We start from the raw sequence: 103954 nt of genomic DNA on the forward strand, positions 1-103954 counted from the left end.
CAAAATCCAAAGTTATCCTGATGGGCCTTTACCAGGGATCTGCCTCTTGCAGTGTCCTGTAGCATTAGTCTGATATAGTCTTATTACACGGCCAATTTGTAGAGCGTCCGCCCCCTGCACTGTAATTATATCTGGGTGCAGGACAGTGCGGACAAAGCCGGGATTGTAGTGCAGCACCTGCTCCACATACAGCCAGGCCGCCTGGCAGGAGCCAAGATCTGTGCCCGGGATACCCTGCGGGCACACAGGGGCTGCTCAGCCAGTCTATCTAATCTAAGCTGAGTTGTGTATCTAAGTCTTTTGTGTGTGTGATACACTGTATCTAATCCTATCATTTGTGATACTTTATACTGAGTTGTGTATCTAAGTCTTATTGTGTGTAATACTGTCTGACGCTGTCATCGGAATCAATGTATCTAAATCTATTCTGTGTGGTACCATTTGCTGAGCCTGTGTATCATAGTCTGACATATTGTATGCTGAAGGCTCAGCCAGTGTATCTAAGTCTCCTTGTATTATAATGTCTACTAAAACTTGTAACCAAACCTATCATGTGGTACTGTCTGATAGCCTTCTGTATCTAAGCCTTTTATTTTAGATACCATCAGCTTAGCTTTGTTTCTCACCTCCTCTTCATCATACTGTCTGCTAAAGTACTGTATCTAATTCTATCATGTGTGATACAGTCTTCTGAGCTGTACTATCTAATCATATCATGTGTGATACTATCCACAGACTTGTGTATCTAGGCTTATCATGTGTGAAAAAGTCTGCTGAGCTGTGTATCTAAGCCTATCATGTGTGATACTATCTGCCGAACTGTGTATCTAGGCTTATCATGTGTGATACTATCCACAGATTTGTGTATCTAGGCTTATCATGTGTGATACAGTCTTCTGAGCTGTACTATCTAATCATATCATGTGTGATACTATCCACAGACTTGTGTATCTAGGCTTATCATGTGTGATACTATCCACAGATTTGTGTATCTAATCATATCATGTGTGATACTATCCACAGACTTGTGTATCTAGGCTTATCATGTGTGATACTATCCACAGACTTGAGTATCTAGGCTTATCATGTGTGATACTATCCACAGACTTGTGTATCTAGGCTTATCATGTGTGATACTATCCACAGACTTGAGTATCTAGGCTTATCATGTGTGATACTATCCACAGACTTGAGTATCTAGGCTTATCATGTGTGATACTATCCACAGACTTGTGTATCTAGGCTTATCATGTGTGATACTATCCACAGACTTGTGTATCTAGGCTTATCATGTGTGATACTATCCACAGACTTGTGTATCTAGGCTTATCATGTGTGATACTATCCACAGACCTGTGTATCTAGGCTTATCATGTGTGATACTATCCACAGACTTGTGTATCTAGGCTTATCATGTGTGATACTATCCACAGACTTGAGTATCTAGGCTTATCATGTGTGATACTATCCACAGACTTGTGTATCTAGGCTTATCATGTGTGATACTATCCACAGACTTGTGTATCTAGGCTTATCATGTGTGATACTGTCCACAGACCTGTGTATCTAAGCCTATCATGTGTGATACTGTCTGCTGAACCGCTGTATCTAAGCCTCTCATGTGTGATACTGTCTCCTGAACTTCTGTATCTAATCCTCTCATGTCCTATATACAAAGCCACAGACACCGGCACTACAACTCCCTTCCTGGATCCACACCGGAATGAGTGGAATAACTCCCTCTTATTCAGCTATGCTCGGTGGTGCTCACTCGCTGAACGGCATTCAAGCCCTTGTACATGTAATCTTCAGTAATAGAAAATGCAAGGGCACTCACCGGTTAGTGCAGTAGTCTTTATTATCTTCTTTATAAAAACATGGTATACACCCTCAAAGGGTGTTTGGCGTCCTCGCCGCCTGCTATACCATGTTTTTATAAAGAAGATAATAAAGACTACTGCACTAACCGGTGAGTGCCCTTGCATTTTCTATTACTGAAGATAATCCTCTCATGTGTGATACTGTCTGCCGATCTGCTGTGCTGTATCTAAGCCTCTCATGTGTGATACTGTCTGCCGAGCTGTGTATCTAAGCCTATCATGTGTGATACTGTCTGCCGAGGTGTGTACCTAAGCCTATTATTTGTGATACTGTCCGCTGAGCTGCTGTATCTAAGCATATTCTGTGTGATCCTACCTGCTGAGCTGCTGTATCTAAGCCTATCATGTGTGATACTGTCTATATTAGATACATGTATCTAATCCTCCAGTCTCAGCCTCCATTGTATATGTGACTTTGACCCTGTAGCTGGGCCGGCAGGGGGGGGGGGGGGGGGGCTATATACAGCTCCATGTATACACAGGCCCCTATGTTTATCTCTGCCCCCTCCCTCCTCCGCATTAGCAGACTGGTGCTAACAGATGCTGCTGCTGTGATATAGCGCCCCCTCCCCTGGGCCGGACCCCCCAGGCCTCATTCACACCTCTGTGCCAATGTCTGTCATCTCCCAGCCCCCTCCCCGGGACATACAGGACACAGCTGGGGAGAAGGCGCCCCATATCACATGTCAGAACCCTGGCTCATATCATGGCTCCTGGCAGCGGCCCCAGGTCACCAGTGTGATAGTCATCCCTGCCTGCAAACATAGCCGCCATGATACTTATCAGCCAGCAGGCGATGCCCACCACTCATCAGGGCAGGGAGGCGGGGGAGGGGCAGCTTAGGGGGAACATTGATGATTCCCCCCCAATCCAATCACCTTATAAACATCCAGATCCAGAACTATTCTCTTATATATCAGTATTGTTTATGCCACCATATGGCCGGATTATCTGGATATTTTTAAAGCTCTCAACCAGATTTCTTCAGATGAAATTTAAAGGGGTACTCGGGCATTTTTTTTTCTTTTAAATCAAAGTTATACAGATTTTTAACCTACTTCTATTAAAAATTCTCTAGTCTTTCAGTACTTATCAGCTGCTGTATGTCCTGCAGTCTGACACAGTCTGACACAGTGCTCTCTGCTGCCACCTCTGTCCATGTCAGGAACAATGTATTCCTGATGATGTCATCATTTCTGTGATCTGATTGGCTTCAAGCTGTTCTGTCTCTGCCCACTTTATGACTCATTTCCAGAATTTGGGATCCATTGTTTGGTTTGATTGGCTACAAGGTGTCAGATGGAAAGATCTAAATTATTCCTATGATCTGAGTGGCTGCTGGGTGTTCTATCTCCGCCCCCCATGATCTGATTGGCTGCACAGTTTGATTGATTAAGAGATTAAACCCATGGGACTGTATTGTCTGGGAAACCTTACTCAGTGATGTCATAATGGGCGGGATTCTCTACCCTAATCTACTGTGATGTCATCATATATTCTAGGAGCCGCCCCCTCACCTGCACCCCTGTGACCCTGCGGCCTAGCTCGCCCACACAGCAGACACTCGCCCGCAGATCTGGGATCCGCAGTGTAATTATAAGCCGTGCAGACAATCATCTTCTTGTAAACTTTCTCTGATCTTTATAACTTGTTCGTCTGAGCCAAGAACAGAAGCCGATATTATCCCTAAGTATACCGTATGAGTGTCCGCCACCACTACCTGACAGCTCTACATACAGCCTTTATACACCACAACTCCCAGCATGCCCTGTGCATGGAAAGATCAGGGACCATTGCCCTACAGTGATAGCAATATCCACCCCCCCCCCCCCCCCCCAGACTGACCCCCCTCACCTAGTGTACTGTGACATTGGGGGAACCTTCATCCTATTGTCAGCCCCCACTAGAGGGATGTGATCTAAAGTTATGGGGGGCAGAGAGGTCACTCCACACATTACAGTCACCAGAAATGGCTGATAACTGCGAGAAATAGATTCTATTCTTACAGTCAGGGTTCCCACTGCCTGAGGTGGCTGATAACAGAAAGCAATAGCTTGCACTCTACTCTCCTACAACCAAGTGGCTGAAAGGACTAAACCGTGTCCCCTGCCATGCTACAGCCGCTCTCATGTGAAATAGCTGATAACAGAGAGCAGTAGACTGCATCCATCCGCCATCTTCTGTACTCATACTTCTTACAGCTGAGGTTTTGTTACAGTTGTTTGGGATACATTCACACGGACGGATCCGCAGCGGATTTTACCGATTTCTATAGTTTATGCCCCTTTGCTGTTTTTGCGCCTGGTTTCAGATTAGCTCCCTCTTAGGGTAAATTCACACGGACGGAGCGGATTTTACCCTGCGAATTTGCAGCAAAATCCGCTGCGGATCCTATGCCGATGACTTTCAATGAGGATACATACTCGCAGCGGGATTTACATACTCGCAGTGGAATTTACACCCCGCTGCTAGTATGTACGTGACAGCGCCATTAACCCTCCGCCGGCCGGAGCATACTTTACCTGTTCCGCGCTCCGGCTTGCTACGGGGGCTCCCGGCGTCTTCACGTCCCGTTCAGGCAATCAGTGGTGGGGTAGCACACTGGCTGAGCGGGGCGTCAAGCCAAGAACCCCCGAAGCAAGCCGGAGCACGGAACAGGTTTGCTCCGAACAGCGGGGGTTTTTTGGCGCTGTCACGTACATACTAGCAGCGGGGTTTTAATCCCGCTGCAAGTATGTATCCTCATTGAAAGTCATCGGCATACGATTCGATTCGTAAAATCCGCTGCAGTTCCGTCAGTGTGAATTTACCCTAAGAGGGAGCTAATCTGGAACCAGGCCCCTCCGGGCGCAAAAACTGAGAGATTCCTAATCTGAAACCAGGCCCCCTCCGGATGCAAAAACTGAGAGATTGCTAATTTGAAACCAGGCCCCTCCGGGCGCAAAAACTGAGAGATTCCTAATCTGGAACCAGGCCCCTCCGGGCGCAAAAACTGAGAGATTCCTAATCTGAAACCAGGCCCCCTCCGGATGCAAAAACAGCGAAGGTGGCGCAAACTATAGAAATTTAGCTAATCCGCTTTTATAAAAGTTGCGCAAAAACTCTGTATTAGCCAATACTGTTGTAGAACTTCTCATTCCGCAGTGATGGAGCAGCTGGGAGTCGTCGTTCGGGCTGGGGGTCGTTCTTTGGGCTTGGAGACGTTCTGCAGGCTGGGGGTTGTTCTCGGTGGATGACGGGAGTCATTCAGGCTGGGAGTTGTTACTGATGGATGATGGGAGTCATTCTTCGGGCTGAGAGTTGTTGTTGGTGGATGATGGGAGTCGTTCTTTGGGCTGGCAGTCGTTGTCGGTGGATGTTTGCTCTCGCCCCCAGGAGCTTGCAATCTTCAGACAATAGTAACTTTTCCCGTTTATATTGCTCAGTAGGAGAAGAGTTAAACAAGAGACCCAGGATTTGGCCGGACCCCCTCTGCTCTCCCCCTCCCAACTTCCAGATGTGCTGATCAAATAAGTTGCAGAGAGAGAGAGAGAGGATGGGGATTCCTACAAGGTATGTGGGAGGGGGGGTGTAACTGATCCTGATCATCTGTAGGAGGGGCTGCTGGGCTCCACCACCCTCCACTCCTGCTCTAACCTCCAGCTCACAGTGTGCAGTGCTCAGCAGTGGCAGCCTTATACAGGGGGATCACTCAGTCACCAGCCAGCTTCCCCACCACCGCCGCCACATCTGGACCCCGCACATGTGGGACGTCGCCTCGATTGGCCTCGACATTTGAAACCCACCGTACAAGGGGGCTTATTCCTATCCTGAGTGTTCAAGGAGGGGGACAAGGATGTCTCACTTATCGGTCAACGACCACTTGGAGGGGATCCTCTCTGACTTTGAAGGTAAGGATTATGTTACTTTTATGTATAGAGATGTAGCAGAGCAGAATTTGTCATTTAACTCTTTGGGACTGTATGGTTTGTGAGTTGGGATGATGGAGCAGTGTTCCCCAACCTGTAGTTCTCCAGCTGTTGCACAACTACAACTCCCAGCATGTCTTGACAGCCCTCAGCTGCAGGCTGATCAGTAGTGCTAAGAAAAAGCACAGCTACATTGAGAGAGCACTATGAATTGTAGCAAACCCAGCTCTGCTACATCTGCATAATACTTATCTCTATGGAATCTGCTTCTGACAAGTTGAGTTTTGCTTCATTTTAATAAACTTCTTACCAACTTAGCTCCTCGGTATCTGACAAACCTAGCTCTGCTGCATCCGACACTCTGAGCTCTGCTGCATCTGACACACTGAGCTCTGCTGCATCCGACACACTGAGCTCTGCTGCATCTGACACACTGAGCTCTGCTGCATCCGACACACTGAGCTCTACTGCATCCGACACACTGAGCTCTGCTGCATCCGACACACTGAGCTCTGCTGCATCTGACACACTGAGCTCTGCTGCATCTGACACACTGAGCTCTGCTGCATCTGACACACTGAGCTCTGCTGCATCTGACACACTGAGCTCTGCTGCATCCGACACTCTGAGCTCTGCTGCATCCGACACTCTGAGCTCTGCTGCATCCGACACACTGAGCTATGCTGCATCCGACACACTGAGCTCTGCTGCATCTGACACACTGAGCTCTGCTGCATCCGACACTCTGCGCTCTGCTGCATCTGACACACTGAGCTCTGCTGCATCCGACACACTGAGCTGTGCTGCATCCGACACACTGAGCTCTGTTGTATCTGCCAAAAGTAACTTTGCGGAATTAGAGTATGTGAGCGTCATGTGTGACAAGTTCAGCTCTGCATCATCGCATAAGTTATCCCGGCAATATTCGATAATCTTAGATAAGACAATCTGAGCTCTGCTGCATCTGACACACTGACAATTCTGTAATTGATATACTAAGCTTTAATAATATGGAAATCTGAGCTCTGCCACATGCGACAATCTGAGCTCTGCCACATGCGACAATCTGAGCTCTGCTACATGCAACAATCTGAGCTCTGCTACATGCGACAATCTGAGCTCTGCCACATGTGACAATCTGAGCTCTGCTACATGCGACAATCTGAGCTCTGCCACATGCGACAATCTGAGCTCTGCTACATGCGACAATCTGAGCTCTGCCACATGCGACAATCTGAGCTCTGCCACATGCGACAATCTGAGCTCTGCCGCATGCGACAATCTGAGCTCTGCCGCATACCACAATCTTAGCTCTGCCGCATGCCACAATCTGAGCTCTGCCGCATGCCACAATCTAAGCTCTGCCGCATGCCACAATCTGAGCTCTGCCGCATGCCACAATCTGAGGTCTGTCGCATGTGACAATCTGAGCTCTGCTACATGACACAATCTGAGCTCTGCCGCATGCCACAATCTGAGCTCTGCCGCATGTGACAATTTGAGCTCTGCCACATGCGACAATCTGAGCTCTGTTGCATGCGACAATCTGAGCTCTGTTGCATGCGACAATCTGAGCTCTGCTGCATGCCACAATCTGAGCTCTGCTGCATGCCACAATCTGAGCTCTGTCGCATGTGACAATCTGAGCTCTGCTGCATGCCACAATCTGAGCTCTGTCGCATGTGACAATCTGAGCTCTGACGCATGCCACAATCTGAGCTCTGACGCATGCCACAATCTGAGCTCTGCCGCATGCCACAATCTGAGCTCTGATGCATGCCACAATCTGAGCTCTGACGCATGCCACAATCTGAGCTCTGCCGCATGCCACAATCTGAGCTCTGCCGCATGCCACAATTTGAGTGCTGCCGCATCTTAGAAACTCTGATGAATTGATCTGTGCTGAACCTCACTAACACAGCTCTGCTCTATCTGATCACCTCCACTACATCAGTATACCGTATCATTAGGTGATGTAACGTTATTTCCCCTATATATATATAGCGTTATCCCTGACTATATCGTATGACTTCTGGCATCAGGAACGTCGCTGATTCTTCTGTCACTGCTGTCACATCCCGGTGACAGGGCATGCTGAGACTTGTAGTCCCTCCAACTGATATCGGTTTACTCCCTAAGATTCCATGTATTTTATCTTATATGGATCTTATGGGGTTAAAGGGGGTTTCCACTCCCCACATAAGTGTCACAAAGGAGATTCCCTTTAATTGACATCTGTCCTGTTAACCCCTTGTCAGCTGCACCGTGGGCTTTCCTTCTGTTTGGAAAGATTTGCGCTAGCGTTCCAGGATGGTGAAATGTGGAACGATGAGAGTGATAATCATCACAGAAACCTAAAGAGTTGGGTGAGATTCAGTGATGACTATGTAATATGTAACCTACAACTACAACTCCCAGCATGCTCTGACAGCAACATCTATGCGGACCCTTGGGCGACATTCGCAGTCTGCACCCTGTCTCCCCTCACTGTCAGCTTGACAAGTATTGAACATGTTTCCCAGATTGTGATGGGCCCCCGGGGGCCCCCGGCTCCAGCCTGACAGCCTGCTGCTGTAGGTGACTTGACAGCATTTAACCCTTAGCATGTGACTGATACTGGGAAATGCCCCAACAAAGTCTTTTAAAGGGGTTGTTCACCAAATTTGTTTTTCTTTCAAATCAACTAGTGCCAGAAGTGCCGGGGATTTATAATTTACTTCTATTCCAAAAATCTCAAGTCTTCCAGTACTTATCAGTTGCTGTATGTCCTGCAGGAAGTGGTGTATTCTCTCCAGTCTGACACAGTGCTCTCTGCTGCCACCTCTGTCCATGTCAGGAACTGTCCAGAGCAGCAACAAATCCCCATAGAAAACCTCTCCTGCTCTGGACAATTCCTGACATCGACAGAGGTGGCAGCAGAGAGCACTGTGTCACACTGGAGAGAATACACCACTTCCTGCAAGACATACAGCAGCTGATAAGTACTGGAAGACTTGAGATTTTTTTTTTTAAATAGAAGTAAATTGCAGATCTCTGGCACTTTCTGCCACCAGTTGATTTGAAAGAAAAACAAATTAGGTGAACAACCCCTTAAAATTTCTATCAGATTTTCAATTCCTCACTTTTTCAAGATCTCTGCTTGCTGAACCTGAGTTGCAATAATTAAACCAAGAATTTTTTTTTTTATCTAGTCATGTTACAATGTAGCCTAGATTCCACCATAGCTATAATGACTGCCGCTGTGTGAGTCCATTCAGGAACTGCAAGCAGAGATCTTGAAAATTAAAGTGATTTTCTTAATACAGCCATATATATATATAATTTTTTTAAAAACAATAATCGCCTCCGTCCGTAATCCGCCGCTCATTATCTACTTTGAACAGATTATAAATGTAAAAAAAAAATTTATGTAAACAAACATGAGGAAACGGCCACCTACGCGCGAATGTGGCGTGTATATATTATCATGTGTCCTAAAGTCTATAAAGTACAGTTCTCCAACCTGTGACCCTCTAGCAGGGGGGCAAAACTACAACTCCCAGCATGCCCTGACAGCCGAAGGAGAAGATTGTTATAATTAAATGTATTACACAAATGTTTACACTAATATTGTTACATTGTAACATTTCCTCTTAAAGGAACAGAAGGTTCTTTTTTTTTCTTCTGTCCTCCCACCCTCCAGGGGGGCTGTTTAACATGCAGGACCCCCCACCACATGTATGTGCTCCGCTGTGTCCCAACACGCCGCGTGTCCACAAATGAGGGGATTTCACCGTCTACCTCTTTTGTCTGCTGTCACTGTTTGTCTATGGTTTGCACCCCCTCCCCCTCCCCTCCGCATTGTCTCTTTGATAAGTACAAGGGGCTGGAAGACAACTGCTGGAAGGTTTCTACAAACATGAAAGCCACCAAACCCCCCTGCCCCATCAGGGGTACCCTTCTGCCAGTCATGGTGACACAGTTGTTTCCTGGCCATATGGGGATCATCCTCTTGGTGTCTGTTCTTCTGGGGAATGTCAGACAGTGACAACTACAGGATGAGGGGGGTCCCAGACAACATGTGACACCTGGAGTCCGGCCCTGAGCTCTAATATACCCCCTTACAGTAATGACTATGGGACCCTAAGATGTCACTAACTTTGTTTGCTGTGCTATAGAGTGCCTGAAATAATACCGCCATATGGGGCCCAAATATTACAACCACATACTTTGCTGTGACTCAGTAGCCCTTGGTGTCCATATAATGTCTCATAGTGCACAAGTAATAGTTCTACACAGTACCCTCAATAATATCGCCAGAGTGCTTAAATAATAGCGCTATTAGTAGTGCCTTACATTACCAGCCAATATATACTAGAATACAAAAGCACCCATCTCATATATGGTACAGTGCACAAATAATAGTGCTATACTGTGCCCTCAGTAATACTGCCATGTAGTGCCTAAATAATAGCACCATAAATAGTGCTGTATATTGTGTAATCTAATACTTTCAGCCATATGCACATATCATAGTACTATATCGTATCCTCAGTAATACTGGTATATAGTGCCTAAATAATAGCACCATAAATAGTGCCGTACATTGTTGTCACTCAGTATCAGCTAACATGTAATCTAATACTGTCAGTCATATATTGTCATAGTGCACATATAACTATACCGTACCCTCAGTAATACTGCCACAGCGTGTCCTAATAATACTCCCATACAGTACCCAAATAATTATAAAGTAAATCTGTAAGAGTGCTATATGTTGCAGTATCAGTGTCAGCCAATATATAATACTATAATATAATCAGCTATAATGCCATATAATGTCTGACAACACTTCCGTACAATAAAGGTTACAACTGTTGCTCAAACACAACCCCAGCCAACATGTTATTGTTATCAGGCATGATGCACATAGGTGCCCACAAATAGTTATCTAGCGTACCTTTAATAATACTGCCATAGAGTGCCCAGATAATAGCACCATAGAGTCTCCAGCTAACAGTGCTATACCTTGTAAACGCTTGTATCTTCGTACCAGCCGACAAATAATCTGATACTATCAGCCGTCATGTCTGTATAGCGTCTGTCACCGTGCACAGTCCTTTAATACTTTCTGTAATACCGCCACAGGGTGCCCGAAAATTACGGCCACAGAGTGCCCGGGGAGTGCCGCCACAGAGTGCCCTGGAATTACGGCCACAGAGTGCTCAGGGAGTGCCGCTGCAAGGTGCCCTGGAATTACGGCCACATAGTGCTCGGGGAGTGCCGCTGCAGGGTCTCCATTTTTTTCTTTTTACTGCAAAAACTCTAGATCTCATCCTCTCTGATTTATCCTAGTAACTATAGCTGGTTCCCCATGGAAGAATCCGTCTGCCCCTACCTGCTGTGCACTATCTATGATACTGCCCCCTAGAGGTCCTTGTGCAGAGTATTCAGGCACAAGCAGGGCAATAACTGGAATCCCTCCTCCAGGTGATTAGGGGGGCCCCAGCCCCTGTAATGGGGCCCCATAACACAGCGTGTGTAATCTCCTGGGCCGTACAGGGGATAATCCGGACCCTGCATTGTGCCCCGGCTGTGTTCTACTATAGGGGAGGATAATTGTCTGACGCTTTCTCCCTGTAGGGACAGGATCTCACATCATTCATTTTAACAGAGGGCAAAGATGAAAGGTGGCGATCTTTGCCAGGGGCGTGGTGCGGACAAAAGCGTGGGAGGCTTTTCATCCTGGCCGGACAATACGTGGCTTGTGTTTGATGTAGCCCAGGATATAATGTCCCGCAGCACTTTAATACATCAAATATTCCTTTTCTCTCTGTGTCTTTGCTGTTTACTGAACGTTTCTACCTTTAACTCTGATCCGTCGCTGATTGATTCGTTCGGGAGGAGGCAAAAAAAAAGACCAATGTGGCTGAATATTCTAAGGGACTTCTTAAAGGAAATGGAGCATTTCTTTTAGGAGATAGCTTAAAGCATAATATACGGCATTTCCTCTCATTTTAATATAAGGGGTTTTTGATTTCCTAGAGAATGTTTTCTATAAATCCCCTCGAAGTGTAAACTTAATTTGGTGACCTGCACTACCTTCTTTCACCATTGTCAGTGCAAATATTCCCATAGACAGCAATGCAACAGCGCCACCATTTCTTGTATATTTAAATTTGGCTATTCTTGAACCCAACGGGCTGGAAATTTGGAAAGGTTTGCACATAAAGGAACATTTTCATGCTTTTTGCGTAATAAATTTGACAAAATTTTCTTGTGACTTTTCAAACCTGGCGAGCACGTCATCATATGTTGCTGGTTTTTGCACAGTTTACTGGTGTCAGCTGTTGACTTAATAAGGGCCTATGGATCATTTGCCATTTTTCTCTGTTTTCGGTGGGCCTGCAGAACAGGAAATGAATGGTGCGCTGGGCTATATCTTCCCCCTGCTCTATCCAGTCCTGTTTGTTTCATATGGGGTCATTTGTCTTCTGGGATCATCTATGCGGGATGATGTCATTCTCCTAAGGAAACAATTTAAAGGGAAATCGCCTAAATCATTTTTTCGGCTCTTCGGTTTCTCAGTTATAAAAACAGTTAAATTGTCAGTTTTTTACACTGTTCCATTTCCTTTACAGTTTGTTGGAGTCGTTCTCGTCTTTCTGCCTACAGGCAAAAACCTGTCAGCGCTCAGAAGAGAGGGAACGCAAGACGGATAGAAACATTAAACAGATCCCGTAGCGCTGCGGGCAGTGAGCGGTTAAACCTGTGCCCCTCCACCTGTCACTCACACCTCTGGCTCTGTACATATATCATGCACTCCCATAGACTCCAGACCCTTTCACTTTTTCCACAATTTGTTATGTTGCGTTGTGGCCTTGTGCTAAAATAAAATAAATCCCAGTTTCCTCATCATTCTGCCCCCCCTCCCCCCGTATCACATAATCATAAGTGAGAACAGGATTTTAGATTCTTTTATATCCATATAATCGCCATTGCCGTCAGTATTCACGGTGGTTACTTAGTATTAGGTTCTCTACTCTTCCCTGCCTGCCTGCCCAGTATCCCTGCTCTTCTCTGTCTGCCCATTCTATCTGCCCTTCTCTGCCACCCTGCCCAGTATCCCTGCCTTTCTCTGCCTGCCTAGTATCCCTGCTCTTCTCCCTGCCTAGTATCCCTACCCTTCTCTATCTGTCTGTCCAGTATCCCTGCCCGTCTCCACCTGCCTACCTACCCAGTATCCCTGCTTTCTCCCTGCCTAGTATGCCTACCCTTCTCTATCTGCCTGTCCATTATCCCTACCCTTCTCTATCTGCCTGTACAGTATCCCTGCCCGTCTCCACCTGCCTACCTGCCCAGTATCCCTGCTCTTCTCCCTGCCCAGTATGCCTACCCTTCTCTATCTGCCTGTCCAGTATCCCTGCCCCTCTCCACCTGCCTACCTGCCCAGTATCCCTGCTCTTCTCCCTGCCTAGTATCCCTACCCTTCTCTATCTGCCTGTCCAGTATCCCTGCCCCTCTCCACCTGCCTACCTGCCCAGTATCCCTGCTCTTCTCCCTGCCTAGTATCCCTACCCTTCTCTATCTGCCTGTCCAGTATCCCTGCCCCTCTCCACCTGCCTACCTGCCCAGTATCCCTGCTCTTCTCCCTGCCTAGTATCCCTACCCTTCTCTATCTGTCTGTCCAGTATCCCTGCTCTTCTCCACCTGCCTACCTGCCCAGTATCCCTGCTCTTCTCCCTGCCCAGTATGCCTACCTTTCTCTATCTGTCTGTCCAGTATCCCTGCCCTTCTCCACCTGCCTACCTGCCCAGTATCCCTGCTCTTCTCCCTGCCCAGTATGCCTACCCTTATCTATCTGCCTGTCCAGTATCCCTGCCCTTCTCCACCTGCCTACCTGCCCAGTATCCCTGCTCTTCTCTGCCTGCCTAGTATCCCTACCCTTCTCTATCTGCCTGTACAGTATCCCTGCCCTTCCCCACCTGCCTACCTGCCCAGTATCCCTGCTCTTCTCTGCCTGCCTAGTATCCCTACCCTTCTCTATCTGCCTGTACAGTATCGCTGCCCTTCCCCACCTGCCTACCTGCCCAGTATCCCTGCTCTTCTCTGCTTGCCTAGTATCCCTGCTCTTCTCTGCCTGCCCAGTATCCCTACCCTTCTCTATCTGCCTGTCCAGTTTTCCTGTCCTTCTCTGCCTGCCTGTCCAGTATCCTGGCCCTTCTCCCCCTGCCTAGTATCCCTGCCCTTTTCTGTCTACCTGTCCAGTATCCCTTCCCTTCTCTGTCTTCCTGTCCAATCTCCCTGCCCTTCTCTACCTGCCTAGTATCCCTGCCCTTCCCCACCTACCTACCTGTCCAGTATCCCTGCCCCTAACTGCCTACCTACCTGTCCATTATCCCTGCTGTTCTCTGCCTACCTGTCCATTATCCCTGCTGTTCTCTGCCTACCTGTCCATTATCCCTGCTTTTCTCTGCCTGCCTGTCCAGTGTCTCTTCCCTTCTCTGCCAACTCTCTTGTTCCACTATTAGGGTAGAAATAATTTTCCATAGCGCATCTCGCGTTCCATGTGGGAACCTGTCAATATCCCCCCACTCACACACACACCCTGAACCCTAAAAAGAAAGAGACCAAATAAGGAAAAGAATGACCCCCTCATCCGCCTGTGAGGACATGGATGTGTCTAGAAGGGGGTGAACATTCCTTGGAAGTGACATGGTGCTGAGTGAGGGGAATCATGGGCACACGTTCCCTCCAGCACAAGATCTCACTTGCCTCCTGCCTATTAGGACCTGTTTTATGGCTGTGATAATACTGAATTGATTAGGGTGGAGGATGGGACTTTTCCCTCCCTACTTTGTCATGCTCAATTCATAGGAGGAATGTTGGCAAAAGCAACATGATTTAACCACTTGTCTCCCAACGCCAAACATCGAGACTTTACCATAACAGAGGGAGATTGAGATGGCGCATATACCCCTTCTTATAAAACCTTACAACTTTCGGGTCCACACAGTGATAGCTACGTTATGGTCGCCCGCTATTTCGGATGTAAGCCAAGCATACACCATGCTGCCCATTTTGGTGGGACCAGCCTACCATCCAACGTTTAGACCAGCCTACCGATTCTTCACCAATAACTGGAAGAGAAGGATAAGATTGAATTGTGGGATGCAGAGAGGACTGCCAAACATCTACAGTGTGTTGAGTCCATTACAAACCATCTACAGTACTTCTTGTGTGGAGTCTGGTCAAGAAGCCATTGGCCCTAGATGCTGATACTGTTTGATCCAGACCTTATCGATGTACCATAGATGTCCATGGCCAGCTCTGCAGACCGATACATAGGTCACCTTACTTTAGGTAATCCCGAGCAGTTCTGTGCCAGTGGTTCTCTTGGGATCACAAAACTACAATTCCCAGCATGCCCTGACGGTAGTATTGGCTATACAATGTTTTACAATCTGTGGAAAGCTACAGGCTCAGTAGAAATATGAAATGTCCATACAATTCGCTGATGACGATCTGGGGTCATGAAGGGCCAGTCAGGAAACATGGCCTCCAGGCGTGAAGCGAGAGCTAGCCCTTGTAACTCCGCACCCCTCCCCCTCAATGAGCGAACAATGTTTTATTCAGACTTGTAATGACTTCTGTAAACTAAGTGATGAGAATTAAAGTGGATAATGAATTGGGGATTATTAGAATTGCCTCCATTAGAAGCCCCCCCAGGGGTAGGTCTGTGGACTCTGCAGTCCATGAGGCCGAGTATTGGTCTTCAGAGGCTTAGCCGTGCTGGTTATATCCTCCTATCCGGCCATGTTGGTCCCCACCACATATTCGGCTATGGCTGGATATTCTGTAGGGGTCTGGAAACGCTAGTTTGGGCAGTGAAGACTCTGTGACCCCGATCTTCACAACCTATCAGACAATGTAATCTTTCATCACAGCCTGGTTGACAACATGGAGTCTCGAAACGTCAAGTCACATCTGAATTTTGAGTTATTTTTCTTGCCCTCGGGAAGAAGAAATATTTAGTCACAAGACAGTACAAGGAGCATCTACAAATAGATCAAAGTCTGTCAACATCCTGAGCCTGACAATGCATCAAGATGTCAGGACCCATAGCTGGAGGTTCAGGAAGACACTGGAAATATCTCCACATGCCGTCCATAGTGCAGGGTGGTGCCGGCTAACCAAGAGCCTAATAACCCGCCATATATTTAATTGACCTTATTTAGTCATGATAGAACTTAGTTCACTTACGGTGTTCCTCCATTTTAATCTGATTAATAGTTGAAGCTGGGATGATATGACTGCTGCCAGTCTGCTGGGTATTGATAACCTGACAGTCTTTTCCGAAGGGTTGTCTGGCCGCACATTCTTAGCAGCTAGTCGATCTCACATTCCACACGGGGCTTGGCAGACTCGTATCCATCTCACTTTATTAATCCGATTTTTTTATTTTTTTTTCCCCCTAACATGTATGGATGAAATTCTGTTTACGCGGGGAGTATTGTTCTCATAAATCGTCTTGTTAGGAGTTTCAGGTCATAAATCGTGTCCATAAACTGGTTCTAAAAATAAGCCGGGTAAATAACACATCACACATCTCTCCAGTGATGTCGTCAACCCAACGTGTCTACACATCTGCCCAAGAATGGCAGCTGCTCTTTATGTCCGTACACGAGATGGTGACCACTATGGAAAACATTTTTAAGGGTATAGTCACTAGTTACTGCAATGCTAAGGGCTAAAGAAAAATTCCCACGTTGGGTGCTTATAACATAACCACACATACATGAAGAATGAATGGAGGACCTGCTGCACCATGGTCTTCTTGTTGGCCCCCAATATCTGTTGTTGGGAAAAAATATGTTGGAATTCAACATGACCACTCCTTTTGCTCAGAGATGTCCATGCCTTCCTTTTGTTGTGTGGAGGTCAGGGAGATGTTGGGCTGACAGCCATCTTATGTGTATATAGGTGGTCTTAGATATTAGATTTTATTTTTAGAGAGACTTGGCTTGAGCTGAAGACCTGAGTAATCTAAAACAGATTGTTTACCAGGGACATATTGCCTGACAACCCCGCTAAAAAGACTGTGACCGTCAGACAAGCCATGAAGAAGAGTAGAGGCATCTTGGCAGTGGTCACGCCATCTCATCTCCGAGTCAGCAGGCGTTAGTTATCAGATTTCTAGAAATGTTGGTGAAGCTCTATAGATCATGTCGATGAGGATATGGCAGCATCACATTATTCCCTTCCCGTGTTGTATGATGGAAACTCTGGTGTGGCATTAATATGGATGGAGCAATCTGTGACCATACAAACAACATAAAGCATCACCCCGCCTTACACACACATGAAGACTGGAGATAAGACCTTAACGGATTATAAAGAAACCTCATATGCTTTGTATACCATGAAGACACGTATGTCATGTATGAAGGAACATGATCTAGACATGACTCTCAGGTATGTGATCCATCCCGGAGACAGGTCGTGCATTACCTGGTGATTAGGGTCATCTGATGCATACAATTGCAACGTGCAGCGAAGTCACGCTAATCTCTTGTAATTTGGTGACTTTACAAGACTTTTTATGTGTCAGGAGATTAGGAGGACTCTTAATAGTGAGATGACAAATCCCCCTTTCCCCTCTGAATGAATAGACACGAGGCTACGTTACACTTCTGTGGAGTCCTATGGGATCAAACCAAAAGGGTCGCCCAGTCGCATTCCAGGACTGTACCGCAGTATAAGTATCCCATACCTAGATCTGTCAGCAGTACAAGAACTTAACTAACCTTTCACCTTTAAGGTCACAAACCTAGTGCAATCTAAAAACAGCAAAGTCAAGGATTGTGCAAGGTAAGACTTTCACTTGCCCAAAGGGCCCTCTGCCACGTAGGAGAACAGCTGGCCACGCAAAGCAGACCCTTTCAACCATATTGATGGCTACCATAAGGGGCCCCCCCCCAAATGTTGCTTTTGATCATGTCCGGTATGCTGAACATGTTTGCAGCAGTTTTATGGTGTTAGTGGGGCATTTGCACCATAACTGGACCTTGGGCCCCACAAGCCATGTCTCCTTTACTCCAGCCTGTTGAGATTGTGACTGTTCTGAGAGTGGCAGCAGAGAAAGGTTGGGGGAAGGGAGGGGGAGATACAGGTAAATATCCAGGTGTAATCTGATGCTGGACAGGGGAAAACTGCACAGAAGAATGTTCAGCTTCCTTCATAATTACTTTCCACTCTAACCCCTTCTGTGCTGGAACGGAGCCTGAGAGACTTCTAGAACACAGAGGAAATCTGTGCAGGAAACTGGGGCAGACTTGTAAAGTCCAGAATATGGTTGGATACCTGTAACCTGCACATGATAGATGTCTATGGCCGTATACAACGTCGGTGTAATCAGAAGCCAGTTGGAACCCATTAGCCACATCTATAGCCTCGCCCGGGGCCCGGATCAGGGCACTGCTTAATCCACACTATTACTGTTGTCTTACTGTCAGTTCCAGATTATCTATACATAAAAGGGTAAATATAAGAGTGGAAGACGCCCTCTCGCATAGGCATGCCTGGCATACTTGAAGTGGTGTCTTCGGCTGAGGCTCATGGGAGTTGCAGGCCAGGACTGAGCTCTTCTCCTGAGGGGTCACTGACTTGTGAAAGTTATCGCTCTGGGGCAGGATTAAGAGGGATTTGGGTCCGGTGCCATTGACTTGACCTGTTGACATTCGAACTGCAGGAAGAGTCGGATTGGGGGAGATGTCGTTGACAGTGGTGGGCTCAGTACAACGTGCACCAGTCCCTGTCACTCATTTGTTGTCTTAGATCAGTGGGGCCTCCATGACCACAGGGTCACCTACCTGCATTATGATATGATATGTCGACTCAACAATCATTGGTGTTGATACCTACCAGGTTGGCGGTATTATGAACACCTTGGGTGAATCCACATCAATGTTCACACATGGCTGATGCTATTATAGAAACTGATGTAGATGCCAATTTAAACAAGGTTTCCATGAAAACTGACAGAAACCAGAATGGGGTACAGTCTCTGAGTGGTTAAGCCTCAGACTTCGGGCCTTCACGTGTTAGTGTCCTTTTTACACAGGCCGATTATCATCAAGGAGTGTTGCTAGATGCAATCCTTTAGTCGATAATCAACCATGTAAAAGTGATCAGCTAAGGAGCGGGAAAATGCCCGATCCTCAGCTTATCGCATCTTTCTGGACATCCGCCACACAAACAATACAGTTATTGGTCGTTCGGCCCGGCTTTTTCATTCTGAAGGTACTACAACAAGTGCTGATCTTGCTGATTGGTGCTCAATTGTGTCCTTGCATGGCCCCATATTGGGCCGTGTAAAAGGACCCTCAGATATGAGACCAGATGGGTTATTAGACTTCAGGAATTTCAGGTCAGCTGCCCAGATCCTGATCAGACGCTAAGAAAAGCCAAGTTCTTTTGTCTAATATGCTAAGGACGTGATGTGAAATATGTCTTGGAGTAAATTCCCAGATGTGGACAAAGATACTTTTGGAATTGATATAGATATGAGGCCAATCTAGACTGTGCTTATCATCCAAGGAGCCATCTAAGCTGCAATAGTCCAGAACCAGAGACTTCCTTGTACTTTGTAGATTGCTCTTGTTTAGATTGCCTAGCAAAGACATGACTTGTTTACTGGGTGTCTACCATGTCTACATAGACATGAAAGACCCATAAACATAAACTAACCCTTAATTATGGTGCTAGGATTTGTCACCCAGGACAAGGGTATGGCGTTTGTTCTCCACCATGACATTTTGGCCATTTCCTTTCCTCGTTTTAAAAAGGGTAAGGTTCTCACAATCCAATCGCCCAACATTTGGGACTAACCACAGTTGGGCACCACCTTTCCATTGATATGTCGGCTCCTGAACACTACCATTAAAGTTGCACTTGTGGATTGTAATGGTTATATAATAGAATGCCTTTTCCACAGTATACAGGCTTGTTGTAGACCTTCCCACAGAATGTGCCCCTAAAGAAGTTTTTGGAAAGTTTTATTGGGTGGATTAGGGGTGGCACTTTGGGACTCCAGAATGTTTGGCAGGTATGGCATTTGAAGGTTATTCTTCCACCCTCATCCAGTTCCAGTTGGTCCTGGTGTGGGTAAACTGGCTACATGGTCAGACACTGCTTCCACCGTGGCCTCCTCTGACCCTTTGGCTGCTATGAGGATTTGAAACTAGCCCAACTGACCATGAAGTCCACTATCCAGATAGAAGTGTAAAACAAAGCTGCGTTTAGAGAGACTTTCACTTCTTGTCCTCGCATTGACCCACTTTCCCCTCTGTCTCTTCATCACTCCTCTCATCTCCCGGTTCTTCTCTTAAATGTCTCTGGCAACCATTGTTGGGACAGAGAATGGGAAGAAAATGTTATCGATGGGTTTTAGCAGCGGACTCTCCATGGCTGGCTTCCCATGTTAAACAGAGGGATTGTATTCCTCCTGGCTCTTCTCTCTGCCCTGCTGCAAAACTGGAATGACTGTCCGATAACATCTCGTGGCTGTCTCTCGGGGACTGAAGGCGCGTCTCTCAGGCTTTTGATGGAGCTGTCTCAGAACAGTCACAGGATGAAGTCGGTATCTCGACCGCAGTTATAATTGCTTTTCTTTTTAGTTTGTCATCTGCTCTGTAATCTGCGCTCTCTGATCTTCATCGTTCCCTGTAAATTTTCACGTTCTCCTTAGTGTTACATAAAGATGTGTTAACCCCACAATGGCTGCTTCGACATTGACATAAAGTTTGCTTGTTGTTCTACAAATGATCCTCAGTTAACATGTATAACTTTGATTATAGGAACCTACTTAAGGGTGATGGGCAACAAATGGACCTTATAAGAAAAGGCGATTTAGAGGAGTTGGTCAAAGTCTTCATAGAGCCATAACTGGTCCATTGTCGTCTTGGCATCTTTATAGATCTTCCATAATTTTCCAAATCTTAGTGGACCAGGCTGAAGAATCAATCTGCTTATAGTCAGCCACAAACTTGACATACTAATCGGAGAGACTGCACCTTAACTTTGGTCAAGAAAGTTAGTAAGTTGGGTTAGTTCTTTTTTAATAAAGTTTTTTCCTAAATGTTAAAGGGGTATTATGCCCCTATAAAACACCAGGTTTGAAACATGTCTCCAACTTTTTCACTACCTAACATACCACCCTGATGGACATGAATAGAGGACAATGAGATGATATAGTATTGATGCATGTGTTGTGATGTTGCCTCAAAGGCCAATTCGGACTCGGCTTCATGTCTTGTAACCTCATAATCAATTTCCCATACAGAAGAAATATGGCTACCTCCATGAATAGTGTGTGGTTATGTATCATGGTTATGGAGGAAGCAGAGCCGTTGAGTCATTTCCACCACTTAAGGGGCACCATCTGTACAATGCTGGTTGTGGTTTCCATAGTCGTAAATCTAGTTTACAAAAAATGCTGAAAAATCTGAATAATAACGCAGGGTGACATGATGAACGACATGGTAACTGCTGCAACGATCGCCTCTTGATGTCTTCTTGCCACACAGGAGTAATCCAGCCTCTAGTTGTCCACCTACTTTAGGTTCCTATAGATTCACGGCCTAACAAGCACAGTCTTGTCTGAAGCTCAATCTGAAGGTGGAGAGTGGCAAGACTTGGGCCAGCCCTTACATTACCCAATCTTCAGTCAGTTCTCTGGACACCTTCTAGGAATGCAGCCATATTGAAGAGGTTTTGACCATGTCCAGAGAGTAGATTGTATCTGCTGGTTTCTAGCTGATCTGATGCTCGGCACTTTGTACCTCTCCAGGGCAGAGCGCCTGATTGACATAGTTGGGTGCCGCAGTCTGTACACTGTAATCTCTCTATCTCCTTATCTCATAGCTTCCATCTCTTTCTCTAAGTGCATAACCTCTGTTATCTTATCTGCCCCCTACCACTATCACAGGCTACCCCCTCACAATGGCCTCATCAAAGGAGGACAATGCCACATTTCCATCGTATATAAACTTTATTACAAAGTAATTGGCAAACACTGGCTTTACCTACAGAGGACCCTTCACCTTATGTCAATACAATGAGGGCGCTCAGCCATGCGCACATTGTGTGTCTCTTTTGAAGTCGCTCGGAGGTATGGTTTGGATTAACAGCTGTGCAAGTATGGACAATATATAGACAAGGAGCATGCAGAACCTCGGAAATCCTCAGCCGTAATTCTACTTAACTGTCTTGCTGCCATAGGAATGGCCTCTAAGAAACAGATGCCTTTGAAATGAGATATCTTAACATTTTTATGCCTCGGAAAAAATGTCATCCATGCCTGTCAACTGACTGAGAAAATATCCACTTCTTAGTCATTCGAAAAAAGGGGTCCTCTATTTTATTTATTTTTTTTAAGAAAAATCATTACTAATGCTGTCTAAGATATCATCGATACCTGATAAATGACTGACTTTAAGAAATTACCCTGTTCTTACACATTCGAAAACTAAGAGGGATTCTCCATCCCAATTAATTTATTATTTTATTTTGTACAAAAATCTGATTACTAATGCCATCTATGTCATCCACACCTGTACAATAGGTATTCCGAAATTATTCAATTCTCAGTCATATTAAAGGGGTACTCCGGCAGGGGGGGCATTTTTTCCTGGGACCGGGGAGGAGGGAAACGACGTCCACTCACCTCCCCGGATCCAGTGGCGGGTCCCACATCGTGGCTTTCCGGTCCCCGGGACCTGCCGCTTTACGGGATACTTTTTTTTTTTTTTATCAACCGATTTTTTTTTTTTTATCAACCGATTTCACAGTAAGTGCGGGTTTACACTACGGAATTCTCGCAGACAATGTCCGCGGAATTACGTCAGCTGTCCGCCCGCACATCTGGGCGCCTTTCCGCCGGACCCATAGACACCATTCTATGGGCCGGCGTATTCCGCTATACGCAGAAAGAAGTGTCATGTCACTTCTTTCAGCGGATCGCGGAATACGCCGGCCCATAGAATGGTGTCTATGGAGCCAGCGGAAAAGCGCGTTCCCGTGCGGGCGGACAGCTGACGGAATTCCGCGGACATTGTCCGCGAGAATTCCGTAGTGTGAACCGGCCCTTATATGGATTTGTAAATTAATTCTAGTTAAAAATCTCAAGTCTTCCAGTACTTATCAGCTGCTGCATGATCTGCAGGAAGTGGTGTACTCTTTTCAGTCTGACACACTGCTCTCTGCTGCCACCTCTGTCCACGTCAGGAACTGTCCAGAGTAGGAGAGGTTTTCTATGGGGATTTGCTACTGCTCTGAACAGTTTCTAACATAGACTGGAGATTTTTAAACAGAAATTACAAATCTATATAACTTTCTGAAACCAGTTGATGTAAAAGGAAAAGATTTTTGCTGAAGTACCCCTTTATACATATATGACTGTTAGAGAAATCTGATTACTAGTGCCATTTAGGTTGGGGAATGTCATGGAGTCAGTTTTACAATAGTCGGCGACATTGGCGCTTGTTTGCAGTGCCTTTACATGGCACAACAAATCAAGTGGCCGGACTGTACAAACAATCCTTATATCATTCGTGCAGCCCTAGAAGTCTCCAGATTAATAGCACTGCATACTTACCATCTGGACTGCTGTGATCTCTAGTCCTCCAGCTGTATATTCAGGCCCCACCTCCTCTGGCTGTCAGTCATTCTGGAGGAGGTGCCAGCTTAAAGATCCAACAGCTGCTGAGAATGGGACAGCCGCATGCTGGATCACAAGCAGCACTCATGGTAAGTATACACTGCTTGTGATCTGGAGACTGACAGCACATAGATATATATAGACATAGACATATCTATGTATACATATCCGTGCTGTCAGTTTCCCTTTATCGTTATCAGGCACACATAACCCTGTTTACACGGAAAGATGTGCGGCCGATAGCGATAAATCTGGCATTTTCACGCCCCTCGGTCAATCAATGTAACTTTTACCAGATTATCAGAACACTCCTGGCTACTAGTCGGCCTGTGTAAAGGCCCATTAACACAAGGTAGCTTTAGCAGTGAAATAGGAGAAAGTGAGGCCATTATGGTGTCATGTGACTTTACTCAACAAGTGTTTGGTGTCATCATAATCTTAAAGGGCCGATACACAGTATATGTCAGCACTAATGCACTTTTAAGGCCCTAAAGGCGTCAGATTGTCTTAGGACCCCCAGTAAAGTTGGAATGTACCATGGACAACAATCTAGGAAGGGTTTTATGGCATCCTGTTTACCTCTCATATAGCTCTCCCCTCCCCCTCCCCTCTATTATGGCCACTTCCATGTTTGACCTCTTAAGCGCTGGACTATAATTATCGGTGTTGAGAAGTCGTAATTAAACGCCATACCTCAAGCCTTTTCCCTTTACAGCTGACGTCCCCAATTCATTTGCACCAGCTTGTCGGAGATGGCCGTAAGTTATTTATGAAGTGGCTGGGAGGTTAGATGGGTCAAGTTAGAGTCCTGCAGCTGCGCTCCTAATAATTTCCCCGCAGACGCCAAGGGGGTCAAGTATAAAAGTTTTTGCTTCAATGTCGGACTTCAAAATTAAAATTTATCGGGGTTCTCTGCCATCCTGGATTTCTCCTTGAAATGCCACCATTTTGCTAATTGTCCCTCCCCAGTGCTTCTGGCTTCAGGTCTCCCCTATAAGGTCCAGCTTGCTGAGATTTGTAGTTCTACAGGAGTTGTAGAGCGGCATTTTCTTGAGACCTGTCAGAGCCTGTGTACACGGATGTAATCATTCGCCAGTAATGAATGGCATGTGTGGATAAAATGGCTCCTGCTACAGATATGCATCTCCCCATCGCCCGTAAATCACTCAGTCCCTGACAGTTGTCCCATGTCCTCCTACGTATCACATATCATACAGTAGAGGAGGGCACACGTGTGCTCACCGGCCGTACACATTACATCTAATGTGAATAGCGGCCTCCTGACCTTCTCCAGTATTGGCTTACGTCCCTCTCCCTATGGTGAATACATGCACGCTCAGCATAGTGGAGTGTTCACATGTATTGGAGTAACAGCTACCAGCCAAATAAGGTATATGACCACATATAACACATGTGATACTGCTTACTGAGCTGCTGTATCTAAGCCTGTCATGTCACATATTGTCTACTACATCACTATACCTAAGACAGTGTAACCTGTGTGACACTGACTGCTGGACATGTGTATCTAAACTCCTCATGTGCTATTGTCTCCTGAGCTACTGTATCCAAGTCTGTCACATCTGATACTCACTGCAGGGCTATTGTATCCAAGTCTAATACTTGTGATAACATCTGCAGTATCTAATCCTATCATGTTTGATACACTGCAATCATGTGTGATACTGTCTGCAGAGCTGTTGCATCTAATCCTGTCATGTTTGATACTGCCTGCTAAACATGTGCTGAGCTTCTGTATCTTAACCTATCCGATGTGATACTATCTGCTGAGGCAATGTATTTAAAGGGATTATACTAAAATTACACTTTATGACCAGTCCCCAGAATAGGCGATGAGCCCCTGCCCATCAGACACTTTTCACCTTCTTTGCGGAGAAGTTATATGATAAAATCTTGGGATAACCCCTTTAAGCCTTTCAAGTGCAATGATACATAAGCCTATCACACATGATATAATCTCAGCTGGTGTATCTAAGTCAGCTGGTGTATCTAAGTAGAGGGTATTTGCCTTTGCCAGTTTTTATTATATAGTAGGCTGGCCCTTTAAACAACAATAATTGCCCGCCATCTCTTCCCTATACTTTTGGTCCCATCCGAGGTCGATCACCTCTGACCCTCTCCCCCTCCCACTCCTTCCGAGGTGATTATGAGGGGCTGCTCTGTGGAATTCCAGGTAATCATCTAGTTTCCTAAGAGGCTGATGTGAGTGGGCTTGTGTCAACAAGTGTGTGGGCCGCCTGGGCCCTCAACCATTCCTCCCTCCCTGGAGCTCTCATGGGTCTCAATGGGGCCTAAAAAGCTGATTAATAATGCAGAAAAAGGAAAAATATGGTGTGTCTACCACCAAGCCACGTCTCCCCACCACAAGGGCACCCAACCCTGAGCTTAATACTTGTCTGACAGTCTGGTTGCTATGGATACTCATTTATAATGGGTCATCATGGCAGTATGTCCCTAGGAGGTTACCCACAATTCTCTCCTCCTTCTCTTCCCCCATGAATGGTATGGCCACCTTTAGGGGTATCACCTATCTGTAGTTGTCGGGGGTCCTGGTGGTGCACTCTACCTCTTCTCTTACTTCTCTGCCCATAGGAGTATAACGAAAGCCTCATCTATATTCCAGGCCGCAGCATTATGCCCCAGGCGGGGATATTTCAGGCCACGCAGATGTCCTCACGAGCCCAGAACGTGTTAACGCTCCCTATTTTAGATACCATGTCTTTCATGAATAATAAAAATATTATTTTTAGACCGGCGGAAAATGCACCAAAGCCCAAACCACAGGTGGGAGCAGTAAATAAGCATAGGAAATCCAGATCTCATTACCTCACCGGCTATATTTATCCAATTATAGACAGTATACAGTAGGTCAGAAGGACATGTGGACGGTCAGACTTCATTACAGTAGTGGCACAAAGATGGGACTATGATGGGGGACATTACACTGACTTACATGATGGGACTATGATGGGGACAATACACAGACTTACATGATGGGACTATGATGGGGGACATTACACTGACTTACATGATGGGACTATGATGGAGGACATTACACTGACTTACATGATGGGACTATGATGGAGGACATTACACTGGCTTACATGATGGGACTATGATGGGGACAATACACAGACTTACATGATGGGACTATGATGGGGGGACATTACACTGACTTACATGATGGGACTATGATGGGGACAATACACAGACTTACATGATGGGACTATGATGGGGGGACATTACACTGGCTTACATGATGGGACTATGATGGGGACATTACACTGACTTACATGATGGGACTATGATGGGGGACATTACACTGACTTACATGATGGGACTATGATGGGGACATTACACTGACTTACATGATGGGACTATGATGGGGACATTACACTGACTTACATGATGGGACTATGATTGGGGGGACAATACACTGACTTACATGATGCGACTATGATGGGGACATTACACTGACTTACATGATGGGACTATGATGGGGGGACAATACACTGACTTACATGATGTGACTATGATTGGGGGGGGGGGGGGCATTACACTGACTTACATGATGGGAATAAGATGGGGGGCAACTTTCAGTTGTGCAGGGACCCCACCTCCCCCTTCTTTTAGGCCTGCTCATATCATGACTATCATAGCTCACAATTACTGGTGGATTATAAAGGGGGGTTATGATGACTGTACGTCCGACAAGTGACAAAAGACAGGTAGGTATTTAACAGGGGTGACTGCAGAAGTGCAGCTCTGGAGCATAGGCTGCAGTTAATGCTGGATCTCCATTAAAAGGATTCTGTAGCCATAACTAAATTAAGGAGGTTAATGAACTGCTAAGTGACATCTCACCCAGACACCTCCGCCCCTCTCTTACCACCCCCTGGGGCTCATCAGGGCACATCCTGGTGCTAAACCCTTCCAGATGTCTCACACACACACACACACACATTATGGGGGCTCCCAGCAGCAGAGCCCCCCATCCATTGTCCAGGCTGGACGCCCCCTTTAAGTGTCCCCAGTGATCACCATGATGCTGCGGTCACAATGTGACAATGTTTTTCTTCCTCTTCTTCTCTCTGGGGGGATCAGGGGGGGAAAGTCTCCAGATAAACAATTAGCTGGGAAATAAACCCCTTCTGAGAAACCTCCAGATAAGATCTGAGTGAGAGCAGGGAACAGATGGTGAGGAGGAGGAGGAAGATGAGGTCACAGCAGCAAATGGACACAACACCCCTCATCCTCCAAACAAGTATAGATACAGGCCGGCTCAGATAACAGCCCGGAGCACTGCACACCCTGTGTATCTAAGCTTGTCATATGTGATACTCTCTGCTGAGCTGGTGTATCTAACAGGCCTGACCAGTGTGATACTCTCTGCTGAGATGGTGTATCTAACAAGCCTGACCAGTGTGATACTCACTTCTGAGATGGTGTATCTAACAGGCCTGACCAATGTGATACTCTCTGCTGAGCTGGTGTATCTAACAGGCCTGACCAGTGTGATACTCTCTTCTGAGATGGTGTATCTAACAGGCCTGACCATTGTGATACTGTCTGCTGAGCTGGTGTATCTAACAGGCCTGACCAGTGTAACACTCTCTTCCGAGCTGGTGTATCTAACAGGCCTGACCAGTGTGATACTGTCTGCTGAGCTGGTGTATCTAACAGGCCTGACCAGTGTGATACTGTCTGCTGAGCTGGTGTATCTAACAGGCCTGACCAGTGTGATACTGTCTGCTGAGCTGGTGTATCTAACAGGCCTGACCAGTGTAACACTCTCTTCTGAGCTGGTGTATCTAACAGGCCTGACCAGTGTGATACTCTCTTCTGAGCTGGTGTATCTAACAGGCCTGACCAGTGTGATACTCTCTGCTGAGATGGTGTATCTAACAGGCCTGACCAGTGTGATACTCTCTGCTGAGATGGTGTATCTAACAAGCCTGACCAGTGTGATACTCACTTCTGAGATGGTGTATCTAACAAGCCTGACCAGTGTGATACTCACTTCTGAGATGGTGTATCTAACAAGCCTGACCAGTGTGATACTCTCTTCTGAGCTGGTGTATCTAACAGGCCTGACCAGTGTGATACTCATTGCTGAGATGGTGTATCTAACAGGCCTGACCAGTGTGATACTGTCTGCTGAGATGGCGTATCTAACAAGACTGACCAGTGTGATACTCTCTTCTGAGCTGGTGTATCTAACAGGCCTGACCAGTGTGATACTCTCTGCTGAGCTGGTGTATCTAACAGGACTGACCAGTGTGATACTCTCTTCTGAGCTGGTGTATCTAACAGGACTGACCAGTGTGATACTCTCTTCTGATATATCTATCTCTATATGATATTTTTAAATAGAAGTAAATTACAAATCTATATAACTTTCTGTCACCAGTTGATATGAAAGAAAATGATTTTCACTGGAGTGCCCCTTTTAAGCAAGTGTATCTAAGCATGTCATGTGTGATACACTCCTAAGATGGTGTATCTAATAAGCCTGGTTTGTGTGACAGTGTGTGCTGGGTCTTTGTATGCGAACTGTGTGATATGGTCTTCTGAGCTACTGTATCTAAGCCTATTATCTGTAAGGCCAGTGTATCTAAGATTATCATGTATTATATTGTAAAATGGGCGACTGCACCTAGGACCACCATGTGGAATACTACCTACTATGCCAGGGTATCTAAATCTGCCATGTGTGATACAGTCTTCTTAGCTCATGTAGCTAAGCATATACTGTGTCACAGCATTATATGTGTCTCTAAATTTCTCATATTATACTGTCTGCTGAGCTGTGTATCTAAGCCTATCATGTGTGACACTGTCTTCTGAGCCAGGAGTATCTAAGCCTTATATGTATGATACTGTCTGCTGAGCTGTGTATCTAATCCTTTGATGTGTGATGCCATGTGTTGAGCGGTGACACTTTTATCCTCTGAGCTGTGTATCTAAGCCATTCCAGTGTGATACAGTCTCCTCCCAGGCTGATATAGTACAGACCTGTGGGAATGTAATGTAATGTCTGCTTGTCTTACTACAAAATGACAAATTATAAACCGCATATTATCACGGCGGTCCATCAGACGGATGCTGCGCCGCTTATCGTGACCACAAGCGATATCAATCACATCATCCTGTTACAGCAGGGCCTTTCATCTACAACATATGGAAAGCAGGGACATTTAAAGGGGTTGTTCACCAAAAAAAAAATCTCATTCACATCAACTGGTGCCAGAAAGTGGCTGAAATTTGTAATTTACTTCCATTAAAAAATCTCCAGTCTTATCAGCTGCTGTATGTTCTACAAGAAGTGGTGCATTCTCCCCAGTCTGACACATTGCTCTTTGCTGCCACCTCTGTCCATGTCAGGAACTGTCCAGAGAAGTAGAAAATCCCTATAAAAAAAACCTCTCCTGCTCTCCTGACTGAAAAGAATACAACACTTCCTGCAGGACATACAGCAGCTGATAAGTACTGGAAGACGAGATTTTTTTTTTTTTTAATAGAAGTAAATTTCAAATCTCTGTCACTTTCTGGCAACAGTTGATTTTTGGGGGGGTGAATAACCTCTTTAAAGTGACAGGACCCTAATTATTGTCATAGGGACAGGATAGGGAACCTTCGGCCCTCCAACTGTTGCAAAACTACAACTCCCATCATGCCTGGACAGCCTTCGGCTGTCCAGGCATGATGAGAGTTGTAGTTTTGCAATAGCTGGAGGGCCCAAGATTCCCCATCCCCGTCATAGGGTGATCTCTCCACCATCAGACCGAAACGCGTCAGTTCGTTCCCTTTTTTTTCCGAATTCCCGCAGCTCTAGTTCCTGTTGTCTAGGAAATGGATGGGGACAGATGATAAGGGATTATCTCCCATTATCCTCTGGGTGTAATGTAAGGCATGGCTCCCCTCTGACAGGAGGTCTGCTCTCCAGTCCTCTCTCAGGAAGTAGGGGATAAGTTGGATGTCAGCTCTGGAGATTCTCCTTGAGTGTGGAGCTAGAAAGTGATCCTGCACAGACAGCAGCAGACACAGCCCTAATTCACTTCCTCTCTTCACAAGCCGTAAGTGGGGCTAAAAGGGTCATCCCGGGACGCTGCTCCTCTTTGTGCTGCCATTACCCATGGCAGATGACGAGAGGGCCACTTGTCCCATTTCCTGGGGCCATTTACATCTTAAAGGGGTTGTTCACCAAATTTATTTCTGGTGCCTGAAAGTTATATAGATATGTATTTTACTTCTATTAAAAAAAAAAATAAAAAAAAATCTCCAGTCTTCCAGTACTTATCAGCTGCTGTATGTTCTGCAGGAAGTTGTGTATTCTTTCCAGTCTGACACAGTGTGCTTTTTTTGCCACCTCTGTCCATGTCAAGAACTTTCCAGAGCAGCAGCAAATCCCCATAGAAAACCTCTCCTGCTCTCCAGACTGGAAGGAATACACCACTCCCTGCAGGACATACAGCAGCTGATAAGTATTGGAAGACTGGAGATTTTTTTTTTCTATAGAAGTAAATTACTAATTTCTGGCACTTTCTGACACCAGTTGATTTGATTTTTTTTTTGTTATGAACTATCCCTTTAAGCCCAAATGAGTCAAACTCATGATCCTTGAGATGGTCTAGGGCCTGTGTTTCCTGAACTTTTTGAGTATTTGAGGTAAGCCTAATAAAGGCATATGAAACGTATATGAACTTCGTGAAGAGTCCCACATCATGTCAGGACTGGTTTAGGGGATCCTACTTGGGGTTCTAGCCATTAGTTTGGGCATCCTATAGTCTCTACCTATAAGTAATGCAGATAACATTGATATATAGGGGAAACAACAGCCCTGCCAGGATGCACTCACTATATGAGTGGTATATGGATGTAAGGTATATTGACGACGCTTTTTTTGCCTAAACCATTGAGAGATGAAGAACTTAATGACCTACGTAATCCAAACTCTACGCAGAGTGCCCACATCATGTTAGACAGGGTCAGCCCGTAAGGTATCCAAAATAATTTATTATGGACCCAGAAAGAGTTTGGGGACTACCCTGCTAATATGTCCCTATTGCACAGGAGGAAGATATGTCTCTTACCTTCAACCTTGGCACCATTTAGCTGCAGGTAGTAGGTTACTCCCTGGTCCGGTAAGACCGTTAAGAGCACTGCCCTGCCCCATAGTGCTGATCTGCCCCCGGCCAGCCTGCCCCTTCTTTAACTATAGCCAATGGAGGTGGTCAGCTGGAGGCAGGTCAGATTGGCGCTATGGAGGCGGGCAGTGCTCTTAACAGTCTTACCGGAACAACCTATTAACTGCAATGGACTGGCACAGAGGAGGAAGGTAAGAGACATACCTTCCTTCTATGCTATAGGGACATAGCAGGAGATTAGATTCGTCCATCCTGCTCATGGTTCCCCTTTAAATTTTTGTATAGTTTAAGCTAGAGCTGTAAAGAACATAGATAACATTCATATATAAGAAAATCAATCTCTTACAGGACACACTCACCGTATGTCTGGCATTTGCGGGTAAGGTATATTGACGATGTTTTTTTTTTTTTTCTTTTTTTCTTTTTCAACCATTGAGAGATTAAGAGGTTAATTACACACATAATGCAAACTTAGGGCCCTATTCCACGGGACGATTATCGTTCGCATAATCATTAACTATAAACAATCTTAACGGCCGCTATTGCGAAAGACCTGAAATGGTTCACCCATTTACATGGAACAATAATCGTTACCTATGATCGTTCTTGCGGTCGTCTTGTCGTCGCTATTGGGTTAGTCACTACTGCGTACGACCGAACGACTTCTTATTCAATGCGAACGATTTGCGAACGAGCAACGATAAAAATAGGTCCAGGTCTTATTAAACGATCAACGATATCTCGTTCGGTTGTTAATCGTTAACTGCTATTCAAACGAACGATTATCGTTTAGATTCGAACGATTTAACGATAATCTGAACGAAAATCGTCCCGTGGAATAGGGCCCTTACTGTAGAGGGTGTTACCTCACTGTCCACATCATATCCGAATGGCAAAACTATGGACAGTGTAAAAGATGGACAAAACCAGGCAATATGGACCCAAAAATAGTTTGCGGGTCCTAGCCATATGTTTGTATATCTTCTAGTCCACACCTGTAAAGAATGTGAATAAACAATAGACCACCATATGAAGGGTATATGTAAGGTATATAGATTACGTGTTTTTTTTTTTTTTTTTTAAGATTACGGGGTTAATAGCACACGTGATCCTTCTGTGGTAACCCTAACATGGCTGTCTGAATCTGAGGACCTGGGTCCTGGCAGCCATATGTTTCGGTGCCCTAGGGGTAGACATTTTTAGGCACAATTGTTGTAATTGTTTAGTTCCTCTTGTGTTTTGTTTTGTTTTTTGTTCCTTTTATGTCTGGAGGCAAATGGAAGTCTCTATAGTGAAGATTATGATTTTCTTCTGGGCATCTTTTCTACCATTTAAGATTAGAGGGATTTCACTTAACCTTTGGCGTCTCAGCAAAAACACCATTGATCATGACAATAGAGGAGAAGATATGGGATATCCTTGGTTATCAGGGTATTGATTAGCAGGAAGGTGAACAATTATTTCTCATGTAGCTGTAGCAGATATGGAGATTGTGGGATTAGAACAGGGATGGGGAACCTTTGGCCCACCAGCTGGTGCAAAACTACAATTTCTATCATGCTAAAGCTTTGGCTGTCCAGGCACGATGGGAATTGTAGTTTTGCACCAGCTGAAGTTCCCCATTCCTAGGTTAGAACATACTGGCCTCATGGGGCAAGACAATCCTTTTAGGGTACAAACACACACACCTTATATGCAGCAGATTTGATGGTGCAGATTTGATGCTGTGTACAGTTATTTAGATCTAATCTGTTGCGTATTTGCTGCGTATCACAGCAGTAAATACGCTGCGTATACGGTGTGTGGGTTTATACCCTTAAAGTTTTTACATGGCTTAGAACTTTTCTCGCCTGTAGTACCACTTTTCACCAATGCTGCCGCAGTGTTTTTCATAGACCTCAATGCAACAGCGCCCCCAGCTCTCGTCTAAGAATTATTGTAAAAGGCAGTAACAGAGGGTTATGCTGACGCTATAGAGAGATAGAAACTGTATAATAAAGGGAGAAAAGGAAAGAGAGAGCACAGACTGAGAGTTACAAAGTGAAAGAAGCAGGGTCCACAGCAGCACAGAGCGTTTCAGGACATCATGCTGATGCTGTGGAAGGATAGAAACTGTATAATAAAGGTAGGAAAGAGATACATAGGGTGCCAACAGCACAGAGTATGTCAGGACACGTGTGGTGATCCTATGGAAGGTTAGCGACAGAATTACGAAGTGAGGAAACGCAGAGAAGCACCGAGGGACGCAGAGATCCTGTATAGTTCCAAGTTCTTATACTTGGTTTGTAATGTATGTGGTATATGACAGATAGTATATACTCTATAGACAAGTGGCGCTGATGTGTGTGCATATATATATATCACCTGTGAGCAGATATCTGTCAGCTTCTGCAGTGGAGGCAATGAGGCCCATCTCACATGTTTGCACATGACCTCCTCCATCATCCCTGGGAGCCTAGGGGGGGAGCAGAGTTTAGTGAAATACATGTCATCTCATCAGATATGTACCTATACCTGCCCCAAGTCCTGACCCCCCCGGGAGGCCAAAGCAAGGAGATGTTCACTGTCACAGATCCATCATACCGCCAGGAGCTGTCCATCAATCCGCCCTCACTGCCCTGCTGAAAAGCTTCCCAGAGTGTACATTATACTCATAAACAATAGTAACAAACCCTCAGCTGTGAGAAGTGCAGGGTCTAAAATTATGTTAGTAAAGAACATTGACGGCAGGCAGAAATCTATGGAGTGAAGCATAAAGTATATTGGAAACCTATTGTAATGTAAATCCACCCCCGATTCCTTACAAGCCCTGATCCAGCACACCGTGTCCCGGCTCTGGGGGCCATGATCTATTTATACAGAAGACACAACATCTCTATGAAGGAGCGGTGACGGGAGGCTGACAGACATATGTGCAGTACAGCTGTGCGGCGGCGGCTTCCACATTCCTCCAGCACAGACCCCCATTGTTCCTACCTTTAATGGATAAAGGATATTGTGGGTTTTCTGGGAGTTCAGAGTTACAAAGTTATTAAGTCAGGATTTTGGCTGCCGTCCCCCTGTAGCATAGCACCGTATATGGATCGGCCTGGTATGGCCCACATGGAGCCTGATCATCATCTTCTCCAAGTAGGAGCGCTCCTTTTCTTGTCTTTATCATTGCAGTCTTGTCCTTACGTTGCTCCGTCTCCGGGTGATAAACCTGTCGGTATTGTGGACGTGGCCTGTGATGGCTACAACACTGAAGAAGCTTCTAAAGTCCAAATAAAGTCACAAGGAAGATGAGTGACACCTTCAGTGATCTGATCCCATTGACTTTTGGTCTTGTGAGGTTCATGTGTATCCAAAATTACAAAGTATCCAAAGGTCCATCATCTTGGACTTCTTGACCCAAGATGAAACCTTTAATTTTAATTCTAGATTATGACCAGATTACAATGTGGTGAACGAGAGAGTCACTATACCCCATGTCAAATTTCTGGTCAACCAGCAAAGGTATTAGAACTTGATTTCGGTGGGATGAGCCAACGACCTAACTTGTACACTGGCCACCTGGCTCCCTGGCAGTAGAAGTGAGCAGAATCAGCCATATTAGAGTTCAAGTAAGGTAAAGAGTAGGAGGCAACCATACATTGGCAACTTTAGAGAGTCCGGACTACTTTAGTCTAAGGTGTATGTTGTATCTGGTGATGGATCATGCTAAATCTCGAGCTAGAAGGATCAGTACTTCTTTCCATCTACTTCTATTTATGCATCTTGTACACATCTCGAGCTGCATTCACACTTCTGATGGTTGCCGTGTGAGATCTGTCAGCACTGTATTGACATTAAAACCCTTTCATCTTAGTACGATTCCCCATATACCCATCATCCTGTACATCATATACATATTAGATAGCTGTAAAGTTCCTACAGTTTTGGCCAAAAGACTAAAAGGAAACCAGCAGGATTGTGAATGCAGCTGTGGATGTAAGGCCAGATGTACATCAAGGTCAGTAGAGCACCACTAAAGCAGCTGATGAAAATGTTCTTTTTTTCCCAGAAGTTACACCCATGCTATTTATTGGGAGATTGTACCATTCTAATGAATTTTGTATTACCATGCCTGTGAATCTTTATGATATCTTAACCAATTTTTCATTCTCTCCACAGCTCTGAAGAGATCCTTTGACATGGAGGATATCGATGACACTCCTGTGTTTTCCTCAACGTCTCCACTTGCATCTCCCTTCAGTCCAAGTCAACCTCCTGTGACGCGAACGATCAATGGGGACAGCCAGATATCTACGGGATCTCACCAGCCGCTTTATCAGTCTCGTATCCGTATCAGTTCCAGTTGTAGTCCGTCCCAGAGTCCTGTCCTTAAATCCAGGATCACCAGCAGCCTCTCCTTTAACCGTGGGACCATGCAGATGGCTAAAGCCAATGGGACGGCAGGGCAGGGGCTCACCCGTGTTTCTTCTTTCCAAACACGACTCCATCCCAGCGGCTTTTCTTCTTCTGGACAGGGCAGTGACAGCGAGAGCCTCCACAGCTCCACCTCCAGTCTTGAGTGTCCACTTCCTGCTAAACCTTTCCAATCACTCCGTCCTACACAGACCTCAGTAGGCTCCGGGATGACAATCTCAAGTGTAACCAGCCCAGTCCTAAAAAAATTCTCCTCTCATGGAAATGTGTTTCATTCAGAGATTGAGCGTTCTGGAGTTCGTCTGGTGCCAGTGGCTTCCAAAAACCATGGCTCTTTGCCAGCTCTAGATCTTCATATTGCTGAAGACCCGATCCCTGACCTGGTTCCTTCTCCAGATGCTGGATATCCACCATCTGAAGGATGGAGTTCACCATCACCAGATTACAAACGTCCTCTCTCCAGGAATGCTACATCAATCAGTCGTGAGCCTTCATTTTCCTCTTCTTCATCCTCATCACCACCTACTGAATGCACACCTCTCAACTGCAGCTTGACCTCCTCACCCTCTCCTCCACCAGTTTTTGGGCCTGTCCAACCAGCTACTCTTCAGAAGTTCCCAATGTCTCTGCAGAGTTCTATAGGAAGATCTAATGGTTCTGGTCCAGAGCATCTGAATAGACCATTGCCACGAACTCAACTAAGAGTCAACCTCCACTCCTCGACACCTGGTGTGTCCTCTCATTCAGCCAAAGAAAAGACCGAAGTGGCCTTCAAGAGTCAACCACAGAGCATACCTAGTGGAAGGGTACCAGCACCTCAACAGGAATATGTCCAAGAAACAAACCATGTCAACCATGTGAAGCCTTCCGAGATAAATTCATCAACGGAGAGGCTCAGATCCATGATGCAGAGGGCCAACTCCTTTAACAAAGGCGATATTGATATTCTACAAGATCGGTATGCTAGAGAGGACATGGTCATTGAAAAGTCAGCCGGTCGTGTAGCCGATCTTATAAAGAATGTACAAGAAACAGTGGCTCAAGAAAAGTCCTCCTTTTCGAGTAGGATACAAGGAAATGGACATGTGACTTCCATTCCTTATATGCATGATGGCCTGCAAAACCAAAGGCTTGTAGAAGAGTCCAGGAATGGAGTCCCTCCTATTAACCATTGCCTTCGCAGAGAACCCAAGAGTTCTAAGGTACCTGAGGCCCCGGTAATTGTGTCGTGTAAAGAAGAAGGTGTTCCGCAGAAGTCACTGGAACAAAAATTAGACATCACAGATTCCATATTAGAAGGTAAGAAAAGTATTCTACTAAGTATAGTAGTGGACAATGGTCCATTAGTAGTAGGGTGAGAATGTGAAGACATTACTGAGGGTGCTTGTACAGTCCTGAGGTTTCCGATGTCTTACACCATCTCCCTTCTTCATGAATAGTACTATTATGTGTTGTGGGATATATACAGGCTATCTGGCACCAGTATATAGCACAGAGTGTGATTTTTACTATGAAGCAGAAAATAATTCCAGAAGTGAGTCACGGCACTCGGAGGTGACCTCATCGCCCATCAGCACCTCCGATTATGACTGACCGACCAATGACTGACCAATGTTCCAAGTGGCCTTTAACAATCTTGGCTGTAGGAATAAACTCTAGTGACCCCTCTTATTACTCTAAAGTAGCTTAGAAGGTTCCTTTAAAAATTGACAAGAGAAAAGGGGGGGGGGTTTCATGGTGGGTTGAAAGAAGAGGGGGGGCAAGCCCAGACCTGCTTATTTGGAGAACAACTGCTGGCGACTCTCCCAGTTTTGGAGAAGGGAGGGTGAGGTATTTCTCCTGCTCATCTATCTCGCCCCCTCCCCTCTTCTTCTGGCTTGGCACAAGACGGCATCCCTTGCTTCAGATTGTCTCCTGGGCTTATGGGGAAAAGGGGGAAGAATGCATAGGAGGAGTGGGGTAGAGGGCAGTGCGGCTGAGTACTCAGAGAGTCACCTACCTCAAAGATGTTATAGGGCTGTATTATGTCCAGGGAGTGGGGACATCAGTGACTTGGTGGGAAGTAGACCAGTCCACTATTGGTGGATCTATAGTACATTGGCAAATAGGGCCCATCCTATAGTATCTGGGTATACCCAAAAGCTATAAGGCCCAACGATGGCTGGGACTAGTGGTGTCCCCTTTAACTGAAACCAGTTAAAGGGACATCCACCACTGGGCATCATGATAGGTGGGTTCTCTCAGATGCATGGGTGGGATAGTCCTATAGTCGCCATAGGTTCTAGGTCTAAAGCATTCATAACCCTCTTGCCAATGGCCCCATAGCCCCAACAATTTACTCCCTCCTCCAGGCACTTATATAGTCGTGTGGCATTTAAGTACCTAGACAACGCCCAAAGTATATATGGGTGAGGTTCTATTTGTGCCTTGTTGTCTTGATTTGAGAGACCCATTAAACATTATGTAACCTAATGGTGAAATCCTTTAAGTGGTCCTCTTCCTGACATGGTGTCAGTATATGGGTAAATCCAAAGTATCCTATAGTAGTTAATATACAGGGTAGCCCCATTGCACCACTTTTACAAATACTATAAAGCAATAACTGATCAATATATCGGTGACGGCCCAGTCAGTGAGAGTGCACCGGCCATTATACACAGTCCACTGTTTATTATCACAAAGGATTTAGCTGTTTATTTAAAGTCCCCAACACCCGATGCAGCTGTACAAACAGTGCCACCGCTTATTGTATGTTACCCAGGTATTGTCCCCAACGCAGCACAAAGCATTCTGGGAAAACACCTACTGCATACTGGAAAAATCTAACCTTTTGCAAACGTCACCCCCTGACCCCTTCATTCCAGCCCCTCTACCCGTAATAAATATTAAAAGTTACAGGAACGGATGGTGTAAAAGTGATCAATACACTGGGAAGGGGCGGAGTAATAGCAAGGACGCAAGTATGATAGTAGTTATATTGTAGTATATAGGAGCAGTATTATAGTAGTTATATTCCTGTACATAGGAGCAGTATTATAGTAGTTATGCGGTTCAGGGAAGAAACAGAGTGCTGCACATCACACCCATGGCTGATACTAGTGCCCCTTGGCTAAATAAAAAACACATCAGAATTTTGTGTATGAATTGATCAAGCCATACTGCCCCATGTACCTCGTGCCGGTATCTGATACACATGGGTCCCTACACTAAGTCCACACCGTGCCAGTCAGTGGCCACCAACCCCGCAGGCGTGCACAGCCAGGGAACGGGGGCCATGGGACGGCCCTGCGACCCCCATGCCACAGGACCTGACCCAAAAACACATTATAGTAGTTATATTGTAGTATATAGGAGCAGTATTATAGTAGTTATATTCTTGTATATAGGAGCAGTATTATAGTAGTTATATTCTTGTATATAGGAGCAGTATTATAGTAGTTATATTTCTGTATATAGAAGCAGTATTATAGTAGTTATATTCTTGTATATAGCAGTATTATAGTAGTTATATTCTTGTATATAGGAGCAGTATTATAGTAGTTATATTTTTGTATATAGGAGCAGTATTATAGTAGTTATATTCTTGTATAAAGGAGCAGTATTATAGTAGTTATATCCCTGTATATAGGAGCAGTATTATAGTAGTTATATTCTTGTATATAGGATCAGTATTATAGTAGTTATATACTTGTATATAGGGGCAGTATTATAGTAGTTATATACTTGTATATAGGGAACAGTATTATTGTAGTTATATACTTGTATATAGGAGCAGTATTATAGTAGTTATATTCCTGTATATAGGAGCAGTACTATAGTAGTTATATTCTTGTATATAGGGGGCAGTATTATAGTAGTTATAGTCTTGTATATAGGAGTATGATTCTAGTAGTTATATTCCTGTATATAGGAGCAGTATTATAGTAGTTATATTTCTGTATATAGTAGCAGTATTATAGTAGTTATATTCCTGTATATAGGGAGCAGTATTATAGTAGTTATATTCTTGTATATAGGAGCAGTATTATAGTAGTTATATTCCTGTATATAGGGAGCAGTATTATAGCAGTTATATTCTTGTATATAAGGAGCAGTATTATAGTAGTTATAGGGAACAAAAAGACAGAGAATCTCGCACTCACCGACTTCACAGATGCTGGTGGTTTATTTACGGGTACATCAGAACCAAGTGCTGCGGGGAGAGGGGAGATGGAAACGCAGGTGTGTTCACAGGAGCAACAATGTTTTGCGCCTGCTACGGCGCTTCGTCTGGCTAGGAACAGCGTGTACGTAAGGGGGAGGTGCATAAGTACAAGTGAAACAATAAAGTTACAAAAACAGAACAATAAAGTTACAAAGCAGGTAATAATGTAAGTAACATTACAATAAGGTATTGTAGTCATTTCTCTCGTTAAGGCCGCAAGGCCCAGTGGCATCTAGCCTCATAATCCAGAGAGTTTCTCTTTTTAACAATAGTATTTATATTCCTGTATATAGGGAGCAGTATTATAGTAGTTATATCCCTGTATATAGGAGCAGTATTATAGTAGTTATATTCTTGTATATAGGGAGCAGTATTATAGTAGTTATATTCTCTGTATATAGGAGCAGTATTATAGTAGTTATATTCTTGTATATAGGAGCAGTATTATAGTAGTTATATCCCTGTATATAGGAGCAGTATTATAGTAGTTATATTCCTGTATATAGGGGGCAGTATTATAGTAGTTATATTCTTGTATATAGGGAGCAGTATTATAGTAGTTATATTCCCTGTATATAGGAGCAGTATTATAGTAGTTATATTCCTGTATATAAGGGGTAGTATTATAGTAGTTATATTCCTGTATATAGGGAGCAGTATTATAGTAGTTATATTCTTGTATATAGGGAGCAGTATTATAGTAGTTATGGCTCAGGGAACAAAAAGAGCGCTGCACCTCACACCTATGGCTGACACTAGTGCCTCTTGGCTGCATAAAAAACATCAAAATTTTGTGTATGTATAGTAGTTATAAAACAGATCCAATAGAAGCAAGAGCTAGCACCAATGTTCATATATGGCTAACATAAACTCATAGGCTAGGACAGTTCAGCTGAGGACATCTAGGCAGTAGCGCAGCCAGGTGGTGCATATAGCTGTAAATAAGACATAGCATATCCATCCAGTAGAGAAAAAGAGCTAGCACTCACCATCTGTTGCAAACATAGTCCATTTTATTCAGGGTTCAATTTAGCATGTGAATGAGGAGGGAGGTAGAGGCAGGTGCGACAGGCTGTTTCACGTGCACACGGCACGTTTCGTCAGGACGAAATAAAATGGACTATGTTTGCAGCAGATGGTGAGTGCTAGCTCTTTTTCTCTACTGGATGGATATTATAGTAGTTGTATTCTTGTATATAGGAGGCAGTTTTATAGTAGTTATATTCATGTACATAGGGGGCAGTTTTCACCTGTTGTTTCTTAGTATACTTTCTAGTTGTGCCTTAGAGGTGACAGTCTCTACTTTGATCCAGAGTTGAGCTCAGAGCAGTTTTCGCACCTGCACTAATTTATTTATTTTTTATTTTTTTTTTTTGGGGGGGGGGATTATACCTACAGTATAAGACATTATTCGTTGTGTGACATTGGATAGATCACTGTTGCATTACTGTGGTGCATAGCTGCTGTTATTATAAAGTTTCCTAATGACGCAGTGAGGCAGTTTGTGCTGGGTGTCCATGTAAATCCCCAGCCCAGATAAGCCGCTCCTGTCAGGCTTCAGTCGGCTCCTCATACGATGTCTGAGAAGAATGCAGCTTGGCACCTCTAGGTATTTCCAGCCGTACATGTAGGAACAGGTGCAGGATCCATGATTACAGTACGGAGGCTGATGGCGGGCCGGATTCCAGGCACTCATGTCCATCCATTTTCCTTTTAGTGACAGAATAATGTCAGTCAATGACTTGTTAATTTGAGAATACCTAGAAGTCGAAGTTGACAGCCGCCATGAGCCCCGAGCCCGCACCCCGAGGGATAGGAGACCATTTGTGGGATGACAGTGGTACAAGCAGATCAGACAGATGAAAGACAGCAAGAGGAAATAGAGAGAGTGCACGACTCCAAAGAACGGCCAGAGTGACAGCCGATCACGCCAAGTGGCGAAAGACGGGCGCTGAGCAACGGGGTTACATAACAGGGAGACGGCGACCTCACCGAGGAATGCTACATATGGGAAGAACGCCGCCCATGCTCTGTGGGATGAGCCTATGATTAAAAATGGCCCTATAGCCAGCAAAGCATGATGGGAAATGATACACCGTGATTTACTGAGATTAATGCCCCTCCAGACGTCAGCAACAGGCTGCACGAATCATGGCGGCCGCTCCCACCGCCGTCCATCACGTCCTATCCATATAGGAGACAGATTTATAGGGTGATGTGTTATAGGATAGCGCTGCCGCCGCCTCACACGTCTTACCAGGATTTATATACCGCCCTGGACGTGTACTGGATTATTTAGAGAGTTTAAATGCGTGGAATCAGGCATATAAGCTGGGGAATGTAGTGCTGTGTGTTATCGGTGATGGTGTTACATGGCTTAGATACATTAGCTGACAGTACAACAGGTGATGGGGTTAGATACAGTACCTCAGCGGATAGTATCAGACATAAAAGCTGTTCAAGAGAGTAACTATCACAAATGGCAGGCTTAGATACATAAGCCTAATAGACAGTATTGCACAATACAAGCTTAGGTAAAGTAGTTTAGCCAACAGTATCACACATGATTGGCTTGGATACACCAGCCCAGCAGGCAGTATCGCACTGCAGCTTAGAAGACAGCAGTTAGTTTGGATACAGTGGATTAGCAGACAGTATCACACTTGACATATTTAGATACAGGAATACAACTGTATAGTATTAAGCAGTAGATTTAGATACACAGGTCAGCAGACAGTATCAAACATGTACACACACCGGTTCTGCAGCTTAGTATCACACATGATAAGATTAGATACGCCAGTTTATCAGGGGCAAAATCACACAGAATAGGCTTAGAGAAAAGTATCACTCATTATGAGCTTAGATACACCAACTCATCAGACAAAATCACATATAACGGGTATAGAAACCGCAGCTCAACAGTATCACATATGATTGGCTTAGATACAGAGGCCCAGCAGACAATATCATAGACTTAGATACAGACCTCTCTTTTTCTCAAACTCAACCTTTCTAAAACTGAACTTCTTGTATTCTCTCCCTCTAACCAACCCAAACCGGACATCTCCCTCTCAGTCTGTGGTTCTAGCATCACTCCTGTGCATCAAGCTCGATGTCTGGGGGTTATGCTAGACTGATCTATCCTTCACTCCCTATATCCAAGCCCTTGCACGCTACTGTCATCTACATCTCAAAAACATCTCCAGAATCCGCTCATTTCTCAAAACTGACACCGCTTAGACTCTTAGGGTAGTATTACACGAGCCGTTGGGGGCCCGATAATAACTGTAAACAGGGCCTATTACACAGCTCGATAACCGTTTAACAAGGGCTGCATGGACATCGTTACCGATGTCCTTGCAGCCTTTGCTTAAACTGTATACATTACCTATCCATGGTCCAGGGCTCCTCTTGCGCTCTGCTTCTCCCCAGGTCCCGCACGCTCCAGCTTCAGAGCGGCCTGTCTCAGCGGTGGTCCCGGCTTGTGATTGGCTGAGCGGCCTGTCAGCTCAGACAGGCTGATCTAAAGCTGGAGTGCGCGGGACCGGGGGAGAAGCAGAGCCCTGCAGCATGGATAGGTAATGTATATAGTTTGGAAATCATCAGCCACCGACCGCGCACCACTATTACATGTAGCGATGCGTGGTCGGCGCCCAACAATTATAGGTCCAAACCTATGTCAACGATCAGCCGATAATCGTTGTCATCAGCTCGTTGTGTTTATTACACGGAGCAATAATCGTCCAGATAGGGCTGATTCAGCCAATTATCGCTCCGTGTAATAGTACCCTTACTGTCGCCCTGATCCATTTCCGTCTTGATTATTGTTATGGCCCTATTCCACGGGTCGTTTTAGAGGAGCAAACGAGCGCTATTAGCGCTCGTTTGCTCCTCGTTCGCCGCTCGCTGCCGCCGCTATTCAACGCGGCTGCAGCGAGCGGGTGAGTGCGGGAGGGGCGGCGGGGAGCTGCGGGGGGGCTGCTCGGAGGATCGCTGATCGTCCGGGCAGCCCATAGGATATAGCAGCATCTGCTGCCGACGGTCCTATTCAACGGAGCGACGGCAGCAGATCGCTGCTATATCAGTCGCTTGTTTTTCAACATGTTGAAAAACAAGCGACTGCAACGATCAGCCGACATGAACAATGTCGGCTGATCGTTGCACTCTATTCCACGGAACGATTATCGTCCGTAGCGGTCGATATCGTCCGAAAACGAACGATAATCGTTCCGTGGAATAGGGCCATAACTCCCTACTAATCGGTCTTTCTTTCTCTGCCCTCTCCAGTCTATCCTGAACGCAGCAGCCAGGCTCATCTTCCTCTCCAGCCGTTATACTGATGTCTCCCCTCTGTGCCAGTCACTGCACTGGTTACCCATTAAGTCCAGAATTCACTTCAAACTCCTCACCCTCACCCATAAAGCCCTCCACAACTCTGCCCCTCCATACATCTCATTCCTCATCTCCACCTATCATCCCACCCGTGCTCTATGCTCTGCTAATAATCTAACCCTAACATCTTCCATAATCAGAACCTGTCATTCCCGCCTCTAAGACTTCTCTCGTGCTGCACCCATTCTCTGGAACACCCTACCCAAAGACCTCAGACTCATACCCAATACTCACAGTTTCAAGCGTGCCCTGAAGATCCATCTCTTCAGACTCGCTTATAACATTCCCTACACTTGTTCCCCCTTCTGTTGTCCCCTCACACTATATCTCTGACAATTACTGCACTTTATACGTTTTACTCGCAATCAGACATCGGTGTGTGACCGGCTCATCCTGTTCCTTCCAACTATGTACAATGGCCGGACCATGAACAAATAAAGCATGTGTGCCTGGTGTCGGCCCCAGTTGTAGTCTGTAAACTCCAACCAGCAGGTCTTGTATACGCTTTGTATTTTATTTCATTTTTATTTATTCTCATCATTCACCCTCAGAGTAAGTACACAACTCCCATGGTTTATTTGTCACTTAACGCCATCATATCCGCTCCAGGAGCCAATCCCCCTGAGGTGGGTGACCTGCCCCGCTTGAGGGTCCGCACTATAGGAAGCTTAGATACACGTTCACACCCAGGATCTAAGCGCCTATTGTATAGGAAGTTAAGAAGCTGGCCGGGAAAACCTACAGTACAATTACCTCTCAATGGATAACTAATGACTGACACTAAATCTATAGGAGGCCGAGTCACCTGGAGCCATCACCGATGCCGGATGACCGTGGGAACCATGGCAGTCATGGCCGCTGCTGAGGTATCGCAGAGCTGCGAATCCTATGAAATCTTATGGGTTTACCTCTGAGCATGATAATAGTCATAAGGACAAGCTGTCCTGTCTGTGGACATGAGTGGCGGCACTATTTCTATCATTAGATTACCAGTATATGGTAACACACACAGGAGAGGAGATCCTGCTCCCTGATATCTCTATAGCACACACAGGAGAGGAGATCCTGCTCCCTGATATCTCTATAGCACACACAGGAGAGGAGATCCTGCTCCCTGATATCTCTATAGCACACACAGGAGAGGAGATCCTGCTCCCCTATATCTCTATAGAACATACAGAAGAGGAGATCCCGTTCCCCTATATCTCTATAGCACATACAGAAGAGGAGATCCCGCCCCCTATATCTCTATAGTACACACAGAAGAGGGGATCCTGCTCCCCTATATCTCTATAGCACACGCAGGAGAGGAGATCCCAATCCCCTATATCTCTGTAGTACACACAGAAGAGGAGATCCTGCTCCCCTATATCTCTATAGCACAGACACAGAAGAGGAGATCTTGGCCCCTATATCTTTATAGCACACACAGAAAAGGAGATCCTGCTCCCCTATATCTCTATAGCACACACAGGAGAGGAGATCCTGCTCCCCTATATCTCTATAGCACACACAGGAGAGGAGATCCTGCTCCCCTATATCTCTAGAGCACACACAGAAGAGGAGATCCTGCTCTGCTATATCTCTATAGCACACACAGAAGAGGAGATCCTGCTCCCCTATATCTCTATAGCACACACAGGAGAGGAGATCCTGCTCCCCTCTATCTCTATAGCACATACAGAAGAGGAGATCCTACTCCCCTATATCTCTATAGCACAGACACAGAAGAGGAGATCCTGCTCTTCTATATCTCTATAGTACACAGAAGAGGAGATCCTGCTCCCCTATATCCCTTTAGCACACACAGGAGAGCAGATCCTGCTCCCGTATATCTCTATAGCACACACAGAAGAGGAGATCCCGCTCCCCTATATCTCTATAGCACACACAGAAGAGGAGATCCTGCTCCCCTATATCTCGATAGCACACACAGAAGAGGAGATCCTGCTCCCCTATATCACTATAGTACACACAGAAGAAGAGATGGGGATTTGCTGCTGCTCTGGAGAGTCTCTGACATGGACAGAGGTGGCAGCAAAGAGCACTGTGTCATACTGGAAAGAATACACCACTTCCTGCAGGACATGCAGCAGATAATAAGTACTGGAAGACTGGAGAATTTTAAATGAAAGTAATTTATAAAAATCTGTATAACTTCAGATGGTTTAAAAGCATTGAGTTCCCCTTTAAGGAGTCAGACCCTAACTTAATAAGAAAGCCATCTCCAGAAGGTGACATCAGAGCTGCCTCTTCTACCCAGGGGCCACTACAGATCCATGATGTTATTCATTATTAACCTGGATTATCTTGGATTATATATAAAGTACAGATGTTGTTTTCCTAATTCAGCCAAATGTCTTCGCAATCAGTGGTAGTGCCGAGCAGATTTGTTAAAGGGATTGTCTAGAGTAACACACAGCACTGGGCCTCGGAGGACGCCGCTTCCTTCCAAAAATGTCTAGTCCAGAGGTTTTTCTATAAGAAGTTGTTGATTGGAGAATATAATCTATAACGTGGCGCCTCACTGAGGGATCAATTAACCTCTTGTTGGACTGTGGACCGGTCATACAGCGCCCTGGCAGCGCCATCAGCATTATAAATCTATACTGCACTAATCACTAATCCTAGGGCAATGCTGCACCCTAGTGCTGGAAGTGTGAACTGCACCCCCATCATCCTGCATAGGACAGTGACATGAAAGTGACCTCATCTGGGGGCAGATCCCACCCACCTGCCAGTGACTTATCTGCACTTTATGGACTTTATTTAGGATTAGGACAAGGCTAGAGCAGTAAGCCATAGACTTATTTAACTGCTTTTGGGCCAAGGGCCAAGAGTGTGAGTCAGGGGCTGCCGGGGAACATCTGGAATCATGAGGTGGAATGCTCCAATGACATCAGATGCAGCAGCCCCCCTACCCCATGTGGAGAGTGGAACATCCTTTCCCGCAGATAGTTTAACCCTTTTTTGTTGAAGATCTTAATTCCTATTGCAAAATCAGCAAATGGTATCACAAGCTTAGATACAGCATCTCTGCAGTCTCTACACAATTCAGGAGGTATACAGTGGGAGACTCCATTGGGCATCCATTGTTCATAGGGTACTATGTTATAATGTGATTGTTTTTTGTTTTTTCTTTTTTACTATATCCAGCTCAATGGGATATTATACATGGCTCAGCAGACAGTATCACACACAATTGGCTTAGATACATTGGTTCTGTATAATGTTTAATGCTGAGCTTAGAGGACTGGCTCAACAGAATTTAGAATTAGGATTTAGATACAATTAATCTACAGAAAGTATTATAGACTGAGATACATTGGTTCAGTAGACAGGATCACCATGACAGACTGAGATACATTGGTCCAGTAGACAGGATCACCATGACAGACTGAGATACATTGGTCCAGTAGACAGGATCACCATGACAGACTGAGATACATTGGTCCAGTAGACAGGATTACAATGACAGACTGAGATACATTGGTCCAGTAGACAGGATCACCATGACAGACTTAGATACATTGGTCCAGTAGACAGGATCACCATGATAGACTGAGATACATTGGTCCAGTAGACAGGATCACCATGACAGACTGAGATACATTGATCACCATGACAGACTGAGATATATTGGTCCAGTAGACAGGATCACCATGACAGACTTAGATACATTGGTCCAGTAGACAGGATCACCATGATAGACTGAGATACATTGGTCCAGTAGACAGGATCACAATGACAGACTGAGATACATTGGTCCAGTAGACAGGATCACCATGACAGACTGAGATACATTGATCACCATGACAGACTGAGATATATTGGTCCAGTAGACAGGATCACCATGACAGACTAAGATACATTGGTCCAGTAGACAGGATCACCATGACAGACTGAGATACATTGGTCCAGTAGACAGGATCACCATGACAGACTGAGATACATTGATCACCATGACAGACTGAGATACATTGATCACCATGATAGACTGAGATACATTGGTCCAATAGACAGGATCACCATGATAGACTTAGGTACACTGGCACAGAAGACAGTATCACAAATGACCAGCTTAGCTTAATCAGCAACTTGATGGAATGAGTTCAGGAAACTCTATCACCGTTGCTAGGCTTAGATACCATACATGATTCAGCATATAGTATTACACGATAGGATTAGATACAGCATCTCCCTGACAGAGTCCCACATGATAGGCTTAGATACAGTGATTAGGCAGGCAGTATTACACATGATGGGATTACAGACCCTAGAAACACATGGAGACTGTCCTCTCTGCTGGCAATGCTATAGACCAGTAACAATATCTGGACGATTAGAGCTTTAATGGGGGATGATCTATAGGGAATTAGATTACAGTGGGCCGGAGAGTCCTGGACTATGAGGCCTCCTGCTGGGTAAGATCACAGACATATGTGCAGCTACATAACCCATCATTATCCGGTCTCTATTGCGTCATCTTAAGTAAAGTTCCCGTCCCCCTGCAGTGGTTTACTAGACACAGCTTAGGGGTCCCCGTCTATACCAGTCACCCACCTATGCCCCCCATATAACTCCATTCAGTGGTCCATACAGTCAGGTACTTAAAGGGTGACTCCATCTTTTGTGAACTGTCTTCATTACAGACTATGCGCAGGTCTATACAGCCTGTAAGGATGGCTGGGACTCTTTAAGGGTTAGTGGGGCCCAGCCGATGGCTGCTGCAGAACTACAAGTCCCAGCTTTGGCTGTCGAGACATACTGGGAATTGTAGAAATTCTGAAGCATTGTAAAGAAATGCCATAAATGTGCTATAACCTATATACTGTATATGTATACATATATATACAGACAGACATGAAAGTGACCTTAAACTTTAGAGACCTCAGGAGTCAAGGTTAGGGCCTCGGCCCACCACAACAGATGGCCGACATCTGGGTAATTGCTGCTAGGAAGTGGCCGTGCTGTAATAGCTGATAATTGTCCGGCTGGGATAATGGTGTCAACAGGTTGTGGGAAGAAGTGAAGGTGAGGAACTGCCTGGGAGGTGACAGCTTCTCCTGCCCCCTGCTGGGACCCTGACTTTATGGTTACCTGGGGGCCACATCCAGGAAAATACTACTGAGTCCCATTATGGAGGACACCCTCCATAATGACATAATGGGGTTGCCATGGTAACTGATTTGATAAGGCCTTTAAAATATGGAGGCCGGAGTCTGGTTGGTCGCTATGGGCAACAACTTTTTTTTTTCTCTGTGTCTGTGGTGCCTATTGCCAACAATGGCGTTGTGTTCTTTCCATCACCGACTGAAATGTCGCCCATTGTCCACCAAATACATTTTTCTCACTTCGAGGGTGTCATCTTAATGGTCACGAAATTAATAAATGTGCACTATGACAGACAACTTATCATCTCCTCCTCACACAGACACCTGACGGTCAGACAGTCCGGCGGAGATGGACTGAGAAGAGGAGGGGGGTCAGTCAGGAAGGATGTCAGGGTTTTCTTCCCAGAACGACTAAATGGGTGTGAAGGAAATAATGACAGGGGCGAGAAAAATAGGTTATACACAGTTAACCCCCTACACATAAAGCAAGCAGGCCTGGACGTTTAGGGGTTAATAGGAAAGTTTTGCAAAAGCTTTTTGCCACCCCCTTTCTCGATGTTTGAAGTGTGTCGGAGTTTCTGGGATATATCAGGGCTGTGAGGAGAGGATTCCCTGCGGAAGGGGCAGACATTGTCTGAGAGGGTCCTCCGCTCCACGTCTACTGGCTTCTTAAAGAGACCTTACAAGGATTTGTTATTTCCTTCAGGTTTAGAAACGTTTACAAAGTTATTGGCGATCAAACAGTTTTACAACCAAAATGGCCGCTGTCACAAAGCTTTCCCATCTGCCTAATTATACTCCAGTAACCCCCAGAGCTGCACCCACAATTCTGCTGGTTTTCTTTTATCATGGAGCAGTACATCATAGGAGCTTAGATGCAGGTTACTTACGTTTGTTGTGTCTCAGCCATAGGTACCCCCATAAGTGTGCATTACAAGTACCATATAGGTGCTTCAGACATGGGTACCCTCATAGGTGTCCCAGCCAAAGGTACCCCCATAAGTTCCTCAGCTATAGATGAGCCCATAAGTGCCTCAGGCACAGGTACCCCATAAATGCCATGGACGCACGTCTCCTTATCAGTGGCCATAGCTGTCCCCATAAGTGCTCTAGTGACAGGTTCCTCCATAAGTGCCTCAGGTAACTTTCCTCCATTCACATCCAGAGTTGCTATGTATGGGTGAAGCATTTGTGGTAGTACTTCTTCCTATAGGGACATCAATCTTGGCCTTTACCCATTTAATGAACCTTATTTGCGCCATTTTGTGACCTTGGCACTTCTATACATGGTGTAGGTAGATGCGGTTACACTGGGTCAGCCATGTTTGTCTCAGTGTCCTCCAGTCACCAGGGACAGGCTGGCCGTGGTATTATCCAGCGATGGCGACCTGAGGTGTCTGGATAGAATACATGCGGCAGCAGACAGGACGGGGCCTTTGTTATGGAGGAGCTGTATTTGCTCACGCCTGTGGGAACTGAGGCTGAGAAGAGTCTCATATAAAGAGGCCTTGTCTCCCCTCACCCCTCCTGCCCGCGCCATCACTGTATATTTTCCTGTCAGACACTTTTAAACATGGCCGCCATCTGGCTTTTCAGGGAGGACTGTAGAGGATAGTAAAATAACAATACAGCGCAGTGTTTAATGTATGGAGCCCTGGTCCTCATCATAGACCGTCATGGCCGCCATGGTATACACATGGTGAAAGTCAGGGTGACAACTGAAGGTCACCTGGACCAGGGACACCATTACCCCGGCAGTAATATCATCTAACAGGTATCTTATAAGAAGACCATAATGGCGCCAAGCTCCTAGTTTCCTCTTTAAGGGGGAGGTCAATACTTGGTCTTTAGAGGTCGCTTAGTGTCACCCCTAACAACCATCATATTTTATTCTCTTCATGCGTTGAACTGATAGTTGCTAGGGGAAATAGCCCTGTTGGTATTTTGCATCAGGTAGTTCAGTAGGTGCACTGCCCAGAATTTCCTGTAGGTGGCAGTATATTCCCAACTCTTATGGGATCTATACACACAAAATAAAGGGCTGATCCCCAGCTGCTGCAGAACTACAACCCCCAGCACTGGGTTCCCCAGCTCCAGGATTGCATACAGCAGCTCAGTAGACAGTATTAAACAGCATGGGCTTAGATACAACAGTTCATCAGATGGTATCACACAGAATAGGCTTAGATACAGCATCTCAGGAGAAAGTATCACACAGAACAGGCTTAGATACAGCAGCACAGCAGAAAGTATCACACAGAATAGGCTTAGATGCAGCAGCTCAGCAGAAAGTATCACACAGACTAGGCTTAGATACAGCATGGCACAATATACTTAGTGCTTTACCCTGCATAGAGAGCCAGAACAATAACTGCTGGGCTGTCACCCTGTGGGGTCCATATGTTGCCCCCTGGTGGGGTTGGCGCTGTCTGGGGGTAACAGGTTTCACCAATTAATATTTAGTATCTGAGCCCATCCTAATCCTATACAAGAATGGCGCCATCTGCTCTCAGGAGAGGTGACAATGAACCTCGCACCTCCAGTGTCACCCGCCTGTGATGGGGAGTCAGAGGCGCCAAATCCACCCCGCAGCATAATATCATATCTACTGCTCTCTGTTATCCGCCCTGCCTGTACAATAAGATATAATCTATTATCCTCCATGCTGGGTATAATCTCCTGCTCTCTGTTATCAGCCCTGCCTGTACAGTGAGTTGTTATTATCTATTATCCGCCATGCTGGGTATCATCTACTGCTCTCTGTTATCAGCCTGGGGACACTGCCTGTACAATAAGCTATATTCTATTATCCTCCATGCTGAGTATCATCTACTGCTCTCTGTTATCAGCCCTGCCTGTACAGTGAGTTTTTATAATCTATTATCCGCCATGCCGAGTATCATCTACTGCTCTCTGTTATCAGCCCTGCCTGTACAATAAGCTATGATCTATTATCCTCCATGCTGGGTATCATCTACTGCTCTCTGTTATCAGCCTGGGTGCACTGCCTGTACAATCAGTTATTATAATCCATTACCCACCCCGCAGCATAATATAATCTACTGCTCTCTGTAATCAGCCTTGCCTGTACAGTAAGTTATAGTTTGTTATCCGCTATGCTGGGTATCATCTACTGCTCTCTGTTATCAGCCCTGCCTGTACAGTGAGTTATAGTTTATTATCCGCTATGCTGGGTATCATCTACTGCTCTCTGTTATCAGCCTGGGTGTACTGCCTGTACAGTGAGTTATAGTCTATTATCTGCTTTCCCAGCTCCTGATAATGTACAGATACTGAGTGTCGCTGCAGAACCTCTTGGACGCTGCAAGAAGCGAGACTGTCATAGTTTCTGCAGATCCGGCTGCACCCAGAGGGAAAACAGAAGTGTCCCCCATTATACAGCTGCAGCGTCAGATAAAGAGACAGTGGCCACCGGAGAGGAAGCGAGAACATGACAGCGCAGGAAGGGAACACTACACGGGCAAGAAGAGCCCAGTGTGCGTGATACTCAGCCTATGTATCTAAGCCTGCCACGTGTGATACCATCTAATGAGCTGCTGCATTGTGTGATACTGTCTGTATCTAAACCTATAGTGTGTGATACTGTCTACCAAGCCACTGCCAATGGTCCATTACATTCTGGAGATGCAGTCCTGTGTGGTATCGCCCAGGCTAGGCTTAGATACTTTAGCACAGCAGTATGCTGCCCCTAGATATTATACCATTACATGCTGGAGATGCAGTCCTGTGTTGTATCGCACAGGCTAGGCTTAGATACATCAGCACAGCAGTATGCTGCCCCTAGATATTATACCATTACATGCTGGAGATGCAGTCCTGTGTGGTATCGCACAGGATAGGCTTAGATACTTCAGCACAGCAGTATGCTGCCCCTAGATATTATACCATTACATGCTGGAGATGCAGTCCTGTGTGGTATCGCACAGGATAGGCTTAGATACATCAGCACAGCAGTACGCTGCCCCTAGATATTATACCATTACATGCTAGAGATGCAGTCCTGTGTGGTATCGCCCAGGCTAGGCTTAGATACAACAGCACAGCAGTACGCTGCCCCTAGATATTATACCATTACATGCTGGAGATGCAGTCCTGTGTGGTATCGCACAGGATAGGCTTAGATACATCAGCACAGCAGTATGCTACCCCTAGATATTATACCATTACATGCTGGAGATGCAGTCCTGTGTGGTATCGCACAGGATAGGCTTAGATACTTCAGCACAGCAGTATGCTGCCCCTAGATATTATACCATTACATGCTGGAGATGCAGTCCTGTGTGGTATCGCACAGGATAGGCTTAGATACATCAGCACAGCAGTACGCTGCCCCTAGATATTATACCATTACATGCTAGAGATGCAGTCCTGTGTGGTATCGCCCAGGCTAGGCTTAGATACAACAGCACAGCAGTACGCTGCCCCTAGATATTATACCATTACATGCTGGAGATGCAGTCCTGTGTGGTATCGCACAGGATAGGCTTAGATACATCAGCACAGCAGTATGCTACCCCTAGATATTATACCATTACATGCTGAAGATGCAGTCCTGTGTGGTATCGCACAGGATAGGCTTAGATACATCAGCACAGCAGTACACTGCCCCTAGATATTATACCATTACATGCTGAAGATGCAGTCCTGTGTGGTATCGCACAGGATAGGCTTAGATACATCAGCACAGCAGTACGCTGCCCCTAGATATTATACCATTACATGCTAGAGATGCAGTCCTGTGTGGTATCGCCCAGGCTAGGCTTAGATACAACAGCACAGCAGTACGCTGCCCCTAGATATTATACCATTACATGCTAGAGATGCAGTCCTGTGTGGTATCGCACAGGATAGGCTTAGATACATCAGCACAACAGTACGCTGCCCCTAGATATTATACCATTACATGCTGGAGATGCAGTCCTGTGTGGTATCGCACAGGATAGGCTTAGATACATCAGCACAGCAGTACGCTGCCCCTAGATATTATACCATTACAGGCTGGAGATGCAGTCCTGTGTGGTATCGCCCAGGCTAGGCTTAGATACCCAGTGTTATCCGCATCCAGTCTGCCCCCCATTCCCCTGCCCCCTCCTCCCCCTGCCTTCTCCTAGGATTCCCCCATTGTGCTGCTGGGGATTACACAGAGTCGGGCCCCCGCTCGCTCCTTTGTGTGGATCAGAGGGTCCCGCTTGTGTGAATAGGCCCCATTCTCGGGGGTCAGGGGTTGCCAGGATGGGACTGTGTATTTATATGCGTCTTCAATCACAGCTGGCAGGGATGAGACACACAGAGCACAGTGCCTCCAAGGGTTAAAGGATCCCGAGTAATCTCATATCCCTGGTATCATATAGGCCATAGCTGTCATGTGACCTTAAGAGGGGTCAGAGTCCATGCTGGGCTCCTTCACATGTGGCCTCTTTCAGGGCTGCTAGGTAAGTGGGCACAGCAAGACGGGGGCACTTACTTACTGCCCAGCACCTCTATATTCCATATCCTTCTATTCTGGTGATATCTGTATCTGGAAAACTGGGTGCTCATCAATATGGCCACCAGTGCTTCTCCCAAAGAGATGCCAACCTGCTCCACCAAAGCCCACAATGACCCATCTGTGATGGTGGCACCTTACCCACAGCTGAGGAGTTGTTACAATGGCATCCAGTCTGGAGAATCCTCTGTGAGCTGAACAGCCTGGATACATGTTGCCTGCACTGATACATTGTAACAGACAAGGCCGGTGCTGCTGATATATATCTGCTTAGTTATGACTATACCCACAGCTGAGGAGTTGTTACAACAGCCTGGATACAGGAGGTGGAGATCTGTCTGCTTGGTTATGCTTGGAGTGGAGAATGTATCTATGATGTCACAGGTGAGATTTCTTACAATCCTCTGTGAGCTAAACTGATACACTGTAACAAACAACACAGCCTGAAGAAGTCCTGAATGTTTTCATTCACTGTGTGATGATGTCAGAGTGGGTATGTGATGTCAGAGTGGGTATGTGATCAGAGCAGGTGTGTGATGTCAGAGAGGGTGGCGTGTTATGTCACAGAAGGTGTGTGATGTCAGATCTGGCGGTAAGTGATGTCATAGCGGGTGACGTGTGATGTCACAGCATGTCACAGTGGGTGGTGTGTGATGTCAGAGAAGGTGGCGAGTGATGTCACAGTGGGTGGTGTGTAATGTCACAGAGGATGGCGAGTGATGTCACAGTGGGTGCTGTGTGTGATGTCAGAGCGGGTGGTGTGTGATGTCATGGCAGGTGGTGTGTCATCCTCGGCAGCTCTCACGCCATCATACCCCATTAGTATAATTGGAGCTGATTCTCTCCCCCATAATTGGGCAGGGAGCGGGGGTCTCTGCCAGGGGGAGGGCGCCTTCTGCCCAGCTTTACAAACCCCATTGGCTCCTAAAGGGTTATTATTTGCAATTCCAGTCACGTGTGCCTATAACGCAGGGTCTTTGTTGTCTCATCCCAGTGGGGGGGCTCCTATAGAGAGGGGATGAGAGGGACAGAGAGCGGATTGCCTGCCATAAGGTGCAGCCACTCTGTGCCGCCCGGATTCTAGCAGGAGCTCGCCTATTCCTGGGAGACGTCTGGAGGATTCGGGGGTCTTCATGCTGCTGGAGAAGAGCCTGGCCGCCCCCCTTATTGATCAGTGTGGATAGAGGAGAGGTACGTGTGGGGGACGTGGGGATTCGGAGGGGGGGGGGGGAAGCCATCAGCATCTGAAGGGGTTAATCACGCATGGTAAATATTCATTACGGCACCATCTCCACCATGCTGGATGGCGGACTGTGCTGGAGGGGAGAGAACTGCGCCGGACGGGCAGCTGCTTTCCTCACCGACCGACATCTTAACTCTAGCGGTGCCCCCGGCTATCACCGTCCACCATGTGCTTCCCATGGAGCGGCGTCCAGGAGCGGGTGGTGGAGGGTTCAGCCACCCGCCATATGGGTCACACAGGGAAGATGGTGAGGTCATCTAAGGTGATGACATCACAGGACGGACCCGCTCACGCTGGAGCTTTACACATGGCTGCCGTTTCGTTACTTTGTATCGTAGTGCCGGATTTGTGTCTTCCATCGGTCCCCGGAGGGCTGTGTCCAGTGTTACATGATGCAACTTTAGTCCAGGCTAGTCTGGTTTCTATAAGGGGCTCCGTGCCGCTCATATTGTGTGTTCTCCCACCGAGGCGTGCATAACACCGCCATATAGTGCTGTGCATCCAATGTGTAAGAGCGTCGTAGATGTACAATGTGTGGTAGCAGATTTGGGTATATAGGTATAACGCATATCAGGCTCCGGGCCAGGTGGTTATTCTAAGGGCAGTGATGGATCTGTATTCTGTGGTGACCTATACCTCCTTCCTCCCACCATGGAAAAGTATATATATGTGTATATATAATTTACAATATCAGCAACAGGTGAGAAGGATTAAAGCGCCCACAGCAGAACACGCACTCCTCTCACTGCCTACAGACACCTGAGCAAGTGCCTACTATATCCCACCAGAAGAATAGTGAGTTCAGCTCTGGAGTATAATACAGGATATAGCTAAGGATCAGTAATGTATGTACACAGAGACCCCACCAGCAGAATAGTGAGTGCAGCTCTGAAGAATAATACAGGATGTAACTCAGGATCAGTAATGTATGTACACAGAGACCCCACCAGCAGAATAGTGAGTGCAGCTCTGGAGAATAATACAGGATGTAACTCAGGATCAGTAATGTATGTATACAGAGACCCCACCAGCAGAATAGTGAGTGCAGCTCTGGAGAATAATACAGGATGTAACTCAGGATCAGTAATGTATGTATACAGTGACCCCACCAGCAGAATAGAGAGTGCAGCTCTGGAGTATAAAAATATAGTGTATTGCTTGTTGTTTGTTCTTCTGTATTATTGGGGGATAATCAGATTCTCCATTTTCCCGAATTAATGGGATTCCCCTTGGCCCTGAATGGGTTAACGGTTCCTGTTTCGATCTGCTGACGTATGGGACCTGCTCCTCTTTAAGTTCTTGGATTGTGAATTCTGTTCTGATTTTCGGCGTGCTCCTCACTTGGGGCAGTAGATGAAGGGTTAATCTGACTCTGCCGTCTTCCCCATTTCTCCTTTTCCTGCCGATGCTTCTCTCTCCTAACAGCATCTTCCTCTTTCCTCTCCTCGCAGATCTCAGCCCCGGGCCAGACTGTGCGATCAGCAGCGGCAGCAGGATGGAGGAGCCCTGCCTGGTCAGAGCAGCAGAAGACACCAAGATGTGCGAGGAGCTGGGCCGAGAGCCATTCGGCTACGTGGGCATCGACTCCGTCCTGGACCAGATGAAACGCAAGGCCATGAAATACGGCTTTGAGTTCAACATCATGGTGGTGGGTGAGTAGATGAGAGTCCCCTGTGTCACAATCCTGCAGAAGGGGGCGATGTGCCCAGGAAACTAGGCCAAGGGAACAATTACATTGCTGAAGAACGGCCGCTCATCATAGCTCTCAGATAGTGGAGGTGACAACCAGCACCATGACATCAGCACCGGCCACTGGATAACTTACCTGTTACCCTGTCCTTATTATCACATGATCATCCAGTCATAGGCCGGCCTGCTAGATAGACCACCTGCTATACTGTGCTCGCTATGACATCATCATCCAGTCATAGGCCGGCCTGCTAGATAGACCACCTGCTATACTGTGCTCGCTATGACATCACCATCCAGTCATAGGCCGGCCTGCTATACAGACCACCTGCTATACTGTGCTCGCTATGACATCACCATCCAGTCATAGGCCGGCCTGCTATACAGACCACCTGCTATACTGTGCTCGCTATGACATCACCATCCAGTCATAGACTGGCCTGCTATACTGTGCTCGCTATGACATCACCATCCAGTCATAGACCGGCCTGCTATACTGTGCTCGCTATGACATCACCATCCAGTCATAGACCGGCCTGCTATACTGTGCTCGCTATGACATCACCATCCAGTCATAGGCCGGCCTGCTATACTGTGCTCGCTATGACATCACCATCCAGTCATAGGCCGGCCTGCTATATAGACCACCTGCTATACTGTGTTTGCTATGACATCACCATCCAGTCATAGACCACCTGCTATACTGTGCTCGCTATGACATCACCATCCAGTCATAGGCCGGCCTGCTAGATAGACCACCTGCTATACTGTGCTCGCTATGACATCACCATCCAGTCATAGACCGGCCTGCTATACTGTGCTCGCTATGACATCACCATCCAGTCATAGGCCGGCCTGCTATACTGTGCTCGCTATGACATCACCATCAAGTCATAGGCCGGCCTGCTATATAGACCACCTGCTATACTGTGCTCGCTATGACATCACCATCTAGTCATAGGCCGGCCTGCTATATAGACCACCTGCTATACTGTGCTCGCTATGACATCACCATCTAGTCATAGGCCGGCCTGCTAGATAGACCACCTGCTATACTGTGCTCGCTATGACATCACCATCCAGTCATAGCTCGGCCTGCTATACTGTGCTCACTATGACATCACCATCCAGTCATAGGCCGGCCTGTGCATAGACCTCATGAGGACATGACCATAAAATGGCACTGACTACATAGACTGTGTGACCTTTGGTGCTCTTTTTATGACATCACTATACATTTACAGGCTGACCTACTACATAGACTCTTTGGGGCTATGTTCACACTTCGTATATTTCAGTCAGTATTGCAACCAAAACCAGGAGTGGATTAAAAACCCAGAAAGGATCTGTTCACACAATGGTGAAATTGAGTGGATGGCCGCCATATAACAGTAAATAACGGCCATTATTTCAATACAACAGCCGTTGTTTTAAAATAACAGCAAATTTTTGCCATTAAATGGCGGCCATCCACTCAATTTCACCATTGTGTGAACAGAGCCTTTCTGTGTTTTTAATCCACTCCTGGTTTTGGTTGCAATACTGACTGAAATATACTGACTGAAATATACATATACTGACTTAAATATATGTAGTGTGAACACAGCCTAAAGCTGTATTCTACTTAAACATAACATTTGATTTGTTACTGCCCATGGTGAGACTAACAATTCCTTCCATACTTGTTATTATCTATTCAGTCTCCTCCCCCAGTTCTGAGCTGCTGCTTTCTGCTGAAGACACAAAAATCTGTGTGTGAACTTTTCTCTCTGTCTCTCCCTTCTCCCCCCTCCCTTCATGATGTAAATAAGTCCCTGGCAGGCTGTATCTGCAACATTGTAGCTTCTTTGTAATGCCGGGAGGGTTAATCACAGTGAGTTCATTAGCAACTTGACCTCAGAATAATCCTCCCAGCATTACAAAAGAGCTACAATGTTGCAGATAAAGCCAGCCAGGGACGTGTTTGCATTATCTGTCTCAGAAGGGAGAGGGGAGAAGGGGGAGATGGAGAGAAAAGCTTATACACAGAGTTTTGTGTCTTCAGCAGAGAGCAGCAGCTGAGAACTGGGGAAGAAGACTGAATAGATAATAGTATGGAAAATAGATAATAGTATGGAAGGAATTGTTAGTCTCACCATGGGCAGCAACATGACAAAAGTTATATCTGAGTGGAATACCCCTTTAATGATGACATCACTATACATTTACAGGCTGACCTACTACATTGACTCTAAGTCACATTTTAATCACGAGCTGACCTGCTACATAATCTGTGTGACCTCACTTCTCTCATGATGACATCACTATCCAGACAGATACAGGACTGCAGCATAGACTGTGTGACCTCATTAATCACATGATGACATCATTGTCCACTGCTGTAACCGCAGTACTCTCAGTATAATCTCATCATCCAGTAACGGACTGCCCTGATACATAGACTGACAGAATTGCTCCAATTATGACATCATCATTCAGTTACTGACCAGCCGACTACATGGACTGTGACCTCACTGCTTTCATGACATCACCTCAACATCCCAAACTGTATAATCTGATTGCTTTCATGATGACCTCACCATCCACTCCATCCAATCACAGACTGGCAGTGTGACCATCTGAGTACAGAACACATGGATGGTGTGACCAGCTAATGATCACTGTGCCCATCTCTGGTAGTGGCAGCCATGCTGCCGCCTACACCACCTGCTGCCACTCATTTATACCCAGTCTGTGCAGCCTAGAAAATAACACAATAAAACTGGTGGTACGAGAAACACCACTGTGGTGCTAATGTGGGCCCTATATGACAGTACTATATATGAGAACATTATCTGAGCCCTATATGACAGTACTATATATGAGAACATTATCTGAGCCCTATATGACAGTACTATATATGAGAACATTATCTGAGCCCTATATGACAGTACTATATATGAGAACATTATCTGAGCCCTATATGACAGTACTATATATGAGAACATTATCTGAGCCCTATATGACAGTACTATATATGAGAACATTATCTGAGCCCTATATGACAGTACTATATATGAGAACATTATCTGAGCCCTATATGACAGTACTATATATGAGAACATTATCTGAGCCCTATATGACAGTACTATATATGAGAACATTATCTGAGCCCTATATGACAGTACTATATATGAGAACATTATCTGAGCCCTATATGACAGTACTATATATGAGAACATTATCTGAGCCCTATATGACAGTACTATATATGAGAACATTATCTGAGCCCTATATGACAGTACTATATATGACAGCATTATCTGAGCCCTATATGACAGTACTATATATGAGAACATTATCTGAGCCCTATATGACAGTACTATATATGAAAACATTATCTGAGCCCTATATGACAGTACTATATATGAGAACATTATCTGAGCCCTATATGACAGTACTATATATGAAAACATTATCTGAGCCCTATATGACAGTACTATATATGAGAACATTATCTGAGCTCTATATGACAGTACTATATATGAGAACATTATCTGAGCCCTATATGACAGTACTATATATGAGAACATTATCTGAGCCCTATATGACAGTACTATATATGAGAACATTATCTGAGCCCTATATGACAGTACTATATATGAGAACATAATCTGAGCCCTATATGACAGTACTATATATGAGAACATTATCTGAGCTCTATATGACAGTACTATATATGACAGCATTATCTGAGCCCTATATGACAGTACTATATAGCTTCCCCCCTCCTCTGGTTAACCCCCCCCACACACACACACACACTTTCCCTCTCTGTCTCCCAGGTGACACATTACCATGAAGCAGGGAGTTTCTTCCGCTCCTCTCTGGCTCCCCTGCACTCTCCATCTACAGTTATACTGCCCCCTAGGTAAAGGACCTTGAAGATCATGTGACCATAATTATGACATCATCGCAGGTCCTATAGACTTCACACTATGAGAAGCTGCTCTATCTAACTATAAGTATGTCATTAGATATGCTTATAGTTACAGAGGTCAGTGCCAGCGCCCCCTGTTGATTGAGGGGTGATGTGCCCTGTGTGGTTGTACAGATTACATACCCCTTAGGCCGGTCCTGATTATGTAGGCTGTGATGCTGTTATCTGGGCACTATATGGCAGTATTATGTGTACCTTATATGAGATCTTATCTGGGCACTATATGGCAGTATTATGTGTACTGTATATGGCAATATTATCTAGGCAATGTATGGCGGTATTATGTGTACTGTATATGACATATTATCTGGGCAATATATGGCGGTATTATGTGTACTGTATATGACATATTATCTTGGCACTATATGGCGGTATTACGTGTACTGTATATGGAAATATTATCTGGGCAATGTATGGCAGTATTATGTGTACTGTATATGACATATTATCTTGTCAATGTATGGCGGTATTACGTGTACTGTATATGACATATTATCTTGGCACTATATGGCGGTATTACGTGTACTGTATATGGAAATATTATCTGGGCAATGTATGGTGGTATTACGTTTACTGTATATGACATATTATCTGGGCAATGTATGGCAGTATTATGTGTACTGTATATGACATTATCTGGGCAATGTATGGCAGTATTACGTGTACTGTATATGACATATTTGGGCAATGTATGGCAGTATTATGTGTACTGTATATGACATATTATCTGGGCAATGTATGGCAGTATTATGTGTACTGTATATGACATATTATCTGGGCAATGTATGGCGGTATTACGTGTACTGTATATGACATATTATCTGGGCAATGTATGGCGGTATTACGTGTGCTGTATATGACATTATCTGGGCAATGTATGGCGGTATTACATGTACTGTATATGGCAATCAAATGATTCCATTATCTAGGCACTGTGTGGCAGTATTAGGTAGGCTGTATATTATACCTGGCCACTATATGGCAGTATTATGTGGGCTGTATATGATTCCATTATCTAGGCACTGCATGGCAGTATTATATGGGCTGTATATGACAGCATTACCTAGACACTATATGGCAGTATTATGTGGGCTGTATATGATTTCATTATCTAGGCACTGCATGGCAGTATTATATGGGCTGTATATGACAGCATTACCTGGGCACTATATGGCAGTATAAAGACCACCTCCAGTTGAGTAATTCTGTAAATTTTTAGGTGTTTAGTGGTTTATTGCCTTTTTCTCACATCCGAAGCTTCGTTCAGCTTCCTGCTAGTAGCCGCTGGTGTTAGCGCCACCTCTGTCAGACGTGTGACCTCACATCGCTGTAACAGGAATTCTGAATTTATCTCCGAGTGTGAATGGAGAAGAATCTGTCACGTAACCTGAATATCAGGAGGAAATAAGTAAAGTCTTCACATCGACCTAGATCTGTTCTGTGCTGAAGAGACTTCTTACTGTTTGTAGGTCAGAGCGGACTAGGCAAATCCACCCTGGTGAATACTCTCTTCAAGTCAAAGGTGATCCGCAAAGCCCCAGGCGCCGGCATTCCCAAAACCTTGGAAATGAAAGCGGTCAGTCAAGGTGAGATGTCTGCTGTACCCGAGTGCTGGGCATAGAGCCTCATGCTGCTGTACCCGAGTGCTGGGCATAGAGCCTCATGCTGCTGTACCCGAGTGCTGGGCATAGAGCCTCATGCTGCTATACCCGGGTGCTGGGCATAGAGCCTCATGCTGCTGTACCCGGGTGCTGGGCATAGACAGCTAGAGCCTCATGCTGCTGTACCCGGGTGCTGGGCATAGACAGCTAGAGCCTCATGCTGCTGTACCCGGGTGCTGGGCATAGACAGCTAGAGCCTCATGCTGCTGTACCCGGGTGCTGGGCATAGACAGCTAGAGCCTCATACTGCTGTACCCTGTGCTGGGCATAGACAGCTAGAGCCTCATGCTGCTGTACCCTGTGCTGGGCATAGACAGAGCCTCATGCTGCTGTACCTGGGTGCTGGGCATAGACAGAGCCTCATGCTGCTGTACCCTGTGCTGGGCATAGACAGAGCCTCATGCTGCTGTACCCGGGTGCTGGGCATAGACAGCTAGAGCCTCATGGAGAGAGGGTAGGACCAACGCATGGCTTCTCCACAGATTCGCTATTGACCATCTTTACTCTGTCCACCCGCAGTGATCGAGGAGCGAGGGATGGAGATGAGGCTCACCGTGATCGACACACCTGGATTTGGCGATCAGATCAATAACCAAAACTGGTAAATAGGATATTGTTCACTGTTCTGTATTGAGACATGTCCTGGGTTCTAGAGCTGCCGGTAGACTAACGTCATTCTAGCTTGTCTGGGTTGTAACCTGGAACTGGAGAATTGTTCCCTGAAGTTCTTCTCAATCTGGTCTAGACTGACCAAGAACAATATGTACTCCGAAGATCTAGACTGCAATCAGATTGGCTCTAGAACCACCTTCAAGGCTTGTTCCCTGTATTCAAGAACCACTGTCTGTACCTAGAAAGATTCTTTTAACTGCTGTAAACCCATCATGAGAACACTTACCCCTCTATTCCTGTAACTTGAGGCTCTGGAGCCACCTTAAAAAAAACTGCTTCACCCCTTCTGGAGAATGATTTGTTTTATGATGAGACAAGTACAACCTAAAGGGGAGCTGCTGTACCTAAAGCTTAAAGGGGTATTCCACTCAAACATAGCTTTTGATATTTTGCCACCCATGGTGAGACTAACAATTCCTTCCATACTTGTTATTATCTATTCGGTCTCCTTCCCCCAATTCTGAGCTGCTGCTTTCTGCTAAAGACACAAAAATCTGTGTGTAAGGTTTTCTCTCTGTCTCCCCCTCCTCCCTTCTGAGACTGCTGATGTAAACAAGTCCCTGGCAGGCTTTATCTGCAACATTGTAGCTTATTTGTAATGCTGGGAGGGTTAATCTGAGGTCAAGTTACTGATGAACTCCACTACTACAAAGTCATTGAGACTTTATGATACATGTCTCTAGTTGACTCATCGTTTCCTTCTCTTCTGTGATGTTCTAGCTGGGACCCCATCATCAAGTACATCCATGAACAATATGAGAAATACCTGAGAGAGGAGATCCTGGTCAACCGGAAGCGCAGAATCCCAGACTCTCGTATTCACAGCTGCATCTACTTCATTCCCCCTACAGGTCACTGGTAAGTATAGTTATCAGGGAGGGCGGCCTCCATAACATCCAACTATGGAACCAACTCCACTGTACAATTCAATTGCGATTTTGGCACCTGCAGTACCACTTTTCACCAAAACATCAAAAATGTTTTCTTTCTATAGTTATTAATGGAACAGCGCCCCAATTGTGTGTTCCATTAAAGCTAAACTTGAGGGATAATAACTATAGAAAACATGATTTGCCATGTTGTGTTACAATCAGTAATAAGGGCTGTACAACCAATCTGTTTTCTGAAAATAGTAGTAATGCCCCTTTAAGAATATTGTTGCTGTAGCCTAATTACTGATAACGTTATTCCCACTATCAGGCTGAGACCGCTGGACCTGGAATTCATGAAACGTCTGGGCCGTATAGTGAACGTAGTTCCCGTCATCGCTAAAGCCGACACACTCACATTGGAAGAGAGGGAAGAGTTTAAACAGAGAGTAAGTATCCAACACTAGACAAGCCAATGGGGGGGATTTATCAAACATGGTGTAAAGTGAAACGGGCTCAGTTGCCCCTAGCAACCAATCAGATTCCATCTCTCATTCCTCACAGACTCTTTGGAAAATGAAAGGTGGAATCTGATTGGTTGCTAGGGGCAACTGAGCCAGTTTCACTTTACACCATGGTTGATAAATCTCCCCCAATGGGTCCAGCAATGGTGCTCGGCTATGCTGCCCCCTATCTGCACAGTGGTGATCTGTAGCAGAAGGAGATGTCATCTAACCCTATTACATGTGTCCTACAGATAAGGAAGGACCTTCAGACCCACGGGATCAGTGTGTACCCCCAACCGGAGCTGGACGAAGACCCAACAGAGGCCTTACTGAACGACAAGATCCGGGTGAGTTATCAGATAACTATCCGCTGCATCTAACAATGTCTATGGGCCTGGCCTGGTGGCCTCCTGCCTCTCCACTTATATATAATATCAGTGGTCCTCCGAACCCAAGCCTCTGCTGTGCAGGACTCCAACTCTGATATGCACTGATACATTGTGACAAACCCTCATGATATTATACATATATCATTACAGGAGAAGATCCCTTTCGCTGTCGTAGGAACGGACGAGGAGCATCAGGTTAACGGCAGAAGGATCCTGGGACGTAAAACAAAGTGGGGCATCATAGAAGGTGAGGCGTCCTAGGCGATCGCCCTCCCCCAGCCATTCCACAGCTGATCCAGCATTGTATAGATGCTGTTCTCCAGGCACCAGTATCACCAGTATGACAGCAGCTCAGTGCACATCCACTATGGGAGCTGCTTCTGTCTCCTAACACCTATGGATTACCAGATGCGGAGGCCAGGTGCTGCCCATAGCCGCTGCACTGAGCGGGGGAGCCATGTCTCTGGCATCTGTTCTCCATCACAGGGGTCAGAAGGAGAGGAGGCGATGATGGAGGCTTTGCAGCTGCTGCCTGACACTGAGCTTACAGTGCTGGACAGAGACATCTCCTGCTCTATACCACGTCCCCGAAGAAAAACCATAAAGATTATTATTACTAATCAATCGGGAACATGACTATTCCTGTAATCCGGCATCCGATTCTCTAGAAACTCTATGGATGAGACTGTAAATTCTATTTCATTACTCGGTACTTCGATGAGAAACACGAAAGTCATTTGAAGGTCAAAACACCTTTTACTTTTTTTTCGCTTTCTTTTAACAAATTAGCAGATTAGCTCCGATAATGAGGGGAGGGGGCGGCATTCATATACAGCGGCAGACCACCATTGTTCATCGGAGGGGGAGGGGTCAGCCAAGAGGATTTAGATAGAAGAGTCCCATAGAGCATGGGGCCGCCCACAAAAGGGGCTATTATTATGGGAGCGGGGGAGGGGAGGGTCATTTGTCATGTAAAGGTGGGAAATCCTTTGAAGTCGGAGTTCTATAGCAGTGGAATGTGAATAGATACAAAGTCAGACTCCTCTGTACCCTATGACGTGTCCCCACCCCCATACATCAGAACCCCGCACGTAACCTCTTGTGTTTCTTTGTTGCAGTGGAGAACACATCGCACTGCGAATTTGCAGATTTGAGAGATTTGCTGATCAGGTGAGAGAAAATATTTTTTATTTCGAATTTAGGATTCCTTTAAACACATATATATATATATATATATATATATATATATATATATATATATATATATACATATATATACACATATGTATAGGCTATGTTCACACAACATATCTTTCCGTAAAATCGTACAACGGCCGTGATTATTGCGAAAAGATATGTTACCTTGCCATGTATGGGATCCCGGCCGGAGCATATACACATAGTATACTCTCCGGCCGGGACCCCTAGCAGTGCCGCAATCAATTGACATGTCAGTTCACACAAAACCCTGTCAGTTCACACAATAGAGCAAGCAACTCCAGCCTCTTGCTCTATTGTGTGCTATGGGGAGTTCTGATTCGGGCGCACACGGGAACGGCCGGTCCAATATTGCATCTGCACATGGCCATATAGTGTATTAAATTTGTAGAATACAGCATGGTCGACAGCATATGTACGTAGTATTGATGCATGACCCCTTGGTGTCTTTGATACCGTACAGTATTTTATACTGTAAGCATGGATTAAAGGGGTAGTTCACCCCAAATGTTTTCTTTCAAATCAACTGGAGCCAAAAAGTGCCAGAGATTTGTGATTTGCTTTTATTAAAAAATCTTAAGTCTTCCAGTACTTATCAGCTGCTATATGTCCTGCGGGCAGGGGTGTAGTCTTTACAGCCTGGAGAACAGGAAAAGTTTTCTATGGGGATTTGCTGCTGCTCCTGACAGTTCCTGACAGGGACAGAGGTGGCAGTAGAGAGCACTGTGTCAGACTGGAGAGAGTACACCACTTCCTGCAGGACATACATCAGCTGATAAGTACTGGAAGGCTGGAGATTTTCTAATAGAAATAGATAACAAATCTCTGGCACTAGTTGATTTAAAAGACAAAAAATGGTGATCTACCCCTTTAAAGTGGTTATGCCAAGATTAAAAGTTACCCCATGTTTCTGGTGGGATTACCCCTACCTGGGCATGTAGCTATAAAGTCCCATAGCTCAGTAAACTGAAATCAACATCTCCATCAATATCTACATCTATCTAACTAGAATGATAGAAGATGGATGTGATTATTGATGTGGATGACTGAACATGATCATCTCAGTAGTGCAGCCTCAGGCTTTGGGCCTGTAAGTTCGATCCTCGATCTAATTTGACCCATTTTGATCTCCCACAGATCCAACCTGCAGGACCTAAAGGACATAACCCACAACATACACTACGAGTCCTATCGGGTGAGCCGACTCAACGAGAAGATGAACGGCACTCCGTCACAGCTGAAAGATCCGTCCAGCTTATGAGTGGCGGGCAATCCCTTCAACAGAGTGCCTGTCTAATGGACTTATCAGCTGACTGCTGGACTTATGGCCACGTCAGCTGTGTCACAGAGACTCCCGAGACAATGGTGGGCTCCCATGTATCTGCCAACACTGCCCATATACGTCACAGAGACTCCCGAGACAATGGTGGGCTCCCACGTATCTGCCAACACTGCCGATATACGTCACAGAGACTCCTGAGACAATAGTGGGCTCCCACCTATCTGCCAACACTGCCGATATACGTCACAGAGACTCCTGAGACAATGGTGGGCTCCCACGTATCTGCCAACACTGCCGATATTCGTCATAGAGACTTCCGAGACAATGGTGGGCTCCCACCTATCTGCCAACACTCCCGATATACGTCACAGAGACTCCTGAGACAATGGTGGGCTCCCACGTATCTGCCAACACTGCCGATATTCGTCATAGAGACTTCCGAGACAATGGTGGGCTCCCACGTATCTGCCAACACTCCCGATATACGTCACAGAGACTCCTGAGACAATGGTGGGCTCCCATGTATCTGCCAACACTGCCGATATTCGTCATAGAGACTCCTGAGACAATGGTGGGCTCCCATGTATCTGCCAACACTCCCGATATACGTCACAGAGACTCCTGAGACAATGGTGGGCTCCCATATATCTGCCAACACTGCCGAATAGTCACAACCACAGCTACACTGCGCCAAACGTCTTACAGACATCACACAACCCACTGACTGTCTGTGCCAGAGATGCCACACAGTCTCCTACACAGCACAACCTGGTGATGTTTAATGTCAACCACACGGAAATCTGACTGTCTGTCAAACAGAACCGATGGGTATGGGTCATAGTCATGCGTATTACTTGAGTGCCTCCATATCTGACAGATAATCCATGATGGTCTAACGTATAAACTCTAGAGGACCATGGATTATCTCCCCAGTCCTCATCTGAACACCACTTTATGGAACCAAGGCTGAATGTCTTCATGTTAGTGCCAGTCTATCAATGATACCTGAATTAGTGCCTCTAAATCTGAATGATACGCCACCTCCAATATATTCAAACTGGACCATGACTACCAGATTGTCTGGCTGGCACGCCAACCCTCTGCTGGTCAACAAACTGCCATCTCCCACCACCAGCAGCTGGTATGACTGGCACCCCAGCTCATGATTGGTCAGACACCATTCACCCCCAAAAGACTCAAGAAACCCAAACCCACCATATTCCTTGTATTATAAGATCTACGTTGTCCCACGGGCAGAATGTACACGGTTATTATATCAGATTGTGCCCACTGATTGGCCGACCCCATGCCAACAGTCCGCCACCATAGCTTAATAGCAATATATGACTGCAGTATCGACCAAAAATACAAGCGAAAGAGACTGCCTGGTGTGTGACCTGCGACATTTCTATTTTCCTAAGATGATTTGTATATGTTTCTATATAAAGGACCAAGACTGTAAGGAGAGAAACTCAACTTGGAGGCCTTGTAGCCGGGTCTGTATGTCGCCGCCCTCCTGGGTGAACAATGTCTGAACGATGGAGAGATTCTTCTATGGAGATACCAGACTTTAAAGTGAATCAGAGAGAGAAAACACATTTATATATAACATTATGTCACAGAAATTTTTTTCCTCCAGATCTTTTTAACAATTTATTTACTATAAGAGAATCCTTCATCTTCATCTGTTTTCTATGTAAAGCGAAACCGGGTCCATATCTTACCTGCTATTATTTTCTATAACTGTTCCCTGAGTCTGAGATTCTCCATAAATAAAAGTTATTTCAGACCAGACCTTATACTGCTCTCTATATACAAGAATATAACTAGTATAATACTGCGTCCTATATACAGGAATATAAATACTATAATACTGCCCCCTATATACAGGAATATAACTACTATAATACTGCTCCTATATACAAGAATATAACTACTATAATACTGCTCCTATATACAGGAATATAACTACTATAATACTGCTCCTATATACAGGGATATAACTACTATAATACTGCTCCTATATACAAGAATATAACTAGTATAATACTGCGTCCTATATACAGGAATATAAATACTATAATACTGCCCCCTATATACAGGAATATAACTACTATAATACTGCTCTCTATATACAAGAATATAACTAGTATAATACTGCGTCCTATATACAGGAATATAAATACTATAATACTGCCCCCTATATACAGGAATATAACTACTATAATACTGCTCCTATATAAAAGAATATAACTACTATAATACTGCTCCTATATACAAGAATATAACTACTATAATACTGCTCCTATATACAAGAATATAACTACTATAATACACGAACTGGAGAGAGTGGAACGGCTGCACATCCCATCTATGGCTGATACTAATGCCGCTAGGCCTATATTGAAAATCAACACCAGAGTGTCTGTATATGAATTGATCAAGCCATATTGCCCCGTGTACCACCGCGCAGGTCCTCTGGTCCACACCATAACTACTATAATACTGCCCCCTATATACAAGAATATAACTACTATAATACTGCTCCTATAAACAGGAATATAACTACTATAATACTGCCCCCTATATACAAGAATATAACTACTATAATACTGCCCCCTATATACAGGAATATAACTACTATAATACTGCCCCTATATACAGGAATATAACTACTATAATACTGCTCCCTATATACAGGAATATAACTACTATAATACTGCCCCCTATATACAGGAATATAACTACTATAATACTGCTTCTATGTACAAGAATATAACTACTATAATACTGCTCCTATATACAGGAATATAACTACTATAATACTGCTCCTATATACAGGAATATAACTACTATAATACTGCTCCTATATACAGGAATATAACTACTATAATACTGCTCCTATATACAGGAATATAACTACTATAATACTGCCCCCTATATACAAGAATATAACTACTATAATACTGCCCCCTATATACAAGAATATAGCTACTATAATACTGCTCCTATATACAGGAATATAACTACTATAATACTGCTCCTATATACAGGAATATAACTACTATAATACTGCTCCTATATACAGGAATATAACTACTATAATACTGCCCCCTATATACAAGAATATAACTACTATAATACTGCCCCCTATATACAGGAATATAACTACTATAATACTGCTCCTATATACAGGAATATAACTACTATAATACTGCTCCTATATACAGGAATATAACTACTATAATACTGCTCCTTTATACAGGGATATAACTACTATAATACTGCTCCTATATACAGGAATATAACTACTATAATACTGCCCCCTGCATATAAGAGATGTTTAGCACACCCTCTTCCCCATGTACCATACATTAAGGCTTCCTAATATACTTTATGTTTCTTACATTCTTTACACCTAGAGGTAGAGGATTTGGAGCTTTGTATCAGTGCGATATATGTTTCAGCCACCAGATGGCAACACATACCACCATCTCTTTTCTCCGAACCTTGATGATACTAGACCTGTGATATTTGGGGGCAGAGCTCTGGAGTGTTTGCTCTCCTGGACTCTCGGGAGGTGTTGGAGATTACCTGTGGCGTCTGGCAGCACCTCTTTATTTTGCAGGGCCGGGGTATTTGCTGAAGGAGTCACCAGGCAGGGAGCTGGGATCAGGCTGTGGCATTACATCCTCTTGTTACATCTATCTAGGAAAGCTGGGTGACAACCCTGTCCCCACAGTGATAATGGCCTGGAGACAGGTCTCGTCTGCCCTCATTGCTGCTGCAGCCTGTCAGGACGGTAAGAAAGTTGGGTTACTGTGTCTTCGGCCATATTTGCTGTCACCCAGCTTTCCCAGAGCCCACACTGTGTACTTAGCTGGAATTCTCCGGTAGATGAATGGTTAACAGGATTGTGAAATGTGAGCAGGCGGGGTGCTGGGTGACGTGTCAGCGCCAGGCTCAGTCATGGACTATCAGACAGGTGTGCCGCCATCTGCAGCGTCACTCCCTACTGCTACCCCATTCACCTGCAGTATACACAATGAGGTGATGGGGGCGCTCTACATATATGAAGTGACCCCGATCCCTCTCATCTGTCTCTGTGTCAGTCTCCACTGTCATCCTAGCATTATAGTTCTATGTATGCGTCCTGGGATCTGTAGTACCACTGCACCAGAGTACCCATGACCCCTAGCAACGCCCTGCCTCATGTCACCTACATAAGGGACGGCAATGGCGATTTCATAAATACCAATGATCTTGCACAAGGGTCCATCATCCACCTGTCCCTGCCATAAACCAGGTGACTGCTGCGATAAGGAAACTTTGATCATGAGCTGGAACCATACTCGCCATGTGCTCCACCTGCTCTGCGATCGCTCCATCTGCCCTGTTACTTTCAGATGTCGCCGCCACCGGGTTATGGACAAATCTACATAACGGATCTGCCGTCTATACAATCCTACAGCCCTGCCTGCTCATTGTGTGTCAGTCTTCACTGCAGTCCTAGAATTCTATTCATAAACTAGAAAGCTCAGGATGAACAGTGCTACAAGCTCCACCCACATAGAAGCATGCTGAGCTATGTAGCTGATACACTGTAACAGAAACAACAAAGCTTCAGCTGTGGGAGCAGGATGAGATCCAGGCAGGTTACAGCTTCCCTGCTGCTGTATGGAGCTCACAGAGGATTACACCCACACTTATACACTGTAACAAAGCCTCAGCTGTGGGAGCAGGATGAGATCTGGGTGAGAAAGGATTACACCTCCACTTATGAACCCTAAACTGCAGCTTTCTAGCTGTTACACAAAAATGCTGTGTGGGCATGCTGGAAGTTGTAGTCTTGTAACAGCTAGTAATGGTCCCTTTACACAGAGCGATAATTTGCACAATCGAACGATTAATGATTTCGATTTTGAAAGCACACCTGCTTTTATTTTAGAGGGGCAAGCCATACCCTATCCCCTATGGTCGGTGACCTGCCGGGCTGTGAGGGGGTCCCTCATCCCTGGAGTAGAGTTGTGACCCACCCGGACTATTGGTACCGTCACCCACAGAAAGGGGAGATGAGTACGTAGGCTTCTAGCAACTTTGCTCTATCCGGATCAGTTCCTATAGGATACCATCCTGCACCTTTAGACTTGTTCTCGGCGTGGGTTGGGGTTTCTCTGACTTATCCTCTCTCTGATGTAGCCTAACACTGCATAGTGTGTGGAAGTGCTGCTTTCAAGAAACTGGTGTCTGAGTCTCCCTTGTGCGTCTGCTCTACACAGAAACCTGGCTAAGACTGACTAGTTCTGGAGCGCGGACCTGGCCACAGCAGGGACCAACTTGTTCTGCGTCCTATCTGCTCAATGACCAGGCTAAGACTACCTAGTGTGGGTGTGTACTTCCTCTCCCCATGTGACAACTTCCTACAGGTGATGTCATATCCCCTGTGAGTGGTGGAGTAGAAAGCATAGAAAAGAAAAGAGCTCAGGGATAGGTAGTGAAGAAGACAAGGTCCTCATTGGTGTACAGATCACAATAAACAATAACCCTTTGGTTACCTGCAGCTGTGTAAAACATAAGTACAGTTACATGCAATAGTGACATCTTGTGGCAAAATTTGGGTACTACTTTATCAGCACAAGTACTTGAAGTACAGACTTTGCAAAGGGTGTAACTTACTGGTAACACCCGTGGTGGGACACTACATGTGAACACTACGGAATACGTACAGATTTTACCGCTCGCCCCCCACGCATCTCCTCCTGTGCCATAGACTCCATTGTATGCACAGGTGGATTCCGCCGTTTGCCTAAAAACTTGACATGTCAATTCTTTGGGCGGATTCCGCCCGGGCATACAATGGAGTCTAAGGCATGGGCGGAGATGCGAGCAGCGGTATCTGCATGAATTCCGTAGTGTGCACATACCCTGATAGACTGGTATGGCTGCAATGTTCAGCTCACAGAGGACTGCCTAGAATAGTCCTGCTCACAGACAATTGTGTAGACCTGATATGACTGAAGCAAACCCTCAGCTGTGAGAAGCATCATGGTGGGATGTCCCTAGATGTTCTCATCCACTGACAGCAAGCAGAGATATTGGAGATGGTGAAGAATGCTTTCCCTCTATAGTGCAGGTAGCTGAGGCAGTGCAGGCGGAAGAGGTTGTGGGGCTGACTCTCAGGTGTGTATGGAGTCTCAGGTGTATATATATATATATCCATATAGAGAGCAGGGTAATAGCTGAGTAGGCGGAATGGCGCGGGAGGAGTCGTGATGGATGACCACTATGACATGAAGACAGCCCAGTACTGAATAACCTAAAACCAGTTCTAGGAACTGGAGAATGAAGGGAGCGGTGTCAGGAGGTGGTGGCTTACACAACTCTACTATGTTGTAATAAGATGGAGGTAATCAGTATAGAGATGTAGCAGAGCTGAGCTTCTCACGTGCGTGGTCATCTGGGCAGTAAAGCTTGTGGCCCTTTATATCACCATAGTCCTGATACACAGGAGCCATGAGAGCAGGTATGGCTGCCGTCTGACTGCAATATCCTATCTACACAGTGTAAAGAAAAATGTATGGAAACCATCAGCAAGTTGCTAGCTGTTGATGGATCTTATTATTGTCTTGTTTGTACCACAATTCAGGGTTGTGTGATTCCAGTCTGGTTCATGAACGCCCATGTTTTATATGGGGTGGAGGGAAGAATAAGCCAATAAGGTTCAACCTAGTCACACAATAGATCCATCAACAGCACCTTACTGATGGTTTCTAGATATCGACACTACACATAGCAGAATGGGGGTATTATGTATAGCAGAATGGGGGTATTATGTTACGGGGAGTGCAGAGACAATGTTTAACATCACATATAATACTGACACACTCAGCTCTGCTACATCACATATAATATTAACACACTCGGCTCTGCTACATCAAATATAATACTGACACACTCAGCTCTGCTACATCACATATAATACTGACTCACTCAGCTCCGCTACATCACATATAATACTGACACACTCAGCTCTGCTACCTCACATATAACACTGACTCACTCAGCTCTGCTACATCACATATAACACTGACTCACTCAGCTCTGCTACATCACATAATACTGACACACTCAGCTCCGCCACATCACATATAATACTGACTCACTCAGCTCCGCTACATCACATATAATACTGACACACTCAGCTCTGCTACCTCACATATAACACTGACACACTCAGCTCTGCTACCTCACATATAACACTGACTCACTCAGCTCTGCTACATCTGTGTCTGCAGTTTAGGCCTGCAGGAATTAGTCAGGTAATTGTGCAGATAAAAGTGGCTGCTGATGCGAGATGTGATACATCCTCGGGGCACAGTGATTGTGATGGTGATACTGTGATACTATCTCACTATGGCGTCATATCTATAGGAAGCAGAAGCCGTGACCCTATAGGGTGAGACATCCAGTGCTGTACATGTATAGACTGGGAGGAGATTCTGTACTTGCATTGTAGTCACAGTCCGGGCGAGTATGGAGAAAACAATCGCCATGTGGTGTCACGGAAAATCTCCACTATATAGTGGCATAAAACACCTGAAAAATTCCCATCAGATGTGATACAGTCTGCTGAGCTGCTGTATCTAAGCACATCATGTGTGATACTGTCTGCAGAGCTGCTGTATCTAAGCTTATATGTGATGCTGTCTGTATAAGCTTCTGTATCTAAGCCTATCCTGTGTGATACTGACTTCTGAGCTGCTGTATCTAAGCCTATCATGTGTGATACTGTCTGCTGAGCTGCTGTATCTAAGCTTATATGTGATGCTGCCTGTATTAGCTGCTGTATCTAAGCCCATCATGTGTAATACTGACTTCCGAGCTGCTGTATCTAAGCCTATCATGTGTGATACTGTCTGCTGAGCTGCTGTATCTAAGCTTATATGTGATGCTGCCTGTATTAGCTGCTGTATCTAAGCCTATCCTGTGTGATACTGTCTTTCGAGCTGCTGTATCTAAGCCCATCGTGTAATACTGACTTCCGAGCTGCTGTGTCTAATGGTACTTTTACACGGAGCGATAATTCGCCTGATCTCACGATTAACGATTTTGAGTGAACAATGTTTTTTTTATAAGGATCAGCGTTTAGACGGAACGTTACATCGTACGGAAAAATAGTTTTGCGACCGCTTAAGCCTATCTCACACATTGGTTAAATCGGTGAGTGACTGTTTACACGGAACGATCTGCAAATTTTTTGCGAACGACCAACGACAATTTGAGAACATGTTGAAAGATCAAAATGAACGATTTCTTGCTCTTAGCTTGATCGTTCGCTGAGTTTACACGTATAATTATCGTTTGAATTTGATCGTTATTGTGCAAATTCAAACGATATATCGTCCCGTGTAAAAGGACCATTAGCTCTCAGGATCTACATTCCCTGTAAGTAAGATACAGGGGACAGCACCTGGGAGCTGTCATGGCAGCCATACTGAGAGTCACCCAGCTTTCCCAGGGGCAGATAATACATAGATACAGGCTAATGCTACGTTTACACGGAATTATCGGGCGAATTTTCGCAATAACGATCGAATTCGAACGATAATTGTACGTGTAAACGCGGCGAACGATCGATAAATCGTTCACTTTGATCTTTTAACATGTTCTTAAATCGTCGTTCGTCGTTCGCAAAAAATTTGCCGATCGTTCCGTGTAAACAGTCGTTCACTGATTTTACCTATGTGTGAGATAGGCTTAACGAATTTTCTGTACGATATATCGTTCCATCTAAACGCTGATCGTTATTAAAAAAAAAATAGTCACTTCGAAATCGTTAATCGTACGATCGGGCCAATAATCGCCTCGTGTAAACTTAGCATAAGGGTCTATTTACACAGAAAGATTATCTGACAGATTATCTGCCAAAGATTTGAAGCCAAAGCCAGGAGCAGACTATAAACAGAGATCAGGTCATAAAGAAAAACCTGAGATTTCTCCTCTTTTCAAATCCATTCCTGGCTTTGGCTTCAAATCTTTGGCAGATAATCTGTCAGATAATCTTTCTGTGTAAATGGACCCTAAATGAGGCTCTTATGGAGCTTAGATACCTGACGCCTCAGGAAACCACCAGGGGTGGAAAAAATGTGGCAGAGGACTAGCCTGGCATTGCAGACAGCTCAATGTGTTCCTAAGGACTGGAGGTGGAAACTGGAAAATCTGGCTATGAAGTGAGTGTAGTGTACAGAGGGGGAGGGGAGCAGGGTGTGAGGCCGGAATACAAAGTATCACCTGTAGTATACAGGGCGGTCACTGGTGCACGCTCACTACACACCACTACCCCACGCTGCACATTCACCAATCCTCCTGCCCTAAAATGTCCCCAGCAACTTCACAGAATCCATAGGAGACGTATCTAGGACCGTCGTCTCCAGGAGCGGGCCCCGGCTGCCAGTGCCAAGGATTAACCATGTGGAAGCTCCCGTCATGGTCCCCCTCTAAGTGCTGCTAACTACATCCCCAGCAGGTAAGATGTGCCTCAGACTTAAAGGGATTACACAGAATTACAAAAACATGGCAGAAACAGTGCTACACCTGTCCTCAGGTTGTGTGTGGTATTACAGCCCAGCTCTATTCACTTCAATGGAACTGATGTGCAATACCAGGCAGAAACTAAGGACACGGGTGGTGCTGTTTCTGGAAGAGAGGCCATGATTTTCTGATCCTGGATAACGCCTTTCAGTGGGTATAATTTATATATTTATATACATATATAATTTTTGTCACCCTTTTTCATTAAAGGGGTTATCCAGCGCTACAGAAACATGGCCACTTTCCCCCTACTGATGTCTCCAGTTTGGGTGGGGTTTGAAACTCAGTTCCATTGAAGTAAATGGACCTTAATTGTAAACCACACCTGAACTGGAGACAAGAGTGGGGGAAAAGTGGCCATGTTTTTGTAGCGCTGGATAACCCCTTTAACGCCTCTTGTTGTTCTTTAGAGTTCATCCATCTTTGCTCTCTGTTTTTATATGTGAGATATGTTGACCACCATTTTTTTTTTCTTCTTCTTTCAAATCCACTGGTGCCAGAAAGTGCCATTTCTAATTTACTTCTACTAAAAAATCTCCAGTCTTCCAGTACTCATCAGCTACTGTATGTCCTGCAGGAAGCGGTGTATTCTCTCCAGTCTCACACAGTGCTCTCTGCTGCCACCTCTGTCCATGTCAGGAACTGTCCAGAGCAGTAGGAAATCCCTATAAAAATATACCACTTCCTGCAGGACATACAGCAGATGATAACCACTAGACTTTTTTAGATTTTAATAGAAACAAATTACAAATCTCTGGCACTTTCTGACACCAGTTGATTTGAAAGAAAAAAAATTGTCGGTGAACAACCCCTTTCCACTTCAGGATTGGGAGTCCATGTGATGTTCTGGATTGATTAGCCGTGTCTGGCCTGTTAGCCGGGGACATATGACTCGTATAGACACAGGACAGACATCACCAATCAATCCAGCATATTATTCTCCCCCCCAGAGATCAGTGTTCAGGCACAATTAAAGGTGTTGCCCATAGCAAACAATCTGGGTAACACTTTCATTTTCAAACGTGAGAGCTGGAATCTGGTTGCTATGGGCAACTACTGAACTCTTCTATATTACGGAGTGTAGCCCCTTAGCGTCAGGCTAAGCTTATACAAACCTAAGTCCCACAGCGTGGCCATATTGCCTTTTCTAGCCGTACTGTAGCTAATAAAAGTCGCCATTAAGGACCTTCATCTCCATAGCAACAAGGTCTTAGAAGTGCTCATAAACATATGGATAGGCGCCTCTAGTTCTATATTTCTGAGCAAGAGACAAAGCCAGTGGAGAGCCAGAGTAGTCACCGGTGCCTGCCATTACTAGGAGGCCTGGCCCCGATATACTCAGGCCTCTTACACCTCAGATACGAGTCAGTGTGGACCCTGGACACCTGCTAGTGAATGATTAATAAGCACCAGTCAGTTTTATTACTAATAGACTTCCCCTTTAAGAATTGCACTCCATACAAAGGGTTAACTGATTGTTCTTGTGCCAGCAGTCTACTTTGCAGAAGTAAATGGACATTTGCCCAAATATCTAAATATAGTGAGAGAGGAACCAGAGCGAATCTATCGGTGCCACTAATAGGGCGACGTCCCACGCAAATAAAGGGATTCCAGAAATGTAAATGGCTGATCTGAAAGGTGAGAGCCATGTCATGTGACTGAACCGCGGCACAGGTGGTGCCCCCTGATAAATGAGGAATCCACCACCACCTAAGGGCTCCTACTACTGCCCCCTGCTGGTGTCAGTGGCTGCACAGAGTGTGTGGTGTGCTGGAGGAGATGCTACATCTCTCACAATGCAATGTAATCTTATTATTGTTCCACAAATATACACCCCCCACTCTGTGTGTCCATGATAGGTATGTGGTAAGGCGGCCATTAATGGTTTGGAATAGTTAATACATGACTGTCTCTATGATTTTTCCATAGTTTAGGTGCTGCTTGTTCATAGAGAAGCTTCTGCAGTAGGGTGGACTTAAAGAACTAACCACATCCTCCATCCCACGGACTCTTCCTTCAACCATCCTCCATTTCCACAGACTCATCCTTCAACCATCCACAGTCTCCACAGACTCTTCCTACAACCATCCGCCATCTCTACAGATAGCTCCAACTGCCGCCAGGATGAACGTCCGCGATCTGATCACCCCCCTGTTCATTTTACGCTTCTTTGAGATCTTCTTCTCCTGTACGGCCTTCAGTTTGGTGGCCAGTGTAGACGAGTACCATAACCAATTTGGTGCCTGGAGTATGTTCACATGGATCTTGGCCTTCATTGTCACCATCTTGATCGTTGTTCTGGAGTTGACTGGATTCTACAGCGCCATCCCCATATCTTGGGAGGACTTCACATCGTTCTTCTCCATGCTGGCCTCGCTGATGCTCTTCACCACCTCCATCATGTATCCTTCCATCTTCCTACACAATGGTTGTTCAGGACACAGCTGTGCGTGTCGTGGAGCCGCCACTGCCATGTCTATCCTGTGTTTCTTTGCTTACTCCATTGAGGTGGGCCTCACTCGAGCAAAACCTGGGGAGATCAGTGGGTTTCTGTCCACTGTACCAGGACTCTTGAAGGTCTTCGAGGCCTACGTGGCCTGCATCATCTTCTCCCTTCTTCCGGGGGAATACCCGTATCCTGGACTCCAGTGGTCGGTGGCGGTGTACTCCATCTGCTTCATCATCACCACGCTCATCATCTTACTAACCATCGGCCGCCTCTTGGCCATGTTACCCGTCAATATTGAGAAAGTCCTCATTGGTTTCAACATTTTGGCGGTGCTGATGTACATCACCGTGGTGGTGGTATGGCCCTTGTATTTTTTCAAGGCTTATAGCAGGGAAGGTTGTAATGGTAATCCCTGTACCTGGGACAATGGAGTTGGCATCTCCATCCTGACCTGCATTAACCTTTTGGCGTATGTCGTAGACTTGGCGTATTCCTTCAGGATGGTTTTTTTCACAGCCCAAGCCTAGAGTCCTGACGCACTGACGGACCCTCTCTAAGATCATGGATGGTCTCATCTATGGGCGGGGGATGGGGTCAATACTAGTCTTCAGTGGAGAGAGCCTGAATTGTTTGGGTTTGGCGCTATTCTACAAACCCGAACGCTCTGCATGTGACTCCCGGCGCCTGGAGGAGCTGCATGCTGCCCTAGACAGTCCTGGAAAACGTGGACAGAGCCGATTGCTGATCCCCAACAATTCGGCACCTCTGCATAACATTGCTCCTTACATATCTAATATAAGATTGTGTATATGCAGATGGAGTCTCCCGCCATCCCATAGAAAACTACAGAGCACACACTAACTATACATGGTGTAGAGGACACCATCCCAGGTGGGGCCTATTTGTTGGTGTCTAATGCTAACCTACATCCATGACATAATCCTGCTCACCACAAACTCCGCTCTGCTACACTTGTACACATATATGTTAATGTAGGAATTAAAGGGGTACTCAATTTTAAATCTCTATTTTAAATCAGCTGGTTTCAGAAAGTTATACAGATTTGTAAATTACTTGTATTTAAAAAATCTCCAGTCTTCCAGTACTTATCAGCTTCTGTATGTCCTGCAGGGGGTGGTGTATTCTTTCCGGTCTGACACAATGCTCTCTGCTGCCACCTCTGTCCATGTCAGGAACTGTCCACACCAGCAGCAAATCCCCATAGAAAACCTCTACTGCTCTGGACAATTCCTGACATGGACAGAGGTGGCAGCAGAGAGCACTGTGTCAGACTTGAAATAATACACCACTTCCTGCAGGGCATAAAGCAGCTGATAAGTACTGGAAGACTGGAGATTTTAAATAGAAGTAAATTACAAATCTATATAACTTTCTGGAACCAGTTGATTTGAAAGAAAAAGATTTTCAACGGAGTACCCCTTTAATATTCATGTCCATCCTGATGCACGAAACAGCGCCACACCTGTCCAGGGGTTGTGTCTGGTATTGCAGGCTTTCAGTGGAGCTGAGCTGCAATACCAGACACAATCTGAGACCAGTGTGGCGCTATTTTTGGAAAAATGCAGCCAAGTATTTCTAATCTAGAAATCCATGATGGCTATACTACACAGCAACCCAGCTCTATCAGATTTAACCCTTTAATAGCTGCCGAAACCTTTAAAAGGAAGTAAGGGTATAAACACACATACCGTATACGCAGCGTATTTACTGCTGCGATACGCAGCAAATACGCAGCAGATTAGATCCAAATAACTGAACACAGCATCAAATCTGCACCATCAAATCTGCTGCGTATCTGCTGCGTATACCGTGTGTGTGTGTTTGTACCCTTAAAGTGAATTCAATGGGTTATATGTCAACAGAAACTCCAGATAATGCAGCGCGGGTCCCCTTCTTATCAGCACTGTATTATGGGAATGTGGGCACGTTTACAGATTAGAGGGGGTGTTCACAAAAAGAAAAAATTCTTTCAAATTATCTGGTACCTGAAAGTGCCAGAGATTTGTAATTTACTTCTATTAAAAAATCTTCAGTCTTCCAGGACTTATTAGCTGCTGTATGTCCTGCAGGAAGTGGTGTATACTCTCCAGTCTGGAGAGCAGGAGAGGTTTCCTATGTGGATTTGCTGCTGCTCTGGACAGTTCCTGACATGGACAGAGGTGGCAGCAGAGAGCACTGTGTCAGACTGGGGAGAATACACCCCCTCCTGCAGGACATACAGCAGCTAATAAATACTGGAAGACTTTTTAATTGAAGTAAATGAAAAATCTCTGGCACTTTCTGAAAGATTTTTTTGGGGGGTGAACAACCGCTTTACGTTATTGGGGTGGGGGGGGGGCACCCAATCTTTTATACCAGTAAAAAAAAATGTCAAAATAATAAACTTTTTGTTAAAATAAAATACCATTGTGTGTAAGTGTAAATTTGATAAATGTTGTACTGTACTGTCCGCCATGTTGGCGGTCCCCAGAAGCCTCTATATGGCGGTGATAATGAAGATAAGGTTATAATGAACAGTGGAGAGGGATGTTATGGGCTTATTATAGGGCAGCTCCTCGCCCCTCGGGCACCTCTATGGGTGGAGCAGATGAGCACGAGGCATGCTGATACAATGATAAGACCAGGTTATGGGATTTTACCTACTTGCACCGTACCTATATGACTACACCTATATATACTGGAGATGATCAGAGGGTGACAGAGAGATGTTCTGGAGAAGAAGAGGAATGCTGGAAGCACGTCAATAAGAACAGCTCCTGGAAAGTTATCATTTATAGTCACAATACCCAAGGAACGAAGGAGAGACACTTATCTATAAACAATTTTTGAATAATAAAACATTGTGTTACCTTGACTGCGCAGTACAGGAAGCTACTGACCATTTATGGACTGGCCTACCAGAGTGTGACATGTATGTGTCTTGTGACTTGGAACCCCGCCTCTATTGGATGTTACATATTTCATATGAATGAGTAGTACCGCCCCATATTCTGTCTATAAAATGTGATTACCATAATAAAACTTGGGCCATTTATCCAGGCTTATAATCCTGATACAATGTCTTATCTGTGTCTGTGATTTATAAGTGATGAGTTGGTAATACTGCAGGTTACAGCTCTAGATATACACTCACCGGCCACTTTATTAGGTACACCTGTCCAACTGCACGTTACCACTTAATTTCTAATCAGCCAATCACATGGCGGCAACTCAGTGCATTTAGGCATGTAGACATGGTCAAGACAATCTCCTGCAGTTCAAACCGAGCATCAGTATGGGGAAGAAAGGTGGTTTGAGGGCCTTTGAATGTGGCATGGTTGTTGGTGCCAGAAGGGCTGGTCTGAGTATTTCAGAAACTGCTGATCTACTGGGATTTTCACGCACAACCATCTCTAGGGTTTACAGAGAATGGTCCGAAAAAGAAAAAACATCCAGTGAGCGGCAGTTCTGTGGGCGGAAATGCCTTGTTGATGCCAGAGGTCAGAGGAGAATGGGCAGACTGGTTCGAGCTGATAGAAAGGCAACAGTGACTCAAATAGCCAACCGTTACAACCAAGGTAGGCAGAAGAGCATCTCTGAACGCACAGTACGTCCAACTTTGAGGCAGATGGGCTACAGCAGCAGAAGACCACACCGGGTGCCATTCCTTTCAGCTAAGAACAGGAAACTGAGGCTACAATTGGCACAAGCTCATCGAAATTGGACAGTAGAAGATTGGAAAAACGTTGCCTGGTCTGATGAGTCTCGATTTCTGCTGCGACATTCGGATGGTAGGGTCAGAATTTGGCGTCAACAACATGAAAGCATGGATCCATCCTGCCTTGTATCAACGGTTCAGGCTGGTGGTGGTGTCATGGTGTGGGGAATATTTTCTTGGCACTCTTTGGGCCCCTTGGTACCAATTGAGCATCGTTGCAACACCACAGCCTACCTGAGTATTATTGCTGACCATGTCCATCCCTTTATGACCACAATGTACCCAACATCTGATGGCTACTTTCAGCAGGATAATGCGCCATGTCATAAAGCTAGAATCATCTCAGACTGGTTTCTTGAACATGACAATGAGTTCACTGTACTCCAATGGCCTCTACAGTCACCAGATCTCAATCCAATAGAGCATCTTTGGGATGTGGTGGAACGGGAGATTGGCATCATGGATGTGCAGCCGACAAATCTGCGGCAACTGTGTGATGCCATCATGTCAATATGGACCAAAATCTCTGAGGAAGCTTCCAGCACCTTGTTGTATCTATGCCACGAAGAATAGAGGCAGTTCTGAAGGCAAAAGGGGGTCCAACCCGTTACTAGCATGGTGAACCTAATAAAGTGGCCGGTGAGTGTATATATTTCTATGTAACTTTATAAAAAAACAAACAAAAAAAAAACAGATATATCTATCCCAATATATATATTGTAAGCAGATTTTCTTTAAGTGTGTGTCCCCAACGTATGATACTTCTAAGAAGTTTTTGTTTTCACTCTTGTAATCTATGATTTTACTGCTCACTGCTCAAGGTTAGAAGTGAGGCCCAGAGCGTTCTGCTTACTGATAAGAGCCGCTTACTGGAGGAATGGATTCATTTCAGCTAATAATGGTACAAATTAAGCTGAAGGTTCTGACAAAAAGAATTATTCTATATACTGTATGTTTTATATTTCATCTTTAAGGTATCTTTTATTTGATTTATAGCAAAAGAAGGTTATATGGGACTAGCCGATTGTGGTAGAGTCCTTGTGATAGAGTCAGGTCTGTTATATGCAGTGATAAGACAATAAGGTTTGGTTACTTTGATAAAATCCGGAGAGGTATTTGTCATATATATATATTAGTTTGGGTATTGATAATAAGCTTTATTTGTTTTGTTGTGACTAAGCTGTATATTGATGTATACTGTACAGACTCAGCCATTACCAAAAACAAAAAGCAGAATGCAAGACCAATGTAAATATAAATATTTTTTATTTGTATATCAAAAAGAAATCATTTAAAAATACATAATGGGGGGCTGAAGCTAATACACATCCCCATACAAACGGTGGATCAAAGAGTTTTTTTATACATAAAATGCTATATCAAAAGGTAGGAAAAAAAATGGACAACCTACATATACAAACATATATACTGGGCACTGGGTTGGTACTACATACAGCAAGTAAAAAACTCCCACAGTGGGTATATGGCAGAGAGACATAAAAATAACACCATAAACACATAGTAAATATTACCCATACATGTCCTTAGTATATAAGTCCACCTCACCGTATACCCGACGCGCGTTTCGCGTATTGCTTTCTCGAGGGTGATTTTTGTTTAGTATTTTCTTTCGGCTATTGCAGATCTACCTACCTCATCTGCTGTAAGTTTGTTCCGCCATCTACAACTTTCAATAAAACGTATAGTACTATTTTTGTCTATCCTATGGTGATGCCCATAAACTAATGGGAGTCCTTCAGGGTCTCTTCCAAGTGGTCTTATGCATAATACTGATCTGTTTGCCAGTAAAACTGTTTATGTGTATTCTCTCTCATATAAAACCTCGACGAACAAAAAGAAGGTCTACCATCATATAGGTAACTAACGTGATTATGTTTTTTTCTCTTATCGGTTCTCTTGAAATCTTTGTCGCCTGGACATTTCTGGAGGTTGGATGCTAGACTACTACTTGGAGGATGGGTCCACCCCTGGAGAAGATGTGACCCCTGAGCAACACTCGCCGGCTTGGGAGAGCATCTGAGGAGCCATCTGGCTATTCACCAACTCCAGTCATCCCAGTCCAAGCTTCACAGATGTCAAATGCGGGACTGATAAGGCCAGGTATTGGGATTTTACCTACTTGCTCCATACCTATATGACTACACCTATATATATATAAACTGCCCTCTGAAGAGACTGGAGATGATCAGAGGGTGACAGAGAGATGTTCAAGAGGAATGCTGGAAGCACGTCAATGAGAACAGCTCCTGGAAAGTTATCATTCATAGTCACAATACCCAAGGAACGAAGGAGAGACACTTATCTATAAACAATTTTTGAATAATAAAACATTGTGTTACATTGACTGCGCAGTACAGTAAGCTACTGACCATTTATGGACTGGCCTATCAGAGTGTGACATGTATGTGTCTTGTGACTTGGAACCCCGCCTCTATTAGATGTTACATATTTCATATGAATGAGTAGTACCGCCCCATATTCTGTCTAGGGATGCACGATGCACCGAAAAATCGATACTACTATCGATTTTCGGGGCAAAAAAACAGTTCAATACCAGGATTTCCTGGTATCGATACTTTATGTTAAACTACAAAATAGCGTAGTTTAACATATAGTGCCGAGAACATGACAGGCGGCTACCTGAGCGCCTCTCATGTTCTCTCTGTGCCACCCCTGCGGACACAGACCCGGGACCCTGCGCGCTCACTCGGGCCCAGATCTTCCACCTACCATGCAGCTGCCGCCGGCAAATTTTACGTCGCCGCTCCTACATCTGACATCGCCAGCCCCGGAACACGTGTGTGTCACTGCGGGGTTGGCAGCTGCGGGTCCTATGGGCGAAGATGAGGACCTTCCCCCCCTCCACAGGCACCGAGCATGAGACACAGCTGGGCCGGTGAGTGTCTGACAAGGGCAGAGGGGCAGCACAGGGTCGGCGGCAGGAGAGGGAGGAGAGCGGCTGAGACCTGCACGGTCCGGGAGAGAAGAACGCAGGAGAAGGCTGGAGGTGGGGGAGGCGAGGAGGAGATCTGACAGGAGGTGGGTGGCTGTGAGGTGAGGGCGGCAGGCAGGACCGTCAGGACACTCGCGGGGCCGGCATCAGCAATGTGGGGGGTGAACAAAAGGTCGGCCTGGCTGAGACTGTAAAGGGAAGGGGGAGGGGGGTGGTAGCCTGCACTCTGCCGCCCGAATCCAGCTGGAATAGTGCAACTACAACCCCCATCATCCCCCCTGATAGCTGAAGTGTATCACATGACTACAGTTCCCATCAGCCCCCTGATAGCTGAAGTGTATTACATGACTACAGTTCCCATCATCCCCCCTGATAGCTGAAGTGTGTTACATGACTACAGTTCCCATCATCCCCCTGATAGCTGAAGTGTATCACATGACTACAGTTCCCATCATCCCCCTGATAGCTGAAGTGTGTTACATGACTACAGTTCCCATCATCCCCCTGATAGCTGAAGTGTATCACATGACTACAGTTCCCATCATCCCCCCTGATAGCTGAAGTGTATTACATGACTAGTCCCCATCATCCCCCTGATAGCTGAAGTGTATCACATGACTACAGTTCCCATCATCCCCCTGATAGCTGAAGTGTTATTGTGCATATTATAAGATTATCACCTTCCTGATGACGCACGGTAAATGGTGCTAGCGGAGAAACCACCAAATTCAGTACCACATAAAAACGTGCTACCAAATAAAACTACAGATTGCCCCATAGCCATGTTAAGAATCAGAATAGGGCTATTTTTTTAAGAACATTTATTTTAAATAATGGAAACTTTATTTATAAAGTAATATGGTTCGTACAGACCTGACAGTCGGGGGGGATCTCTATTGTGTTTTTGTTAAAAAAATATATAATTTATTAAGTATCGAATTGGTATCGAGCATTGAAAAAAAAAAGTTGGTATTGGTATCGAACTCAAAATTCTGGTATCGTGACATCACTAATTCTGTCTATAAAATGTTATTACCATAATAAAACTTGGGCCATTTATCCAGGCTTATAATCATGATACATTGTCTTATCTGTGTCCGTGATTTATAAGTGACGAGTTGGTAATACTGCAGGTTACAACTCTAGATATATTTAAAAAAACATCCTTTACCTCAGTTGTTGACTTTTCTCCATAAAGACGGGTCAACATCTAAATTTAGACTTAACAGGACTCAACAGCATAGAAGCGTGAATGGAAGGCGCGGCCAGGAGTTAGAGGGTTTTTACGAAGGAACGAAGGTCACTGGGGAGATAAGAAGGATCTGTCAGTATCACCGAGATCTATGCAAGAATGTCCCCATAAAGAGGAACACCAATGAGCACAATAATCCAGAGAGTGCGACAGGGTCCACAATACATCATCTACCCTCTGCAGAAATGAATGGGAAGTCTAATAGAGAGAGTTTCCAGGGGGCATGTGGGCTGTCATGCGGACGCTCCTTCCTAACCTTGTGTACTCAGTCACCGCTATAGGAGAAGCAGAGGAAAGCCATCAGGGTAGTGCATGTGGTGCTGCTATCAGAGGCCAAAGAGACTAAGCAGTCATCCACTTGTCACTATATGGAATCCAAGCAGCTTAAAGGGGTATTCCACTCAAACATAACTGTTGCTTTCATACTTATTATCTATTCTGTCTCCTTCCCCCAGTTCTGAGCTGCTGCTTTCTGCTGAAGACACGAAAATCTGTGTGTGAGCCTTTCTCCCTGTTTCCCCCTCCTCCCCCTCCCTTCTGAGACAGCCAGGCAAGCTGTATCTGCAACATTGTAGCTTCTTTATAATGCTGGGCGGGTTGATCACAGTAGGTTCATCAGCAACTTGACCTCAGAATAACCCTCCCCGCATTACAAAGAAGCTACAATGTTGCAGGTATAGCCTGTCCCCCGCCCATACTGCTTAGTGTCACCGAGGGGGCAGGCACAGGACTCTCCGATAGAGTCTAACAACTGTCTTGCACATTTATTAATGAATGTTATTACCTGATGGTTAGGAAAGTTAGACAAAGGTTTGTTCAAAGAAAAAGCAATGAGACTGCTTAACCCCTTAGGGACCAAGCCTGTTTGGGCCTTAATGACCAGGCTCATTTTTCAAAATCTGACCTGTCTCACTTTATGCGCTTATAGCTCAGTGATGCTTTAACGTATGCTAGCGATTCTGAGATTGTTTTTTCGTAACATATGGTACTTTATGTTAGTGGCAAAATTTGGTCACTGTCTTGTGTGTTTTTTGTGAAAAACATCAAAATATAATGAAAAATTTGAAAATTTTGCACTTTACGAACTTTGAAATTCTTTGCTTCTAAAAAAAAAAGGCACATGACAAAAATTAGTTAGTAAGTCACATTATCAATATGTCCTCTTTATTCTGGCTTCATTTCGTAAACATATTTCACTTTTTTAGGGTGTTACGGGGCTTAGAAATGTATCAGCAAATTATCAAATTTTCATGAAATTTCCAAAACTGATTTTTTTAGGGACCAGTTCTTTTTTTAAGTTGATTTAGGAGGCTTGTATACTGGAAACCCCCATAAGTGACCCCATTTTGGAAACTAGACACCTTAAAGAATTAATCTAGGGGTATAATGAGCATTTTAACCCTACAGGGGCTGGAGGAAAGTATTCACAATTAGGCCGGAAAAAAATGGAAAATAGAAATTTTCCAATAATATATTTGTTAAGATTAAAGTATCTCATTTTCATAATAAACATGAGAGAAAATGCACCCCAAATTTTGTAATGCAGGTTCTCCTGAGTAGAACGGTACCCCATATGTGGGCGTAAACCACTGTATGGGCACACAGCAGGCCTCAGAAGGGAAGGAGCACCTATTAGCATTTCCAGTTCAGATTTTGCTGAAGAAATTTCTGAGCGCCAGGTGCGTTTGCAGAGCCCCTGTAGTGTCAGCAGAATAGAACCCCCCCAAAAGTCACCCCATTTTGGAAAGTACACCCATCAAAGAATACATCTTGGGGTGTGGTGACCATTTTGACCCCACAGGTATTAGAGGAAAGTATTCAAAAGAAGACAGTAAAAATGAAAAAATTGAATTTTTCCAATAACATGTTTGTTTAGTTTGAAATTTCTCAATTTCACGAGGAACAGGGGAGAAAACTCACCCCAATATATGTAAGGCAGGTACTCCTGAGTAGAACGATACCCCATATGTGGGCATAAACCACTGTGTGGGCACACAGCGGGGCTCAGAAGGGAAGGAGCGCCAATTAGCATTTCCAGTTCAGATTTTGCTGAAGAAGTTTCTGAGCGCCAGGTGCGTTTGCAGAGCCCCTGTAGTGTCAGCAGAATAGAACCCCCCCAAAAGTCACCCCATTTTGGAAAGTACACCCATCAAAGAATACATCTTGGGGTGTGGTGACCATTTTGACCCCACAGGTATTAGAGGAAAGTATTCAAAAGAAGACAGTAAAAATGAAAAAATAGAATTTTTCCAATAACATGTTTGTTTAGTTTGAAATTTCTCAATTTCACGAGAAACAGGGGAGAAAACTCACCCCAATATATGTAAGGCAGGTTCTCCTGAGTACAATGGTACCCCATATGTGGGCATAAACCACTGTGTGGGCACACAGCAGGGCTCAGTAGGGAGGGAGCGCCAAGCATTTTCAGTGCATGATTTTCCTGAAGAAGTTTCTGAGCGCCAGGTGCGTTTGCAGTGCCCCTGTAATGTCTACAGAATAGAACCCTCCCCCCCAAAATCACCCCATTTTGGAAAGTACACCCCTCAAGGAATTTATCTTGGGGTGTGGTGACCATTTTGACCCCACAGGTATTGGAGGAAAGTATTCAAAACTAGACCGTAAAAATGAAAAAAATTGAATTTTTTCAATAACATGTTTGTTTAGTTAGAAATTTCTCAATTTCACTAGGAACAAGGGAGAAAAAGCACCCCAAAACTTGTAACGGAGGTTCTCCTGAGTACAATGGTACCCCATATGTGGGCATAAACCACTGTATGGGCACACAGCAGGGCTCAGAAGAGAAGGAGTGTCATTTTTGTTACAGGCAATATGTGGGTGTTTACTGGTTATCTGGGGTGGTAATAGACAATCTCAGGGTGTTTACTGGCTATCTGAGGTGGCAGCAGGCAATCTGTTGGGGTTATGGGCAATCTGGGGTGGTTACGAGCAGTCTGTGCCAATCTGGGGTGGTTACGGTCAATCTGGGGTGGTTACGGTCAATCTGGGGTGGTTACGGTCAATCTGGGGTGGTCACAGGCAATCTGGGGTGGTCACAGGCAATCTGGGGTGGTCACAGGCAATCTGGGGTGGTTACGGGCAATCTGGGGTGGTTACTGGCTGTATGGGGTGGTTATGGGCAATCTTGGGGTGTTTACTGGCTATCTAGGGGTGGTTACTGGCTATCTGGGGAGGTGACGGGCAATCTGGGGGTGTTCACTGACTATCTGGGGATGCAACGGGCAATCTGGGGTGGTGACGGAAAATCTGGGGTGGTGACGGGAAATCTGGGGTGGTTGCAAGCAATCTGTGGTGGTTACAGGCAATTTGGGGTAGTTACAGGCAGTCTGTGGCAATCTGGGGTGGTTACGGGCTGTCTGGAATGGTTATGGGCTATGGGGGGGATACGGGCAATCTGGGGAGATTACGGGCAATCTGGGGAGATTACGGGCATTCTGGGGTGGTGACAGGCAGTCTGGGGTGGTTATGGGCTGTCTGGGATGGTTATGGGCTGTCTGGGATGGTTATGGGCTGTCTGGGATGGTTATGGGCTGTCTGGGATGGTTATGGGCTGTCTGGGGTGGATACGGACAATCTGGGGAGGTTACAGACAATCTGAGGAGGTTACAGGCAATCTAGGGTGGTTACGGGCAATCTGGGGTGGTTACGGGCAATCTGGGGTGGTTACGGGTAATCTGGGGTGGTTACGGGTAATCTGGGGTGGTTACGGGTAATCTGGGGTGGTTACGGGTAATCTGGGGTGGTGATGGGTAATTTGGGGTGGTTACAGGTAATCTGGGGTGGTTACAAGTAATCTAGGGTGGTTACGGGTAATCCAGGGCACTTGACTTTGGTGACAGGCGTAAAAAAGTGCCGGCACCATTTGGAACAAGCGATCAGTGGTATATAGTATATACCGCTGATCACTTGTACTAGGACCACACCGGGTGGTCACCGATCATTGCCCCATGCTCTCCGCCACCTCCGGTGGTGGAGAGAATGAAGCTTGGATCATTTTTAGGAATCCATCACTGTGAACAGAGTCTGTTCACAGTGATGACGGCGGCCATCTTGGATCAGATGGCCGCCCTGGGAGGGGAGGGTCAGTGGCCAGGTCACTAGGGTTAATTCTGGGGATGGGGGGACATGTTTTCATCTCCTCTCACTGTGGATTCACGGTGAGAAGAGATGAAAGCGTTCAGCTGCGCTGGCAATGCCCGTTACCGGTAGCCGCCTTTATACTGATAATAACGGCGATCACCGGTGAGGGGACTGGCCGGGACTGACCCCACACTCTCCCCCAACCCCTCAGCTACCTCCGATAGCTGAGAGGAGGGGGCTGCAGGCATTACCGGCGCCGCTGCACTATTCTGCACCATCGCCATAAAGAGCTGATGGCAGCAGAATAGACCCCATTAGTGATCGCCGTAAAAATCCGTATCGGCGGTCACTAATAACATAATACATGTATTCTCTGGGTCGCTACGGTTACGGCGATACCACATTTGTATAGTTTTTTTTAACTATTACCGCTTTGGCGCAATAGAAACTATCTTCCTAGCCAAAACCCACAAAAACTGTCCCTGCATTGCAAGATCCATAGCGTTCTCATCTTTTGCGCGACAGAGCTGGTTTTGGGCTTATTTTTTGCGGGAAGATCTGTAGTTTCTATTGATACCAAGTTTTATATGTATATGACTTTTTGATCTCTTTTATGACGTATTTTCTAAAGTGGATTGATAAAATACAGCTATTCTAGTACTGTTTTTTTTATTTTTTTTTTACAGCGTGTGTCGTGCGATATAATTATTGATATAGTTTTATAGATTGGGTTGTTACGGACGTAACGATACCAAATATGTATAGGATTTGTGTTTTTGATCACTTTTATGTAATGTTTTATAGTGTATGGGGAATGTAATGCATCTTTATTATTGGGGGGGGCTGGGGGGGGCTGTGTTGTGTTTGGTGCACACTTTTTTTCACTTTTTTTTACTTTTACACTAGTGTACATTACTGTACACTAGTGTAAAATACTTAGATCACTGATACAATACATTGCAGTACCTGATGTACTGCAATGTATTGTATCATGCCTCATGCTGACAGGCAATAGCCGCGGCCACCCCTGTCAGCATGAGGCATCTCCATGGTGACCCCGGGGACCTTCATTAGGACCCCGGAATCACCATGGAGACATCGGGACCCCGGACGGCGCCGCGGGACATCGCGATCATGTAAGTGAACCACGGCGCCGTCCGGGATCCACCGGGACCCGTTAGATGCCGCTGTCATGGTTTGACAGCGGCATTTAACGGGTTAAACTGCCCGGAGCGGAGAATCCTCTGCTCCGGGCAGTTACAGGAGGGGGTCAGCGGTCACACTGACCGCTGATCACCCGTCCTGCAGCCGCCGGCGGGCGGTAATTTATTCCGATGCGCCCGCCGTTAAAAGGCGTACGCATCGGAATAAAGCCCATTAGTGGCCGCCGTGAAAAGGCAGCATGGCGGTCACTAAGGGGTTAAAAGAGCCGGGTCTAGTAGACCTAATATTGTATAAGATTGTTATACATAAGTGTCAGTAGGAGTCAGAGAGAAAAAGCACGTTTTATTAGGAATGTCAAGAGAAAAGCGATAATTGGTAAAGATCAAAAGCAGAATTTTGTGCACTTATTAAGAACCCAATAGTATAAGAGCCCGGAGTAACTTACTACTGTAATATATATATTTTATGTAACTTGATAAAAAAAAAAAAAAATGTTGTAGATATATCTATCCCAATATATGATATCCCTTGACAAAGCGAGCCACGCGAAACGTGCGTAGGGTGAGTTGGTGAGTGGGACTTGTTGCAATGCACGCATCCTCCTAGCGTCTCTATATATATTTTATATTCTTGGTGACTTCACCTTCACATTTTGCTCATTGAGCAACTGCGACTTTGAATAGGATCTTGTCTGTTTACATCTAATTTTTTGTTATTTATAATACTGTTTACACTGTTTACTATACAGTGGAGGTTGCCTGTATTGCCACAGTCACTTTAGTCTTTATTAATCTTTATGCATGTGCAATATATGACTTCATAAAACATCTTTTCATGTCCCCTCACTAATTTATGTATTTGGTTCTGTTTCATTCCCTTCATATCTATGTAATTTTAAATAAGATTTAATAAAGATTATAATTATATTTATTTGTGATTGTCCTGCATTTTTGTGATCCCATGTGGATCTTTGTTTTTGTTTGGCATATATTTTGGTGCGTTTACGACTAGATTATTTGGGCATTTTTATTTAGGTTACCCAATATATATTGTAAGCAGATTTTCTTTAAGTGTGTGTCCCCAACGTATGATACTTCTAAGGAATGGATTCATTTCAGCTAATAATGGTACAAATTAAGCTGAAGGTTCTGACAAAAAGAATTCGGATAAAAAGAATTATTCTATATACTGTATGTTTTATATTTCATCTTTAAGGTGTCTTTTATTTGATTTATAGCAAAAGAAGGTTATATGGGACTAGCCGATTGTAACATGTTTTTATTTTGAAGGTTTTGTGATGATTATAGCAAACTAGCTCATGACTTTATATATTGTCTTATCCCTAGTAAAGCCAAACTCATATCCATGGCTCCAGTCTGCACTCCTTATGCCCCCCAATATGTATATATTTTTGCTAAGTGCATTGAATCCAGCATCTCTGTTGCCTCTTGATGTAGATTCAAATGGGGGAGGGGATAGAGGTGAATGGAAATGGGAGTAGCCAATTTTGATGTTTTAAAATTTTTTTAAACACCGTACAAACTATTTATTTTTGAATAAGGATGTTTTTATTACTTATTGTGTTTGATATTTTAAATTGTGAAAGATGAAAATGTAATTGAAAGCCCAAATATTAATGAAAGTTTAAAAGTTTTCAATGTAGATTATCCCCGACTTTTCAAAGATGGATGACACAAGACGCAAGGATATATGGTGACCGCCATGCAGCATGACGTTCCACTGCAGAAACCGCTCCTGCCATAAGCTGGAGGTGAGGACAATCACTGAGACATGTAAGATGGTTGGAGGTGACTGTGCAGATGTCTATATGAAGCCCACCATTATGGGTTAGTTGGCAAATGAGAGATTTGTTTGGTCCCTGGGCAGGCCAATAAAAGATAAAAAACAAAACACTGTTCAAAGAAGAAAAGCCGCCAGAGAGCGGCTGACGCAATGTTCTCGCAGACAAACCCTGAAGCCAAAAGGGTGACGGATGACGGCCGAAACTGCCGATGCTGCGGTTTCTGTGCTCTTCCCAAGGTAACTGTACATAGTGTACAAGGGAATGGGGAGATGTTTCCGGTCTCTTCCTGAGGTAACCGTACATAGTGTACAAGGGAATGGGGAGATGTTTCCGGTCTCTTCCTGAGGTAACCGTACATAGTGTACAGGTGGATGGGGAGATGTTTCCAGTCTCTTCCTGAGGTAACCGTACATAGTGTACAAGGGAATGGGGAGATGTTTCCGGTATCTTCCTGAGGTAACCGTACATAGTATACAGGGGGATGGGGAGATGTTTCCGGTCTCTTCCTGAGGTAACCGTACATAGTGTACAGGTGGATGGTGAGATGTTTCCGGTCTCTTCCTGAGGTAACCGTACATAGTGTACAAGGGAATGGGGAGATGTTTCCGGTATCTTCCTGAGGTAACCGTACATAGTATACAGGGGGATGGGGAGATGTTTCCGGTCTCTTCCTGAGGTAACCGTACATAGTGTACAAGGGAATGGGGAGATGTTTCCGGTCTCTTCCTGAGGTAACCGTACATAGTGTACAGGTGGAGGGGGAGATGTTTCCGGTCTCTTCCTGAGGTAACCGTACATAGTGTACAAGGGAATGGGGAGATGTTTCCGGTATCTTCCTGAGGTAACCGTACATAGTATACAGGGGGATGGGGAGATGTTTCCGGTCTCTTCCTGAGGTAACCGTACATAGTGTACAAGGGAATGGGGAGATGTTTCCGGTCTCTTCCTGAGGTAACCGTACATAGTGTACAGGTGGAGGGGGAGATGTTTCCAGTCTCTTCCTGAGGTAACCGTACATAGTGTACAGGTGGATCGGGAGATGTTTCCGGTCTCTTCCTGAGGTAACCGTACATAGTGTACAGGTGGATGGTGAGATGTTTCCAGTCTCTTCCTGAGGTAACCGTACATAGTGTACAAGGGAATGGGGAGATGTTTCCGGTATCTTCCTGAGGTAACCGTACATAGTATACAGGGGGATGGGGAGATGTTTCCGGTCTCTTCCTGAGGTAACTGTACATAGTGTACAGGTGGAGGGGGAGATGTGGATCTGTTTGTTTTTAAGTCTTTTCCAGAGACAAATCAGCAACAAGCTGTGAGACCAGCGGATGGAGAGGAGATACAGGGTGAAGATGGCGTCAGACAGTAAGTGACGCACTGTGTTTGCCAACCGCCTTGTATCTCACTGTAAGTTATCTGACAATACCAGCAGCCATGTGTAATGTGGTGTAGTATCCTCACATTGGGCGGCCCAGGGGACAACAAATATAGCAAAGAGGGTTGTGTAGAATTGTATTATCTACACCTGCCATAACCTACTGTAAGTAACACTGTAAAGTGCCTGTCTGCATAGTCTGTCATCTTCCTGCCTGTTTCAGGGACTGTAAGTGGACGTCATCCAACTGCCACAGGTGGTCTATATAGGTATGTCCTTAGAGGTGGTCTATATAGGTATGTCCTTAGAGGTGGTCTATATAGGTATGTCCTTACAGGTGGCCTATATAGGTATGTCCTTGTCTGTACTGGTGTCTTCTTTACAGGTCAGCCAAAGCTATGGGAGAGAACAAAGCCAATGTCTGAGGTGATACTAGTGGCCTTAAAGGAAGCTTTATAACTGAGGCCAAGAGTCCAAGTGTCTGTAACGAGGCCTGTCAGTCAAAAGATAGGTTTAAGGTTTAAGGATCCATACCAAAGCTACTAACCATTACAAAAGGATCATGTGATATATTATTCTCATAAAAAAAAGAAAAGAAAAAAAAAGTTTGAATCCTTAGATGATGTATAGTATATACTTTGCTTTTATTTCTATGGTGGTTATTTTATGTGTAATATGTGATGATCTCAGTGAAACAAGAGACAATTCAGTAGGATCCAAATATTATATCGGTAATAAGCGCCCAGTTACTTCATATTATTGGTCTATGTATAATACTATATGATTATGTACAGGAAGAGATGTGACCATGCGACCAGTCATTAGTCCTGTGTGATCTAATCATAAAGACGTTTTCTAGGTACAAAATGAAGTAAAAAGACTAAAAAGAAGTGGAAAATTTTGAGAATCCGGTACTGATGAGTGTGAATTCACTATCTGGTCATTGTAAGTGAATCTAATGGTTACATAGTAGGTCACATTGTAGAGATTTTATTGCATTTACCTGTTATGCTGTTTTTGGTTTATGTATCAATTAACTTTTCATTGTGCTTTTGCCATGAGATAAGATTTGAAGATCTAAACTTTTCCTTTTTAGAAACTTTTTAAAGTTAGTTGTTGTGACTTTCCAATCCCCACATGATGCCGAAGTGGTAGAGTCCTTATGATAGAGTCAGGTCTGTTATATACAGTAATAAGACAATAAGGTTTGGTTATTTTGATAAAAGCCGGAGAGGTATTAGTCATGTATATATGTTGGTTTGGGTATTGATAATAAGCTTTATTTGTTTTGTTGTAACTAAGCTGTATATTCATGTATACTGTACAGACTCAGCCATTGTTTAGTATTTTCTTTCGGTTATTGCAGATCTACCTACCTCATCTGCTGTAAGTTTGTTCCGCCATCTACAACTTTCAATAAAACGTATAGTACTATTTTTGTCTATCCTATGGTGATGCCCATAAACTAATGGGAGTCCTTCAGGGTCTCTTCCAAGTGGTCTTATGCATAATACTGATCTGTTTGCCAGTAAAACTGTTTATGTGTATTCTCTCTCATATAAAACCTCGACGAACAAAAAGAAGGTCTACCATCATATAGGTGACTAACGTGATTATGTTCTCTTTCTCTTATCGGTTCTCTTGAATCTGTGTTGCCTGGACATTTCTGGAGGTTGGATGCTAGACTACTACTTGGAGGATGGGTCCACCCCTGGAGAAGATGTGGCCCCTCAAGCAACACTCGCCGGCTTGGGAGAGCATCTGAGGAACCATCTGGCTATTCACCAACTCCAGTGATCCCAGTCCAAGCTTCACGGATGTCAAATGGGGGACTGATAAGACCAGGTATTGGGATTTTACCTACTTGCACCGTAACTATATGACTACACCTATATATACTGCCCTCTGAAGAGACTGGAGATGATCAGAGTGTGATCAGAGGGTGACAGAGAGATGTTCAAGAGGAATGCTGGAAGCACGTCAATGAGAACAGCTCCTGGAAAGTTATCATTTATAGTCACAATACCCAAGGAACAAAGGAACAAAGGAGAGACACTTATCTATAAACAATTTTTGAATAATAAAACATTGTGTTACATTGACTGCGCAGTACAGGAAGCTACTGACCATTTATGGACTGGGCTACCAGAGTGTGACATGTATGTGTCTTGTGACTTGGAACCCCGCCTCTATTAGATGTTACATATTTCATATGAATGAGTAGTACCGCCCCATATTCTGTCTATAAAATGTGATTACCATAATAAAACTTGGGCCATTTATCCAGGCTTATAATCATGATACAATGTCTTATCTGTGTCCGTGATTTATAAGTGACGAGTTGGTAATACTGCAGGTTACAGCTCTAGATATATTTAAAAAACCACCTTTACCTAAATTGTTGACTTTTCTCCATAGAGACGGGTAAAAATCTAAATTTAGACTTGTCAACAGGATAGAAGCGTGAATGGAAGGCGCGGCCAGGAGTAAGAGGGTTTTTACGAAGGAACGAAGGTCACTGGGGAGATAAGAAGGATCTGTCAGTATCACCGAGATCTATGCAAGAATGTCCCCATAAAGAGGAACACCAATGACCACAATAATCCAGAGAGTGCGACAGGGTCCACAATACATCATCTACCCTCTGCAGAAATGAATGTGTGTGAGCCTTTCTCCCTGTTTCCCACTCCTTCCCCTCCCTTCTGAGACAGTCAGGCAAGCTGTATCTGCAACATTGTAGCTTCTTTATAATGCTGGGTAGGTTAATCACAGTGAGTTCATCGGCAACGTGACCTCAGGATAACCCTCCCCGCATTACAAAGAAGCTACAATGTTGCAGGTACAGCCTTCCAGGGACTTGTTTCTTTTTTACATCAGCCGTCTCAGAAGGGAGGGGGAGTAGGGGGAGACAGAGAGAAAAGCTCACACACAGATTTTTGAGTCTTCAGCACAAAGCAGCAGCTCAGAACTGGTGGAAGGAATTGTTAGTCTCACCATGGGCAGCAACATGTCAAAAATTATGTTTGAGTGGAATACACCTTTAATTTTTCTTAAAGCAATATTCTCTGGCCCCGCCCCCGAGGAGCCACTAAATATATTGTACAGTATAGGAGGCCCTAAACAATACAGGAGTGACAATAGTAAGCAGGGAACAGTCCAAGTCAGCAGTCTCCTGCCTGCGTCTCCTCAGCTAGTGAGACACTACCCAGCTTATTCCCACCATGCCCTTAGATGCCGCTACAATGAAGGAGGGGAGACTTGTTGTGTTTAATGGTTAGGTAGGTGGTACGTGTCGCAATAACAGCCACATGGCAGAACATCTACCCTCGCCATTTTGTTTTCTTCCAATATTGCTGCATCCCAGTGCCGTCGCCTCTCTAGGTAAGCGATACCCACACACCCGGCCATCTACATGATGAATCAGAGCAGACCCCTTCTTCCATTGCTTCATGCTCCAGTTCTGATGCCCACTGTCTATGGGGGCAGCATGGACTCCACACGGCCCCCTACACCACCAGCTGCGACCCCTCTATCATAACCAGCAGGAACTTTCTGTTACAATAGCATTTCTACATTCCGCCACCAGATGCCGCTAGAGTGTAATTCACCTACTTCTCTTACGTTCGTGCTGTATGTAACACAAGTGTGCACAACTGCTGACACCCATTACAGCGGAGAGATCTTATCTGGGGTGCACGCTGTTAGTGGGTGTGGGGCGTGCTTGTATCTCCTGTGTTTATGTTGCTGCAGGCAGTCATAACAGGGCAGGGAGCTGTGTACAAAATACGGCATAATCACTTACTGGTGTGCAGTGATCTGATGGTGGCGGCTAGACTCAGGAGAGGAAATGACATCCTTACCATTACTATAGTTTTTTGTTTGTTTGTTTAATACGTGTGTGATCTACTAGTCAGGTCTGTCAGGTTGCTGCGATGACATGATTGATGGACGACTGATCGGTGGTTCTTAGGGGAAAGTGGAGACGTGCAGGAAAGTCACAGCAAAAGATTGCCTAATGGTGCCTTTACACAGAGAGATTTATCTGACAGATTTTTGAAGCCAAAGCCAGAAATGGATTGGAAAAGAGAATACATCTCTTTTAAGTCTTTCCTTTAGGACCCGTTCTCTGATTATAGTCTGTTCCTGGCTTTGGCTTCAAAAATCTGCCAGATAAATCTGTCTGTGTAAAGGCAGCCTTAAACTTTTGAAAGTTTTGTGCCCAGTGGGTATGTAAAACATAAACAAACTGAATATTTGAGGGCACACGGATGCATAGGGTGGGTGTCTAGGGACTGTATTCGGCCCTGTATTCGGGGGTATTTTTGTGTGTTTGGCCCAGTCCCTCCCCCTTTTCAGGTAAGGTGTGAGAGGGATCCAGTGGGGTGGGTGGGTGCTTATTTTTGAAGGAAAAGCGCTGTACTTTTCAATGAAGATAACTTTAAACTAGTCCTAACTTTAAACAAATCCACTCTATACATTGCTAATGTGTTAAATGACTATTCTAGCTGCAAATGTCTGGTTTTTGGTGCAATATCTACATTGGTGTATAGGGGCCATTTCTAGCAACTAATCACTCCAGTGTTCTCATGGTACAATGTGTTTGCTCATTGGCTCAGAAGGCTAATTGATGATTAGAAAACCCTTGTGCAATCATGTTTACACATCTGAAAACAGTCTAGCTTGTTACAGAAGCTACAAAACTGACCTTCCTTTGAGCAGATTGTGTTTCTGGAGCATCACATTTGTGGGGTCAATTAAACGCTCAAAATGGCCAGAAAAAGAGAACTTTCATCTGAAACTCGACAGTCTATTCTTGTTCTTAGAAATGAAGGCTATTCCATGTGAGAAATTGCTAAGAAATTGAAGATTTCCTACAACGGTGTGTACTACTCCCTTCAGAGGACAGCACAAACAGGCTCTAACCAGAGTAGAAAAAGAAGTGGGAGGCCGCGTTGCACAACTAAGGGTCCATTTACACAGAAAGTCTGTTCCTGGTTTTGGCTTCAAATCTTTGGCAGATAATCTTTCTGTGTAAATGGACCCTATGCAAGAAGATAAGCACATTAGAGTCTCTAGTTTGAGAAACAGACGCCTCACAGGTCCCCAACTGGCATCTTCATTAAATAGTACCCGCAAAACACCAGTGTCACCATGTACAGTGAAGAGGCGGCTGCGGGATTTCGGCCTTCAGGGCAGAGTGGCAAAGAAAAAGCCATATCTGAGACTGGCCAATAAAAGAAAAAGATTAAGATGGGCAAAAGAACCCAGACATTGGACAGAGGAAGACTGGAAAAAAGTGTTGTGGACGGATGAATCCAAGTTTAAGGTGTTTGGGTCACAAAGAAGAACGTTTGTGAGACCAGAAGAAATGAAAAGATGCTGGAAGAATGCCTGACGCCATCTGTTATACATGGTGGAGGTAATGGGATGGTCTGGGGTTGGTGCTGGTAAGGTGGGAGATTTGTACAGGGTAAAAGGGATTCTGAATAAGGAAGGCCATCACTCTGCACCGCCATGCCATACCCAGTGGACAGCGCTTGGTTGGAGACAATTTCATCCTACAACAGGACAATGACCCTAAACACACCTCCAAATTGTGCAAGAACTATTTCCAGCAGAAGCAGCAGCTGGTATTCTATCATAGTAATGGAGTGGCCAGCGCAGTCACCAGATCACCACCCCATTGAGCTGTTGTGGGAGCAGCTGGACCGTATGGTACGCCAGAAGTGCCCATCCAACCAATCCAACTTGTGGGAGCTGCTTCTAGAAGCGTGGGGGGCAATTTCTCCAGCTTACCCCAACAGATTAATAGCTAGAATGCCAAAGGTGTGCAATGCTGGAATTGCTGCAAAAGGAGGATTCTGGGACAGAAGCAAAGTGTGATGGAAGAACAATGTTATTTCACATACAAATCCTTATTTCTAACCTTGTCAATGTCTTGACTCTATTTTCTATTCATTTCACAATGAATGGTGGTGAAGAAGTGTGACTTTTCATGGAAAACACAAAATTGTTTGGGTGACCCCAAACTTTTGAACGGTAGTGTACATTAAGACTCTTAATGTATATTTATAACTTTAGTGTTAAAATTGCAGTTTTACTAGGTGTTACGGGTGTTACAAAAAGGTTCAGTTTGGATGGAATGGCCCATATGCTAATGGCACAACGGAATAATAGTCAAGATAAAAGTACTTTATTCCAACAGGTACAGAAAAAAATCCATAGAAGTCAAATATTCCCAAGACAAATTTGAAATTATTTAAAACACACAACTAGGGAATACTGGGTATGGTATAACCCAGGGCAGCACCCCTGTGCTAATATACCATCCTCCCTGCACAATACAGAATAGAGGACAAACAATACAAACCCATAAAGTGCATCTATAATGATGAATAATCAATATATCAATATAGTGGTGCAAATATTATACAAAATGCACCCAATCAAAGACAAGGTATGAGTCAAAAATACACAAAACAAAAACAATATACCATAGTGCAAAAAGCGGAAAGAAAAAAAAAACAGTAATGGGAAAAAAATCATAACCCAAGTTGGCTACTACAATAAGTCAAGGAAGGAAATGGGGGGCCATCCACATAAGCCCCACGCGTTCCGTCCGCACCACCGGACTCCCTCAGGATGAAGAGCGGGGAAGGCGAACTTGCCCTTTGGGAGTCCGTCGGCCGCCATACTGCTTCCAGCTCTGGTTTCTGATTGTAAATAAAGGCTGTGGACGGTCAT

At 45.0% G+C, this 103954-nt stretch overlaps 2 protein-coding genes across 6 annotated transcripts; both read left to right on the top strand.

Annotated features, from left to right (window-relative positions):
• Positions 1 to 5464: 5464 nt before the first annotated feature.
• On the top strand, positions 5465 to 70555 carry SEPTIN12 (septin 12). Of its 4 annotated transcripts, XM_069984304.1 has the most exons (11): positions 5465 to 5770; positions 35807 to 37360; positions 57975 to 58175; positions 63661 to 63777; positions 64372 to 64453; positions 65245 to 65382; positions 65725 to 65842; positions 66151 to 66246; positions 66439 to 66535; positions 67407 to 67458; positions 68644 to 70555. In XM_069984304.1, exons 1-11 carry the CDS (start codon positions 5716 to 5718, stop codon positions 68765 to 68767), a joined length of 2634 nt encoding a protein of 877 aa, XP_069840405.1. In that variant the 5' UTR covers positions 5465 to 5715; the 3' UTR covers positions 68768 to 70555. The 4 variants fall into 4 exon arrangements, with proteins under 4 accessions (XP_069840405.1, XP_069840408.1, XP_069840406.1 ...); XM_069984307.1 differs by lacking the exons at positions 5465 to 5770; positions 35807 to 37360 and adding an exon at positions 49065 to 49084; XM_069984305.1 differs by lacking the exons at positions 5465 to 5770; positions 35807 to 37360 and adding an exon at positions 55196 to 55227.
• A 7523-nt stretch (positions 70556 to 78078) lies between these two features.
• LOC138801459 (myeloid-associated differentiation marker-like) lies at positions 78079 to 83883 on the top strand. 2 transcript variants are annotated; one of them, XM_069984308.1, is made up of 2 exons: positions 78079 to 78314; positions 80309 to 83883. In XM_069984308.1, exon 2 carries the CDS (start codon positions 80504 to 80506, stop codon positions 81353 to 81355), a length of 852 nt encoding a protein of 283 aa, XP_069840409.1. In that variant the 5' UTR covers positions 78079 to 78314; positions 80309 to 80503; the 3' UTR covers positions 81356 to 83883. The 2 variants fall into 2 exon arrangements, with proteins under 2 accessions (XP_069840409.1, XP_069840410.1); XM_069984309.1 differs by having other exon boundaries at positions 80314 to 83883.
• The last annotated feature ends 20071 nt before the right edge of the window (positions 83884 to 103954 follow it).

This window comes from Dendropsophus ebraccatus, chromosome 9 (assembly GCF_027789765.1).
Source record: "Dendropsophus ebraccatus isolate aDenEbr1 chromosome 9, aDenEbr1.pat, whole genome shotgun sequence".
Classification (NCBI taxonomy): Eukaryota; Metazoa; Chordata; class Amphibia; order Anura; family Hylidae; genus Dendropsophus; species Dendropsophus ebraccatus.

Coding starts and splice junctions, on each gene's coding strand:
- SEPTIN12 (XM_069984304.1), top strand. CDS start 5,716: ATGTCTCACTTATCGGTCAACGACCACTTGGAGGGGATCCTCTCTGAC. Junction 5,771..35,806: donor GATCCTCTCTGACTTTGAAG/GTAAGGATTATG, acceptor TTCTCTCCACAG/CTCTGAAGAGATCCTTTGAC. Junction 66,536..67,406: donor AAAGTGGGGCATCATAGAAG/GTGAGGCGTCCT, acceptor TCTTTGTTGCAG/TGGAGAACACATCGCACTGC.
- LOC138801459 (XM_069984308.1), top strand. CDS start 80,504: ATGAACGTCCGCGATCTGATCACCCCCCTGTTCATTTTACGCTTCTTT.